The 144,179-nt window shown below is 43.3% G+C and overlaps 1 protein-coding gene across 1 annotated transcript; it reads left to right on the forward strand.

Annotated features, from left to right (window-relative positions):
* Window positions 1–17,018: 17,018 nt before the first annotated feature.
* Window positions 17,019–63,620, forward strand: LOC147711304 (protein NDNF-like). Its single transcript, XM_086922040.1, has 4 exons — window positions 17,019–17,476; window positions 21,256–21,438; window positions 44,878–45,008; window positions 54,639–63,620. The coding sequence occupies exons 2-4, from the start codon at window positions 21,263–21,265 to the stop codon at window positions 55,985–55,987; spliced, it is 1,656 nt and encodes a 551-aa protein (XP_086778166.1). The 5' UTR covers window positions 17,019–17,476; window positions 21,256–21,262; the 3' UTR covers window positions 55,988–63,620.
* The last annotated feature ends 80,559 nt before the right edge of the window (window positions 63,621–144,179 follow it).

Consider the following 144,179-nt stretch of genomic DNA (forward strand, 5'->3'; position numbering starts at 1 on the left):
GTGCCAACTCTGAGTCTCTGTTTCTAGGATATGAATTAGCACACACAACAAGCCAGGGCCATGCAGACTGTCAAGGCAGGCACCACTGAGTGAACCAACCTCCATGTAGCATAACTGTTGACACAAACTAAGCACTAGACAGACATGTAGTTCTGCTTCTGCTGTGGTTGTTGTTGACTTGTTTACCTGTTTGCCACTCACAAAATGGCCATACTTCTTCCGTAAATCGACGAGGATGACCCATCCATCTCAGTGACTGACTGTAAAGATATTATGTAACTTTGGTCATCATGAATCATCATCATCATCATCATGGTGTTGGCAAACTCAATGTTGTTCATGCAGTCACAGTAAGTCCAAGGACATTTTCCATATTAAAAAATGCAACGTAGTGGCCCCTGCAGTGGAAGTACAATTTATATTAAACAAGGTAAACAGAGTGGACTTGAGTTACATTTAGTGTGTAACAGAATAAATAATTACAGAACACATAGGGGTCATTTCATGCACAACAAACAAACAGCAATTGCTTCTTTCATCAGAGCAAGACAGCCAGTGTTGTTGCATGCCATCTCATCATTCATTACCTGTTCCACTTTTTGTCAGCATCTTATTCTTCTTAATTGAAGGGCCACAGGGCAGCCTCTCGTCTCAATTTCAGAAGTAACACTCAGCATAGTCAGTCATTCCAGTGCCACTTCTTTTGATGGGACTCGTCTACGAAGCAACAGTTTCTTGATTCTGCGTAATCCGGCCATCTGCCTCGAGGGAAATGGATAGGGGGAGTCTGGAGGAGGAGGATATATTCTAGAGGAGCATGACTGAGTTGTGAACTTGTGAACTTCTGGAATGCAGACAGCGGCACTTTCAACATGGAAATAAGACGAAGACAGTGCTGCTGATGGATTTGTTGTGATTAAAGTTTTGTTTTGATAACAATTGGAAAACAAAGAAAGACACACAGAAATAATAAAAGTGAATAAGGACAGAAAAAAAAGTTAGTATTTCAAGCCTAGGTGTCAGGGAAGTAAAGCTCATCCTCAAACTCAGTGAATTGAACCAGGAGTAGGTCAGCTAACAGAGAAGAACTTCTGTCACCAAAGTCGGTGTCCTCTTCTTCCTGCGTGGATTCACTATTTTGTAATCTGGTGGTATGAAGTGCTGATTCCTCTTGATCAATGTTAACCTCTCCACATTTTTTGGCGAGAGGCTGGTACTTTTTGAAGTTACAAAGGCACCAGCAGCACTGAAAACACGTTCAGAAGACAAGCTTGTGAGTGGGCAAGCCAAATAATTAATAGCTAGGTTGGTGATCAGTGGCCATTGAGGCCTTTTCCTATACCAATAGACCAATGGGTTATGATCAATGTAGACCTCTGTTGGGTCATCCAGATAGGCCTGCAACATCCACTCAAGGTCCTCCAGGGGTGCTGTACTTTGCGTACCATCTGTTGCCAATGTCTTTGCATCAACACTGGAATGAAAAAACCCTTGATGAGTTATCCAATCCGCTTCCGACAATATTATTGCTGGGCCTGGTGTAGGTGAGGATACGGTTGCTGGTGTCGGTAACAGCTCTGAGGGAAAGTGACTGCCTTCGGCCACAGAAGTGGAACTTGATGCCGGATGGCCTGCTGCTTCAGTAGTACTTGTGGTGGTTCCTTCAATTTCCTGCCGCTCTTTTTCGAACCTAGTGGCTGACAGAGCTAGCCAATGTTTGTACTTGGAAAAATCTTCTTCAGAAAAAGGAATGAATGTATTGCTGACTAGTGCCTTTTTGTACCGTGGATCCAGAATAGTGGCACAAATGTAATGTTGTTCTGTATGTATTGCTTTAAGCCTTGCCTTCTCAACTAGGCGGCTTAATAATCTGTCCGCCAACTGATATGCGTCTTGTTTTTCAGCATCACCTCGGAACGTTGAAGACACCGCCATCAATTGGTGCTCTAGCATGCGCAACAATGGGATAGTTTTGCCCAAACTACAGTCCTCCCTGCTGACTTCACGAGTGAAGACCTCAGAAGGACGAAGCATGTCTATCAGGCTTTTAACTAGGTCCCATTCCTCCACCTGTAGCCTCATGCCTTTTAAAGCAGCACCCCGTGTTCGAAAGACATACTCATTGATTAGCAAGTACTGCTGAAACAGATGCTCAAGCATGTAGAAGGTAGAGTTCCAATGTGTTGCCACCTCCTGGATGAGTCCTCTGACTGGCACTTTACGGGCACGTTGAATGATCCTGAGCTACTTTCGGGCCTTAAAAGAATAGCTGAAATGTGTGCAGATTCTTCGGCAGGTGGTCAGTAACTTGCTGACTGTGTTTTCTTTTGTCAAGAAATCTTGAACAACAATGTTAATGCTGTGCACCAAACACAGCTCTGTGAAATAGCCACCATCATGCATGGCCTTAACTATAACACTGCCATTATCCGTGGAAACAAAAGCAATCATGCGCCTTCTTGGATGCAGCCATTGAAAGACCTTACTGTTAAACTCCTCCAAAATGTTTTCTGAAGTGTGAGATTTCTCCATGGCAAACATGGCTACTGTTGCTACTGTTACATATTTCCGAGTAGCTTGAAAAATTGTGACACTGTCAACACCTGCAGCTATCTTGTCTATACGCCCTGCAAAAGAGACCCAGTGTGCAGTGATGCACATGTAATCAACGGCTTGGCAACTGGTCCACAAGTCTGTTGTCAGGTCGATAGTGTGAACAGCACTCTTCTGCAAAGCTGCCCCAATCACATCCAGCACATCTTGATGTAGTGCTGGAACCGCAACTCTGGCAAAATAGGACTGGCTAGGAACCTTCCATTTAGGGCGTACAGTTGCAACGAATTCTCAAAAATCAACCCCTTCCACGAAAGAAAAAGGGAGAAGGTCCAGCACTAACATTTTAGCCAGAATTGCATTATATAGACGTGCCGTTGGGTGGTTGCGTTCAAATGGCGCCTCCGACCAAAACATGCTTTTAATGGTGGTCTGAACCGTTTTTTTCATATGTGATGATGATGATCCAGACTTCGTTGACCCAGTCCGGCTCATTGATGTACTTTTTCACATTGGTGTCTCTCCCACACTCTTACTATGCCACCTAGATGTTGCTGGGGTAGAGGGTGTGGGCGCTACCACTGCTGTGCTGCTGGCTGGACTACTGTGTGTACCATAACAAATGTCACTTGCTTCTGAATCTTCACTACCCCCTGCACGATCAGCTCATTGTAATCAGATGCAATATCAATGAATACATTTGGATTTGTACTTTTGGCTTTCCGGATGTTAGTTAGGTGCACCTCCCACCGGATGATGTGGTGTTTTTGGAGATGACCTCTCTGGCCTCCTGTACCATAGTCGGGACCAAGATTACCCCGACTAACTACTGCTTTACAAATCAAACAAATAACTAGGTTTTCTGCCTTTTTGCTAATGCTAAAGAAGTCCCAAACTGGGGAGTTGAGATTTCTGGTGGTGGCGGTAGAGGTGGAGGTGCTACTTTCAATGCCAGATGAAGTGGAGGATGGGCGTGGTGGAATATGACTCTGTTGTGCACTTACAGCACCACTACCTGAGGTATTGGAGGTCGAGCTGGATGAAGGTCCCTGCCGGCCCTTCTGATGAGAAAATATGGAAGCTCTAGGTCGTGTTGGTGTAGTAGTTACCTGTGTTTGGTGGTGATACCACCAGTGGTGCCACGCCACACACATCCTGCACAGCAGCATTTTTGGATAGGGTAAAAATGTCTGTCTGCTGCATGCCCGCTGGGGCTGGAGTGACGACTGTGATGACTGGGTCATCATCGTCAGACTGTTCATCAGCAGCAGAATACAACACTTCTACTTCTTCTTTGTCATCACCCATAAGTGAAAGTCTTGCGGGAACCTTCCTTTTAGCTAGCTTTGTCGGCTCATGGAGTGCCTCCCGCTCAGACTGCATTTGTGGGTGTCAATCAAGATCTATATCATCAGAAGGAAGGGGGCTTGAAGAAGAACTTTTACTAGCCCTCCTTGACCTTTTTCTTGCTGGGGATCTAGAAGACAATGGATCATCAGGAGGAGTGGCTTGCTCGGATGATACCTCCGCTTGAATCCCGATTTCCTGATGTGCCCCTACTTCTAGAGGAACAAGCATTGTGGGCAGTTGTGCCTCTCCATGCACCTCTACTTGCTCCTCTACTTGCACGTCTCCTTGCACCACTCCTTGCGCCACTCCTTGCGCCACTCCTTGCGCCACTCTTTGCGCCAATCCTAGTGCCACTCCTTGCACCTCTCCTAGTGCCGCTCCTTGCGCCTCTCCTAGTGCCACTCCTTGCGCCTCCCTTTGCGCCTCCCCTTGTGCCTCTCCTTGCGCCGCTCCTTGTTGCACATTGTGGTTGTCGTTGCGGCTGGGGTTGATTGGATGCTACTTTGCGATGAGTCAACACCAACATCACTGGTCGATGGTGAAAGAGCAATTAAAGAGGCTGCCTCTGTGGCACTCATGGACTTGGCCTAACTTGGCATGGTGGCACTGAGACCAATGAAGCGGAGGTGCTGCTCCCTGCTTGGTCCCCGGCGGACACCGCTGCTGCAGGCGTAGTTTTTTTACTTCCCCAAAAAAGTGTCTGTCGGCACACCAGTCTCCTTGATAAGTGGCGCTACTTGCTTCTTATGCTCCTTCTTACTGGCAGTGGCACTGGCAACTTTCTTGGTAGAGGAGCTACGGCCTCCTTTCTTTGGGCCCATCTTCTTCAGATGTCAGAACAGCAGGACGCAGTTGCACGAGGTGCAGAGTTGTCTGTAGCCACCACACGTGACGTCACTTGATGTTGTGCACACGCTGCAGCAGGACTTCTTTTTGGCACTACAACAAGTGATGATGATGAGGATGATTCATGGTTGTCAGTCTTTGTGCATCTAAAGCCGGGGTCTCCAACCGGTCGATCGCGAGCTACCGGTAGCTCGCGGAGACCCCGGGAGTAGCTCGTCTAGCTCTAGCCCTTCCCCCGGATTGGGCATAATGTGTGGATGGGGCGGGAGAACATGATGACGTTATGACGTGATGACGCTCCTCTCCTGGAGCTTCCGGCTTCTCTCGTCTACTGAAAACACGCTGGCATCGCCCTGTCTGCCATTGTGTGACGGGGGCCAGTGCGGAGCAGTAGGAGACCGCCAGAAGCAGCCAGGAGAGGAGACGTGCCTTTGACTGCAGGTAAGCTTCTCCCCATCCTGATTGTGCCGTTTTTCGTGCGTGCCCCATAAAGCAGAAATTATCAGTTACTTGTGCAAGTGGAGGCGTAATGCTTGAGGCGAGGTGGTGTCGGCCAGTGGCGGATGGTAATGTTAGCAGAGAGGGGGGCGGGTGGCCCACACATGCACACATGTTCACTCATTCACACCCAGCATTCACAAACTTGCGCACACATAGATTCACAACATTCACTCACCAAAAATGTTCGAAAACATCAAATGTACCTGCTCTGCAGCTCCCAGGCGCTATTCGGAGAGTGAAAACCTTGCTAGAAGCAACGGTGCACTGAACAATAGTGGGGGCCCTCAGCTCTGACTAGGGGTTATTAACAAGAAGGATGTTCGTGGGTGGTGAACTCCAGCCTGTCCTGGGAATTGTTAACGTTCTCTCGAGGCCAGGCCCTTCTGTTCCTTTGCACTGTGTTTATTTCTCTTACCGTTTTTTCTGTCCAGACAGAGCATTTCGAAATATAACTCTTGGATGGTTCCCCGCTCTGCTTGTTGTGTATTCCTGTTTTTGCATATGCAAATGCGGTGTTTTTTCTACTTTTGCCCTTAGCTTGAACACGTTTATTATCTTTACTGTACATCCACTTCTTGATTAGGAGGGAAACGTAATTGCTTCTTGTTGGGGAACTAATTGTAAACTATCTGTGGAACTGCACGAAATGGGTGGTGCTTTGACTAGATGAGATATTTGACGCAGTGAGCAATTGTGCTCCAAGTATGCACCATAAAATAATTTTATGAGCAAAGCAAACTTTGGGCCCTAGAAACGGACTCCTTGACATCCAAACATGGAAGGCTGGGTATGCACTTCCTGCAAACAACAAGTGTCAAAAAGTGTAACTACTTGTTCGAATTCAAGCTAGTTAGTTTTCTGGAAGGACCAAGGACCCTGTAAAAAGGCAGACAGCACTTGTCAAAATTGCCCAGTTGCATTAAATCTGTGCACTCTATATGTCTATTTGTGCAACTATTCTATCACACATAACTTGGCTAGGATACAAAAATGTGCTTCTTCAGTGTGGGAAATGCCAATCCACTTGGTCTGTGTAATGAGATACCATTTCATGGGTAATAATGGCATTCCAGTGCCAGTGCCGTTTGTCAGAAGAATACTTTGCTAGTCTTCTCCAGATTGCTCCAGTCATTCTGCTGCTGCATTCAAATGAGACTGGGAAGTTCCTGGGTATGGCTTGCATAATATTCAACATTTTACATGTGCAGGTCAGCCATTCTATATCCACATGCCCTTGACACAGCTATTCCTGTAACCAATGCACCGCCTACTTCCCAACTCAATAAACTTGCTCACCCATCCTAGTCAATCACCATCCGCACCACGGTACAAAACATAGTAGAGATGCAACTCTTATTACTGGTATTAGTTCAACGGCCAGCACATCAAGCCATTTCTGTGTTCTCTGCCGCATTTCACCTCACTGCACTACGTGCTAATGCACAACACAAACCCCCTTTACTTTGACCCACTAAAACATGGAAAATTCCACCTCGATGAGGTCAAAAAAGCAGCAGCCAAAATGGTACTGTAACCCAAAAAGAAGTTCCAGGGCTCTTCTCCTGGCGACTCTCTGCCAAATCCTTTTTAATGGAGACAAACCGCAAGGAAGACAGCTACAGATAGGAAGAGAGAAAGATTGACTAAGAGAGAGGGAGAGAGTTAGAGGGAAAAGAAAGTGTGGTGTAATCATGGGACGAACTGGAGATGGAGAATTTTGTAGAATGGACCAAAATACATGTTTGTGCATGGTGAGAAAATGATACAAACTTTTCCACCTTTGGGGCAATCCTGCCATATTCATGGTGATGCTGACATATTGGTGGTAGACCTCCTCTCTGCTCCAAGCATGTTTAGTTACTGAACCCACTTTACACTAGAGCTGCCATTCTCTGCATCACTGTGCCAACCACCTGAGCTCCCAAATCCGTGGAAGTGAGAGGCAGTGTCACTGTGCCAGTCCCCTGAGCCCAGCGTGCCCTAAAAGTGACAAACCCCAGTACAGCCCTACCAGTGCCTGACCCAGAATCACATTGCCAGTCTTCTGAAACGTCTGAGATTCAAGCTCAGCACTCTGAGACTTCATTCCCCGACTCTACAACTCTCCAGTGATGGAATAGTGCATCCCCATATCAATTCACAGAGCTCTGCACTCCTAGAGGTGTAAGGCTCGATGTACCATTGCTCATCTCCTGGGTCTCTCCAGTCCAGGAAGGGACAGTTTTCAGAGCCTGTACTTGTTCAGAGATGGCCTGTCTCCCAGTTGTTAATTCCCTTTACAAGCCAATATGAAAACCTGGTTCAGTGGGGAAGGTGTTGCATACATGATTATGTTCTTGGAGGTTAAAGGTCAGCGAGCAAGGATTTTCCAGCATGTATGCTGAACGATGTGAGGACAGGCTGCGCTACGGTAAACTTTTGACATGTGTTTACTTGCAATACCCCAAAAAATTCACTTATTTTAAAACTGCAATATATTCATTTGTTAGTATTGGGTTCAGACAGCTGATGCCCCCAAGCTTGGAACCTGTTGTTTTGGCATGAAAAGGAGTTCTTGTGTGTTGAATTGCATGCCAGCTTATATTTCTAATATTGCACCAAACGCCTTGCTGTGATAAATGTCATTTTCTGGGTATGTGAGTAGATGATAAAATTAGGCTTCAAGTCAATGAAACTGGGCGTGGGGGGTCTCTCGGAAAAATGCGCAAGTTGAGTCGGGTTCAGTAGCTCACGACAATTTTAACTGGCCAGAAGTAGCTCGGACTACACAAAAGGTTGGAGACCCCTGATCTAAAGCAAAGGAAGCCAGAGGAACATCAGTTAAATAAATGTTGCATATGTCGTGCTTCAATTAATATTTGCAGCTAGGCATTTATTATTATTAACATAACACACCCAAAAACGGAAGACCCAAAATAAAAATTGCAATTCTAATCCAAAATGGATGTTTAAATTAATAGAAGTGAGACCACACAGAGAGAGTTGTTTCATGCACCACTGAGTACCCCTGGGCATAATGGATGAAAGTAGTTCAAAGAAGGGGTTGCTGCACTGTTCCTCAAAGGGGAGAAGGATTAGGAAAAGCTGACGTGACCGAAGGTGTGGGTAGTACACCTTTGGGCATCCATTTTGTTGGATGTATTTGCCTCACACACCCAAAAGGGTGTCATGCTTCATCATTGGCGGTTGCTCCTCGTCGGGGGGGCGGTGCAATCCCCAAAGGGCTCACCTCGAGGAGGGGCTCTTTAGCGGAGATCTTTTGTATCCAACAGCCCTATGGTGAAGTGAGGGTATGTGGGCAGAGTATCAGGTAGACTCAGTGTAGTGATTAAAATGCAGCAGGGGATGCCAGAAACAACTTTATTCTGGGGGTCCCCCTACTGCAATTAAAACCAGTGAAGAAGGGCAACTCGCTAGGGGTAACCAAGTTAGGTAAAGTAATCCTAGAGAGGCCTTAGAAAACAATGGGTCAACATGTTTCTCGCATTAAGGTTAATCACCTGCGATTCATCAGGACCTTTAAAAGTGAAATGAAAAGAACACTTAACATGCGAGTGTCATGTATGTGGTGTAGGTGTATTTTACCTTGGTGGAAAGTCCTATGCCTAAATAATGAGAAAAAACAGATCATTATTAATAGTATATTTCTCATCAGAAGCATAATCTGGGTCAGCGTCAGCATGTGAAAAAACAGTGGTGAGGCATGCTCCGGGTGGTGTTGGGGGAAGTACCCAACCTAAACATGCCAGGTGAATACAGCGTGCAGTGCAAGGTTCACACACTCACACTGTGTTTGTGGATGTAAAACATTAAGGTAAAAACCAGTGTTTAAAAGCAGCAGTATTATCTAAAAACACCATCCATGTTATTCAGTGGTAATTTGTGTCATAATTATATGAATAACATCACATTTTTATCCAAGAGGTCATGTAAAACAAGCGTATGCAGGCTGATGGCTCACCTAAGGGTCAAGGTCTAAGAGCCACATGAAATCTCGGCGGGTTAGTTCTACGAGGGTAAGCCTTCAGGTGTGGCTGCAATGTGAAATGAATGTTATACCAGGGGGCGAAAAATAACAAGGTAAAGTACTAGCTACCAAGGACTGGGTGGATCCAGGTATTATCATGTAGTCCCACCTTACCTTACTCGTCCCGTGACCGCGTGGATGCACCTACCCATCTCCGCCGAGTTCGGATAGATGGGTAGGTCTGGCGGTGTTTGTTATTAAAAAGGGCTCCGTCGGGGAGGAGCCTCGTCAATTGCGCCCTTCCGTGTGGGTCACATGACCAAAGAGGTTTCTAAGGCGGCCATGATAGAAAGGGGAAGCGCATATAGCGGTAGATACAGCATAGGTGGCTCAATGTTTAGTTTAACAGCTAGAGAGCGGACAATTATTTAACAAAATGAATGCCCATGTTATTCAAATCGTACATAATGTGCGGCCGCTCGGAGTATCTGGTCATGCACTTGATTTGAAAAAGGCTTAATCGCTAGAGTGAGCCGATATAATTTTTACCAATACCCATTCCGTTATGTTGGAAACTTATATGTAAATGCTCGGAGTGTTAAATCTAACATTTCATTTGCAAGATAATTCCGACCTTTGGAAAAAGTCACGTGGTGTATTATGTGAACGGGTCGGCCATGCTGGATCGGGAAGAGGCTCTGGATGAAACACAGCCAATGGGGGTCTGTCACGTAATTACAACGGGTGTGTGAGCTGTACCCCTGTCGAGGCATGTGGCAATATTGTTTTGGATTGAATGAAGATATCCCCTGGCACTCGCTATAAGTTAACCTGTACCAACTTTCCTACACTGATATTGATTTACCTTCAATTCAGTTAGGCTTGGAATACATACAACAGTGACACTCTCTGTTTATTTAACATGAAGCATTCACTGGATCTTTGCTGACACCTGTTTGTATATAATAGATAACCAACACGAGTGGTAGCTGTAAATCGTGTGATGGAAGATGACCCATTTATGAATAGTTGTGTGCCGATTTTTCCACTGTTCTTATGGTTAATATGGTGCATTACTGGGCACATTCTGTGGACTAACGAATGAAAATAAGATTAAACAATATTGCCACATGCCTCGACAGGGGTACAGCTCACACACCCGTTGTAATTACGTGACAGGTTATCTATTATATACAAACAGGTGTCAGCAAAGATCCAGTGAATGCTTAGTCTGGACATACCCTTCCCACTTAGGGTGACATATGCAAAAGAAACAATCAATGGATGGAATGCTGGAAAATGCAAACATTCACCCCCAGTCACAAGGATCTGGGTTTCATCCATCATTCTTTTGCTCACCACACCACCCCAGTTTGGATGCAGCTATATGCAAATCAGTCTTGAGCCTGTTCCTTGTGGGTACAGTCCAGCCCGAACTGCCAAGACAGGTTCTCCCTGGACCAGAAACAAGCATTCTGGGACCGGTTTCAGGGCATCACCCTTCATCAGCCAGGCTAGCTTGAATCCAGTGGAGTACTCTTCCCACTCACAATTGTAAAAAAAAAACAATTGATGGACGGAATGCTGGACAACGCAAACATTCACCCCCTGTCTCCGAACCCGGTATGGTCCCTTTGATGGACCATTTGATCCCATTTATGGTAATGCCTTTTGGGTGCTGTAAAGCGCCAGCTGCCTTTCAATACTTCTTGAATTTTGTATTAAGAGAACATTTGGATGTGTTTTTGGTTGTGTACATTGATGATATTCTGATATGCTCACAGAAAGCTGCTGATCATGAACGGCATGTGTGTTTGGTGTTACAAGCTGGTAGAGTGAACCGGTTGTTTTTTAAACTCAGTAAGTATTAGTTTCATGTGGCAGAAGTCGAATTCTTAGGAGTGATGTTGTCAGCCAAGGGCCAAGAAATGGCTGATTGAAAGATCCAGACTGTAGCAGAGTAGCCTCCTCTGTTTGGGATATCCAGTATTTCATGGGTTTTGCTAACTTCTTCAGAAGGTTCATCAATCAGTTTTCTAAAATGTGGGTTCCGATAACTAGGCTCTTATGTAAGAATACACCTTTTGTATGGTCAAAAGAGAGAGGAAGAACAATCATTCAGGCAAATGAAGCAGGCATTCACCACTGCACCAACATTACTTAATCCCAATCCTGATAAACCCTACTTAATAGAAGCCAATGCTACTGAAGTAGTCGTAGGAGCTATCTTATCACAAAGACATGAGACAACTAGACAAATTCACCCAGTGGCAAATATGTCACAAAAATTGAATGAGGCAGAATCACACTAAAGAATTGCCAAGAAATCATTGTAGGCAATAAAAAATGCCTTAAATAAGTTTGTTGTTTTATCAACTCAAGACTACGAGGGATTGTGAGAATAACGACCCGAGGTTCTCTTTTGACTTTTATAAATAACATGATCGTTTACCTGGAAATAAAGACACCAGGAGCACGACATTGATTTAATAGCTCTAACTGTTGATAAGAGCTTTGGCAGATTCTTCGGTTCAAAATATACTACATCTGAAGATCAGCCCCAGACACTAAGTTCAGTGAAGGGGTTTTTACATGAAATACTAAGTCCTGATGATGGTCTTATAAAATTCAAGAGAAAAGACCGAAACGTCAACCAAAGTCATCAACTCCTCAGCTTTCACACATTGAAGGACACCTTTTGATTTTGGTCTTCTTCATCCAAATTCTTTTAGGAACTGATGAAATGTTATGAATTGATGAGTGAACATAGATACACTGCTTTTCATGACTTTGATTCAAAGTTTTATGCTATTGTTTGTCCCCACGATTTGTTCTTTGTGATTTACTCGAATACAATTTATTTTAAAACATAACTTCTCTTGGCTGTGTGCTTTTTCTCTTTTTGCTCTACTTTTTACTATATTTAATATATTCTTTCTAAAGAAATTGTTCAACTGATGTCTAAGTAATCCTGTGGATACATTGGGCTTAATTAGTCAATGAGCCTACGATTTAAATACATCGAAATTCTTTTGAATAAACTAAAACATAAAATCCCTTGTAGCCACCCTCTACATAAATTAAATAAGTGGAGGCACTACCTGATGGAGTCAAAACATCTCATAACGGTATGTACGGATCGCCGTAATTTAAAATTCATAATGTCTGCTAGAATTTAAACCCCAGGCAACTAAGGTGGATGATATTTTTTTCTGAGTTCAACTTTACAGTAACGAGCAGACCAGGCAGTGAGAATAGCAAAGCAGATGCTTTGACTAGACAAGAATCAGTACAGGTGTCCACAGAACAAAAAGCTCATTCAATACTGAGACCAACTCAGTTGATCTGTGATGTAAAAACAGAACAATTTTTATTCAAAATAGCACAATTGTTACAAACTTCCAGATGGAAACATTGGCTTAGAATTCATCCTAACTGGAGACTACAGAAAGGCCTTCCTATTTGGGGAAAACATTTGTTGATTCTGCCTAAAACTCAACAAAAGGAAGTTCTTTGTTGGTGTCATAATGTACCTAGCACAGGCCACAAGGAGGTAGAAAAAACTCTCAATCAAGTGCTGAGACAATTCTGGTGGTCTACAGTGAGAAAAGATGTGCAACAAATAGTCCAGGAGTGTAGAGTTTGTACACAAGCAAAGACAGCTCACCAAAAACCGCAAGGGTTATTGCAACCATTACCTACCCTAGAAAACTCTTGGGAAACCACATCATTATACTTTATAGTAGGGTTGCCTAGGGACCATGGATGCACAACAATCTTGGTGGTATTTGATAGCTGTTGGACTTGGCCCTTTTTGCAGGGTCATCCCTGAACTTTTTGCCTTCCTCCTACATGTTTTCTGACCTGTTGTTGGCTGTTTTATGACTCTGAGTGTAGAGTTTGTGCACAAGCAAAGACAGCTCACCATAAACCGCAAGGGTTATTGAAACCATTACCTACCCTAGAAAACTCTTAGGAAACCACATCATTATACTTTATAGTAGGGTTGCCTAGGGACCGTGGATGCACAACAATCTTGGTGGTAGTTGATAGCTGTTGGACTTGACCCTTTTTTGCAGGGTCATCCCTGAACTTTTTGCCTTCCTCCTACATGTTTTTTGACCTGTTGTTGGCTGTTTTACGACTCTGGGCACATTACCACTGCTGATCAGTGCTAAAATGCATATGCTCTCCCTATTGTAAATTGATGTATGGATTAGTGAATCCATGATTGGCTGATTTGGTTTACTTGTCAGACCCTAGTACAGTGCACCAGGAGTGCCCAGGGCTGGTAATCCAAATGCTGCTAGTGGGCTTGCAGCACTGGCTGTGCCACCCACAGATGCTGCCTGTAAAAGTGTGTCTAGGGCCTGCCATTGCAGAGCCTGTGTGCATTCTGGTACTGCCATGCTGACTGGGAAAGTGCACCCACTTGCCAGTCCCTAAACCTTCCCTTTTCTTCATATCAGACATCCCTATGGTAGGCCCAAGGGCAGGGTGCATTGTAAGTATAAGGTAGGACATATCCTGGTGTGTGTGGCATGTCCTTATAGTCATTTTCGTTTTTCACTATTGCAAGGCTACCTCTTCTCCATAGGCCAGAATGAGCAGTTACATCATTACATTTTATAAACCTAACTGACTCAGAAAACATGGTAGAAATTTGAGTTTAGTACGCCTGAACTCAGCATGATAAAATACATCTTTTAGTGAAGTTGATTTTAACATTCTGTGTTTGAAAATACCACTTTTAGAAAGTAGGTACTTTCTTGTCTAATTATCCAAACCTGCCTCTGCTAGGTTGTGTATTCATTGTCTGGAGTTTGAGTGACAGGGTTGGGGGATTCCAGGAGACAGAATGAGTCAGTCCAGTGGTGAATAGAGAGATCTGCATCTAGATGGGAGGGAGGAGTTGCACCTAGGACCTGAATAGGACTGTGCCTGTTTCCCACAGTGCTGGCTCCACCCCTGTGGTGCGTCTGATGTCTCTGCCCTGCACTGTGAAAGGAGAGAATGAATCATGTCAACAAAGTGCTCCAGGGATGTGCTTTCCCTCCACAATGCTGACTCCACCTCCTTTGGGGCGTCTGAGGTTTCTGCCCTGCACTGTGTAAGGAAAGAAGGAGTCCTGTCAACAGAGTGCTCCAGAACTGGTTTGGACTGGGCAAATATATAGGTGAATAAATATTCACCAAAAGGTATCATCACAGTCCAACATTCAGTCCCCACTCACGAAGGGGGCAGAGTCTCCATAAACCACAACTCTGGGGAAATGTCAGTTCTGAGCGTTCGGGGCACCGCAGATCTGCCGTTTTTAGATCAACCACCTGCATCATGTGCATACACAGTGGTCCTGTCAGGTGTCCTGGCCTGTACGAGCGATGAAGAAGAATCCCCCTTAATGCTGATTAATAAGGCAGTGCACTGGATGAGTAGAAACCCAGGATTTAACATCACCAATCATAGGCACATTTTAATGGCCAGAAGGGTGTCCTGGATTGGCAATTCCAGGAAAGTTTTCCCAGGGGACTGCATGATTGTAAACCTAAGGTACCCCGAGCTTGTACACAACCTGCTCAGGCAGAGCAAGGGGCTTTATCATGAGGAGGGCAGATCTAGCATTAAAATGCTCCCTTTAGGTTTCTTTTACAGACACATAATGAACCCGAACTACCGTGACGATCACAGGGGGCATGTGGTGGGAACCTATGGGGGTGGCCTCACAGTCCCAGTACACAACCGGTATGCCCCCATCAATAATGTACAAGATCTAAATGACATTGACTGACTGGGCCTGTCGGGGGCAACTAAGGATGTTTATGGACATGTGAACTATGTTACTGATATAGACTCGGGAGGAACAGTTACTGCGAGCTCAAATGAGGAAAATGTAAATCCCACCGACTTAGAGCATTTTGCACACTGCACGCAAGAGCACAATTCCCCAAAAATGGAACCTCATGAATTTCAATCCTATTCTCCATCTGACAGTCTAGACAGACTTACCCAGAGAGACTTTAAAATTGTTTCCTGGAACATGGCAGGTTTATCTGCTAAATTTAAAAATGTTGACTGGCTAGTTTATATTAGGAAATTCCAAGTCATCTGTTTACATGAAACATGGGCAGTCGATAGCAGCACCTTCCACCTTGAGGGTTATAAAACCTATTTTGTACCAGCGTGTAAGGCAGCATCAGGGAGAGCTAGGGGAGGACTGATAATATATGTCGATCTCAGCCTACAGGGCAGGTGGTCTGATTTCGGTTGGAACTCAGCATGTTGGGACTTAGGTTTTGTAACAAGGGCCACATGTTAATTTTTATTAATTTTTATAATGCGATCTCACCGGGCCAGATGGACGGTTACATTTTAAAGATCTTTTAGAGGAAAAATGCCGTACGTTAGCTAGTTGCTCTGGGTCTTTCATGAATTTTGCACGAAGGTTAGGCCGTGGGTCACCGTAGCAAATTTTGAGATTAAACAGTTCTATATGTTGTGCCAAAGTACTCTATGGAAGCAAGGTATGGGTATTTATTGATGCGCAGCATCTACAAATAGAGGAAAGCAAGTATCTTCGGCGCTTACTCAAAGTGCCTCAGAGTACACCTTCCCACATTATCCATGAAGAACTTGGCGTTAGTTACATCTGGGACGGGCTGGAAGTCAAACCCCCAGTCTGCTGGGTCAAAATCTGGGCAAATACGGAGGCCACATTTAGCAGGCCAATCATAGCAGACTGCTTTGCGCACGACCGAGAGTTGAATATTCCATGGCTCAAGTATGTGAAGGAGACTCTAGAAGGTATAGGATGAGCAGATCTTTTTAATAATCCCACAAAAATATATATGCAGGATAAGGCGCTGGTTAAGGACCGGTTTCTCAAGCATGTCATAACACTTAGGCAAGATGAGGAGCCGATTAAGCCGACAGTGAGGGAATATCTTCTGACCAAAACATGCGTGGGTATTGAGCCTTATTTATCTTATTTTCATAATGCCCACAACAGATTCATAATGACCGGTTTAGGCTTCATTTTTTGCACCATTTATTAGCTGACCCGGCAGGTTGTACCTCGTCTATAGAGTTGAAGGGTCCATGTGGCTGCGACCATTGGTCTCCACAGGATCCCCTTCACTTTGTCCTTTTTATTCACAACCCAGGAGTTTCTTTTTAAAAAGTATTTTAAAGAATGCCAGATTTAAACATGCAAGGGTGGGCCTGTTATTTTTAAAATCGTCCACAGACGCATTAAACCTGTTGTGTACTACAAATTCTTTAAGGGCAGCTGTCAGGCTCAGAACAACAAGGGGTACTAGGTGAACGTATGTGGCCTGTGATGTTAGTCCTTGAAAGGTCCTAAAGAATGAATTTGATGGGGGGAGGGTTCTTAATCGCGGATGAACTGAATATGTACTATTTTAAGCTGTCGTATAGTTCTGTTTTTACTTCATGATGTATTTTATTTGTACTTTTATGGTATTTTTTCATACCGAATTAAGCATTGTGATTGATTGAGATTTCTCTCTAGACATTCTTACCTTGTCCACACCTGTCCAAGCTGCCATGTGTTTTTTTGCACACAGAAATAGCCAGAATATGTGATTTTTTGTATTGCTTTGTTTCGTTTACTAATCTTTGCACAGCCGGTTGCCGAGACTGAGCTGAGGGAAACATTTTGCTCAGCTCCCAGTCCAAGTCCCCCCACCAGGCACATAATGGGGAGGGGCATTCAAGTGATCAACCTACTTTAATGAGATTTCGTGCAAGAATCAATTGCAGTCCTCAGGGGGTGCCGAGAGATCCGCAATGTTCTATGGAAACATTAATTCCAGCCTGTTGACTTTTATGTCCTGACCTTTTGTTGGCTATTACCGTGGGTCTTAAAGGGTTACGAGGCTACCCGCTCCCCCTCCTCTCTTCTTTGACTCCCCCACCGCATCCCTCTTAGCATCCCCGTCAGAGCCCAGCTCTCTATCTGGTCACTAGGGGCACTGGGTGGCCCTCACAGCCAGACACACGGTGCAGAAACCAGTGTTTGTGTGGCTCTGGTGCCGACTGTGAGCGAGGCAGCTGCAGCCGCGAGGCTCCGAGCGCTGCGCGTGGAATATGCGCAGACCTGACTAGGGCTTTGTATCCGAAGACACGAGATGGACAGGCGTCGCAACCTCCGGCACACGGGAGGGTGATTTCACGGTCCCTTTTCTTCGGCCGTTTGACGGGAGCTGAGAGGTGAAGTTCGCGCGGGTTCTGCGCGAAAAGGTAAGAACCAAAATCGTATACACTTTTTTTTCTTTAACTACATTGGAGAGCATTGAGAGAAGCAGTCTGCGGAAATTGTACGTTTGTTACATTTTAAGAGGTAATAGTTTGCCCCCGTCATGGAAAAGTGGCTCCCTCGTGGGAGGCTGGGATAAGGGTTCCGCGGGGACAGAACACCCCGTTGTGTTTAATTGAATGGTGTCTTGGTAGAAATTCCCCAAAGTCGCAGGAGCAATGCCTGCAAATTATTGAGAAGCCCCTTGCACCACCCGCACGTCACTTTTATGACGCAAAAGGGGCGCAAGAGGCTTGTAAATAAGCCCCAGGATGTTGTTGGAAGTAGTACGCAGCCTGTATGCGTGAATGCGTTTCCTCTACAACTGTGTAGTTCTCGCTCCAAGACTTCTAGCTTCCTTTTACAAACAGAGCGCTGGCACGAAGTGCCGGACCTTATTGGACAACATCGAAGGGATGGGCGGCAGACCGCCCTTGCACCGCCAGTCATTCCAGGGGCAGCGTTGTGTCGATTGCACTGTTGTAATTTCATACTCAAATTTACGGATTACATCATTTGAACTGGTGCAGGTTCAGTTTCCCAACATGAACGGTTAGGTCCAGGGCTTTAAGTAGTCCGGGTCCTGCCGGGGCTTAGCAGTTCTTAAAATCAGGTGCTGAGGCGGGTCCCTGTCGGGCTCTCAGGTTTTGCCCTCTCTAGGGTGGAAAAAAAGCATCTTAACTCTGCAGTATTACTACTGCTCAAAGCTTACGACGTAACTTCAAAGAGACTTGTTTTAGTACTTTCACAGCCTCATCATTTCAGAACTGAAGCATTTCCAATGTTATATACAACATCGCCATAGTTGTTGCTCATTTATTTTATGCAACTAATAACCATTGACAAAGCCGACAGTCCTGGCTTGTAGTAGGAATAATGCTACTTGTTATATTATATCTGTAATTCTGTATGCAGTGACAGAAACAGTAACATACCAGTCAGTCCGGCGGCACACTAGGCTAAGCACACATTTTTAGCTTGTGTTTTTAAGCCACGCCCTTAATGACATCGTCCACGCCCCTTGAGACCCCAGTTTTTTAATTCCTCTAAAAGCCCTGTTTACATCAAGCAATTTTGAGGCAATATTTCGGAGTTACACAGGCGCTTGTGCTATTTTACATCAAAATTTACGACTTCAATTGACTGCACTACTGTCAGTGTAACTTTTCAGCAACATTTCTGGATTAGCTCAGTGTCACTGGCGGGATGCAGTTTTATACCAATGTTTGCATAATATTTCAACATATCGTTGTAACTGATCGTTTTTTACAGCAGTTGGTGAAAATGTTCCCTATGTGATGCAGTGAAAAATGGTGGTGCAAATTGCATCAGTCAGTGCAATCAACGCAATCTGGAACTGGTGGACCCACATTTTTCCGCTGTATTTCTGAAAGTGTCCCTGTTTTAAATATTTTTTTGGGGTAAAGAGTCAAAGTAAAATGAAATACTTGGTTTACATTCTTATTTTTCCCGATGTTAGGTGTGAATGGCTCGCCCAGTTCTGTTTTATGTGTCACAATTTCGTGCTTGAACACCTTCATTTATAGCAGGAAACGGACAATAGCACTACTAGAAAAAAAAGAAGACATGGCGCATTCCTGATATACCCTGACGTCTTGAGCAACACTTCTTATTCTGAGACAAGACATTTCACTTCATTAATACATACAACAACATTCCTCTTGTCTTGGGGCTTGACGTGATCCTACTTTTAGCCCCTGCACATCCACCTGTTTACAAAAAAAATATGAATGTTACTCACACCTGACTTAGGGCACGAGGAAACTCTGTAGATAAATTGACCCATTCTTATATCTTGACTTGTCTAAGAAATAACATGAATATTTGCACCTATGAAACTAACTTCTCACTAGTCAGTTTTGCCATTTTTGTGCTTATTTATTACAAATGTATATTTTTACAGATATTTGTGCGGAATTGGTTATCAAGTGTGCAGGGGAAAAACATGTTTTCGACAAAATCTCCATTAAATTAGTTGTTTTAAATATTCATTGATAGTTGTTTTTCAATAGAATATATTCATGAGGCAGGTTGCAATTTGCGACCCATTCTGAATATCTACAATCACAACTATGGTGGCCTTCTGGGGTCAGCAGACCACCAGGTCTGTGATTGCTTTTGAAATAAAGCAATTTTTTTTTAGTAACGCCTATCGTTTTCCTTAAAAGCCCTATCCATCTTGTTACGGAACACAAGGCTGTGTCAAGCAGGATGGGATGTGCTAAATTTGAAACTGGGGTACAGCTGTTAAAATGGACCAGCTGTGATTTATTCTTCGGCGAATTTGATGCATATGAATGGAAACATGTCTAATATGTAATTATAAGAATAATGATACCAAAACTAAGCAGAACAACTACAACAATATTTTTTTAATAATAATAATAATAATAATAATAATAATAATAATAACAATAATAATAATAATAATAATAATAATAATAATAATAATAATAATAATAATAGTCATAGTAATAACATTATTATTATTAGAAGACAATTGCCTACTCAGAAAATTTCAAAGGAAATTTAATGTAATTTATGCCAGCGACTTGCGTTCAGAGGATTATTAATAATCACTGATGGAGATAAAAAGAGATGAACTCAGAGCATGGCAGTGTCTCGAAAAGCTTTAACATTATAAAAGAGATAGAAGAGTTCAACAATTCAAGTGAAGAGTTCAAGACATTATTTCACAAGCTGAGTGTCAATCTGTAGAGATGACAACCATCGCACGGACGCCCTGTACAAAGACATGCATACATCGTGGCTAGAGATGTCATGGTCCATATTGAGTCTGTTTCCAAAGATTAATTTTACGGGAGGAGGTACAATGCTACATATTCTATATCACAAGTGCAGCAACATTTGGTGCACCGGAGAGGATCTGATGGTAGTTCCATCATTTCCAATGAGCAGACAAACCTCCAAATCAGGGAATGCTCATGGCAACTGATGATTCCAGGATTCACATCTGGGCCTATTGCCACCCACCACTGCCAGGTTACCACTTTTTCAGACTGTCTGGGTCTTCAAAATCCCTATCACAGAAGTAAAGAGAATGTATGGCTCTTTCAGGTGGCCCCCATTGGTGAGTAAAATCTCAATCCTTGGGGGTCCCTCTTGCCCTCAAGACCCTGCTGTCCTAAGGCCCAGAGTTTATACTCAGAGCAGGTGGGCAGGACTGCTCTTAAAGGTGTATGCACTAGCCTAGCTGTCCTTGGCTGTAGTGGGGGTATAGGGCTCCTGCAAAGGTAGGGTCCCAGCTATTAACTGCCCATCTATCTCTTTCCACCTGAGTACCCTAAATTCATCAGCAAAGTTTGTGGTCGTGACTCCTAATATACAAATTTACGTCAGTCGTAGAGGTTACTCCTCCAATATGTGTGATGGAGCAAATGTGCGCAGGTGCACACAAAGCCGCTGTGCGCCTTGAAGCAAGCAACCGCAGATTAATATTCTGCTGTAATTTGGCCTCTTCATTATTTAGGACAATTTCCAAATGAAACTTTATCTATTAACACAAACTTTTATATTATACTAAAGGAGCAGGTCACTAGATGAACTAGCAGACTATATTGTTCTTATTGCTGTGATTTCCCTTCTGGTTCATTCCTCGTCACACACTGTGATTACTTTTGCAGTGAATGATACAGATGGTAGGTTTCTCGAATACTCTAAAAATATCAATTTTTTTTCATAGTTTCAAGATGACTGGGCCACGGAATTGCATACTCTTCTCTCTTCTTATGGTCCAGTGTACATGCCTGTCTAAAATAGCACCACAGACCACCTTCAAGTATAACCACTTCAACCATTATCACACCATGGTTCTCCCAGACGGCAAAGAAACCACAATTCACCTGCTCAAAGATATATCAAAAAGGTAAGAGAAGTTATGTATAACAAATATATCATTATTTGGGTGTTGTGCTGTCGACTGGGATAATACAAGGCTGAATCAAACATACGTTGGTGCTCTGTGTTCTCAGAGTGGTCGAGATAGCTACAAGCATTGATGAAAACAACACACCTTTAATTGAAATAGTTACATCAAAGATGTGGTTCTTCATTAAGAAATTTTTATGTGGTGCATCTCATATGCAGAAAAGAACAGGCGGTAAGGCAGAAAAACAGAGAAAAATATGTTTAGTTGATTTTTTTCTATACATTTGTGTTTTTTCGGAACTGGGTCATTTTTGGCGTTTAATAATTATTTTAAAACATATTCACTTTTTGTTCCGTGCAGTGTTTACTTCTCTGTGCTCCTGCTACATGTTGGGTTTGCATTCTTTTGTGTTCTAAAACCAAATTCCCTTTTTTGTTTAACTTATAGGTTGTTGACTATCATTTGATTTGGAATTTTTACTGAATTCTAATAGTAATAACTTATTTTCGTAAAATAGTAGTTATGTCTTATTTTTGTTTGCTGTCTGGATTTATTTTCTTCTTATTAAGGAGTACACTGTCTAGTCACATAAAGACCCGAACACTGACAATGCAGTAATATTTCAGCACCAAGAACAGATACTATTTTTGTTCAACACAGAGATTTGCAGCTCAGGGTGAAGCCACTGATCAGCTAATGCGATTATTCACTAAATGTAGCTAGAGAGAACGTGGTTACAGATTAAACGAAGAGCTTCAGAAAACCATGAACTACTCCCTATAAAAAGCAAAGCGTGACATAGCTATCTTGGATAAAGCTAGAAATCGGCAAGAGTTAGTAATCCTTCCCCAAGCTAGAACCAACATTTGCAATGCAATCGGTCTCGATTTTGAGCTATTGGCACTGTAAATGACAATGCCTTTTATTTGTGTTTAAAAAATGTCAATAATAAAAGGCATTGTCATTTACAATACCAATAGGTCAAAGTTTCTAAAATGCGAGATCTTTAGTATTGCAAATGCTTGTTGCTTACAAGCGCCCCATGCTGTGCATTCACATTAATAGAGGCCACGCCCCTTTCTTTAGACGAGCTGTGTCTGAAGAAAGGTGTGTGGCCGCTACTAAAGTTAAAGCACAGTATGGTACCAAAAAAAGTATTTGTTTGTCAAGTTGAAAAACAAATATTTTTTTTTGTAAAAGAGCCCAGTGAAAACATTCATGGCACGCTGAATGCGCTAAATGTTGCAGGAAAGCATGTGGTGCCTGCTGTAGGAGAAACCATTAAAGAAAATAGTGCTTACAGACGTGCCATGTAACAACTGAAGTAACAAGCATTTACAATGCAATGGTTTTGCCTTTGTTAAAGTTAGAGCTATTGGCATTGCTCTTGACATTTTTTTTATTTATGTTTTTTTAACATAAATAAATGGCAATGTCATTTACAATAGCAGGGCAGGGCACAGGGAAGGGGGGCGAGGAGAGTCGAAGGAGAGATGCGGGCTCAGGGAAGGGGGGGCGAGGAGAGACGAAGGAGAGCTGCAGGCTCTTGTTGTAATGCTTGCATTGATGAGTTGGTGGATGCATTCATGGGTGCATGCATGGGTGGGTGTATGGATGGGTGTTTGGATAGATGCAATGATGGGTGGATGGATAGATGCATATATACAGCCAATCCCTCAACAATTTATGCACCCATCCAACCAACAATCCATCCATGCATCCACCCATAGATCCATGCATCATGCATACATCCATCCATCATGCATCCATCCACCCACTCCGTCCCACTCCGACCCCTCTAAATATAACTCATTTTTTCTGTATATAGAGATGACTGTATTCAGTAGTATATGCAGTAGACCTTTCTACTCTAACATTCCTATGTGACTCTTGCAGTACATCCATTCATATCCCTTCCATATGTATATAGAAATATAACGAGAAACAACAGTCTCTTCTTTGTGTGATTACATCTAGTACATTTCAATTGTTTTCCTGTTTGTATCTTTTACTTAACGCATGTAAATTAAAGTCCTTAGGTTTGGCAACTGGTTCTTATGTAAAGCGCTCTGACACCTTCGGGTAAAGTTCGCGCTACATAAAATCACATTAAATAAAACTTTACCCCACAAATCCAACCATCCATTTGTGCCTAGGCTTACATTTTACAGCCTCGAAGCACACAGAGAAGGGACAGTTTACTAAGTCGAGGCTTTGTAGGGTGCATGACAGGGGACAGTTTTAGGCGCCAAGGGAGGGTAGGGAGCAGAGTCAGAGTACTTCACGGAGGTAGGGGGCAGTTTTTTATGGTTCAAGGCAGGGGGCTGTGGAACTTTTTGGAGCATGGCCTTATTTTAAAGTGCTCAGTTCAGGTGGAGGAACGGCACAAAACACCAGACAGACAGAGGGCAGAAGGACACAAAAACGAGGGGAAACAATTATAACTGAGGGCAGATTGGCACAAACAAACAGGCAGACAGAGGGAAGCAGGACACAACAAGGGTACAGGCACACATGGCAAAGAGATAATGAATTCTACTCTGAGATTTGCGGGGACGCCCTTTCTCTTGCTTCAGGTTGGTCATGCTCTGGTACAGCCTCATAGTAAGTCAACAGCAGGGAGTCCACGCACACCCGAGAGTGCCCCCCCTGCAACTCTCATCTACTCAAACAGCAGGACCAGCGCATTCAAACAGAAGGCATTGGTAGTGGTTAAAACCGTGGGTTTGAAACAGGATTCTGGAGGTGAAAGGCTGATTTCAACAATTTGCATGATCTCAAGCAAACCATCTTTCTTCACCCGTGCCCTCATTTACAAGACAACAGAGTGCTTAGAAGCCCTTTCAGAGGAATAATAGGATCACACAAATACAATTACTACTAATACAGCTGTAGCTCCTACATATCTACAAAGCCCTTCACTCCTGCTCTGTAGAGACTGGCTACTTACCTATAACACAGCTACAACCCTATCTCCCATATGTCACCCACCTGTACTGTGGCAATCATCATGTGTACTTGTCTTTGTTGTTGACCTGGCCCTCAACCCATCAGTAACCTGGTGCTGCTGTCCCTCTGACCATTAAAGGGCCTGAACAATGAGCAAGCTGCCACTCTCACCGACTAAATGCATGAATACTCACACATACAAAAGATTTACCTCCACCTGCTTCGAGCAAGCAAATGTGAAAGCACGGTCTGTTCACTCCTTCACGGAGGACAAAAAGTGGACAATGACAGAGATATACAGATGTGAGAAGCCTGAATAAATATTCCTGGTGTTAACAGCTTAAACTAGTGCTTGCCCCACCACTAGGGAGTGGAAGTTGCCACAAATTTACATTTTCTTTGCTGCTGCGACTGAGAACTCACAGGTGACGCCGGCAACAGAACGCAGGCTTTCAGGAAACATCTCGGTCAGTCCCCAGAGTCTCTCAGACAAAGTTTCGTCAAGCTCGTCATCGTCCTCATCAAGCTCGTCCTCGGGAGGCAGCGCCGCCCATGGGCTTGGAGTGTCCATTTTAGCGACGGATCGGAGGAGTTTTTTTTTTAATAACGGAGTTGCAAATCAAAGAGCAAATCAAAGAGCCTCGCTGGAGAATCATTCGTTTCAGGGCTTTCCGGCGAGACGGCAGGGCCTTCAGTCATTCCGGGTGCATGTGGGGAAGCCCTCAGAGTCGGGCCAATCCCTGCGCGGCCCAGCAATGACGCAGAGGGAGTCCCGGTGGCCAGGACCAATGATAGGGGGGCAATGCTTCTCCGGGGCCGCCAATGGCAGCGCGGCCCTGGATACGGAGGCGGGTGCAGCGCCTCTCCTGCTGACTCCGGGCCGCGGCGGTGACGGGGACAATCTGGTGCAATGCCGGGTGGGCACCAGCTGTAAATGATAGAGCGCCTCCCAGGCGCTAACAGAAACAAAAGCGCTGTGGGACAAGCAACAGAACAGCGGGGAGCAGAAGCGAAACAACCAGAGGCACAGTAAGGAAACACAACGCAACAATTAGGACACAAAAAATGAAACACAAAGGGAACACCCTCCGGGCAAGCTGGGATGCGCCGGACCAGATTCGGGGGCGTTGACGAGAACAGGCTTTCGGCTGACGTAGCCAAAAGTGAATCATTCTCGGGAACGCCCCCGAATCTGGTCCGGGATTGACGGACAGAGCCCTCTCCCAATGGCTAGCCTCCATTTTTGGAGCTAGCCAATGGGAGGAGGGGGCGGATACCTGACCCCACAGAGAAAAACATAAGGTTTTTCTAGCGCATGCGTATTTCGTACTTCGTACTTCGTATGCATTTGCTAGGCAAAACCTAAAAAGGCCAGTCCTCATGGGAGGTTACAAAAAAAGACAAGGTGGTACTAAGGAGGGACTAACAAGCCTATTAACGAATTAGAAGGCAGCTTTTACGAAGGAGAATTCCAAGAATGACACAAGCCAATGACAAATATGTTCTGTCGGGTGGACAACAATTTCTTTGTCAGTTTTTATATTTTAGAAAGGTGATTGAAATAAATATACAAGTGAAAGATGAACACACACAAAGAAAGACTAAGAGTGAATATTATTCACAAAGTAAGTCACATTTTTACTCTATGTTTTTCAATTAGTCATACATAGGGTTAGAAATTACCACGACAAAACTGTATGCTTAAAAGGCTGTCCGGTAATTCATAAGATAAAAACGGCGCATGTGGCCGTGATTATAGAGACATAGTGAGTGTAGTGACAAAGTGACAAGATTTGTGTATTTAAACACAAAGGTGACAGGAAACTGTACACATATTTACAATGAAAGCATAGGTAAAAAGATCAAATTTCAAATTCAAATACAATAACCCTTAGCTTAATAATTAAATTATATTGCGTTTTGCTAGAAGGGCATCTTGAGACATGGATATACAGAAAAATCGTTGACGTTTCGACCATGACAATCAGCATAAATGGAAGAAGTCAGAAACTGGTCTTCATCAGGACAGGATGGCGTATTGGACAGCCAATTCAAGGGCTCCAAGAGGGCAAATTCCGTCACCATGACTCCCCTCTCACCAGGAGAAATTGATTTTATTCCTAAACAAGATTATGTGACTTACTTTGGGTAACTGCATCTTTCTTCAGTTGCCTATGGTCCGGTCCGTTCCATCCAGGACGGGAGGGCCTGCACTGTAGGCAACGGGCTGCACCGACAAGGAGGTAGTCAGGCCGCGACCCCTGGTATCCTATGGGGCTCAATTCAAAAGAGAATAAGCAGAGAACAATGTTTTCTCTTCATCCGGATTGAACATGACCTAAATATATAGCAAACCCAGGGGACATTGTTCCTCCTGGCGTGAGTAACAAAAGGTGTTCCCCCCAAGAATATTGGTCCTGATGAAAGCCATCGACACAGTGAGGGCGCAGGTGGGCTGAAGCATGTAGACCATTTTTTAACATATGATGTGAAGGATACATTGCACGTCCTACTTTCACATCAGCCTTGATTTTAACCTTACCCATATCTGTTTCTTTATAAAATTTATTTTTAGGTAAGAGGTAGTTTTAAATCACTTTTTCAATGTTGGATCCTAGTTAATCCTTCGGGCTCGCCTCCCGGTAGAGGAAAACAAGGACCAATGATGATGCTATCAACCATGAGTATGCCAATGGCAAAGCATATACCATTGGCAGAAAATGGCTGTTGAGGGCCCAACAGCCTTTCCATTGAGAGCCCTCAAGGCTCAAAGGCCCCACTCTCTTTTTTTTATATTTTTGCAGTATATTTGGAAGCTGAGTGGGTCTACCGAATGCTTTTATCTCCCTCTTTTGATAATTAGTGATTAACTACATGTAATGTGCAGGTTGTAATTTTCATTATGTTCAAATTGCATCACACAATTTAAATATTATGCAAAGCGAATTCATGTAGCCTTGCTACACAACCACCCATCTCCAAACTCTCCTTTTACTAGATGGTTAGATTGTACACAGTGAAAAAAGATGGAGGAGTAATATCTGCCTTCATGAAAATGTCGAACTAGGTCAGTGATGAGGCATGTGGCACAGCACACCACATTTTCAGTGAGAGTGATGACTTTTATGATTTAAATCTATTCTCTAAGTGCAGACAAATAAGCATATGGGTTCCATTCACACATCCAATAATTTTTGAACATTTTGTAATAAAATCAAATTGTACATTTGTAATCTACAGCTCAGATGGGTGTGTGGTGTTTGAAACTGGGTTTCTGGTTGGCAGAGGTATGCTCCCTGTCAAAGCAGAAATCACAATCACAATTAGGGTAAGTCAGATACACACCCTAAATTAACCTGTGCTCACCCTCTGGTAGCTTGCACAGAGCAGACAGGCTTAACTTAAGAGGCAATATGTAAAGTATTTGAGCAAGACTTAATCCAGTAAATCAGTGAAAACACCACAAAAAAAATACCACACCTGGTTAGCACAATAGATCTAAATGTATTGAAGAAAACAAGACCAAAATGACAAAAATCAAATTAGTAGAACCGGAGTTCTGATTTTTAGAATAATATCTTGAATATATAGGATAAAAACATTGCACAGCGCCATACTTAGTGGAAGTCGCCAGTAAACGACGTAGTCAGCCATTCTCGAAAGGCAGCAGAGCCTTGCATTAGATATAGACTCGAGTTATACCTTCCAGGACTAATTACAACGTGAGGGCAACCATCCGAGGTTAAGCCACGAAAAATGTTTCATGGGATTTTTTTTTTTTTAACAATGTTTCTCTTCATTTATATCCTGATTGTACCTCGTTTGCATCTGGTTTCATTTGGTGTGAGGTTTTCACACTAAGCCTGGTCGTGATATTTTAGTAGATCTGACTTTGTGTGAGAACCTATGAGTGTTTACACCCCCTTTGCACAAGAAATATAGGGTTTGGTGCTGACGATGCTGACGATGCTAAGTACTCAGCATTGCATTTCTGTCAACTTTTGGCACCAAATAGTTGCACTCCCTGAGAATACTACTGTTATATAGTATATTAGAGCCTGATCCTCCAATACTATCTCCTCCACGTCTGACTGTGCACTGAACAAACGCAGCTGCTGTCCTACTTAGAAGAAAATGTTAACATGTTATTAAGCTAGGTCAGTTCTTTTCTCTCCGCGCATTTCCTTAAACAGCTTGAATACGCACATTGATTCTCGTCTGGCCTGTGTGTAGCAGGCATTACTTTATCAAAAAGTCATTTTGCGATTCTCAAAAAGCAATTTTTTGCAAATCGCTATTTGAGAATCGGAAAATGCTATGTATGTAGAATTTGCAATAAATTTTGCGAATCCTACATATTCCTTAATTGCGAATCTCAAATTGCGATTCACAATTAAGAAATACATCCCCATTCATTCCTATGGGCCTAGAGGCCCATAGGAATGAATGGGAAGACATTCTCAATTTGGGATTAGCAATTAGCGAATCGCAAATTGAGAATGCAATTTCAAGGGTGCAGGGATGTCCAAAGGACACCCTGTTGCACCCCTGAAATAAGCATGGGTGCACATGTGGCACACATACCTGCCCTAAGGACATGTATGTGCTTCACATAGCACTTTGAAAAATGCAAAAAAGTGCATTTTTTTTAAAGAAATCGCAAATTACCACCAACTTGAAGTTGGTGGTAATTTGCGATTCCATAGGGCGAAATTGCACTTTTTTGGTGCTTCTTACATTGTATTTAAGGAATAGCAAAATTTACGATTCCTTAAATGCAATTGCAAAATAAGGAAACGCAAATTTTGCGATTCCTTATTTTGCACGCAGATTTGCTTCATACATACCATTTAGCACAAATGCGATCGCAAATGCCGACATTCTACGAATGTCGGCGTTTGCAAACGCATTTGTGCTTGATACATATGACCCATAGTGCATAAAAGCATAAAGCGCCGACCGGGGCTATCTGGTCAGGAACTCGGGTGCCATCCAATAGTTGAGGCCGACAGTTATGGAGCACGGGTCAGATACAGAGACCTGCCTTGGCCCACAGAAGCAGTACCTTGGTTTGGGGTTGCATCAACGCCGATATAAGAGGAGCAAAGAAGGTGATGCATCAGTGTTGATCCTAAAATGTAGGCAAAGTGTTGGTTCTGAGCTGCGCAAATTGGCAATGCATCATCATTGAACCCCTGTGATGTAGGTGATGCATTGTCGTTGAGCTGGCAGCTGGCAATGCAATGTCCTCGATCCTGCAGCAGTGCCCATGGGTTGGTGTCAAAGAGATGCACCAGTTTCTAGCTGCACAACAACAGCAATGCATGGGTTTTTGTAGTTGCAGCACTTTAAACCCACTTCCAAGGGCCCAGGACTGGCACCACTTGGCATGGCAAGACTCTCAGATGGCAGAGCCCAGATTCTGGCTAAAGAGTAGAGGGAAGTCTATGATCACTCTGAGACTTCCAACAGGAGGCAAGCAGGCAAGCCATTTGAGCAGCCCTGGGTTCAAGTGGTGGAGAGATCCAGTTACAGTCCTTCTCACTCCCAGGTAAGAGGGCAGAAGGCAGCTGATCAGCACAGCAGAGGAGGGGCCCAGCAGAGTCTAGCAAAGTAAAAATCCTTTCGGCAGCACAACAGTCTTTCTCCTTTGCAGAGTATCTACAGGTCAAAAGTGTACTGAGATGGTGTTGTCCGAGGTCCAGTACTTATACCCAGTTATACATTTGAAGTGGAGGAGACTTCAAAAAGACGACTTTGAAGTGTACAGAGTCTCTGCCCTTCCTGCCCTTGCTCCAGACTCACTACAGGGGATATGCACCCCTTTGTATAGTGACAGGCACATCCTATTCAGGTGTGTCAGCTCCTCCCTCCCATCCTGCCCAGGATGGCCAATCTTTTTCTTTTATTGAGCAGGATACAGAGAGATATTAACTTCGTACAGTACATATAATATGTTTGCCACCCTGCCCTCAAAATAACATAACATAGCAGAAGTATCATCCTTACAGGTACTGTAATGAATTTATGAATTCAGCAAAACATGGTCATAATAAAAAATTGATAGCAGCAGTTATTTAAATTGCAGAAGTATATAATAGTAATAAGGGGAAAAGGGCCCTGCGCAAAACAGTTCAGTGTGAATTCAGATAGTTCAAATCCTGATTTCATAAATGTTACAGCAAATATTAAAGTGCAAAAGTATGTCATCATAGACAAAGTGCATCATGACAAACAATTTCCAGAGATATATCCTGCAACAGCAGTTTAAAAATGCATTTCATCATATCATTCAAATTCTATTACAGATTACTATGATTGTGGAAACAAGGAAAAATAAGCCTTAGCAAGAAATAGCATCTATTCATGTAGACATTGTTATTTTCTTCTTTTTTATGGAGTTTTATATAGGGCAAACTTGACCTGAAGGTATCGGGTATCAGAGCGCTTTAGGCAGGCACCAGTTACGTTACATGAGGACACATTCTTTTTTGTTAGTCACGTGGAGATTAAGTGATTTACCCAGAATCACAGGATGCTGCGTGCCCTTGCTAAGACTTGAACCCATTTCCCCAGATTTGAGGTCGACCACTCTAGCCGTTAGGCCAACTCCTCTCCGTATTAAATAAAATAATAAAATGGTATTGATTTTAAATAATAAAATAATTACCATGTGGACTAATATTACCACCCTGTCATCAAGATGCACTACAACAGCGTAAAGTCACCCATTGCATCTCTGAAGGGTCCACCCCCATTTAGCATAGGCCTCTCCAAAGGATTGGCTCCATTTCATTTTATTGTGCCAATGGTAATATAGTGAGCCTCAACTGTTTTCCAAATTTGTAGTATCAAAGAACATGCTACAGCTATGGCTAGCGATATCAAATATTGATGATGTTTATGTAGATGGTATGTCTCATGAGAGGAACCAACCAGCCCCAACATAGAAGATGGGGTTACTTTAATATGCAAGGACTGGCTAATTGCATGGAAAATCCCATCCCAAAATTGCTGGGGCATTGGACAATCAAAAAAAGTGTGGACCCACCCATCCTCATCAGTTGCCTGAAACTCTAAAATACTGGTGTGGATGAGATGGAAACATCGTGTGTGACCTATCAGACGTATAATAAGCTACCCATTTGGATAGAAACACCATTCTATTAAAATGTGTGGCTCTAATTGATCTAAAGGTTATCTTGGAAAAGAAGCATTTCTAAATATTATACCTACAGTTACCTGAAAAACATTTGACAGCAACTCAGGTAATACATTCAGGCTGGCCTGTTGCCATAGCATCTGGCAAAAATTTCTCACTCCCACCAGCCAGGTTTCATATATTCGAAAAACAATTAGACAAATCTCTTCTTTCATTACAACTTAATTTGTTTTTAAAAAACTGCTTATCTGGGTAACATGAAACATTAGTAACATATTCTGGTTTCCAAATTGTTGAGTTAGTAAATCCCATGAGATCAGACTAAAGCAATTAGAAAAGTCCCCTAATTTCTCGAAGCCTAAAGGTTTATCATGACTAAACCATCATTTGAGACAGTCCCACCCCCCCATACATCACAGTCCTGGATTGGAGTGTAAGTATGGCATACCGAGATTTCCCAGAATTTTAAACAGGTCTGGATATGCTTCAAGAAAATAGAAGGTAGTGGTGTTCCCTAAAAGGGAATAATCGCACATCCAAAAATGATACAGTAAGAAAGGTAGCAGATATATGCGTGACACGTATATATGTTGCTATATTGGCAACCGGGTGCTAGGTCAGCTTCAAACACCTACTACCTAGAGGTGCTACTTGCACATTGAACAAATAACATGCATATAACAAAACACAAGAAGAGAAGCTATTACAGCACAACCATTTCACTTCATTAGTTTATGAGACCAAGAACTGTATTGGTCATAGATTAGAGTAATCCCATAATGTAATAGTGAATCTCTGCATAATGAGGATGATGAAGGAACACCAATCAGTTCAAAATAATCCAATGAAATCATCATGTTGAGTTTCCTTGTATCCTTTATTAAAGTCCAAAAATTAAAACTCCCAGCCCACAATTAGCCAATACGTGTTTCGTCTGTTAAACAGACTATTTCAAGGCAAATAATGGAAATCTTGACGACTTTCTAGTGTGCAGTCAAAACATCACTGTAGCACGTTAAATAAGACTGGGACCAGGATCCAAATAGGAATACGGTGATGTACAACATCAGAATTAAAAGATGCGTGAATCAATGCCAGCACTGGCATTCGGCCATTAGGTGCACTCCCACGACCACAGGGCTACACTCTACCTTGAATTGGCCCAACTAAAGGGTCAGAATCCTTATGTGTGGAAGTACAATTTATGAGCTTAAAAGTTAGCATTGGCAATAGTCCTTGGTGGATAAATGTGGTGTGTGCCAATAGCCCTGCTGCATTATGTGTATCTGCTTACAAAATGGCTACAGCTCATCAATTAGGTTCAACAACATTTGCTTTCTGAACCTATATATGGCATAAATCTTTTCCTCAATTAGTACAAATAGGGCCACCCTCTGTCTAAAATGTATCTCTTTTGACCTCCTCCTTTGCTGTGTGCTGTGGATGTACATCCTCTTTGCGATAGCATGAAATGCCACCATTATGAAAGCTTGCATTGAATTTTGGGTGACCCTTCCTACTACATCTTGATGATAAATTGTACATGCAATTACAAGTTTTTTGTGACTATTCACAATTTGAGAATGATTAGTACATATGGATTGCAAATCACAGTTTAAGGAATAACAATTTTTAATTGCAAATTAAGGATGAATTAAATGCTCAGTATGCTGAGCTATTTCTGCAAAACAATGTTCTTTGACCCTTTGTACATCGCACATGTCTTATTTTGCAGACACAAACCATGTCCAACCACTTTCCGCCACTGCCCATTCTGCCTTGGGAACCATGTTAGGGTATTATATTGATATGGCCTTTTGGAATCTAAAGAAGGCAATAGGAAAGAGTGACCTTTCTTAGGAAAAAATTAGCTGTTCTTTATTTGACAAAGATTGCAGGGCTTCCAAGAAAATAATTGAATAGACCACAAGTTACAAGCCAGTCGTTTGCGGAACATGGGTGCAATTTCAGCTATTAGAGTGAAAATTAAAGGGATGATAAAACAGAGACAGAAATGTAGAGTGTAGGATAAGCTGAATGAAGCGCGGGTCAGATCAAATTCAAATCCTTTAGAAAATAATTACCTGTGACTACAGAAATCAGCCTGGTGGGCCTTTTATTGTACTTAGTTATTTGTATTTTAATCGTTCTCCTAATTTCTCCAGATTCCTATAGCACCTTTAGCAACCAGAGATTTTATAGATAAAAATCCCTTAATCTGAGGTCTCTGAAGGACATATTCTGTTAATATGTAAAAACAAGCATTTGCAACGCAATAGGTCTTGCATTACTGATAGTTTGAGGTATTAGCATTGCAAATAATAATGCAACGCTAATAGAGCATACTTACAGTAATATGAGACCTAGTGCATTGCATAGTGAGGCAGGCACCAGCCTTGCATGTCTCGGTGAAGTACCGTAAACTTCTCGTAGAGGTCCCTAGTGAGCAAGGCACGAGCACTGCATGTCTAGGTGCAGTACCGCAAACTGTTCCTAGAGGTCCCTAGTGAGCAAGGCACCAGCACTGCATGTCTAGGTGCAGTACCGCAAGCTGCTCCTAGAGGCCCCTAGTGAGCAAGGCACCAGCACTGCATGTTTAGGTGCAGTACCTCAAACTTCTCCTAGAGGTCCCTAGAGATCAAGGCACAGCACTGCGTACTTCTTTTGGTCACATATGTTACTGAACCCTGCAGAAGATATAGTAAATTCACCCTACCCGTAATACATTGCATGCAAGTACATTCAAATAGTTATGTTGTATTCTGTGTGGAACTGATGAAGGGAAATTTATAGACGGTCTTACATAAATGTGAGATGTTCTAGTGAGCGAAGTAAACACTGCCAGTCTATGTTAGGACCAATTGTGTGTCTTGCCTGAAGCATTTTAAGAAAATAGTGCCTTGAGGCTGTAATTAAAACCTAGGGAGTAACAACATATGTAACAGGGGGTGTTCTCATGGGAGGGTACTAGAAAAGACAAGGCGGTACCAAGGAGGGACTCCACTAAGCCTATTGACCAATGAAAAGCCACCATTTACAAAGGACAGGAGACAATTACAAAGATAGGCAGAAAGTGGGCGGAGCTTTATGCACATATCTTGAATACAGCATGTCTCATAGAGACAGAGCAAGCACTGCCTATGCGAGACCTAAAAAAGCGGGGTAAAATGACAGGGACTAATACATTGATTTATTTACAAGTCATCTTTCAATATAGGCTCCAATTGTTTCTCAACAATGTAATATCCAGGAACTGAAGAACTCTTTGATATGAAAAGCCCTGAATTAATTTAAGTCTCCAATAAAGAGCTGAAATTTGAGCACTGCAGCTACAGGCGTGTATCTGTAGTGGATGTTGTTACCAAAGTTTTGTACAAGGTGGTTTTATTATAGTTCTTTGATTTCAAGTATTTTATCATACCTTCAGGCAAGCTTGTTATTATGTCAATTTATGGGACACATCACAGAAGCTCCTTGTTTTTGCATTTTTAGATCTGAAATCAGCTTTTGGTGAGGTAAATGAAAGCACATTGTTTAGTGCACATCTTACAAGATGGTTTCAATGGAGACCTGATTTAACTTGTAACATCTTTGTATTCAGGGACTTAAGCATCAGTTAACTGGGATGTTAAAGGAGAAGCTAGGAGGCCATTCTAGATGCAAGTGGGGTGAGGCAGAACTGGATTTTTGTCCTGACTCTAGACACAAGACTATATTCTGTTTCCTCTAATCTAGCCCTGCTCTATTTTGGCTAGCATTTGGAAAAATCCAACAGTGTCTCTCACAAGAGAGATTATAGGAGATTGCCTTAAGTGTGAAAAGGGAATGGACATTCCTTAGCTAGCTGAGGAGAGATTGAGTCTAATCAGGGGTAATTATGAACACATTTTTGTAAGCCCAAATGAGATAGATACAGTAAGCAACAGAGATCTGCGGACAGCAGTCTATATGCATCAGAGTTAGGCAAGACTTGATAGGTAGTCCAGGAAACCAACTGTAGTCACTTTTATATCTATTGAGAAAACCTATTATCAGTTGGCCAGCTATCTCGAAAAACCTATAGGCCGTTGGGAGAGGGCGCTCTTTTTTCTCTCAATCAATCAACCAATCATATCATTTATATAGCGCACTACTCACCCAGAGGGTCTCAAGGCGCTAGGGGAGGGGGGTCCGCTACTGCTCGAACAGCCAGGTCTTGAGTTGCTTCCTGAAGGCGAGGTGGTCCTGGGTCAGGTGGCGGTGGGTCGGTAGAGAGTTCCATGTCTTGGCGGCGAGGTAGGAGAAGGACCGTCCCCCTGTGGTGGCTCTTCGGATGCGGGGGACGGCAGCAAGGGCGTGGCCGGTCGATCGGAGCTGGTGTTTGGGAGCGTAGAAGTTGAGGCGGCTGTTGAGGTATCCTGGGCCTTGGTTGTGTAGGGCTTTGTGTGCATGGGTGAGGAGTCGGAAGGTGATTCTCTTGTTGACCGGGAGCCAGTGCAGGTCTCTCAGGTGTCCGGAGATGTGGCTGCGACGGGGGATTTCCAGGATGAGTCGTGCTGAGGCGTTCTGGATCCGCTGGAGTCTCTTCTGGAGTTTGGCGGTTGTTCCGGCATAGAGGGAGTTGCCGTAGTCCAGACGGCTGGTGACGAGGGCCTGGGTGACCGTCTTCCTGGTCTCAGTGGGGATCCACCGGAAGATCTTACGTAGCATGCGCAGGATGTTGAAGCATGATGAGGAGACGGCGTTGACTTGTCTGGTCATGGAAAGGGAGGAGTCCAGGATGAAGCCCAGGTTGCGTGCGTGGTCTGTTGGTTTGGGTGCGCTGCCTAGGGCGGGGGGCCACCAGGAGTCGTCCCAGGCGGAGGTTGAGGATCCCAGGATGAGGACTTCTGTCTTGTCCGAGTTCAGTTTCAGGCGGCTGTTCTTCATCCATTCGGTTACCTCTTTCATCCCTTCGTAAAGGTTGGCTCTGGCGGTGGCGGGGTCGTTGGTGAGGGAGAGGATCAGCTGGGTGTCGTCGGCATAGGAGATGATGTTGAGGTTGTGATGGCGTGCGATGTCTGCGAGGGGGCTCATGTAGACGTTGAAGAGGGTTGGGCGGAGCGAGGAGCCTTTAGGTACGCCGCAGATGACTTCGGTGGCTTCAGATCTGAACGGAGGGAGGCGGACTCTCTGTGTCCTTCCGGCGAGGAAGGAGATGATCCACTCCAGTGCCTTCTCCTGGACTCCGACGTTGCTGAGGCGCTGTACTAGGGTACGGTGGCAGACAGTGTCGAAGGCCGCGGAGAGGTCTAGGAGGATGAGGGCCGCTGTTTCTCCGTTATCGAGCAGAGTTCGGATGTCATCGGTGGCTGCGATCAGGGCGGTCTCGGTGCTGTGGTTGGCCCGGAAGCCAGACTGCGAGGGGTCGAGGGATCCGTTCGTCTCGAGGAAGGCAGCCAGCTGCTTGTTGACGGTCTTCTCGATGACTTTTGCAGGAAACGGGAGCAGCGAGATGGGGCGGTAGTTCTTGAGGTCGGTGGGGTCGGCTGATGGCTTCTTGAGTAGGGCGCTGAGTTCGGCGTGCTTCCAGCTCTCCGGGAAGGTAGCGGTGTCGAAGGAGGTGTTGATTATGTCCCACAGGTGGGGTGCGTTGACAGCGTCGGCCTTGTTGAAGACGTGGTGAGGGCATGGGTCAGTCGGAGATCCGGAGTAGATGGAGTTCATCGTGCGGACGGTGTCTTCGGTGGTGATGGGAGTCCAGGCGCGGAGGTTGGTGGTGGGGGGCGATGGTTCGGTCGTGGCGTGCGTCGGTTGAGTGCTGAAGCTGTTGTGTATGTCCGCGATCTTGTTGTGGAAGTAGGAGGCGAGGTAGTTGCAGAGGTCTTGCGAAGGGGTGATGTCGTTGTTTCCGGCGTTGGGGTTGGAGAGCTCTTTGACGATGTTGAAGAGTTCCTTGCTGTTGTGTGCGTTGTTGTCCAGTCTCAGAGGGCTGGCACAGTGACATTTTTACTTTGTTCCCCTCGTGGTTTTCACGCCACCCTAAATTTCTTGCCATGCCAGTGTGACAGCCAGAGTGGGCAAACTATATTACATTTTTTATTTTTCTGTAATTTTTCGATAAAGTATGGCCAATGACCTTTAATAACTTAAAAAAATATATTCACCTGTTCACCTTGAAGCCACATATAGTACTTTGAAAGAGGATGAATTGTTCTTTCATGTAGGCGCTTTCCTGAAAACTGCTGTGCACACCCGCAATACGATGTGCACTTTATGAAAAATATTTTTTCGTACATGTCTTTTATATTTTTTATTATGATTATCATGAATTTTTGCATTTTATGTACTGTAATGAGAATTGTTGTTTTTATGAATATGTTTTTATCGGATGTATGACGTTACTCCGCATACCGTTACAACTACCTACCATTACAACGCGACCATTACAACGCATACCTTTACAACGCATAGCGCTTTGGGGTGCTGGATAGTGGTAAGTATAATTTACTATTCTAACTCCAGTCCCCGTGGACCCTAGGGAAGGTGTTGGATAGTAAATTATACTTATTCCCTATCCTATAGCGCCCCCCAGCGCAATGCGTTGTAATGGTATGCGTTATAAAAGTCGCGTTGTAATGGTAGTGCGGAGTAACGAATGCGTTGTAACAGGTGCATACCGTTTTTATCAAAATTAAGTAATTGGATAGATAGATAGATAGATAGATAGATAGATAGATAGATAGATAGATAGATAGATAGATAGATAGATAGATAGATAGATAGATAGATAGATAGATAGATGTGTAATTTGATCCCCACAGACATCTCATAACACTTTAAGCACAGCGAGGGCAGAGGTAGGTTGTCTGGATATTCAAATTACTTGCATGTCTTGATTATTAAATATGCTTACTGGGCTCAAAAGGAGAAAGTAGATTTGGACAGTGCCAGATGGAATGCGATTATATGTATTCATTTAAATCAGAAAATTCCAACCTCATTTGGAAGGTAATATGAATATGCGTTTCTGACAAAGTTAAATTCACTTTATGCTAATGTTAGGCTGAAGTCTTAGTTGGTGATGCCCATCATTCCCAACGTGTCTGGTTACAGTAGTTGCTGGCTGCAACATGGGCAACCGGTTTTTATAGAAAAACCGTGGCTCTGGAGTTTTTGCACCTGAACATATGATATTATGATAACAAGTGAAATGTATGGATGAAAAATAAGTTACAAATGAGTAGTATTATGTGGAGTTCCGTACGGAAATACAGATTACTGCATGATATTTCCCATTTCTAAGGGGCAAACCTAAAAAGGCTAAGATTTCTCTGAACCCAGAATAATTGTTATATGATGAATAAGGGTCGGACTGGCTTATAGGGCAAGCAGGCAGGGAGGTCTGATAGGTCATTGTGTGGGCCATTTAGGCTGTTTGTGGACTTGTATTATGGTTTATAGTGCCAGTTTTTACAGCTGAGTTCTCTGCTATTACTAAAAAGATGTGCCTGCAGCAAACTCAAATCCAAGCAGTCTTCCATACCTTGCAAAACACTTTTACAGCATGTCTTTACAAGTTTAAAGTTGCTTAACTTTGTGAACATGGGCCACGTTTTTAGGTGGCTGCTGGAGTGTTAAGTTGCTTTCAGACCCATCCATTCAGCAGTACATGGTGTCTGTTGCTGTGGGCCCGGTGCTCTTCAGGTAGGCACAGGTGACAGCACCTTCTGAAGGTCACATAAACATGCACATGAATTTACTAATGATGATTGCTGCAATGTGTTTATCAACTGCCCTATTATTTTTTTAATTTGATGGAGGTTTTTATTGTACACTTGTATGGCTTTTTTAGCCGAATAAAGTATTTAAAGATGATGATAATGATGATGATAAATTTGGTGGGTGTTTACTTGACATATGTTTCATATATGCAGTTTATTCTGGTGTAAATTATTTGCAGAAACTATAGCAACACTTTATAGTTTTAAATATACTGCTGCTTAGTAGGTATACAGTAGGGGCCTCTATGGGTTTGTAATTATTGCTTGTATTGCTTAAAATGATGTTGTCAACTGGTAATTATGAGTAATGGGATGTCCCTAAGTTTCACACTGCTTGATAGTCCCTCGTAAGCAGTTCTCAGCAAGCATTGAGCTTCCTTTTTGTAGTGCGGGAAATGTCTGTGCCACCACATTAAAAGTTAAGTGCCTCTAGAATGATTGTTAAAAGCCAGATTCCTTTAGAGCAGATTTACAAATGTATCTTTCAACAGGTTCACACCCACAGCTTGCATACTATTGCAAAACGTCTCCCTCTTCTACATTCCTTGAAATCCTGCATGAAAAAGTAACCTTGATTCAAACTTTTACTTATTTTGTACCTCCCTTTTTTATTTTGAATGCACCTCTGCTTCCATGTATCATTTGCATGCCTCTACTGTTTATAACCTACTCTAAATTTCATGCCTGTCTGACTTCACCTCCCTTTTTTCTAAACCATAGCACTATATGTTCCAACAAGAATTGTTTTCACATGGCCTTTTCTAATACTCACTCCTAGGTCACAAATTAACTACAAAGAAACTGGAATAAATGCATGGAATAAATGTGTTTAGCATGCAAGACTAACTCTAAAAACCAGTGGACTGACCACTAACTGTGGGGCTCCCGGGTAGTGTGCTACTCACTCTAAAGTGCTTCAAAACCTCATCAGGGGGAGTATGGGTTATATAAATACAATTTCAATTTAAATTCTATCTAATTCACTAATGGGGGCCACTTTTATTTTGGAACTCAGGCCAATTTTCAGTGCCAGCCCAACCCTGCCCTATATTGTTTGTTCCGTGTTCGGAATACCATTGCATTATTTCCACACCCCTTGAAATGTAGGCAGTCCTGCCATCCAGGGCCTAGATTATGCACATGGCGCATTTCATTGTTTGCGCCGGACGCACTTTTTAAAAGGTGTGTCCAGAGAAAACAATGAAAATACGCGGCATTATAGTGAATGCCCAGCGCCCAGGGCAGCAGTAACCTCAAGTTGCCTCAGGGCAGCGCAATCTTGTGAAAAATGGTGCAACTGCTTTGAAGTCGCTCCGTGTTTTCACAGTGCAGGCGGCAACCACCTTGCACTTTCAAGGAGGGGGAATAGAGAACCCCTTCCAGGTGGGTGCAGTGCCGGCAAGGGGATATCTGGGGGTCCATGGGACCCACCTTCTCCCTCCAGAGGGCTGCCATCAGGCGGCACACTAGCAATGCTGCACATTTTAATTGGTGCACTGTGCCTTTGCCGTGGGTACAGATTACCCCATGCAAATGAGGGAACGTCCTCTTAAGATAACGCTGGCGATTTATGTGCACTAGCTCTATTGGTATTTCAGAAGGGGAGGCACAAGCATTTGCGGTCCCTTCTGTAAAACCAAAAGGCCACTGGTGCACACAAAGCAGGTGCAAATGCCCGTTGCTCCCCCGGGGCACTTGTATAATACGGCAGCTGCTTGCTAAACTTCTCTCTAAGAACCCACATGCTCTGGTTTCAGTCTTTTGATGCTGCCTAAGAAACTACTGCGTAATTATTTTTATTCACATCTTTTTACAACTCATTGCTGAAAAATGGTTATTGTTCCTTTTTAGGTCTCGCGACCTATCAATGCGCATGCACGTTGAGCGGACGGAGATATAACGGGGCTTAAACAGAGCTTACCGAGATCGGGCGATTCCATGCAGTGCCCGTGAAAAGCTCTCCCAATACGCATGTGCATTGCCATAAAAAGCGGGTGCACAGACACCAGCCTCCCTCCCACAGTCATCCCCCAGCGTGCGCTGTGCCAACAAGCCTTTGAAGTGAAGCTTAGCTTCACTTCAAAGGTATCCGCTCCCCCCGCCCCCTGCTTCACACGTCTCATGGCCGGCAGGCCGGCTCGTATTTCTCCTCCCTCGCCTCCCTCCCTCAGCACTGACGACTTGAAAGATTTACCTCCAGCAGAACGTGTCTCATCGAAATCACATTTGAAAGAAGCCTGCAGGGCCAGGCAGAGATACCTGAATCGTGCACCAACACAAGCAAACGTCCAACAATTACCTGCCATTTTTTTCTGTTAAGTGAGGCGAGTTTCACGTGACCGACACCGAGCCACCGTGAAACCTGCTGCATTTCTCCTCCCTCGCCTCCCTCCCTCAGCACTGACGACGCGAAAGATTTACCTCCAGCAGAACGTGTCTCATCGAAATCACATTTGAAAGAAGCCTGCAGGGCCAGGCAGAGACACCTGAATCGTGCACCAACACAAGCAAACGTCCAACAATTAGCTGCCATTTTTTTCAGTTAAGTGAGGCGAGTTTCACGTGACCGACACCAAGCCACCGTGAAACCTGCTGGACGGGAACTTCCAGTTTTAAATCCACGGCCGCTTCAGGGGTGTGCACCACTCTCTGTACACAATAACAGAAGCACGCATGCACTGCGGGTCGAGCACCTCTCCACGCCTGACTGCGAGGCCTGTTTACGTGCATCCTCTTACCTGCGCTCACCCCGTCTTGTGGCGCTTTGTTTTTCTGCCCATCTGCCGCCTTCCTGTCCAAGTACTTTGTGATGTGCTGGGGCAATCCCTTCAAAGGGGCGACAGGTGGAACCAGAATGAAGATTGAGCGATGTCTGATTGCGCTTAACCCACCTCATCACGGGAAGGTGTTTTTGACGCAATTTTTTTATAGGCTTTTACAGACTTCCCGTTCAAATCCTCAAGTTACAATACATTATGTGGAGGTTAAATATGAACTGCTACGGTCTAATTTGAAAATGTATATTTTTAATATTGGTTATTCGATTCTTAATTTATGAATAGTTCTACCAAATGCTTTGATACCTACGTGCACCCAGGGCTCACATAATGTGTGTCCTTCATTTATATGTGCAGTTTGCATCCCATGAGCTGCAGCATTTGATGCCCTAATGGTTAATTTTGGATCACACACTTTGTTTGGTTAACAAACCCCAAGGCTCCCCAGTCTTGATTCCACAACTTGTATCTTTGAGTGGGTGTTGCTGAACAGTCCTCAGATCGGCATGTTGTGGTTCCTGCTGTAATTGTAGTTACGCATCCACCATGACATCCACCTCCACATCCACCACCACATCCACCACATCCACCACCACCACATCCACCACCGCCACATCCACCACCACAATCACCATCACCACCACAACCACCATCACCACCACATCCACCATCACATCCACCACCACCACATCCACCACCACATCCACCACCACCACCACATCCACCACCACATCCACCATCACCTCACATCCACCATGACATCCACCACAACCACCACCCCATCCACCACCACCACTGCATCCACCACCACCACATCCACCGCATCCACCACCGCCGCATCCACAGCATCCACCACCACATCCACCATCACCACCACATCCACCATCACATCCACCACCACCACCACATCCACCATGTTATCCACCATCACCTCCACATCCACCATGACATCCACCGCCACATCCACCACCACATCCACCACAAAATAACCACCACCGCATCCACCACCATCGCATCCACCACCACCACCACACCCACCACCACTACATCCACCACCACATCCACTACAACCACCACCCCATCCACCACTACCACCACCACCGCATCCACCACCACCATCGCATCCACCATCACCATATCCACCGCATCCACCACATCCACCGCATCAACCACCACATCCACCATCACCACCACATCCACCATCACCACCACATCCACCATCACCTCCACATCCACCTCCACATCCACCGCCACATCCACCACCACCACATCCACCACCGCCACATCCACCACCACATCCACCACCACTTCCACCACCACCTCATCCACCACCACCACATCCACCACCACCACCACATCCACCGCATCCACCACCACCACAAGATCCACCACCACATCCACCACTTCCACCACCACCTCATCCACCACCACCACATCCACCACCACCACCACATCCACCACCGCATCCACCACCACCACATCCACCACCTCATCCACCACCGCATCCACCTCCACCACATCCACCACACCCACCACCATCACTCCCAACACCACATCCACCACCACATCCACCACCACATTCACCACATCCACAACCACCACGTCCACAACAACCACATCCACCACATCACCACCACATCCACCACCTCCACCACCTCCACCACCACCACATCCACCCCCTCAACCACCACCATCACCACCACATCCACCACCACCATATCCCCCAGATCCACCACTACCACATCTATATGTGTGTGTGTGTGTGTGGCTCTGTGTGTGTGTAGGTGCAAATGCAATGTTCTTGGATTTTCGTCACAATAAAATACACTGAACATAATCTTCACAAAAGTTATTTACAAACATTTAAGCTATTGCCATTATAAATTATAATAACTTTTATTTAAGTATTAATTATTTACAAAATTAAAAGCCATTGTTATATGTAATATCAAGACATCTAAGTCACGTAAATACAACACACATTGCATTACAAATGCTATAGGTGTCACATTTGCAAAAGTTAAAACTATTGACATTGTAACTGACAAAGCTATTAATTTTGCTACTTTCAAAACCAACACATAAATAAAAAAAAGTGTCATTTACAATATCAATAGCTCAAACTTTCCTAATGCGAGACCTATTGCATTTCCAATGCTTGTTTAGAACTTGAAGCTGTCTTCTGTAATTATTGTTACTTTGCTCTGCAGATCATTTCAAATTCTCTAGGTTAAATTGTTTTTATCTTATTACATTTTTGTGGCCGGTAAGTAGCGTGGAATCTTTCCTAAGCTTCAATTCAGGTTTTGGTCTTTTTAAATATATATTTTAATATAGATGAAGGACACACACTAATAATTAAATGCATACAATTAAAAAAGATTCTCAAAAAGGTGTGCGGATGAGGCTTTTGACATAATTTTGAGTGCTTTCAGTTTAACAACATACACAGTTTTTTCCATACTTATGTGTTGCATAAACAGATAGAAAAGGTAAAATGTGGTTCGAACCCCTTGTTCTCATAAATCAAAATAGGTATATACAACATATACTTGCAGTATCAGTGTTTCACAATTATTTGTCATTTATTGTGTAGAACTCTTAACATGTACTAGGATATCAACGTTTGCACTGAAGAGAGTGCCAAACAGTTGATCATATACCATAACCATAATCAGAGTTTGATTGATTGCTAAGATGTCCCCACTGTTTCTTTAGTCTTAGTGAAAAAGTGCTTTTCTGGCTAGATTTGGAAACAATTTAAGAGACAAACCCTGTTGCTTTTCTTGGCTTTAACCTTTTTTAGGTACTACTTTGTGCTGGAGGAAGACACCAAACCATCTCCGTTTACTGTCACCGTCACTCCCTGTGATGTCCCTATAGAATGGACACTTTTAATGCACAAAACAAGGCACATGTTTCATGGAAAAGTGTATGGTAAGTAACCAAAGAAATATTATATTTGGTAAAGAAATATGCTTTCCTTTTCTTATTTGATCTTTAAATCTGAGGAAGCACTACCTGAAACAAGCATTGGCAAGGCCAATAAAGATTGCCCTGGCAAACTGTTGAAATTGTAATTGTATATCTTTTATTGCAAGCATACACAACAAAAATAAAAATAAAAAAATAATCTGCCACTGTATAACTCTGGGAAAAGAATAGCAAGAAAAAAATAATTGGCAAAGTAAAAGCATTGGCTGACCGGACGTGGCAATTGAAGCACACTTCATTTAAGGCAGATGTGAACATGTCATCTGATCATATGATCTGGGAAAGTGTCATTAGTCATAGTAAAAAAGAACAAATGACTAAAGGGGTCTGACCCTTGCCTCATGTTGCTTGTTGTGGAGGGTGGAGGCAAAGAATGAAATAAAGTTGATGCGACCAGTTGATAAAGAAGACAGATCTAAATCCCCCCTACAATGAGCCAGCTAAACATATCTGTAGTCCAGACCTTCAAAGGTATCATCTTCACCTTTGAAAATAACTAAATTACAATATTTAATATTCAATAGAATCTGTAATTAAACACAACATTACAAGTGAAGTAAATCAGTGGAACATTTAGGCCCCAAGACATGTAAATGAAGAATTGCAAGCAGAAGCGCTTTATTGTGTCAATCTTAGCATCCTGCATTGCATGTTAAAATCCGATTTTATAAACACATATCATACTTGTTATCATAGGTTTGGCCACAGAAGCTAAAGTTGAGTGAAGCATGTTCATTTACAGACATTCTTTTCTATTAACACTGTAGTGCGCCCAAGGGCAACTACTGTAGTGGTGTTAGAATAAAAGTACACATTGCCTTGCCTGAAGAACCCTTAACTTGATCTCTATGTTCGAAAAAGCAAATTAAAGCATCTATTTGGTGGAATAATGGTTTATGCATGTGGACACGTTTAAAAGCATCTGCTCCTGTCTGTAACACAAGTGATACAGTAGTTATTTCCATTGAATCTTTCCTTCTGTTTTGAGTGATGCTCAACATAGAGATGATGTTAGAGTGTGTGTGTGTTCGTATGATCGAATACATGTGTTTGTGTTGCCAGGACTGTACAAATGCAGATTGTGTGTGTGTGTGGGGGGGATATTTATTTGAGACTTCCACCTCTACTACCTAGATTGGACCAGTGTCAGTGTGTGTGTGTGTGTGTGCGTGTGTGTGGGTGTGTGCGTGAACGTGTGGGTGTATGTGTGTGAAGGTTACCCTGCTGCATCCCATGCAGTATCAATGTTGGGTTTTTCAGTAAAGCGTGTGCTGTTGCTGCCTGTGTTGTATTTAATTTGCGTCTCTCTGTAAACCATGCAGTGTGTCATCAGAAATGATTTTATCTTTTAGTAAATCTCATGGAATCGATAGCAACAGCATCTAAAAATTAGGAAAAGTTAGCGGACGCCCTAGGAAGCAAGGGCCTGATGTTCAAAGACCAATTTGCAAACCTGTGTGTGCAAATTGCACACCTACTCGTACAGGATGGATGTGCAATTTGGTAGTAGATTTCATTGCATAATGCCCATTCACAGTGGGTTACCAAACAGCCCACCTAATGGGATAGGTTCACGTTTGAGACTCAGGGCCAGATTTACAACACTAAGCATCCTTAGTTGTTGTGCTGTGTTGCATGACAGTGCGCAAGGAGGAAAGCACCATGGGCCTTATTTATGAAGACCTTGCGTCAGTTTTGAGCCGCCGGTGCGTCACTTTTTGTGACGCACCAGCGGTGTAAAAAATGCGCCCCGTTGCGCCATATTTAAAAAGTGACGCATCTAGGTAGATGCGTCACTTTTTTGAACCCCTGCGCCACATTATACCTGCGTCAGGTATAATGTATGCAGAGGGGGCGTTCCCCCGCAAAAAGCCTCGTAATAGTGACGCAGTGAAATCTATGAGATTTCACTGCGTCACTTTTAGGACGCTGTTGCGTCAAAATCTTGCGCCTGCCTCACAGCAGGCGTAAGACTGACGCAAGCCCTTTCACATGGAGCTTTCCCCATGTGAAAGGACGCATTGCTGGAGTTGCGTCACTTTTGTGACACACTCCAGCAATGCGTCACTTTTGCGCTTACAGATACGTCAGAAATACTGACGTATCTGTAACTCCTTGCGACATGATGCGTCATACATTAAATATGACGCATCAGGAATGTCGTAAGGAGTGCGCAGTGAAAAGTGACGCATCACTGTTTTCACGCAGCGATGCGTCACTTTTCATAAATGAGGCCCCATATCTACAGAGATATGGTGCTCTCTTTCCCACTCCCTAGCGCTGGCACACAATCATGCTGCCTAGCGCAACATACACACATTTGTACCATCGTGCAAGGGTGTCCGCGTAAGTCTAACCTAGGACTTGCACTGAAAGGATACCCATAGTGCTGAGGTGATGCAGAGCATTGCTTTTAGGCAACTTCCCAGTGCAAAACAAGTTTTGTGCTGGAAAGTAAATCCAGCAAAAATATTTTTGCACAGGTATGTGTCACTTTTTTGATATAAGCCCAGTGCAAAACATTTGTAATTCTGGCCACAGGGTGAAGGGTTTTAACTGCAGGTATGGTTGCCAGCAAAGGAAAACAGACAGACATACTTGAATTTCCTTTCCCACAAGAGAAACATTTTTTAAACATCACATGTCAATTGAGGGGCAGAAGCTGCATTTGAATTATTTTTCCCATTTGGGCACACATTGGGGAGAACATGTAGTGGCTCTGATGACCATGGCTTGCTCCTCAAGGTTACCTGCAGTGGTTATTTTGAACTGGTGGTTGCTGGTGGAAACCACTGTCACTCATTTTTGGGGGCCAGCACTTTTTTTCCTAATGAGACATTTCCCCAGAGCAAGAGAGTGAAAATCACACATAGAAGAAAGGGGAAGGCAGAAATAATGTTACAAAGGGCGAAAGTAGGAGTTTGCAAGATTGAGATAAAGGGGCAGGGATTGTCTGACAGTGGATTCAAGGGGCCTGAGGTGGATTAAATATTTAGCAGATATGGTATTCTTCATGCCGACATTTAATAGTGCTGGATGCAAATTTCTGGGCACCGGATGAGGGACTCAATCTTTTACAAATTAAGCTCTGGCTACCTGATGTCATTCTCAAAAGGGAAACTGTCCCAATGGAACAGTTTCACTTTGCGAATCAGTTTACCGCACTCTTAGAGATGTTTGTAACATTTCAAATGTATACCACTGCAGTTGTGGTTTCAAAGTTTTCATAAATGTCATTGGTACTCCGAAATAAGAGGGGAACGCCCCTTCCACCTGCTCTCTTCTTTCCATTTTGAAATGGGTTGCAAACACTCTTCTACAAACTGGAAATACATTTTTGACTCGTAAAGCAAATTGTTTTGTACATAACAAAATAATATTGTGTTCACAAACTCTGTTTCTTTGTGATTCAAGGGCTTTGTGATTGCAAAAGAGTTTGGTACACCGAACCTCAGGTTGTAATTAACAATTTAAAAAGGACAGCAAACACATTTACGGAATTGTTATTTCAAGTTATGATTTCTTATTAAAAATACATTATTTCACATCAGTACAAGGTACAAAAGACTACAAACTAAGTGAAACAACATTATGTTATTAAAGCTTTCATTTAGGCATCGCCACTCACCTAGAATTTTACATAATTCTCCCAAAACTTAAGCAAAGCAACTGATTTTTTTCAGTTACAAATCTTTTTTTTAGTGGAAGAATCTTGAAGGATGTAAAATATTTAAAATGAAGTGGCGGCATTATGATCAGGGGGTGAAGGTGAGCAGGCTTATGGCCATGCAGCTGCGCCAACTGAAGGCTAGTAGTGCCATTCTGGCTATCAGAGTGGAGATGGAGGAACTTCTGATGCACCCGGTAGAGATCACTGAGGAGCTTGCCCGATTTCTTAGAGCAGTTTATTGCTCAGAGGCTCCTGCTGACAAGACCTTGGAGCAGGATTTTCCCAGGACCATCTGACTGCCCACTTTGTCGGACGTGGAACGTCAGCTCTTAGAGGGTAAAATCATGGGGGATGAAATCGCGTATGCCATAGGCACAATGTCCAGTAATAAGGCCCAGGAGTTGATGGGTTCTCAGTAGAGTTTTGCAAGATTAACAAAGACCTGTAGGTTTCCTTGCTTTACAAATTCTATTAAAGAGCTTGAAGTCCTGACACCCTGCACCCAGAATTCAACAAAGTGCTCATAAGTCTAATTTTGAAGCTCAATGAGGATCTGAATAGTTGTGTGAGCTATCGACCCATTTTGCTTCTAAATGCAGATATAAGGTGCTTGCGAAAATTCTGCCGACTCATCTCAAGCGGGTGAACCTGAATCTTATTGATGACTCCCAAGTGGGATTCATGCCCAGTCATTTCTCTCGCAATCATATGTGCTTCCTGGCAAATGTCGAAGAGCATGTTTGTAATTACAAAGAGAATAAGCTTCTTTTGCCTTTAGATGCCAATAAGGATTTCGATAGGGTGGAGACAGTGTACTTATTCCGCACCATGGACAGAGCTGGACTGGGTCCGTTTTCTTTGGCCAACGTCAAATGGCTTTAGACTTTCCCCTCTGCTCAGGTTGATTATGAAGGCCACTTGTCTTGAACCTTTCCTATCCTGCGGAGGATGAGGCAAGAATGTCCATTGTCCCCTCTCTTGTTTCCCTTGGCACTGGAACCCTTACTTGCCGCCATATGACAGTCGGGACTCATCTGGGATATTGATACACCTGCAGGCGAATGCAAGATTGCGATTTAAGCAGATTACATTGTTCTATCCTTGAGTGACCCAGGAGCTTCTGTTGTGCAGCCTATTTCTTTAGTTGACAGGTTTTCAGTCTTCTCAGGATACAAGAATATTTTGGCCTAAGAGTGAGTTACTCTCTGTGCCATTCTGAAAACCATGACCCTCCTTGGCAGCTTTTAACTTCACCTAGAAACCTAAGGGTTTGAATGATTTGTGCCTCAAGATCAACAGGATTCAGAAAAGGGGGTGGTGATGGACAGAGTATCTGAATTAAACAGAACACTCATACCCAGTCAACAGATCAGGGCTTGATCCATCACCGTTTTTTAGCTCACTGCACCATCCCAGCTCAGAACCTGGCTACATGCAAATTAGTCTGTCCCTGGCCCAGTGCATCATGGGAACAGGGCAGACCAAACTACCAAGCCAATTCTTATACTGGGAAGGAAACAAGCTTCCGGGGACAGGTTTCTGGCATTACAGCCGTCTTCGGCCCGGCTTGCTTGAATCCTGATGGTGCAATGAGCAAGGGACTCACATCTGAGTATACCCTTCCACGCTTATGGTGGACAAAACGATTCAGAAAAGGGGGTGGTGATGGACAGAGTATCTGAATTAAACAGAACATTCATACCCAGTCAACAGATCAGGGCTTGATCCATCACTGTTTTTTAGCTCACAGCACCATCCCAGCTCAGAACCTGGCTACATGCAAATTAGTCTGTCCCTGGCCCAGTGCATCATGGGAACAGGGCAGACCAAACTACCAAGCCAATTCTTATACTGGGAAGGAAACAAGCTTCCGGGGACAGGTTTCTGGCATTACAGCCGTCTTCGGCCCGGCTTGCTTGAATCCTGATGGTGCAATGAGCAATGGACTCACATCTGAGTATACCCTTCCACGCTTATGGTGGACAAAACGATTCAGAAAAGGGGGTGGTGATGGACAGAGTATCTGAATTAAACAGAACACTCATACCCAGTCAACGGATCAGGGCTTGATCCATCACCGTTTTTTAGCTCACTGCACCATCCCAGCTCAGAACCTGGCTACATGCAAATTAGTCTGTCCCTGGCCCAGTGCATCATGGGAACAGGGCAGACCAAACTACCAAGCCAATTCTTATACTGGGATCAACAGGGGCTTTTCTAAAGTGGTACAGGATAACATTCAGCCCCTTATAGCTCACATGGAGCAGAACTTTGCTCTGTGGTCTGCTCTGTAGGCATCTCTATGTGGGAGATTCTAGATGGGGAAGATGGTTAAGGCCCATCAGTGCAACTATGTTTTAAGCATGCTGCCCCTCCTGGTCTGGGCCACGCTGCTCCACACCTTTAACACACTTATCAAGCTATTAATGTGGCAGACAGGAAACCTCAACTTTAGCCCGCCAGACTCCATTTTGACGGGAGACATAGTTTATTTCGCATATGTTACATCACATGTCTTTGTAACACAGTTGTTACAATGAACGCATTGTTACATCGCATTCGATTACATCACAAGTCGTTATGACGACTTCTGTAGGGGGCAGAGGGTGTTGGATTTACAATCCAACACCTTCCCTGCTCCTGCACAAACTGGAGTAGGAATAGTAAATTATACTACTCCTAAGTCCAGCGCACCCCTACAGCAATTCGTTGTAACAACTGCGTTGTAATGGCCTGCGATGTAACGCATGCTCTATAATGACGTATAATCCATTTTGACACTAGGGTTGGTGACATAAATTTACTGGATATGTGCTTATAATACCTTGCGTACCATCTGTTTTAGATGCCCTCCTTGCTGGCCCCCGCAGATTCCATTCCACAGTGGGCCACTTGGGAATGTACCGTGGCCCATGTACCTGATGGTATCGGGCTCCTGTACAACTTTCTGTTGAGGGACGCAAGTTACCCCCATACTCTATGGGCTTCCTGGACAATGTATTGGCTCCTGGGGGTTCATCCAGCAGTCCATAAGGGGGGCCTCTATGGTCAAGTGCAGCCACTACCGCTGCACGCCACCTGATCTCCTGAACTCTTTCGGTGGAATAAGGGAATTGGACTGTAAGGGATTACTGTAGTGAGATTCTTTTCATTGGTTTGAAGTGCTCAGATTAAAATTTTAGCTTTCTCAGTAACAGTTTTGGCATTGCTGGCAGTTGCAGCACTGCCAAAAAGGTCTTCTGGGGCATGACCCGCTCCACCTTCCTCTCTCCCTGGTGCTGGATTAACTCAGGGCGTGGGTCCTTCCTGGGGGGCTGTTTCAAAACTGTATCACTTCCTCATTGACAATCTTTGTTCCCCGGACATGTGCACCTCATCCTGGGTCGACTGACAGGAACGTCGAGGCACTGAATATTCTGATGAGTACTGGAGGGAGTTTTTAGATTGCCACAAGCACTCTCTTATGGAGGCATATCTGAAGTACTCCAACTTCAAGTTTCTCTATAATTGGTACTGGACTTAGTATAAGCTGTGCAGAGCTTGGCTGCTGTCGAAGGATACCTGTCGGTGCTGCTCCTTTGCTGGGTTTGATTTGCTCCATGTTCTTTGGTCTTTTTCAGCCCTATTGCAATTCAGTGTGGCAGACCGCCCCTTTACGAGTACCCATCCTTTCTAAGACCCTGCTAAGGTCCCTCTGGTACATGACTTTACGGACTTGGAGGACATGTCCTCCCATTGTCGAAGGTGGTTGTCAACAGCACTCATGTTGGCCAAGATATGTATCCTTTGCCAATGGAGCTCTCAGGTGCCCACACACCAGGAATGGTCAGCGGAGCTGTACAGGTTGGCCACATTTGAGCGGCTGGTGTATAAACATCAAGACTGTCTACCTGTTTTCAAGGAGGTCTGGGGCCCCTTTCTGTGGCTGAGTGTACCCAAACCCTGAACCTCTGGGACGATGGCTCCTGCCCATACCGCAAGGGACCAATGCTTTCTTCCCTAGGGACCCTGGGGGGGTCACCTGGTGTGGGCTGGTACTAAGTCCTGCTGGAGGAGTGCTCCTGGACTTAGCATTGTCCACAGAGGCGGTCGTTTAAGCAGGAGTGGAGCTTGTGGGTCGGCATATGAGTGGGGGGCAGTGGGTAGGGGCTCATACTTAACAGAGTTTTGGTGGACACGCTGTCTGGTGAGGCACCCTGTTTGGATGGTGACAGTGTTCCTCTTTCTGCAACTGTAATTGCTTCTTTATTCATGATTGTGATTTTGCTTTTTACATGATTGTGCTCTTTCTTTTCCTTCTGTTTCTATGATAATCTTTCCTACTGTATGCACCTGTCATAGGACATTGGCAATTGATGACTGTAAACCTTTGAAAATCTGAATAAAGAACTGTTCCCCCCCAAAAAAGTTAGGTATAGATCCCTGGTTTTTGCTTGGACGATATCGATGCTACGCTCTTGCCATGTAACGACCCTGGATCACAGAAAACATTAAATAAAGCATTTTTTAAACAAGGTTTGAGATTTGCCACACTTCCGCCCATGGATTTTGGTGCATTTCCACATTTAACAAGACTACTAAACCTGGGGGTGCCTCAAAATGCTACACCTTCATGGGGTGGTGCAACTAGCAGAAATATCTTTATTTATGCTCATTGTTTACTCTTTCTAAGTGAGCTTACCGCAGCACACTTAGAAAGAGGATTAAACCTCAGAGGTTTGTTTTTTGTGCAAGAAGGTGTCATTTCCTGCACAAAAATAATCCTGCCCACAACACATGCACCCTTGCACCCTGCACTGGCACAATGGTGCCTGCATTAGTGCTAGGCAGCAGATTGTGCACCAGAACAGGCAGAGAGCAGGAATGATCCATATATTGGTAAATATAAGGCATTCCTGCTCACTCACTTTCATGCTGTGCAGCAAATTATCTTGCTGTGTTGCATTTCATGAAAGATTGAAAAATTTGGCCCCAGGTGTACAAACACCAATCAAAAAAAGGGGACTCTCTAGGAATCCTCACCTGAGCTGCACACTTGCATGGCAGGTTATAGGTACTCCAGAAATTATAAAAGCACCAGGGTCCTTATTACACATGGGGTGCACTGTCCACGTTTGCACCATGGCATGCTTTTAATGAGGTGTGCCAGGTGCAAATAGAGATGGTTCCCTCTATTAAAATGAATGCACTGCCCCATGGGTAGCTGCAAACTCATGCTGTCCTGGGGGGGGGGGGGGGGGGGGGGCAGCACATGCAGTGAAATGCAGAACAGCACACACCTGTTGGGAGTAATATATCACAGGCACAAAGGCAAAGTGATTCCCTCATTGCATGGGCCATGCCCCCTTTCAAATGAGGAAATGTCCTCTGAAGATAACACTCGTGCTACATGTGCACTGGTGCTATCATTTTTACAGAAGGACTGCATAAGCATCTGTGACTCCTTCTGTAATAGCATAGTGCCAAGGGGGTGCATAATGTGGGCACACATGCCCATTGCACACATGGGAAACTATGGATAATACGGGCCCAGGAAGGCTGATACAGAGGGCTACTGCTAGCTCACTGCTGGCACGCAGCTCACCACTGCACCATTCTACTTCCTTGTCTTAACATAATAAAAATAAGTGGCAAGTACCTAAATGTAACATGATGAGTTTTTGGTTTTGGGCATGTGACTATGTGGGTCAGAAGTGGGGATCCTACCATTTGAATCAAGGTATTTTACCTCTGTCTGCGCCTTTTAGTTGTGACTGAGAGACAGGTTGAGGGAGCGTTTCAGAGGGAGGCTACTGTCTGCAACAGCTAGGGTAAAAATATGCCCTGTAATGTTTTTCTTGTGCACCCTCGACACTGTATAAATAAAAAAATCAGTAAAGTAACTTGTTTGTATTTTTTTGCAGGTGATAATGACAATCTGGATTCCCCTAAGTCACAGTCAGCTTTGAGATCGATTTCAACACTCTTTCACTACAAAGGAAACTCTGTAGAGACATATGAAGGGAAACTGTTGTATTCTGCCATTTTTCTGTTGGAATTTCTGTCAACGGAGAGAGACACTCATATTACAGTGTATCTAACAACAGGCAAAATATATAATAACCTCTTTCCCGAATTACCACCTGATCCACGTATTGATGTGGTTGGCAGTAGCCATTCCTCTGTTACCTTGGCCTGGAAGCCAAGTCCATCTGTCTTGCATCACAAGGAAAACATTCACTACTGCCTTCTTGTTAATGAAAAGCATAACTATAAGAGCTTGTGTGCAGCGGAGACAGTCATTAGATCTTCTGAGATAAAGTCCCCTAAATCATTAGCTTTGTCAATCTCTCCTTATAACATACAGTCACAGCAGGTGATGAAGTGGTCTGTTGATGAACTCAGTATAATAAGCAGAGCCAACAATGGTGAAGTGAGACAGATTTGTATAGGCACCAGAAATAACTATATGGTCGCCAATCTAAGGCCTGGCACTCAGTATTACTTTGATGTTTTTGTGGTCAACCTCCTCACCAACGCTAGTGCTGCCTACACAGGAACATTTACAAAGACCCTTCAAGAACCCGAACCCAAAGTTACTGCAATGAAGGATGGAAAAGTAATTCAACTGAATCTGAAGGGACAGAAATTAAACAGCTTCCAATATCAGGCCAAGAATAGGATGGTCCAATTTATCTTTTATTCATGCAATGGCCAAGTGCAGACTCAGATATTCAAGAATGGTAAGATGCTGGTATCAGAGAGGTTTGAGGGCTTGAGGTACTATACTCTCAATGGGAAGGAGATGGACATCTATCTCGTGCAATTGAGATTATCGGAGCGTTCTCCCAACTCTTCTGTGAAGGTTCAGGTGTCTTCTCATTTTCAAAAGCCTATGTTCCCTCCTTTTCCTGAAAGTTTTAAAATAAAGTCATTCAGCAAACTGAGGACATGTGATTCCATCACCATTGCATGGCTGGGGACACAGGAACGGAGCAAGTATTGTGTTTACAGGAGAGAGATCAAGGAAGATCACATTTGGCGAGAACTGATGAGTGCTGACAAATGCTCTGGCCCAGAATCCAGAAAAAGATCTGAAAAGGTGCTCTGCAAGTATTTTCATGACATCAATCTTCAGAAAGCAGTGACCACGGAGACTGTTACTGGTCTACAGCCTGGAACTCCTTACATCTTTGATGTCTATTTGATAGGAGCATCAGACATTCCAGTCAGATATCAGAGTAAAGTGGTAAAGACAAGGAAGATATGCTGAGTGCATGCTTTATGTCTTTCACAAAAAGCAAGTCAACTGGACTTAAATGAAAGGATAATGAAGGCTTGATTTGTTTTGTCTTTTCAAACTCAAAGTCTTTTGTGTTTGTCTAGAGAGTCTGCCTGCTTCCTTTAACACAGGGACACACGTAAGAACCTCAAAGACAGACATCTCCACCTCAGGGACAATGTGGATTCAATCTGTGAAAGCTGTATGACATTAAATTGCCATGATACACTAACCATGCCTTTTCCACAAATTAAATATAATTTTTTTCCATTTGGATCAGGAAAGACAGAATGGTTGCTCTACCTGATCTGACAATGTTTTGAGATGTTATACTGCAAAGGACACACAGACAACTGCTTAATGTGTAACCTTGCCTGTTATTTTGTAAGTAAGTCGCTAATACTTTTCAACTCTCAAAATTCTTCAATTGAAAATTCCATTTGGGAAATTATATTTTCTTACTTTCAATGATTTTGTTTTCAGTTTTTCCAGGAGATCTATCTTCACAGAATAGTAACCTTATATATCAAATACAAGGCTCAGTTTTTTCTTCAACATTCCTGTTGACATACATTTATTTCTACATTCCAATTAACTAACTATAAGTTTTGAATTAAAGGGAAAAGAGGTTCATGGAATCACCCTTGATTTTGTGTACAGGAGTAACACCACTCGTATTTATTTGTATTGCTATAACTTCCGAATTCACAGCTAACTTTGTATTATCTTTACCCAATGCGCTATCCCATTAATTACTCTAGTTAAGCTCATTAGCTGCAATAATACTAAGAACTCCATCTAATTTTCCATCTTTAAAAAACACACTTTGAGTCAGCTGTACTGCTATTTTTGTTCTCAAAATGCACATTTTTGCATTACAAGTTACTTAACTTTGCGTGCCGCTTTTTGAATAAAATCCCCTTTTTCCTATTTTCACTGGATTGTCAGCCCCATTATGTGTGTCTCTGTAAATAAATATTCACCACAACATAATTCCTTTGAACTGCTTAATAAGACCTATGTACAATGAATTTTACAATTCCCTCAAAGAGGGACATATTACAATATATTATAAAAACAGCCTTATGTAAAACCATTATTTGTGAAGCCCACTTTAGAACCACTATTGATAAAGTACCTTGCGGGGTAAAAAGATCTGGAAATAGTTATGACAATACAGCTGGTTGACCAGCTTGAGTTAGTATTCAGTCTGGGTTTTGTCCAAAGAGAGGAGCAGTTGTGGACATAAAGATTTATCAATGTGCAGCTGCCTATAACGTCCAAGTTCTCACTTTTAGTGATGTTGGACCAGTCAGAAACCTTTGAAAGTGTTGATCATTGTGTCCTATTTGAACGACAAGATATAAAGGGTAAAGTATTCAATTTTTGTAGGGACGTGTTTTGCTTTCTTCTGCGATGTCACTTTATGAGAGTGAATGTTCAAATAAATGTAGCCAAGAATATCACAGTATCAATAATGTGTACCACAAAATCCATGTTAATGCCTATCATGGTTAATGTTTATCTTCAAGTTTGACATGACGTATTGCACTCACTGAGGATGGGTTTGCATAATTAGGCAAATGTTACCTGAATTTTCTTCCAATGTAGAGAAAATAGTATTTCCAGACTCTTTAATCACTATAATGTTATATAAACTTGGTTGAATTAAACCAGCTAGCACTACTGAAAACAAGACTAAATTGGCAATATTCAAGACTCAAATAGCTCTAAGAAAGTTATGTCCATTTTAATGGAATATTACAATTTTTACCTGAGCTTTTTCCAAAATGTCAGCCAATTCTGATTGGAGATCACAGGATGAGTCTGGCCTCATCCCATGTTGTAGCACACCTTGACTAATGTTTGTTATTTTTTAAAACATACACGATTTGCTGCCATTAGTCTTGCAGGCATCCATGGAAAACACTATAAGATTTGAGATTACCCAGAAGGGCGGCATATAAACCAGCCCTCGCAGCTCTTCATTGGCTCCCCATCAAGAAGAGGGTACTGTTCAAATCTCTTCTCATATGCCATCGTATTCTATGGCACAAGGCTCCTACGTACCTGGGAAATTTGGTCACCAGATATGTGCCGGGCAGAACTCTGAGATCGGTAGGGACGGGGCAGCTTGAAATCCCTAGGATCAAGAAAGCCAGGATGGGAGGTTGTTCATTTAGATTTCTAGCCGCTCAAAACTAGAACAAACTTCCAACATGTCTCAGGCTGGAAAGGTCTGAGACTAGGTTTAGGAGCCTCCTCAAAACTTATCTGTTTACCAACTAGCGTCATCAAGAGTTGTGATGGCGTATTTCTTCCTTGTGTTATCTGACAGGCTTCTCCCTCCACAGCGCGGGGACACGCCGAGATGGCGTAACCAGGCGCTATATAAACTCCTTTATTATTATTATTATTATTATTATTATAATACTCCCACTCTGTGAGGGTTACATTTGTAGTCTATCAGAAAAGAATACATTACAAAGTGGAAACTGAAATCCAGTCTAGCATTTGAATACCCAGCCAAAATCTTCTGAAGGATACATGTGTTAGCTATATGCCAAAGAGATATTTAAGGAATGCTGAACAAATCTGTAAATAGTCTCTCATTTTCATAAATCTACTTTTGGTGATTTGGTGTTTGAACACTATTACTATATAGAACAAATATCTTGATAACCACCCATTAGAATAGAGGAAAATGCTAGGTTCTCAGGAAACAATTAAACAAAAACTATCCAAGACCTGATTTAAATAATTCTGTCAGGCCAGGGTATTGTATATAGGTAGTTGTGTTAGGGCAATATTAAACCACATAGACTAGAAATAGAGTTGAAAAGCAACCAGCCTAAGACACTAAAATTCAGGAGCAGGACAATTGTTTCCTTCTCCACATGCAATCTGCCCACAAACTATTAACACGAATCATACATGTTTCATCAAACCTATGACTTTTCAGTAAATGGGACATTTGGAGCTAAGTAGACTTTAGGAAAGTACAAAACAATACACCAGTTCTATAAAATTTCTAATTGTGGTAGGGGCATGCTTGTTATTGGTGCCCAGCATAGCTCATGGAGGGCAGAATCCATGGGACGTTTTCACTATAGCCATGTAATAAAAATCAAAACACAATGAATCTAAACTGAAATTCTTTTCATAGCGAGAATTTATCCTGAATATTGTATCCAGCTCATCTGGAATTGTGCAGGACACCACTAGTAAAAGTAATGCAAGGGATGATAGAAGTATTGATAAAAAACTGTTGACGTGGAAGGTGTGATGTTTGATTGCCCTTTAAGTATGTTTTCTGGGATGGTAGAGCTTAGGTGAAAGTGGTTTTTCCAGTTGTAGGATAATGGTAGGGAAAGTGATTTGAAGATGAAGATGGTACACTGGGATTTTGTAGTGATGGTGAGCAAAGTGACTAGGAAAGCATATGAAGTAGGAGGTCCAATTGAGCTTGAGGGGGCCAGGAAGTGGATGAATTTCACTGAAAGCTAAGGAATTGTATGTAGACATTGTTTAAATAAGGCATAAACTTGTAGAGAATGTTGCATACATAAGGGCCTTTACACAGCTTAAGGTTAAATAGATTTATACTTTTCCAGTGTTAACTATGATATTTGACAGAGGTGAAGGATGCTATTTGGGTGAAAAGTTGCATTTTGCTGCCAAAATGCGTCCCATATTCCTAGAAGAGAATGGAAGTACAAAGGCCAGAGAGAAAACGGAAAGATGGCAAAAGGAATAGCCTTAGGTGCACTGAGCATTCGTAAACCTATCACTGCCGGCTAAGCACAATAAACATTAGCTAGCTTGTAGCCACCCTATCACAAAATATAGATGTGGAAAACAATAACACACATCTGGAATGCAGAGTTACATATGATCCTAAAGTGTGTATCCACCACTGAGCCATTTTCTTTATCACATTGAAGAAGAGAGAAATAGATTGTCAGAATCTCTGTTAAAAAGTGGATTTTGGCACATAATGTAAATACCTATGGATGACAAAATCCATGCCAGGCTTATTTTCCATTGTATTGTTCGTAGTACTTACGTGATACAAGGTTGTAGCCAGCAAATTATGTAGTAACCATATAGTTTACCAATGGGTTACCTATTGCTAAAAAAATGTCTCAACTTTTTGCTGCTAGAGTAAGACAAAATGAATGTAAAAACGAGTTCTACAAAGGGATTAGTACATAACAGAAAGCATTCCCATGGTCTCAAAAACCGAAGTGGAGCTTTTGTGTCTGTTAAAATGCGTATTAGATACTTTAGTTTTCTTTTCAGATTTTGATGACCATTTAGAGTTTGGCAGGAGGTAGGTACCACACAAAAAGAAATGGTACTCCTGCCCTGCTCAATTTCCCCTGCTTTAGTTGGGTAGAACCTCTGCTGGTTCTGTCAGCACAGGTTTTGACCTGACAGCCTATCTGACACAAGGCTGTCAGGTCAAACCTTTGGACAAGGTGCCCAAGAAATACCACAGACACCACAGTTGTAGATTCCTGAGGCCCATACAGAATTGGCAAAGGGCCCAAGAATACCCCAGCCACCAGATTATGGGGGACTACAGGGACCCACCAGTGAAGACAGGGTCCTACTTATACAATAGGTACCACAGCACTGGAATAAAAGTGTGAACTCAGAGGCAGTGTAGATGAAATTCAACGAGTACAACAAATAGACATGTCCCCATTAAGTGATGGTTCAACTCATGTGGGATGTTATTATTTGTAAATCTTTAATGTGCTATTCATAGGACCAACGAGAGTCAACTGATATGGGTGCCACATGGCTTGGAAAGGCCTTGAGCATGCTGACAATTCTAGTGTGTAGTAATCTGGATGTTACTTCCAAAAGCTGACTGCTGTCTTCACCTGTTCTTCAAGAAGGGCATCACTTTAAACATTGACATCAATGATCTTGGTTCAGGCTGTTCTTCCTTATTTCATATATCAGGTTTTTAACAAAAAAATTATGTTTCTTGTTGCATCCATTGATGAAATTGTTTCCGTTTAACCATTCAGAAGCAATGAGTTAACAGTCCATAATAATAGAAAGCTTATTATTGTAGCAGGTTCTACAGTGGACTGCTAAAATAACACTGCAGCAATTTCAGCGTGTTATAATTTCCACCACTTGTCTTATAAAAAGATTAAAATCAATTGTTCATGTTTCAGCCACCAGGCAGAGTGCTAGTTCCTGGTGGCAATCTGAAGAATGTTTAATATGGTTTATCTTATCCACGTAGGTGCAGTGACATCAGTAACTTGGAATATGAAGGTGCACTTATGGCTATCTTTACTATTGAACCAAGGGAGAGAGTACATTTTCATTGCTTGCCATAGGGCTCATGGAACCCTTGCCTGTCTCCTGATATTTTGTTTTCTTCCTTCTCCTTTCACCAGCTTGCCACCCCAAATCTGCTTACTATTTGTTTTTAGTGGTATTTTTATAGCATTAACCTAGTGCTGAGATGCAGGAGATCGCTTCCGATAGTACAAGTAATAATTTGAGTAGGTTACAGAAGCATAGATCGGTGCTTACATTTGCTTAATGAAAATAACATTACCAATGATAGATACAGGGCTATGCACTAAATAAGCAGATACAATAGGCCAGAGTTGGAACAAAGAAAATGGCATTTCTTTCCTCCGGGTTAGGAGTTGAGGGATTGGTCTTAGATAAAGGTTGAGATCATTCTAAAGCAGGAGTGGTCAACACAGACCCTGGAGGGCCTCTCATTGAGTAAATGGATTTCGTTTACATTGTATTATTTATGATGTTAGAGGCAGGAAATGGGGGATTAAAAAAATGCAGTGGGTCATCCTGTTCCAGGTAGAAGGCTGATAAGCCTGCCTTGATGGTCCATAAAACATGCAGCCAAATCTGTCTTATCAAAATTGGACATATAGATTCTAAGAATCTATTGAAAAAGTATGTGTGCATCTTGAAAATCTGATATGATTCTTGAGAACATATTTTGGTCACCCCAGCTTTAAATATTTGAGCATAGCAGAATCACTGCCCATTTGTTTCTCATTCTTCCAAATATACCCATGCATTCAATCTCAAAGTGGAAGCTGGAATTACATGGATACCCATGGTGCATTTACAGAACTACTTCTTGATCTGACACAGAAAATGAGTAAGGATGCTAATAGATTTCTACAATTGAAAGGAAAGGTTGAGTCATTATACTGAATTTTGCCCAGCTTGTCTCATAGACTGCCATGGTCTGCCCAGGCAAGTAGCATATGTGTACTTGAAAGCATCATTGTTTGCCATTGTTCTAAGTCAGATTAGAGGCTTTTGTCAGTGAGTCTTGTATTATATCATCAACCATTAACAGGACAATGTTTGCCTGATGATAGGAGTCATAGATGACAATAATTGCAGTGCCATAAATCACGCTAAAATACATATAAACATAACTGGTGTTTTAATTTCTCATGAAGCATACCTAGGTCCTGCATCAACTCTAAGTGTAATGATGTTGGCGACTGAAAGTTTGCAAATGCATTGAGGTTCGTAGATGCATGATATGCCTAAACAGTCACATCACTGACATTTCAAAGACAATGTTTCTGAACCTCATACTATGTGATAGATTATAAGCTGTTACAACGCAGAAACATTAATGGATATTACTTTAATACCATTATGAATGAACCATCACACCTGTAAACACAGGTTTTCAAATATATAAAGTTTAGATATGCTTAAAACAGAGGTTGTGCCATCAATATCGTACTATCTTGGAATATGGAACATTTAAAAGGCTTGCAAAAATATTCATGGTAGTAGAGCTTTTTGGAAAGCTGTCAACATACTAAAGACCCACTTCAGAGGTTGACTGTGATTATTTCATTTTTAAAAACATATTGTACAGCAATACATCCTTTTTGTCATGTGTATATGTTAATTTACCTTTGTGAAAATCAAATCTCATTCAGATAATGTTACTATTGTATCAATCTGTGGATATCATTTCATTAAAAAAATCTTTTTATATGCTGGTCTACCTGTAAAATACTGGTTGAGCACTTTGCAAATGTCACTTCTGAAACTATTGGAGAATAGATTTCCATTGATGTTTTCTTTAGTTATAATGAAGTACAATTTTCTCCATTGGACTTATTTACCTTAAATGTGTTTTCCAATCTAATCATGTGTGTGGTTTTAAATTCTGTACAAACCCTTGCCGTATGTATCTCATAAAATTTCACAGATAGAGATACTTTTGTTGATCTCTATAGAAAGTAACATTCCTGTCGTTTGAGATGGGCATTGAACAGAAGGTCAAATTTAGAAATACATCTTTTGAAATAAATTTGTAACTCATTTTTTCTCCAGTTTCCGTGGGTGCTGAACCCAGATTTCTATCCTGGCTAAATAATGCTGTTTATTTTTGCTTGTCTGTGGTCAATAATGATGTAAAAGTGTCTTGGGTGGAGTGAAAGTGGTTAAAAGCAAAATAGATATGCTGGCCATAGAAAAGGTCAAACTATTTTGCCGTATTCTATTAAACCAAGGATTACAAAGAGGGTCCTGAAGAATAATTTCATGCTAAATTAAAACCAAGAAAACTCACTAGTGTAGCGTACTCTCTGATCAATAGATAACATCTCTTATTATAACACTATTAATACGGAAAGAAACCTGTTTTTCACTTTTGGTTCTAACTTTCATTACACTTGTTAAATGAAGTTTTCTTTGAACAACAAAAAGAGTTAAGAAATTAACAGAAAGAAATTCTCAGTTTTAATCTCCTTTGTTTGAAAAATAAATTGCACATTGCTGGCCACCAGTTATAAATTGTGGCTCACTAACTATATTTATTGGAAAAATCAAAGATCGACTGAAAATCCAACATCAATTTTATACCTGATTCATTTTTTGACTCACGTCCACAGAAACTTCTCAAATTTCACTTCATTTATTCCGTTTCTCAGTTCTAAAAACATTTTGATGAAATATACCTTTACAATTGGATATTTTTTCATGCAACTAGAACTTTCATAGTCTAATCTGTTCCATTGTTTATTTCCTTCCACAACTTTTGCAAGTTAGTGTGGAAATTCATTGCCAAGATTGCAACTTGCAATATTTCCCCATCCTATATTGTGTTATGAAAAAATCCTTCAGGGGCTGTTGGTAGTGCATCTGAATTTGATGCCCAGTATCTCATCACCAGACTTCTTATATGTATAGTCCTTTCTTCCGTGGACCTCTTTTAAAAATGAGATATAGAGGCTATGACTCCTGATCACTAAATATTATCTGTATGTACATTTGTAAAGTCCTACAGCACTGATCTTGTAGTCTATCAACTAGCTATCCATTTTGGAATCGAAATGATAATAATTACATTGTGTTCCTGCATATTTACAGCAACCACTGTGAAAGTGTAGTTAAAGGAAGCTAATTGACTAATCTTGGAAGATAAAATTGTACAGATGGTTTTTATGCCATTGTGTGAGGCATCTGCCAGTTAGGAAGGTTCCCATCAATAGTCTGTTACACAACAAGGGATGGGAGATTAAAGACATGTGGACAACTAGGACAAGAAACGCATTTCTCCAGATACAGTTTGAGGCACCAAGTGTCCGGCTGGCAAAACCTTGCAAAAGAAGAAGTTTCCACAATAGGAAATTGAGATTTGATAGCCATATTGAATTGTGGGTATCAAAACCCCACAACAACATGGTGTATAATCATGAAGACAGCTTCAAAACCGTTCCAATTGGTGGTCAGCAGAGCAGCCAGTCACTTCAAACAAAAACAGATTCAAGATTAGAACTAAAGAAGGGCTGCATAAGAGCAAACCTATGAGAAAATGATAGTGGTGAAGCAGTAAACAAAGACAGCGGGTCATAGAACTTTAAGCAACATATCTACAGTTAAAGAATGAGTTGACTTTTAACACTCAAAGTCTAAGAACATTATTTTGAACATCAGATGATAATTATAAAAAAACTATTCTCCAATAGTTTCAGAAGTAACATTTGCAAAGTGCTCAACCAGTATTTACAGGTAGCCCAACATATAAAAAGATTTTTAATAATGTATAATAGATTTTAAAATGCTTCCATAGTAAAACAAACATCATTCTTTAGCATTTGTAAAAAGCATAATACAACTCTACAATTGATAAATTATACTTTCTTAACAGTGGCACTAAAAACATCAAGATATATACTCCATAGTATTTTTAATAAAAGGGCTAGAGTGATTAATCTGACATGCCATCACATGGATAGACGCAGATGCTAGAGCTGATATATTGCCTAATGGGAAGCACAACAGATTACAAATTGTGCTATTTCAAAATCTAAACAACAAAGCCCTTTCCCTGTACAATTAACAAATAGGGTTCAATACCTGCTCTTGTTTGTGCAAAAATTAACCAAATTGTGGATGTAGTTTGTTTATGTACAAAATAAGTAAGAGGGGCAAGACCACAGCCCTGTGAATTCTTCACTCTAAACGGAAAGATTTAGTCTTCTCTCCCATCGGAGAGATTGAGGTGTATTTAAAAAGAAAGTTCAACCAAAATTTTCAAGTCTTATATCTAAAAGGAGAGACCATATATTCCCACCAATAACTCTGTCCAATGCACAAGATAAATACATAAAAGCTAGATACAGTGGGAAGCCCCTTGCTATAGTATATTTGCTCATTATCGATTGAGGTTTAGAGCATCGCTACCAAGTACCTAGCCATTGCCCAAAACCATTTTGAAGCTGAGTACTTTCTTATTGCAGGACCGTGGCGTTTGTATGCGCAAGACCATATTCTTCGTTAGGACAGAAAACATCATATTAACCGTCAAAACAGAATGTGTCTCATCGGGTAGCAATGATTATACACACCTCATCTCCTCAAGAGCCCAAGACCTTACTTCCAAGTTTTAAACATCTTTTACTAACATGCTTTCTGCCCTACACAATGACTGTTTTGAGTACCTTTATATACCAGGTATTTGGCCAAACATCCAACTTCACACACATCTTCCCATACTTACATCAATCTACAACTTATCTTGCATTAGGGCAGACAATACTTCAAAGTCTGGTTTAGCTTTCACACTGGGAACCAAATTCACCAACCTTTCACGTAACACAACGCAGCAAGCAAAGTTGCTGTGACGCTTTTCGTGAAAGGGAGAGAGCAGAAATCCTTCAAATTTAAAAAGCTATAGAGCATTTCTTCTCTCTCCTTGCTCTGGCGAACTGTGTGCAGCCTGGTGACTGTGTTACAGGCAGGATTGTTTTTGTGCAGCAAAGGACACCTTCCTGCACATGAAAAATCATTAGAGGCATGTTCCTCTTTCTATATGTACTAAAGAATGAATCAGATGTGGAAAGAGAAAATAACAAAGGGAAATAAAGATATTTCTCCTTACTAAGCTTCACTTGGGAAGGTATAGCATTGTGACGCATTCCCAGGTTTACAAGTCTTTGTAAATCTGGGAATGCACCAAAATACATGGGTGCATCTGCTCTAATGGAAATCAGGCTGTAGTTTACCCCCATACCAGCAGTGTCATGATATGCCTGCTTGCAAACCAGATGAATCCCCTAATTTCCAGATATAGGACCCCACTATGAGATAGTCAGACTAAACTGCAAGGATTCTGTGTTGATGGAAATGAGGGGGCATATTTGCAAGGACATTGCGCCACCAGAGCATCACTTTTTACGATGCTCTGGTGGCTCAATTACCTGCTCCACACTTTGTGTGGCTTAATGCTGCATTGTAAATATTGTACCCTTTAATGCACTTTTCTGCTTCAAAGGGGCATGCAAAGGGTGTTGTTGTGGGTGTTCAACCACAACACCCATTGCTTTTTAAAACAAACCTATATTTAAGGATCTGTAAATCTGAGGCAGCGCCAAAAACGAACATAACTAAAAAGCAGGCGTTAGAGTGGCACAAAAAGGAAAAATACTTTTATATCTCCTCATTGTTTGCTCTTTGTATGTATGCTGCATTCTGCAGCACACCTAGAAGGAGCAAATCGCCATTCGTGATTAGTTATGTTCAGAAAGGTGTCCCTTCCTAGAAACACAATCATTCTGAAGTGCAGGCACCCTTGCACCATGGCGCAAGGGTGTCTGCGTTGGTGCTAGGCAGCTTTTTTAGCACCAGCCCAATAGAAAACACAGGGGTGCACCATATTCTTGTGTGTGCCGTGTGTGTCATTTCTTTCTAAATATGCCCCAATGTTTGCGGCCAGGAATACAAGAGTGGGAGCACAAGGCCATTTATAATAGAACAGGGTGGTATCTATCACCAGGATACCACTTTGCCCAAGTTGAATTTGGATCCTCAGTCTCAAAATCGGTTTGTTCTTTAGACTTACACCTGATGTTTCATATGTGGTTGTTGGTGTGGCATAACGGCCAGGGCTGCAGATTTTCGAACTGGGGAATCAGGTTTGTGTCCTGGCATCTGCAAAACATCCTATGATTCTGGGCAATTCAATGAATCTCCAAGTGCCTAACAAATAACAAACAAAAAAATTGAATGTGCCCTTGTGCAATGTAACTGGTGCTAGCACGTTGTAATGGATTATCACCATTAGGTGCCACACAAAGAGTCCATCAGAAAGCTTCAAATGTGGCACTGTCACATAAAGCTTGTTTACTATTACTATAAATTCAGTTCCAAATGCCTGGAACCCATGAGTGAGGTTCCAGAGAGAATATGAACATGCATTTGCAATGCAATAGGTCTCACATTTACAAGAGTTTTATCTATTGGCATTGTAAATGACAATGCCTATTATTTGTTTCGATATTTAACACTCAACTAAAAGGCATCGTCATTTATCTTGCCAATAGCTCAAACTCTTGTAAATGCGAGCCCTAGTCTGCTTGGAAAGTGAAGGCACACATGGTGCGCAGACTGCTGCAGGAATGCATGTAGTGACTGAAGCAGGAGAAACTCATTAAAGAAAATAGTGCTTACGGACTAAATAAGACAAACTGTGTAATCACAGAAGTAAATGGGCCAGTCCTCTTGGGAGGTTACAGATGAAGACAAGGCGGTACTAAAGAGGGACTCACAAGCCTATAAACGTATACGAAGCCAGCATTTACGAAGGACAATGACACAAGCCAATTACAAATATGGGCGGAGAGAGAGCAGGGCTTCAGTCCATACTTGAATACAGCATGCCTTGTAGAGTAGTGCATGCATTGCTCAGGCTCGACCTAAAAAGGACACGTGATGCTTGGAGGGAAGACACTGCAAACATTTTCAAAGTTATCCTAGAAATTGGTGTGCTTCTTTGTTGGATACATGTGCATTCCCCTTTCCCCACACAAAATTCTAGAATACCAGACTTAGCCACGCCTATATTTGTTTCCTAATTTCCATGAAAAATGTTTTAGGTTGTTTATGACTGTTTTCTTTTCATAAATATTCAGATTTTTTTAAATAACATTAACTTGCTATTGAATGCTGATAAAACAAAACTGTCATATGACTGACCGGACGCCCAAACGACATCTTCTCTACAAAACATCCACCCTACTACCTCAGCAGCTTTCATATCCTGTTGAACAACATGCATTGGCTGTAAAGCTATCCATATAAAAAATGTTATGCCACAAATTAACTACACTCTTGAGAAATAGCCAAAACGTGCCCTTTACTAAACCTGCTAGCAATCGATAAACACACAAAGCTGTCCCTCATTCCAGAGGCATTGTTAACATTCAGTTTTTCAGCAAAAGGCAAAATAACTTCTTCCTTTATTTGCCTTCAACAATACCAACAACTATAAATGCATCATTGGTTCTTTTAGTGCACCCTAATCCCCAAATCTCCTCCTTCAAGGTGTAAGAACATTGGAGCACTGCATGAACATTACTACTGCATAGGATGCCCCTAAATAAAAAACAAATACGTGAAAGGGAAAGTATTAGTACGGTCAAAGTTACTTTGGTGAATTCATTTAAAATAATTTAATTTGGGTTATAGTTCAGGTTGTATAAGAATAGGGTTATGAGTTGCAGAATATATAGAATGTTTGGAATTGTTTTTACTTTAACACTTTAAAATTAATTTGGTATTTGGGTTATCATTAGGGTTAGGTTAAAATTATTTGGGTAAGGGCGAAGCATAATTTTTTAGATCATTTGTCACATTTAGGGCCAGAGGTGCTATTGCATTGGGTACAAAAACTGTATTAATTGGGTAGTTCAAAACATTCTAAACCGGAGTGGGTTGCAATCTGATCTAAATTTATAGGGTGGGACACACATTTCGACTTACTGATAGTACGCAGTCACAGGGATGGTGGCCTGAAATGGTCAACAGAGCACTATATCTGTGAATATGTTTCAATAAAGAAAACTTATTTTTAAATGCAGCCTATTCCTTAAAGAAAATGGAGGTGCTTTTAAAAAAAGATCCTTTTTTCAACTTGTCACTAAGAGTTGACAGTGGGCCCGTTCACAAACATTCACAGGGGGTGGTGCAAAGATGACCCCTTCCCCTTTACAAAAGTGTTATAACACTAACTTGTGTTTAAAATACAAACAACACATCAGGAGTCCCAAAGCCTAACTTGCATTTAATGCAAAATATCAAAGTAAAACAACAAAATAATTTACAATTGTCATTTCAACTTACCAGAGCCCTGGCTAGAAAAGGGTGAGTTGGAGCATATTGGTAAAATACATACATGTTAAGGCAGCTTATATAGGTTTTCTCTCAATACAAGACTATGGGGAATATTACCAAGCAATAGCGATAATTATCGCTATTGCTTGGTTAGAGACAAAAATTTACAGCTGAGCTGCGGCGATTTTTACCGCAAATAAACCTTGGTATTACCAAGGTTTATCACAAATGCGATAAAAATCGCCGCAATGCATGAATATCGCTGATATGTCAGCGATATTCATGCATTACCCAGCTAATGCTCTTAGCCATGTTATCCACCTCCCATTGGATAACATGGCTAAGAACTGCTCAGGGCAGGTGTTAGCTTTTGGAGATATTCGCGCTTAGCGTGAATATCTCAAAAAGTTGGTAATAGGAGATAGCGATGTTAGCGACTGTTTTCAGTCGCTAACATCTTGGCACGCCCACTTTGCATGTCATTAGTGATAAATATCACTGACATGCAAAGTGGGGCCCAAGATGGTCGCTATCTCCTACTAGCTGTCGCTAACTGGTGTTAGCGACAGCTAGGTAATAGGGAGATAATTTTATCTCCGCTTTCTTGGCTTTTAAAGCCAAAAAAGCGGAGATAAACCCCCTTGATAATATGCCCCATTAGAACTTAATCATGTGACAGAAACGTGTTACTTTCATCAAAAACCTATTTTAAAAAAAGGTGGCAGAATCATCTCCCAAGATGTCTTTGAAGAGAGGATATCATTAATGAAGAGAATACTGAGCTCATTATTCTCCCAAAACCCTGCATTCAGGTGCCAGAACTGGATATGAGGTTATGCTTTGCAGAAATTAGCAAATGTACAACTTTGCATAAAATGGTCCTTAACTTACTAGAACCATGAAATTTAGCAAGCATATTTGGGGCTAATGCATATTTCAAATCAATAAAAAAAGGATGTCTTTTTTGTTTATTAAATATATCACTATGCACTTTATCTTACATATATATAAAACAATAATACTGTGGCTATCTTCAGTACTGTAATACAAGGGAATACACGCTGTGTGTATACATATTATTATTTTTTTCAAATCCCGCTTTTTTCTGAGAGGAAAGGTTCTCTGTAGCAATTGTTCAGTAGAAAAGAGTCCCATTTCTTCCTGATGTAATATCGGGGGTAATCAGCAGTACATGGCGAGTGTATGGTTACCTTAGGACACAAGTTATAGTGACTTGAGATAAATATAACTGCTGAATTTCAGTGGCTTTGTATCTTTAAAACAATGTTTTAATTCACATTGTCACCTAATTATAAAATCCCTTTTGCCTTTGGTTTTTCAGTTGATGTCTTAGGTTTCTGTTAATGCAAATAAAATATTATTACCAAACCTAACTATAATGTCAACTTAAACATAAAGCAATATGTTATTACCATATGCATGGCCTGAGGGGAGGTCCTGCATCCCACTCCATGTTGCCCATAGCCTTCGGCCGTGCACAGTGCAGGATTTGACACTGGGCCTGGCTTGAAGGCAGGCCCAGCATCCAATCTCTTGTGCTCAGGTGACCCCATGTCACGGACTTTGGTCATGCCTTTTCAAAGGGTCAGAACAACAAATAATGTAAAAAAGTGGGCCTATTGACTACGCGATTGTCATTAAAACAAATACAATAAAGTCTTATTTAAAAAAAGCATCAACATATCTGAGTTTCTTTTTTAACAGTTTCAAGCCACATATTGAGCCCAAAAAAACACAACAAGGTGGATCTGCACTCCAGCCGAAGAGAACAGAGGTCGAATTAGGAGTGCTTTACAAAAAGCTCTCCTGGGGTCATGGATTTAATGACCCAAGGAGACATACTTTTTTGTTGTTGCCTGGGGGCTGCTGCTGCACTCTGTGCAGCACCTGGCAACATAAAACAAATGTTTGGTGGTGTCCCTGCCTTTTTATAAAGGCACCAATAGTGAGGAAATATAGTCTTTCTGGGTGTTCCTTAGTAAGAGCATTGAGTAATAAATGAGCAACTCTGGCTACTCCTTTATTATTCACGTTTTCCATTTTTCATTTCTTGTAGAAGTCCTGGTCCAACCTGGGACACTGACATAATAGTTTTACATTGGATTCTGCGGTGGGAGCCCCAAGAAACCCACTGGCTGCCGTAACTCTCTGCGAGGCGTGACTTTTCATGGGGTCATGCAGGAGCCCGCATTTTTATTTTTAATATGCTGGTGTCCCAGTTCCCACCCGAGGCACTCCACAGCATATTTTACATTGGGGATTACACTGGGAGTCTCAAGCTGACACAGCCACACCGGCTACCCTACTTTCACCCACCATTGATGCAGCCAGATTGGATCAATTCTGTGGAGCAATTCTGTGTTTTTCCATTCCTGAGAACAGGGGCAAGGAAAAGGTTTTGGGCTACCACACAATGGGAGAAGCTGTCTTCTCTTGCAGGGTTGAAGCATATTACACTTTCTCTGCCCGCAGTCTCGGGCAGAAAAAGCATGGTGTTCCAGGAATTTGGGTTCCTGGTACATCATCAGGGAGCGGGCCCTAGAGAATGGGGTCCCCAGGATAATGAAATGGCTCTAGGATGTAGACCTTGTGCACCCTCCCCTTCATTTGAGAATGACCCAGTGGGATGTGGTTTCGGGACCTCAGAAAGGTGCAGAAGGGGGGGCTGCACGCTGCACTCTCCTTTTTTAAAGATATTGTTTTAAGATATCTGCCTCAGGGATAGGTTGAAGCTTGGAGTGGGGTTCCACATGTACACACTCGCCTTGTTTGAAAATATGGGCCCTGGAGAATATATTCCTCCAGGCCTCTTAGAGGCTTAGGTCTGGAACACTTCCCTAAAAAACATTCATACTGCCCCTCCAGAGACCGTGGCCCATCCCAGGGGTTTAATTACTTTAAGCGCTATTTAAAAAAAAAATATTACAGTGGATTTGTGAATCCATGCTAAAAACAATTTAAACTTACTTGGGCCCTGGGACCCCACCCAGGCTTAGGGTGCCAGTGTATCCATACCCTGCCCCTTTATGTCTATTTGTAACCTTTTTTTCAGGACTCAGGACTGAGTCCTAAAATGGCTGCTGCCACATTGTTGTTGATGTTGTGACAGCCAGTCATTTCCCATCCTGAGATCTGTGAGGTCCTCGCATCCTCCACAGTTTGAAATATACAAAGTTTTGGAGGCTTCATTTCCCAAAAACTACTGAATATATTGACACCAAATCACAGAATGTCCGGGGGCAGAGTCAGCACAAGCCACAGAATTGTACACCAAGCGGCCCTGCGCTTAATAAGCGGCATCCCCCTGATGAAGAAACAGGCTCTTCGCAAACAGATTACGGAGAGCATGTTTTCATAACTAAGTGCCTAAAAAGCGAACACTTAAATGTACTACACAAGTCGTGTGAGTATAAATATCCATGTATGTTAGTCCTGACGAAAGCTCCACAGACCCAGCTGGGCCAAAAGGAGCTGAAACATGTCGACAAGCTTATTATAATACTAATAGATCCAGTAACTCGATCTTTTTGAAGTATCTGTATATTTTATGATAGCAGAATCTCACCTCACATTAAAGCATTAGGGTGACTTTCTCTTTTTAACATTTCTCTTTTCCAAGAATTTTTGTTTTTGTTCACACCGTTTTGGGGGTAACCCTCAATCTCTGGACACTGCATTCTATACCAGAGGCGCCTCTGGATGAGGCTGGCATTGAGCACGTATTGGAACATCCTATGATAAATGGCACAACATCAATGTGGGGCGGATGAAAAATATATACAGCTGTTTCGAATAACATTGAGTTTTTGAGGGTGTTTCATTTACTCTTCTAACCAATGGTTTAGAAATGTTACAAGTGTCCCTTTTCTTTTTCTGATTAACTTCATATTCACCTTGGGGAAATAAACGGACACACTTTTTCCTCCCCCCTACCAGTTGATTAATTACCAAATCACAGAAAGCATACTTTCTGGACCAAAATCATTTAACTTTCTGCCAAATCTATTAAAATCTATTCAGCAGTTTAGGCTGCAGAGGAGTCTAAATTTCCTATAAAAAATGAATGGGGAAACGTGTTTTGCGATTCCCCTTTTCATGGCCCCTGTATGACGGATCACCCCTCGAAAAATTCCAGAAGGTAGCTGAGGTGTGTATACATTTTCAGGTGCATCAGAGATTAGGTGGATGATGTCATCAGTGATGTTGTTGGTGATATTATTTGAGATGCCATCAGTGATGTCACTGACCATGTCATGAGTGATGTAATATGTGCCGTCTTAAGCAGTGCATTGCAGGGGTGCTCAGCTAACTATAACAACTGCATTTTTCTGGTTTTGTTCAAGTGAAATTTCAGCCTAACTATACCGTTCCTGAAACCTGTGGTTTTTTGTCAGTGAATTTGTAAGGTTTTGTAAATGCTAATATCAAACTATTGTAGATAAAACAGGAGTCGGGTACCCGTCAACCGTTTTGGGATTGGGGTGTAAAAATATAAGAACAACAATATCCCAACTGGTATTGATTAAATACAGTTAGTAAAGATATGTAAAAACATTATCCGGAAGGAAACAAGGAGACTCTATATAATTCTGACATGTGCTAGAAGCATCATTTTATGCATAAATATTTGAAGGTGAAACAGAGATATAATTTACAGTTACGGCAGCACTGCAGTATATAAATCGCAACAACTGAAAAATAACCCAAATTGTATGTGGTGCTCTAGGTGTAACCGTGGAAACCAAAATAGCGACGCAAGTGACAATGTGAAACAGCGTGGGTGGCGCAAGATGACTGGTGAATAAATATCCATCAGGACTGGGTCGTGATTCATCCTGTTGCGGATACTTTGAATCCCACGGACACCCCTTGAGGTTAACTCCATTTGAGATTCATTCTCATTCAGCCGACCACGCTTCGGATCGGCTACCTTGAATTCACTTTCACCCGGGATCACCACGGGACTCAACACCTCTGACCCGGGCTAAGAAGTCCCTTTGGACCCCACATTAATCAATCCGGATACTTCTGCCAGTCCTGAACAAGAAGTCAAGCCTACCACTTGGTTATTGCTGTCCACCGGCGATTTACTCCCAGAAATCGGCCCTCAGCACTGCCCACGACCCAGTCCTGATGAAGATCCTGTAGTAACCTGGATCGAAACGCCGTCGACCTTCTACTTGGAACCAATGTATATCAAATATTACACTGTATATTTATTCACCAGTCACCTTGCGCCACCCACGCTGTTTCACATTGTCACTTGCGTCGCTATTTTGGTTTCCACTGTTACACCTAGAGCACCACGTACAATTTGGGTTATTTTTCAGTTGTTGCGATTTATATACTGCAGTGATGCCGTGACTGTAAATTATATCTCTGTTTCACCTTCAAATATTTATGCATAAAATGATGCTTCTAGCACATGTCAGAATTATATAGAGTCTCCTTGTTTCCTTCCGGATAATGTTTTTACATATCTTTACTAACTGTCTTTAATCAATACCAGTTGGGATATTGTTGTTTTTACAATATCAAACTATAACATCCTTGAAGCCTGTGGTTTTTTCAGTGAATTTCTAAGGTTTTTTAACTAGTGGTCGAAGTTTTAGAGTGGAATAGAAATGGAGCTACATGTTCAACCATTTCTGAAGAATTGCATTGTGTACAAGACACAGTACATTTTAAGAAGGCTTGTTCAAAATATTTTCACATTGCTAAAGGTAACATCATTTTTTAACTATTTTTTCATATATATTTACTAATTTATATATTTTTTTAAAAGAAACTATGAGAATCCCGTACCGATCACGTACCGATCACGAACCGTCAAGGCGGGTGCTCAAATCCAAATATCGTGCCACCAGATTTCAATGTTCACTTAGAGTGCGCGTAGGGTGCACAATGGGTGTGCGGTTCCCAAACTTTTCAATCGTAAAATTTTAATACATGATATATACCATATAATTTAGAAATCAATCGATTAAAATTGATAGAAAGAGTAATAAAAGTGACATTAATATAAATAATTTGAATATTTGACTTCTGATGAAGTTACGAAGGCCACAACATTCCCAAACACCCTCCAGCACATACTTCTGGGTGCGAGATAGGTTCAAGACTCCAGCGCAAAATATGTAAAAAACATATATAGATAATTTTATATCATACATTATCCCAATAGATTTACTTTCATATTTGTAAATCTACTATATTTGCAACTGGAATAGGTATACAATATTGTTTACGCATATTGTCTGGAATCGCGTCCGGTGCGCGGTAATTATGCGTCTGGTAAGTGAATTCAATGTACCTTCAAAAGAAACGATTTCGTTGGTTACGAATCTTTCTATCCTACTATTTGGAGGGCCCCACCCAATTTGTTCTTTCTTTTAGAAGCTTCTTGAGAATAAACACCTCTTGTGTTCTCTCTTAGTCTTGGATTTATTATTTGGGTGTTTCAACTAAACACTACAGATAGCATCAGTAAATCCTCCCACAGATGAATTTCAAGATGTGGAGGAGCAGGAGGAGCCTGTGAAAAAGATGAAAAGAAAGTATTGTCTGGACCTTTTTCTCAATTCCACCTGGAGAGACGCATAACGCATGAGTCCCTTGGCAGTGCGTGAGTAAATGGATGAGTGCATGAGTAGTGCCTAAAGGAATGGGTGCGTGCAAGAGCAGTATCTCAATGATTCCATGAGTGCATGGATAGTAGCTGGGTAAATGAATGAGTGTATGGATAGTGCCTGAGTGATTGCATGAGTGCATTGGTAGTGCCTGGGTGATTGGATAAGTGCATGCGTACTGCCTGAGTGAATGCATGAGTGCATGGGTCCTGTGTGACTGAATGGTTCACTTGAAGGATAGTGCCTGAGTGACTGGATGAGTGAATGGGTAGTGCTTGAGTGAATAGTTAAGTGCAAGGATAGTGTCTGAGCGAATAGAGGAATGCATGGGCTGTCTTTCAGTGAATGGTTGATTGAATTAATGGTTGAGTGCAAGGGTAGGGCCTTAGTGAATGCATGAGTGCATGGGTACTGCCTGAGTGAATGGATTAGTGCAAGAGTAGTGTCTAGCTCATTGAATGAGTGAATGAGTACTCTCTGAGTCATTGCATGAATACATGGGTAGTGCCTCGGTGACTGCATACTGCATGGGCAGTGCCTGACTGAATTGACGAGTGTATGAGTAGTGCCTGGATGAATGGGTAACTGCAACAGCAGTGCCTGGGTGATTGGATAAGTGCATGGTCAGTCCTTGGGTAATTCCATGAGTGCATAGGTAGTGCCTGGGTGAATAGATAGGTGTATGGGTAATGCATGGATGATTGGAACAGTGCAAGAATAGTGTCTAGGTGATTGAGTGAGTATACGAGTAGTATCTGGGTGATTGGATGGGTGTATACATAGTGCCTGTGTGAATGAATTAGTGGAAGCATAGTGTTTGAGTTGTGCTGTATACAGTAGATGATATCCTTTGAAAGTTAGGCCTTATAGGTCTATAATATGTCTTAAACTACTTCTTAAAATGAGGAGATATAGCATACTTCAAAACAGTAAAATTTTCAAATATAATAAAAAGCACTTTCAATACCCTTGTGTTGTGTAAAATAAGAAGAAAGAAATACAAACATTTTCTTGTGCGCAAATTTCGAAAAGAAGTGGTTTGAATCAGACGTATTCTACTATGTGTAAGCTTGTACATGTATTGTGACACATGTTGTGCATTTTATGACTAACTTCAAACTATGTAGTTTAATATAAGTGCACGGTCTTAACATTTCTACTAGAGTATTGACTCACAGAAGTAGACATCTGTAATATATGTATGCATGTCAGAAGTCCTTGGATAGAGAGTTCAATACACACCTGTGTGGTATAATGAGAAGTAAATACCTTGCAATCAAAGCACATTTATTAGTCTCTGTTCTTTTGTGAAAAGTAAGTGTGATACTGCTCCAAAGAAATATGATCATGCTTTTTAAGTAGTCTAAACAATTAACATTATTTATATTAGAAACAAATAATATATCATAACATTTTAAACATTTTTCCAGGGTATCATGCATAGTATATTATGTATTCCAACCTTTCAAGTAATTTACATACATCAATCAGTAAAACTATTTTGCAGTAGCAATATGCTTAATAGCATTACAACTGTTGTCAAACTTCAATAGTAGCGACTATAAAGAAGAAAAATAAAAACTGATTTAATGATAATATATTCGAATAATTACAATACTATATTTTCCAGAAGACAACATAAAGTTAGAATTACATGACATTGTCAGTTTCCCTTTTTTGATGCTCTCAGATTTCACTTTACATCACCATACACAGTGATTTCAATGTAGCATCATCATTGAACAGCGGGAAAAAACAACTATCCAATTGAGTGTAGAAAAAAACCCAATCAGAATAGAACATCATTATCAATATGTGCAGCTATATGATTTCATATCTACAATTTCATAATTACATCCTCCATCTACATTAACTCTATAAATTATCTCAAATACATTTGCCAAAATGTACACTCTTATTTACATCAGGTACAATATAGACACCACATATATAAACTATTTGCTTTTAAACACAATTTTCCAAATGTACTATCAATTAGTGCAAATAATAATCAAAACACTAATTGTCAATACTAACAGTTTGCAGTGTTGTCTACTATCTGTTCACATCTTCCCAATAGGTCAAATTATATACTCAGAACTTTGGCTGGAGAAATAACTTATTAGAATTTGGTAATTGAGAAGGCAATCTAGCTTTGAATTTCAGATGGGCATCATTGCAAAGTGTCCTTCCATTGTTACACTTTAAATAAACAGTATAGTGTCCAGATGTTGAAGTAACTCCTTCATGAAAAATAATACCTGCTGTTTTATAAGTTCTTCCTGACTTAGAAATTTGACTTGCTTTAAATATTTTAATTTTTGTTTCTAATTTTTTTCCATTTGCTTTACAATGTTGTATCATTAAAATTAGATATTTTTCAAATCCTTCTATATGTAATGTAGACAACATCTCTGACCTACAATGTGAACACGTCATATCCTGATTTGCTGTTTTTATCAACGTGTTAAGAGGTACTGATTTGAACTCTCATTTTGAAGCATAGGAGCCGTTCTGTTTGTATTTGTGTGGTAGAAGTAAATAAACACTCTTCACACGTATGGTCCCATCTGTAAGTTAGCCCAAATAAGTTATTGCTCTGTATCCCTCCATCTACTAATACTCCAAGCATAACCATTAGAAATTTTTGTGCATCTTGGTGTATGTTGAGAGTAAATGTCACTGCAAAACTACATACATCTAAAAGATGCCAAATACCTGATGCACTATGTATTTGACTTATGTCACTTACCAACTTTTGAAATATATGATGTAGTACAGAATAGAATCTTTATCCACGATATTCCATGATTTCACGATAAAGATGTGGTAGATGAAACACAATATTTAGAATCACATTAGCATAACAGTTTGTACCTGAACTATTTTGGAACTGGTATCCTACAATATCATCAACAGTTTCTATTTTTTTCCTTACACTTTCAACTTTCTCTGCAGTTGCTTTCTTTTTTTGAACCTCAGTTGCACAGGCTCAACCTAAAAAGGACACATGATGCTTGGAGGGAATACACTGCAAACTTTTTCAAAGTTATCCTAGAATTTGGTGCGCTTATTTGTTGGATCTATGTTTTTTCCCCTTTCCCCACACAAATTCTAGAATACCAGACTGAGCCATGCCTATATTTGCTTCCTACCTTCCATAAAAAATGTTTTAAGTTGTTTATGACTGTTTTCTTTTCATAAATATTCTGAATTTTTAAAAATAACAGAATCTTGCAAAGGGAGAGTGCTACTGAATGCTGATAAAACAAAACTGTCATATGATTGACCTGAAACCCAAACTACATACTCTCTAAAAAACATCTAACCTACTACTTCAGCAGCTTTCATATACAGTTGAAAAGCATGCATTGACTGTACAGCTATCCATATAAAAAATATTTATGCCACAAATTAACTACACTCTTGAGAACTAGCCAAAACGTGTCCTTCACTAACCCTGCTTGCAATAGCTAAACACACAAAGCTCTCCCTCATTCCAGAGGCATTTGTAAGATTCTGTTTTTCAGCGAAAGCCAAAATAACTTCTTCCTTTATTTGCCTTCAACAATACCAACAACTATAAATGCATCAATGGTTCTTTTAGTGCACCCCAATCCCAAATCCCCTCCTTCAAGGTGTAAGAACATTGGAGCACTGCATGAACATTACTACTGCATAGGATGCCACTAAATAAAAAAAAATACGTTAAAGGGAAAGTATTAGTACTGTCAAAGTTACTTTGGGGAATTCATTTAAAATAATTTAATTTGGGTTATAGTTTAGGTAGTATAGGAATAGGTTTATGAGTTGCAGAATATATAGAATGTTTGGCATTGTTTTTAATTTAATAGTTCAAAATTAATTTGGTATTTGGGTTATCATTAGGGTTAGGTTAGGTTTATTTGGGTAAGGGCGAAGCACAAGTTTTTTTAGATAATTTATCACATTTAGGGCAAGATGTACTATTGCATCGGTTACAAAAAATGTATTAATTGGGCAGTTCATAAAATTCTAAACAGGAGTGGGTTGCAATCTGATCTAAATCTATAGGGTGGGTCACACATTTCGACTCACCGATAGTACGCAGTCACAGGGATGGTGGCTTGAAATGGTCAGCAGACCACTCTATCTGTGAATATGTTTCAATAAAGAAAACTTATTTTTAAATGCAGCACATTTCCCCTAAAGGAAATGGAGGTGCTTTTGAAAAAAGATCCTTTTTTAACTTGTCACTAAGAGTTGACAGTGGGCCCGTTCACAAACATTCACAGGGGGTGGTGCAAAGTTGACCCCTTCCCCTTTACAAACCTGTTATCACACTAACTTGTGTTTAAAATACAAACAACACATCAGGAGTCCCAAAGCCTAACTTGCATTTAATGCAAAATAGCAAGCTACACAACAAAATAATTTACAATTGTCATTTCAACTTACCAGAGCCCTGGCTAGAAAAGGGTGAGTTGGAGCATATTGGTAAAATACATCCATGTTAAGGCAGCTTATATAGGTTTTCTCTCAATACAAGACTACATAACTTAATCATGTGACAGAAACTTGTTACTTTCATCAAAAACCTATTTTAAAAAAAGGTGGATGAATCATCTCCCAAGATGTCCTTGAGGAGAGGATATCATTAATGAAGACAATACTGAGCTCATTATTCTCCCAAAATCCTGCATTCAGGTGCCAGAACTGGATATGAGGTTATACTTTGCAGAAATGAGCAAACGTACAACTTTGCATGAAATGGTCCTTAACTTACTAGAACCATGAAATTTAGCAAGCATATTTGGGGCTAATGGATATTTAAAATCAATAAGAAAAGATGTCTTTTTTGTTTATTAAATATATCACTATGCACTTTATCTTACATATATATAAAACAATAATGCTGTGGCTATCTTCAGTACTGTAATACAAGGGAATACGTGCTGTGTATATATATTAATGTTTTCTCAAATCCCGCTTTTTTCTGAGAGGAAAGGTTCTCTGTAGCAATTGTTCAGTAGAAAAGAGTCCCATTTCTTCCTGATGTAATATCGGGGGTAATCAGCAGTACATGGCGAGGGTACGCTTACCATAGGACACAAGTTATAGTGACTTGAGATAACTATAACTGATGAATTTCAGTGGTTTTGTATATTTAAAACAATGTTTTAACTCAAATTGTCACCTAATTATAAAATCCCTTTTGCCTTTGGTTTTTCAGTTGATGTCTTAGGTTTCTTTTAATGCAAATTAAAATGTTATTACCAAACCTAACTATAATGTCAACTTAAACATAAAGCAATATGTTATTGCCATATGCAAGGCCTGAGGGGAGGCCCTGCATCCCACACCATGTCGCCCATGGCCTTCGGCTGTGCACAGTGCAGGATTTGACACTGGGTCTGGCTTGAAGGCAGGCCCAGCATCCAATCTCTTGTGCTCAGGTGACCCCATGTCACGGACTTTGGTCATGCCTTTGTCAAAGGGTCAGAACAACAAATAATGCAAAAAAGTGGGCCTATTGACTACGCGGTCAGGATATCAGCATATATAAATCACATTGATTGTCTTTTGGCACAAGAGGACCAAAAATTACAATGAAAAGCATTTTTGATTATTTTATTTAGTGCAATTGTTTAATAAAAGTAATTGTCATTAAAACAAATACAATAAAGTCTTATTTAAAAAAAGCATCAACATGTCTGAGTTTCTTTTTTAACAGTTTCAAGCCACATATTGAGCCCCAAAAAACACAACAAGGTGGATCTACACTCCAGCTGAAGAGAACAGAGGTCGAATTAGGAGTGCTTTACAAAAAGCTTACCTGGGGTCATGGATTTAATGACACAAGGAGACATACTTTTTTTGTTGTTGCCTGGAGGCTGCTGCACTCTGTGCAGCACCTGGCAACATAAAACAAATGTTTGGCGGTGTCCCTGCCTTTTATAAATGCACCAATAGTGAGGAAATATAGTCTTTCTGGGTGTTCCTTAGTAAGAGCAATGACTAATAAATGAGCAACTCTGGCTACTCTTTTATTATTCACGTTTTCCATTTTTCCTTTCTTGTAGAAGTCCTGGTCCAACCTGGGACACTGACAGATTAGTTTTACATTGGAGGCTGCGGTGGGAGCCCCAGGGAACCCACTGGCTGCCGTAACTCTCTGTGAGGAGCCCGCATTTTTATTTTTAATATGCTAGTGTCCCAGTTCCCACCGAGGCACTTCACAGCATATTTTACATTGGGGATTACACTGGGAGTCTCAAGCCCACACAGCCACACTGGCTACCCTACATTCACCCACCATTGGTGCAGCCAGATTGGTGCAATTCTGTGTTTTTCCATTCCTGAGAACAGGGGCAAGGAAAAGGTTTTGGGCTACCACACATTGGGAGAAGCTGTCTTCTCTTGCAGGGTTGAAGCATATTACACTTTCCCTGCCCGCAGTCTTGGGCAGAAAAAACATGGTGTTCCAGGAAGTAGGGTTTCTGGTACACCATCAGGGAGCCAGCCCTAGAGAATGGGGTCCCCAAGATAATGAAATGGCTCTAGGATGTGGACCTTGTGCACCCTCCCCTTCATTTGAGAATTACTCAGTGGGATGAGGTTTCGGGACCTCAGGAGGGCGCAGAAGGGGGGGCTGAACGCTGCACTCTCCTTTTTTAAAGATATTGTTTTAAGATATCCGCCTCAGGGATAGGTTCCTCCTTGAGGCTTGGGGTGGGGGTCCACATGTACACACTCGCCTTGTTTGAAAATATGGGCCCTGGAGAATATATTCCTCCAGGCCTCTTAGAGGCTTAGGTCTGCAACTCTTCCCTAAAAACATTCATACTGCCCCTCCAGAGACCGTGGCTCATACCAGGGGTTTAATTACTTTAAGCGCTATTTTTAAAAAAAAGCATTACAGTGAATTTGTGAATCCATGGTAAAAATAAAAAAAAAATATTTGGGCCCTGGGACCCCACCCAGGCTTAGGGTGCCAGTGTATCCATACCCTGCCCATTTTTGTGTATTTGTAACCTTTTTTTCAGGACTCAGGACTGAGTCCTAATATGGCTGCTGCCACATTGTTGTTGATGTTGTGACAGCCAGTCATTTCCCATCCTGAGATCTGTGAGGTCCTCGAATCCTCCACAGTTTGAAATATACAAAGTTTTGGAGGCATAATTTCTCAAAAACTACTGAATAGATTGACACCAAATCACAGAAAGCATACTTTCTGGACCAAAATCATCTAACTTTCTGCCAAATCTATTAAAATCCATTCAGCAGTTTAGGCTGCAGAGGAGTCTAAATGTCCTATAAAAAATGAATTTGGAAACGTGTTTTGCGACTCCTCTTTTCATGGCCCCTGTATGACAGATCACCCCTCGTAAAATTCCAGAAGGTAGCTGAGGTGTGTATACATTTTCAGGTACATCAGAGATTAGGTGGATTATGTCATCAGTGATGTTATTGGTGATGTTATTTGAGATGTCATCAGTGATGTCACTGACCATGTCATGAGTGATGTTATATGTGATGTCTTCAGCAGTGCATTGCAGGGGTGCTCAGCTAACTATAACAACTGCATTTCTCTGGTTTTGTTCAAGTGAAATATCAGCCTAACTATACCGTCCCTGAAACCAGTTGTTTTTTCCAGTGAATTTGTAAGGTTTTTTAAATGCTAATATCAAACTATAACATCCTTGAAGCCTGTGGTTTTTTCAGTGAACTTCTAAGGTTTTTTTAACTAGTGGTCGAGGTTTTAGAGTGGAACAGAAATGGAGCTACATGTTCAACCATTTCGGAAGAATTGCATTGTGTACAAGACACAGTACATTTTAAGAAGGCTTGTTCAAAATATTTTCACATTGCTAAAGGAAACATCATTTTTTAACTATTTTTTCATATATATATTTACTAATTTATATATTTTCTTAAAAGAAACTATGAGAATCGCATACCGATCATGTACCGATCACGAACCGTCAAGACGGGTGCTCAAATCCAAATATCCTACCACCAGATTTCAATGTTCACGTAGAGTGGGCGTAGGGTGCAAAATGGGTGTGCGGTTCCCAAACTTTTCAATCGTAACATTTTAATACATGATATATACCATATAATTTAGAAATCAATTGATTACATTTGATAGAAAGAGTCATAAAAGTGACATTAATATAAATAATTTGAATATTTGACTTCTGATGAAGTTACGAAGGCCGCAACATTCCCAAACACCCTCCTGCACATACTTCTGGGTGCGAGATAGGTTCGAGACTCCAGCACAAAATACGTAAAAAGCATATATAGATAATATTGGATCATACATTATCCCAATAGATTTACTTTCATATTTGTAAATCTACTATATTTGCAACTGGAAAAGGTATACAATATTGTTTACACATATTGTCTGGAATCGCGTCCTGTGAGCGGTAATTATGCGTCTGGTAAGTGAATCCAATGTACCTTCAAAAGAAACGATTTCGTTGGTTACAAATCTTTCTATCCTACTATTTGGAGGGCCCCACCCAATTTGTTCTTTCTTTCAGAAGCCTCTTGAGAATAAACACCTCTTGTGTTCTCTCTTAGTCTTTCATTTATAATTTGGGTGTTTCAACTCAACACTACAGATAGCATCAGTAAATCCTCCCACAGATGAATTTCAAGATGTGGAGGAGCAGGAGGAGCCTGTGAAAAAAATGAAAAGAAAGTATTGTCTGGACCTTTTTCTCAATTCCACCTGGAGAGAAAAAATGTTAATGCACCCAAAGTGACTTGCACGTTGTTTGAAAATCTTTTATCTTGGTGCTTAGTGAAAAAGTCCTCCTGTGGAACCTTATCAATGATGAAGCATTTGCAGACAGGTGAATGTATGACATTGTTCTGCATTCTGTCCTTTAATTGTTCTTTTTGCATTTGTCACCCCGAGTGGGTCGGGTATGCTCAGACGTGAGTCCCGTGCTCTCCAGCCACTGGAGTCAAGCTGTCCTGGCTGATGAGGGCTATAAGCCCGAAACCAGTCCTAGGATGCTTGTTTCCAGTCCAGAGAGGACCTGGCCTGGCAGATCGAGCCGGACTGTTTCCATTGGGTGCAGGGTCAAGACTGATTTGCATATGGCTGGGTCCGAACTGGAATGGCATGGTTAGCAAAAAAACAATGGATTTAGGCCCAGATCTCTGTACTGGGGTGAATGTATGACATTGTTCTGCATTCTGTCCATCAATTGTTCTTTTTGCATTTGTCACCCTGAGTGGGAAGGGTATGCTCAGACGTGAGTCCCGTGCTCTCCATGCCACTGTGGTCAAGCTATCCTGGCTGATGAGGGCTTCAAAGCCCAAAACCGGTCCTAGGATGCTTGTTTCCAGTCCAGGGAGGGCCTAGCCTGGCAGTTCGGGCTGGACTGTTCCCATTGGGCGTAGGAACAAGACTGATTTGCATATGGCTGGGTCCAAACTGGAATGGCATGGTGAGCAAAAAAACAATGGATTTAGACCCATATCTCAGTACTGGGGTGAATGTATGACATTGTTCTGCATTTTTTCCATCAATTGTTCTTTTTGCATATACATACAATACATCCTGACCGTATCGCCACAGAGCAGCACCTGCAAGAACTGCAACAACAATCATAGATGCTGAAGTTCCAGGACCCAGCACATCTGCAAGTTCTACTTTAACTGTTAACACAACATTGCTCGTAGCTGAGTTTGCTGGTCTACAGCAACACTGCTTAAAGTGTAAGAAGCTTCTTTGTGCTGGAGAGAAGTCTATTGGAGCAGTTATTGTTGCTACCAAAAATCACAAATGCTAGTTTTTTTGTTGTTTTCGCAATAACGTTCTAATTGCAATTTTTTTACTGCAGTTCATTGCCTTATTTTGGGGATTTAGTTTTTTTTTTAAAACACCAAAAATAAACAAAAAGTTAGAAAAACACAAAAAAACATTGTAAAGGGAAAAAAATGCTACTTTTTAGATCGCCTATTTGGTAAAAGATAGGTAAACTTGTATGTGTTGTATGAATGAGTGCAAGGGTAGTGCCTAGATTATTAGATGAGTGTATGGAAAGTTACTGGGTGATTGGGTGAGAGCATAGATGGTGCCTGGGTGATTGGATGAGTGCATAGGTAGTGCCTGGGTGCATGGAGGAGTGTATGGGTAGTGTGTGGAGGAATGGGTGAGTGCAAGAGCAGTACCTGGGTGATTCCATGAGTGCATGGGTAGTACCTGTGTGAATAGATAAGTGTATGGGTAGTGCCTGCGTGATTGGATGAGTGCATGGGTACTGCCTCGATAACGCATGAGTCCCTTGGCAGTGCGTGAGTAAATGGATAAGTGCATGAGTAGTGCCTAAAGGAATGGGTATGTGCAAGAGCAGTATCTCAATGATTCCATGAGTGCATGGATAGTAGCTGGGTAGTGCCTGAGTGACTGGATGAGTACATGGGTAGTGCTTGAGTGAATAGTTAAGTGCAAGGATAGTGTCTGAGCGAATAGAGGAATGCATGGGCTGTCTTTCAGTGAATGGTTGATTGAATTAATAGTGCCTGAGTGACTGGATGGGTGTATGGGTGATGCCTGAGTAAGTAGATTATTGTAAGGGTAGTGCCTGGCTCATTAGGTGAGTGCATGGGCAGTGCCCGACTGAAAGGATGAGTGCATGGGTAGTGCCTGGATAAATGAATGAGTACAAGAGCAATGTCTTGGTGATTCCATGAGTTCATGGATAGTACCTGGGTGAATGGATCAGTGTATGGCTAGTCCCTGGGTGATTGAATGAGTGTATGGGTAGTGCCTGAGAGAATGGATAAGTGTATGGGTAGTACCTGGTAAATTGGATGAGTGCATGGACAGTGTCTGAATGAATGGTTGAGTGCAAGGGTAGTGCCTTAGTGAATGCATGAGTGCTTGGGTACTGCCTGAGTGAATGGATTAGTGCAAGAGTAGTGTCTAGCTCATTGAATGAGTGAATGAGTAATCTCTGGGTCATTGCATGAATACATGGGCAGTGCCTTGATGAGTGCATACTGCATGGGCAGTGCCTGACTGAATTGATGAGTGTATGGGTAGTGCCTGGATGAATGGGTAACTGCAACAGCAGTGCCTGGGTGATTGGATAAGTCCATGGTCAGTTCTTGGGTAATTCCATGAGTGCATAGGTAGTGCCTGGGTGAATAGATAGGTGTATGGGTAATGCATGGATGATTGGAACAGTGCAAGAGTAGTGTCTAGGTGATTGAGTGAGTATATGAGTAGTATCTGGGTGATTGGATGGGTGTATACATAGTGCCTGTGTGAATGAATTAGTGGAAGCGTAGTGTTTGAGTTGTGCTGTATACAGTAGATGATATCCTTTGAAAGTTGGGCCTAGTAGCTCTATAATATGTCTTAAAATACTTCTTAAAATGAGGAGATACAGCATACTTCAAAACAGTAAAATTTTCAAATATATTCAAAAGCACGTTCAATGCCCACCTGTCGTGTAAAATGAGAAGAAAGAAATACAAACATTTTATTGTGCGCAAATTTCGAAAAGAAGTGGTTTGAATCAGCCGTATTCTACTATGTGTAAGCTTGTACATGTATTGTGACACATGTTGTGCATTTTATGACTAACTTCAAAACTATGTAGTTTATTATAAGTGCACGGTCTTAACATTTATACTAGAGTATTGACTCACAGAAGTAGACATCTGTGATCTATGTATGCATGTCAGAAGCCCTTGGATAGAGAGTTCAATACACACCTGCGTGGTATAATGAGAAGTAAATACCTTGCAATCAAACGCATTTATTAGTCTTTGTTCTTTTGCGAAAAGTTAGTGTGATTCTGCTCCAAAGAAATATGATCATGCTTTTTAAGTAGTCTAAACGATTAACATTATTTATATTAGCAACAAATAATATATCATTACATTTTAAACATTTTTCCAGGGTATCATGCATAGTATATTATGCATTCCAACCTTTCAAGAAATTTACATACATCAATCAGTAAAACTATTTTGGAGAAGCAATATGCTTAATAGCATTAAAACTGTTGTCAAACTTCAACAGTAGCTACTATAAAGAAGAAAAATAAAAACTGATTTAATGATAATATATTCAAATAATTACAATATTATATTTTCCAGAAGAAAACATAAATTTAGAATTACATGTCATTGTCAGTTTCCCTTTTTTGCTGCTCTCAGATTTCACTTTACATCACCATACACAGTGATTTCAATGTAGCATCATCATTGAACAGCGGGGAAAAAGAACTATCAAATTGAGTGTAGAAAAAAACCCCAATCAGAATAGAACATCATTATCAATATGTGCAGCTATCTGTTTTCATATCTACAATTTCTTAATTACATCCTTCATATACATTAACTCTATAATTTATCTCAAATATGTTTTCCAAAATGTACACTCTTATTTACATCAGGTACAATATAGACAACACATATATAAACTATTTGCTTTTAAACACAATTTTCCAAATGTACTATCAATTAGTGCAAATAATAATCAAGACACTAATTGTAAATACTAACAGTTTGCAGTGTTTTCTACTATCTGTTCACATCCACCCAATAAGCCAAATTATGTACTCAGAACTTTGGCTGGAGAAATAACTTATTAGAATGTGGTAATTGAGAAGGCAATCTAGCTTTGAATTTCAGGTGGGCATCATTGCAAAGTGTCCTTCCATTGTTACACTTTAAATAAACAGTAAAGTGTCCAGATGTTGAAGTAACTCCTTCATGAAAAATAATACCTGCTGTTTTATAAGTTCTTCCTGAAATAGAAATTTGACTTACTTTAAATATTTTAATTTTTGTTTCTAATTTTCTTCAATTTGCTTTACAATGTTGTATCATTAAAATTAGATATTTTCCAAATTTTTCGATATGTAATGTAGACAACATCTCTGACCTACAATGTGAACACGTCATATCCTGATTTGCTGTTTTTATCAACTTCTTAAGAGGTACTGATTTGCACTCTCATTGTGAAGCATAGGAGCCGTTCTGTTTGTATTTGTGTGGTAGAAGTAAATAAACACTCTTCACACTTATGGTCCCATCTGTAAGTTAGCCCAAGTAAGTTATTGCTCTGTATCCCTCCATCTTCTAATACTCCAAGCATAACCATTAGAAATTCTTGTGCATCTTGGTGTATGTTGAGAGTAAATGTCACTGCAAAACTACATACATCTAAAAGATGCCAAATACATGATGCACTATGCATTTGACTTATGTCACTTACCAACTGTTGAAATATATGATTTAGTGCAGAATAGAATCTTTATCCACGATATTCCATGATTTCACGATAAAGATGTGGTAGATGAAACACAATATTTAGAATCACATTAGCATAACAGTTGATACCTGAACTATTTTGGAACTGGTATCCTACAATATCATCAACAGTTTCTATTTTTTTCCTTACACTTTCAACTTTCTCTTCAGTTGCTTTCTTTTTTTGAACCTCAGTTGCACAGGCTCAACCTAAAAAGGACACGTGATGCTTGGAGGGAATACACTGCAAACTTTTCAAAGTTATCCTAGAATTTAGTGCGCTTCTTTGTTGGATCTATGTTTCTTCCCCTTTCCCCACACAAATTCTAGAATACCAGACTGAGCCATGCCTATATTTGTTTCCTATCTATCATAAAAAATGTTTTAAGTTGTTTATGACTGTTTTCTTTTCATAAATATTCAGAATTTTAAAAAATAACAGAATCTTGCAACGGGAGAGTGCTACTGAATGCTGATAAAACAAAACTGTTATATGATTGACCTGACACCCAAACTACATACTCTCTACAAAACATCTACCCTACTACCTCAGCAGCTTCCATATACAGTTGAAAAACATGCATTGACTGTACAGCTATCAATACCAACAACTATAAATGTATCAATGGTTCTTTTAATGCACCCCAATCCCAAATCTCCTCCTTCAAGGTGTAAGAACATTGGAGCACTGCATGAACATTACAACTGCATAGGATGCCACTAAATAAAAAAAATAAGTAAAAGGGAAAGTATTAGTACAGTCAAAGTTACTTTGTGAATTCATTTAAAATAATTTAATTTGGGTTATAGTTTAGGTAGTATAGGAATCAGGTTATGAGCAGAATATATAGAATGTTTGGCATTGTTTTTAATTTAACAGTTCAAAATTAATTTGGTATTTGGGTTATCATTAGGGTTAGGTTAGGTTTATTTGGGTAAGGGCGAAGCTTAATTTTTTAGATAATTTGTCACATTTAGGGCAAGATGTACTATTGCATTGGTTACAAAAACTGTATTAATTGGGCAGTTCATAAAATTCTAAACAGGAGTGGGTTGCAATCTGATCTAAATTGATAGGGTGGGTCACACAATTCGACTCACTGATAGTACACAGTCACAGGGAGGGTGGCCTGAACTGGTCAGCAGAGCACTCTATCTGTGAATATGTTTCAATAAAGAAAACTTATTTTTAAATGCAGCCCATTTCCCCTAAAGGAAATGGAGGTGCTTTTAAAAAAAGATCCTTTTTTAACTTGTCACTAAGAGTTGACAGTGGGCCCGTTCACAAACATTCACAGGGGGTGGTGCAAAGAGGACCCCTTCCCCTTTACAAAAGTGTTATAACACTAACTTGTGTTTAAAATACAAAAAACACATCAGGAGGCCCAAAGCTTAACTTGCATTTAATGCAAAATAGCAGGCAACACAACAAAATAATTTACAATTGTCATTTCAACTTACCAGAGCTCTGCCTAGAAAAGGGTGAGTTGGAGCATATTGGTAAAATACATACATGTTAAAGCAGCTTATGTAGGTTTTCTCTTAATACAAGACTATCGAATTGAATTGTGTGACAGAAACTTGTTACTTTCATCAAAAACCTATTTTTTTTTAAAGTGGCAGAATCATCTTCCAAAGTAAGTGCAAGATGACCTTGAGGAGAGGATTTCATTAGTGAAGACAATACTGAGCTCATTATTCTCCCAAAATCCTCCATTCAGGTGGTAGAACTGAAAATGAGGTTATGCTTTGCAGAAATGAGCAAATGTACAACTTTGCATGAAATGGTCCTTAACTTACTAGAACCATGAAATGTAGCAATCAAATTTGGGGCTAATGGATATTTCAAATCAATAAGAAAGGATGTCTTTTTTGCTTAATGAATATATCACTATGCACTTTATCTTACATGCATATATAAAACAATAATACTGTGGCTATCTTCAGTACTGTAATACAAGGGAATACGTGCTGTGTATATATATGAATGTTTTCTCAAATCCCGCTTTTTTCTGAGAGGAAAGATTCTCTGTAGGGATTATTAAATAGAAAAGAGTCCCATTTCTTCCTGATGTAATATGGGCGGTAATCAGCAGTGCATGGCGAGGGTATGTTTACCTTAGGATTCAAGTTATAGTGACTTGAGATAACTATAACTGATGAATTTCAGTGGTTTTGTATATTTAAAACAATGTTTTACCTCACATTGTCACCTAATTATAAAATCCCTTTAGCCTTTGGTTTTTCAGTTGATGTCTAAGGTTTCTTTTAATGCAACTTAAAATATCATTACCAAACCTAACTATAACGTCAACTTAAACATAAAGCAATATGTTATTACCATATGCAAGGCCTAAGGGGAGGTCCTGCATCCAACCCCATGTCGCCCATGGTCTTCCTCCAAGCACAGTGCAGGATTTGACACTGGGCCTGGCTTGAAGGCAGGCCCAGCATCCAATCTCTTGTGCTCCGGTGACCCCATGTCACGGACTTTGGTCATGCCTTTGTCAAAGGGTCAGAACAACAAATAATGTAAAAAAAATGGGCCTATTGACTACGCGGTCAGGATATCAGTATATATAAATCACATTTATTGTCTTTTGGCACAAGAGGACCAAGAATTACAATGAAACGCATTTTTCATTATTTTATTTAATGCAATTGTTTAATAAAAGTAATTGTCATTAAAACAAACACAATAACGTCTTATTTAAAAAAAGCATCAACATGTTTTAGTTTCTTTTTAGATCTCGGCCTGCGTAGGCTGTGCTTGCGCAGTCTTGCTGGCGAGATTTTATGTTTTAGAGTATGGGGCTTAAACCAGCCCCTCTTCTTCATTGGCTGGCTTCCTAAACGGAGGCCAGCCATTGGAGAAGAGGGGCGTCTGTCCATTTAAGCACTGTCTTTTTTGGATTCGGGGTTGTGTTTTTTAGGTTCTTTGTCTCCTCTTCCCATTGGCTGGAATTTTACATTCCAGCCAATGGGAAGAGGAGAGAAAGAAAAAACACGCCCCCCAGTCGGAAAATGATGGCGCGTTTCTCCGAGCCATTTCTGCTGGATCTTGGAGAAACATGGTGGTGTTACCCCTAAGACTCCGTTTGGTTTGTTGCTCCGACATCATCCTGGGGACTGGGGTGGCGCTGACCCTCCAACTCTGCTGATCCTGACCCCCTGTATCACTGGGCACCTGTTGATCCTTTTGCTGGCAGCCGCGCTCTCACAGGCGCAAAGAAATGGACTGCAACATCAGCTAGTGCGTGTCTGCCGGGCCTTCCTGGTGCTGCGCCGCATGGGGCTCCAGCGCGGGGCTGTGGAGACGCGATCCCGCCTGGACTGCTTTGCCGATGATGGGGTGTCTCATCGCCAATTCCTGCTGCCTGTCGGAGGTCCCGGCCTAGTAGGACAGTGCGGTGTGTGTGGCAGTTAGCTGCGGGGCTGAGAGTGCGTGTGTCGTACGGCGGGGCCTGCGGTCGAATTCCTTGCTGGTGAGCTCTTGCTCTGGCACTAATACCCTCACTGCCTCTCTCGTTTGAACCCGGGACACGGGCGGCACGCTCCCCAAATTTCCCTGCTGCTCTCTGCCCCCGGTTGTGTGAGCCCTGCGCTGCAGCCTTGAAAACCTGGCCTCAATGCACCGGGGCCCTCTGGCTCTCCAATTACTGCAGGGGGCCACTCAGAGACTGCTAGCTCCTTACCGGGGTACGGCTCTGGCCGCTTCAAGCCTCCAGGGTGCCTCCGGTTTGTTTCACTGCCCGGCGGCAGGCTCCCTCACCATTTCTTACTCGAGTGGGGACCCGAGCCAGCTCCTCCTCCTCCTCTCTACTGACAGCCATCTTCTACGGACACCTGGCTCTGTATTGAGTACATGCTGGCTGCTTTATTACCTTGCCCGGCGTGCCTCTCATCTGCAGCTCCTGCCTGTGCCTTTCACCGCTGGTTTGCCTCCTTACTTCTTCGTGGCCCCTTGTCTGGGCCCCTACTCTAGCTGAACTTGCCAGTTGCCTCCTCTACAGTCATTACGCTTCTGAGCGGCTTTGTTGGGCCGTGGACTCCTTACCTGCATCTGTCCCGCTGTGTGGTCAGGGGTGGCTCGGTCGGTTCAGTCATGGGAAAAGCAGACCCCAACCGGGCCCCGCGACATGGGCAGCACGCTCCACACATTTCCCTACTGCTCTCTGCCCCCCCGGTTGTGTGAGCCCTGCGCGGCAGCCTTGATAACCTGGACTCATTGCACCGGGGCCCGCAGGCTCTCCAATCACTGCAGGGGGCCCACTAAGTGACTGCTAGTTCCCTATCGGGGTGCCGCTCTGGCCGCTTCAAGCCTCCTGGGTGCCTCCGGTTTGTTCACTGCCCAGTCGCATGCTCCCTCACCATATCTTTCTCGTTTTTCTTCACTCTGTTCCGTGCTTGTGCTCGATTTTCTTGCCTCTGTTCCCTGGTTGTGCTTGCTTTTCTTGCCTCTGTTCCCTGCTTGTTATCGTTTTTTCTTGCCTCTGTTCCCTGCTTGTGATCGTTTTTTCTTGCCTTTGTTCCCTGGGGCGTTACTGGGCAGAGATGGGCGTGTGGCTGACCTAGACTGAGGGAAGCAACGGGGAAGCTCTGGGAGTTGGTGGGGGCCTCAAATAACCCATTTGTAAATAAGGAGACTCCCCGGGGTGAGGGTGTGTGTGTGTATGAGTGTGTGTGTGGCTCTGTGTGTGTGGCTCTGTGTGTGTGGCTCTGTGTGTTTGTGGCTCTGTGTGTGTGTGTCGCTCTGTGTGTGTGTTTCTCTGTGTGTGTGTGTGGCTCTGTGTGTGTGTGTGGCTGTGTGTGTGTGTGTGTGGCGGTGTGTGTGTGTGTGTGTGTGGCTGTGTGTGTGTCTGTGTGGCTCTGTGTGTGTGTGTGTGTGTGTTGGGCTCTGTGTGTGTGTGTGTTGGGCTCTGTGTGTGTGTGTATCTTGGGCTCTGTGTGTGTGTGTGTGTTGGGCTCGGTGTGTGTGTTGGGCTGTGTGTGTGTGTGTGTGTGTTGGGCTCTGTGAGTGTTGGGCTCTGTATGTGTTGGGGTCTGAGTGTGTTGGGCTCTCTGTGTGTGGGGCTCTGTGTGTGTGGGGCTCTGTGTGTGTGGCTCTGTCTGTGTGTGTGTGTGTGTGTGTGTGGCGGTGTGTGTGTGTGTGTGTGTGTGTGTGTGTGTGGCTCTGTCTATGTGTGTGTGGCTCTGTCTGTGTGTGTGTGGCTCTGTCTGTGTGTCTGGCTCTGTCTGTGTGTGTGTGGCTCTGTGTGTGTGTGTGGCTCTGTCTGTGTGTGTGTGTGGCTCTGTCAGTGTGTGTGTGGCTCTGTCTGTGTGTGTGTGTGTGTTTCTCTGTCTGTCTGTGTGTGTGTGTGTGGCTCTGTCTGTGTGGGTGGCTCTGTCTGTGTGTGTGTGTGTGTGGCTCTGTGTGTGTGTGGCTCTGTGTGTGTGTGGCTCTGTGTGTGTGACTCTGTGTGTGTGTGGCTCTGTGTGTGTGGCTCTCTGTGTGTGGCTCTGTGTGTGTGGGTGGGTGCATGTGGCTCTGTGTGTGGCTCCGTGTGTGTGTAGGTGCGTGTGGCTCTGTGTGTGGCTCTGTGTGTGTGTGTGTGCAAATGCAATAGGTCTCGCATTTGCGAGAGATTAAGCTATTGGCATTGTAAATGACAATGCCATTTATTTATATGTTTTAAAAACAAAAATAATGTCATGAGCAATGCCAATAGCTCTAACTTCAACAAAGGCGAGACCATTGCATTGTAAATGCTTGTTTAACAGTTTCAAGCTACAAATTCAGCCTAAAAAAACAACAAGGTGGTTCTGCACTCCAGCTGCAGAGAACAGAGGTCGAATTAGGAGTGCTTTACAAAAAGCTCTCATGGGGCCATGGATTTAATGACCCAAGGAGACATGCTTTTTTTGTTGTTGCCGGGGGGCTGCTGCACTTGCAGCACCTGGCAACATAAAACACATGTTTGGTGGTGTCCCTGCCTTTTTATTAAGGTACCAATAGTGAGGAAATATAGGGGCATATTATCAAGCCTGTGCGCTAAAATTATCGCCGCTTTATCGGCCGAAAACGGCCGATAAAGCGGCGATAATGGGCTTGATAATATGCTCTGTGGAATTCCAATCGAAGCCCATGTTAAATGTGAAGACATCTAACATGGGCTTCGATTGGAATTCCACAGAGCATATTATCAAGCCCATTATCGCCGCTTTATCGGCCGTTTTCGGCCGATAAAGCGGCGATCATTTTAGCGCACAGGCTTGATAATATGCCCCATAGTCTTTCTGGGTGTTCCTTAGTAAGAGCAGTGAGTAATAAAGGCGCAACTCTGGCTACTCTTTTAATATTCACGTTCTCCATTTTTCATTTTTTGTAGGAGTCCTGGTCCAACCTGAGACACTGACAGAGTATTTTTACATTGGGGGCTGCGGTGGGATCCCCAGGGACCCACTGGCTGCCGTAACTCTCTGCGAGCCGTTACTTTTCATGGGGCCATGCAGGAGCCCTCATTTTTAATTTTAATATGCGGGTGCCCTAATTCCCACCTGATGCACCCCACAGCATATTTTACATTGGGCATTACACTGGGAGTCTCAAGCCCAAACAGCCACACCGGCTACCCCACTTTCACCTACCATTGGTGCAGCCAGATTGGAGTAATACTGTGTTTTTCCAGGCCTGGGAACAGGGCCAAAGAAAAGGTTTTGCGCTACCACACAATGGGAGCAGCATTCTTCTCTTGCCGGGCCGAAGACCATTGGCGATTTGGGGTTGGATGCAGGGCCTCCCCTCAGGCCTTGCATATGGTAATAACATATTGCTTTATGTTTAAGTGGACGTTATAGTTAGGTTTGGTAATAATATTGTAATTTGCATTAAAAGAAACCTTAGGCATCAACTGAAAAACCAAAGGCTAAAGGGATTTTATAATTAGGTAACAATGTGAGTTAAACCATTGTTTTAAATATACAAAACCACTGAAATTCATCAGTTATAGTTATCTCAAGTCACTATAACTTGGGTCCTAAGGTAACCATACCCTCGCCATGCACTGCTGATTACCCCCGATATTCCATCAGGAAGAAATGGGACTCTTTTCTATTGAATAATTGCTACAGAGAACCTTTCCTCTCAGAAAAAAGAGGGATTTGAGAAAACATTAATATATATACACACAGCTTTATTCCCTTGTATTACAGTACTGAAGATAGCCACAGTATTATTGTTATATATATATATATATATATATATATATATATATATATATATATATATATATATATATATATATATATATATGCAAGATAAAGTACTTAGTGATATATTTTATAAACAAAAAATACATCCTTTCTTATTGATTGTTACACTTTCCCTGCCCGCAGTCTCGGGCAGAAAAAACGTGGTGTTCCAGGAATTAGGGTTCCTGGTACACCATCAGGGAGCCGGCCCCAGAGAATGGGTTCCCCAGGAACATAAAATGGCTCTGGGATGTGGACCTTGTGCCCCCTCCCCTTCATTTGAAAATGAACCAGTGGTATTGGTAAGTATAGGAACCGTTCTGTTTGTATTTGTGAGGTAAAAGTAAATGAACACTTTTCACATTTATGGTCCCATCTGTGAGTTAGCCCAAATAAGTTATTGCTCTGTATCCCTCCATCTTCTAATACTCCAAGCATAACCATTAGAAATTCTTGTGCATCTTGGTGTATGTTGAGAGTAAATGTCACTCCACCAGAACATACATCTAAAAGTTGCCAAATACCTGATGCACTATGCATTTGACTTATGTCACTTACCAACTGTTGAAATATATGATATAGTGCAGAAAAGAATCTTTTTCCACGATGTTCCATGATTTCACGATGAAGATGTGGTAGATGAAACACAATATTTAGAATCACATTAGCATAACAGTTGATACCTGAACTGTTTTCTAACTGGTATCCTACAATATCATCAACAGTTTCTATTTTTTTTCTTTACACTTTAAACTTTCTCTTCAGTTGCTTTCTTTTTTTGGACCTCAGTTGCATCTTTGACATATTTTAGTTTTGGACACCCTAAATGTTTCTCAAATATTGGCTATTCACTTAAATCCAGAGCATAAAGTCTTCTTAAATGACTGAACTCTCTTGCACAATTTGAATCAGCACTAACCTTTTTCTCATCAAAGTCTGTCAAATACAAACAAGACAATGTTCTTACTCGAGACAATGCAACGTATACCATTCCCTTTTTGAACACAGTAATTCCAATTTTTACAAAAGCTCTGTTTATACTTAAACCTTGAAGTTTATGAATAGTTACTGCATATGCTAAAGACAGAGGAAACTGTTGTCTGAGAACATACAAATCTTTTACAAGCAAAAGACTTATAACACAATGCACAATCTGTTTTACCTCCTTAATCAGATCAAATTTTATAATAAAAAATTCTATTCCATCTCTATTCTGAAAATTTACAAAATCAACACCTTTTCCCATTGCTCCATTTACTAAGCCTTCTTCCAAATGCAAATTATGACACAAATGTACCCGACAGTTTATACATACATGTAAAGTCTTTTCTAAGACTGCAGCTTTAGACACAGACTTTTCCTAAGAATGTAATTTAGCATGCAGTTTCTCAGTAAGAAGAATTGTCACTCCCTGGTGTTTGATTTTATCAATAGCTTCAATTTCCACAATTTGTTGTTTTTCCAGTTTGAGAAGTTGTTGATTAAATGTAGAACACTCTTTCAGTGTAGGCATTAGGCAAACTATAGACTTGTTTTCCGCAAGCATATTGTACATTACTTCAGCTGCTATGTTTCCAGTTGTAAACAAGTTCCTTAGTAGCCCACATTCTAAAGCTTATTTACCATGTTCCGTCAAGACACCAATTCTTATGTCTTGAAGAATATTACCATAATCGTCATCACTTGCTTGACGCATATTCTCAACAAATTCTTTATATTCAAATGTTAACAAATGTTCACAGTTCCAATACTTTCCAAAAATGTCCTCCTGTCTTCAAGGACAAGTGTTTTAAAAAGAGGTTGTCCTTTTACAGGAGTAAGTTGTGGTAGATCTCCAAATACAATTAAGGGACATATTATCAAGGGCCTATCACCGCTTTACCTGCACTTTTTTGCCTCGAAAGCGGCGATAATTATTTCTACTATTAGCAAGATGCAGCAAACGGGCCTTAGCGTTAACTTTTGGGAAATAGCAGCCGTTTTTTTGTCTCAAAGCATGTTAGTGATATTTATCGATAATTACACGCAAAGCAGGTGTTCCCATGCAAAAAGGCAAGCAAACACCACTATTCCATATTATCAAGGGGCTCTTTGAAATTCTGAAGAGCCAAAAAAACTGGCTCTAACAGCAGTTAGAGCCAGTTACTTAAGACCAGAAAATAGCTGGTCTTAAAAATGGTGAAACTTGGGCCAATATCCCTGCAGGTTTTGGCACTGGCCAGCGCTGCAAGTAATGTTGCAGTGTTGACCTGCGACAAAACAACAGTCCAGTAATGCGCACAATCAATAAGATAGTGCGCATACCTGTGCCCCAGTCATGAAAAGTGTTGCTGCGCTGCGACAAGACAGCGTTGCAACACTTCTCACTACGCCCTTCTTGCGACCAGCATGGATGAGCTGTAATCACTGGACAGCACTGCATGACACAAGTAATGACAGATACGTCAGGAATCCTGATGTATCTGCTGGTGCTAAAGTCAAGCACTGCTGCAGTTGTGTCACAACCATGACGCAACTCCAGCAATGCATGGGGCCTGCCTATCCATGTGGCACTGCCTCACCCTCATGCCTGCAATTAGGCAGGAGGAAGGTAATGATGCAGTGCTGTTCAGGAGGGGTGCCTAAATGTCGGAGCTGTTGGAGATCCATCAGTAGTGGTTGTGTGCTGCGGTGTCATCGTTTGTAAGCATTGGCGGAGTGTTGGTGCGGAGGGAGTTGACAAGATGTTGTTCATTGGCTTGATCCAGCTGCGAGGGGGTGCAATGATGGCGGTGGCGTCCGTTGGGCAAGGTGAAGATGTGATGTTACCAATGATGGTCAGGCCAGGAGAGTCCGGTGTTGTAGCTGTAGTTGAAGTACCCGCTGGCGGAGGTGAAGTATTCGACCGTGTGTCCTGCTATGTGGCCTGTTGAGGTGACTTGCTGCTTGTGTCTGATGTCGGTGATCCTCCCCTGGAGGGGGTGGTGCTCTGGTCACTGGGGTTGCCCAGGTGGAATTTGAGTACACCGAGTCGGATGTCGTTGGTGGATGGGAGACCCTGGGGTACAATGAGGTCTACAATGGCATTGGAGAATGAGGGGCCATGGCCCGGGGGCCCTGCACATGAGGGTGCCGCAGAAGATGTTCTTGGGCTTGGTCTGGATCTGGGAGTTGACGTGGTCCATGGTCACCCTTGGCACATTACAGTGCGTTGTCAGTCGGAGTGTGCCTCTGTAGGTGACGGCAATGCCTCCTCCTTGACGGTCGGAGTGCTCCTTTCAGGTGATACTGCAGCCGTCAGTGATGGTGAAGGCAATGTCTGGCATTTAGCAGAGGTTGCTCCTGGCCATTGAGGTGGCGTCCAAGGTTAATGGCAAAGAGGGTGCTGGTGTAGCGGTGGAGTGTCCAAGAGGAATGCTCCTTGGTGCTGAGCACTGTCCAGGGACAGACAGACGCAAACAGCATAGCCAATGGTTTGCCTTTGGCACAGGAGATAACCATTACAACGCAGGCAGTACATCGTTAACAACGCAACTCCGACAACATGGGTGCCTTAACATCGCATTTGAGCACAATGCATTGTGAGGTCAGTATTGGGGTAAATTAAAGTTTCTCATGTGTGTATGGGGTTTGGGGTCAAATTTGAAAATGTACGTTTCTTTGGTGGCAAAATATGAAAAATTGGGTGTTTTTTGGGGTAAAATATGAAAAATTGGGAGTTTTTTGGAGTAAAATATGAAAAATGGGGTGAATTTTGGGGTAAAATATGAAAAATTGGGTGTTTTTTGGGGTAAAATATAAAATTTTGGGGTGAATTTTGGGGTAAAATATTAAAAATGGGATATTTTGGGGGATAAAATATGAAACATGGGGTACATTTCGGGGTAAAATATAAAAACTGGGGTGAATCTAGGGGTAAAATATGAAAAATGGTGAGTGCATTTGTCTCAAATATGATTTTTGTGTGTGTGTTGGGGGGGCTCAAAAAAAGAATTCCAGGGTTCACTGTTGGGTTTGTGGTGCAAAGGTTAGTTTTGGATTGCACTTACTGAAGTGGGAACAGTGATCTTTATGTCTCCGCTATGCAACACCCATTCTACTTTTGCAATTTGCCTAGTATTAGTATTAATTGGAATAGAATGCGAGGTGATGTCATGTGTCGCAAATATGTATGTGCCTTTGGCACACGAGTGGTACGCCCACTGTGCATGGGGGCACAGTGGCCACCATTAGAAGTGTGGATGCCTGGAAGCTTTGAGGTGGTAAATGCCGGAAATAATGCTGGATGGTGTGTGGACGCAGGGATGTGTGTGTGAGCATGTGTTATTAAAAATGTATTGAGGGAAGTCTTACCTCAAAGTTGTTTCCTGTGTCTTTGTAGCTCCTGCTCTCCTGTGTCTGCTTCCAGGAAAAGGAAGTAGGCAGCCAGGCTCCCTCCACAGAGTCAATCACAACACTGCAATGCAGTGGTGGGATTGTTAATCGGCAACGGGCCAAGTCATGCAGCCAGGGGCCATAGGGGTGGCCGTGTTATCCATGCAAGCTGTAATGCAGCCTGCATTGCGAACAGGGAAGTGCGCATGACTGCTTTGGGTGGCCTGAGTGGGCTGACCAAACAGTCATTGTGCACTAGAGTGGGCATGCCAATCCGCCCATGCCCTGCTCCGTCCTTGGAGCAGTACTACCCACCCTCCTACCCCCTGAGGATACATAGCGTGATTACATCAATTAGTATCCCTTATTTTTTACTTTTGATCTGTTTTTTGGCTTCTCAGAGCCCGCACTACCCGCTTCCCGCTGCTGCTGCCCTTGTGGCCCACCACCCCTGTCTTAGCCCACTGCCGCCTCCCAGCTGACCTTTCCTCCCCCTCCCCTACTAAATGGCAGCTGCTGTGTGATTGCGCAGCGGATGTGCCCCCCTGGCACGCTGAAGCCAAGCGTGTCAGCGCCCGTCCGTGACCCGACCGTGACCAGCCCCAGGAACCCTGGATCTCGGGCCACCCAATGCTACAGCACAGCCACCATCCAGGCACTCAACCCAGGAAAAATCAGAGACTGTCAACAGGCCTCACCAAACATGATCCATGGCCAGTTATCTAGCCTCCACTGCTGCCAGACCTTAACCACCACCCCAGACTCCAACACAGCTAACGCCAGCCCCGGTGACACTCTAAGATGCATCCTGCTAAATGTGCGCTCTGTGCGCAAACAAGCAGTGGAAATCTGTAACCTACTCAACTATCTCTCGCAATACAATGCCTTCTTCACGGAGACCTGGACCAAAGCCTCCTCTGCCCCCAACATCAACACCGCCATCCCCGACGGATACAAGATCCAGAGGAAGAACTGCCCTAATCACCGGCAGGGGGCCTCACCATCGCCCACAAGAGCAGCCCCGCCTCAACACCTCCAGCGAACCCTTCCCCTTTGCTGAACACCTGCACTTCCAAATCTAGACCAGCCGCAACTCCACACTCCGAGGAACCCTTATCTACAGACCCCTGGCCCATGGACACCCTTCGCCATCACCAACACCTACCTCATCACACCCTATGCCATAACCTCAATGAGTGACATACTCATTGGAGACCTGAACTTCCACCTCGACAACCCCAGCGACCCCAGCTCCACCATCCTTTGTGACAACCTCGCCAACATCGGACTTAAATAACTCGTCACCACACAGAGCCACAGATCAGGCAGCACCCTCGACCCCATCTTTGTGACAGTAAACACCGTTCACGTCAGCCATACAAAGAAACAGCCATGGACCGACCACCACTGCGTACACTTCGCCATTGACAAACAAAAGGCTCCCAAACCAGCCCCACGCTCACCACAGAGGAACTGGAGCAAGGTTACCGATGAGCAACTCAACTCCACCATCACCGAGACAACCGCACCTGGGCACCCGACACCAACGTCGCAGCCAGAGAACTCCACACTTGGATCTCCAACTGCGCATACAAGCTCGTCCCACTATGCAACCCAGACAAACAGCACCACAGGAAAGTCACCTGGTTCACTACCGATTTCCAAGAAGCCATACACACCTGCAGATGCCTGGAGAAGAACTGGAGAAATACTAAGACACCCAAAATCTACACCACCTACAAGGACGCCATGAGGGATTACCACAACTAAATTAGGACCACCAAGAGGGACTTCATCCACAACAAAATCCTCGACAACTCCACCAACTCCAAGCAAATCTTCAGTGTCATTCATGAATACAACAACCCACGCAGTGAAGCCACAGACATCATCCCGTCCCAAGACCTGTGCGATAAGCGTCAAACCTACTTCCTCCTCAAGATCCAAAAACTCTACGACAAATTCGCAGAACATCCAGCAGATGCCACAGTCAGCCCCGGGCCCCCAAGACACACCAGCCAACCAACCATCTCCACCTGGACACCAGTCACAGCCGAAGAGACCGCCTCTGTCATAAAAGGCATCCACTCAGGGACCCCCACCGACCCCTTCCCTCCTCACATCTACCACAGAGCTGCAGCCGCCATTCCACACGAACTAAAATGTACCATCAACACCACCTTCAAAACAGGCACCTACCCAGACAAATTGAAGAGTGCAGAAGTCAGGCCCCAGCTCAAAAAGCCCACAGCAGGCACCACTGACCTCAAGAACTACCGGTCCATCTCGCTCCTCCCCTTCGCAACCAAAGTTGCAGCATAAACAGTCAACAGGGAACTGACACGATTCATTGAAGACAACACCATCCTTGACCCGTCTCAATCCGGATCGCAAAGCAACCACAGCAACGAGGCCGCCATACTCATCATCACAGATGACATCCGCAACTTCCTGGACCAAGGCCACTTCACAGCCCTCATCCTACTCGACCTTTCAGAGGCCTTCAACACCATCTCCCAAAGCACACTAGTCGCCAGACTACATGACGCTGGCATACAAGGAAGAGCCCTAGACTGGATCCGATTATTCCTCACCGAAGAAGCCAAAGGATCAAACTGCCACCCTTACTCTCCGATCCCACTTAAATCACCAGCGTTGTCCCACAGGGGTCATCTCTGAGCCCAACCCTCTTCAACATCTGCATGGCCCCCTCACTGCCGTCATCCGACAACACGGCCTCAACATCGTATCCTACACTGATGACACCCAGCTCATCCTCACTCTCACCAAAGACCCCACCACCACCAGACTCACCTTCCAGAAAGGAATGCACTACGTTGCAGTATGGATGACCAACAGCTGCCTGAAGCTTAACGCCGAAAAGACAGAGTTCCTCGTCCTTGGAACCACCCCTTCAGCATGGAACAATACCGGTGCTTGCTGCCCTTGTAAGTCCACCAACCCCCTCGAACCACACCAAAAACCTCTGCATCGTACTCGACTCATCCCTCATCATGAACTGACAGGTCTACGCTGTCACCTCCAGGAGCTTCAACACACTCCTCAAATGGATCCCTCCAGAGTCAAGGAAGACAGTTACCCATGCACTCATCACTAGCAGACTGGACTATGGAAACACACTCTACACCAGCATTTACAAGTCCCTACTCCGCAAACTCCAGACATTTCAGAACACCGGCGCCAGACTCATCTACGGCATACCCGGCACGAATACATCAGCCAACACCCTCATAGACTCCACTGGCTCTCCATGAAGTAAAGAGTCAGCTTCAAAATCCTCACTCACACCTACAAATGCCTACACAACAACGTAACCAAACACCTCAATAACACGCATCCACAGAGCCAGAGCAGGTGGAAGATCCTTCTCCCACATTGCTTCCAAGACCTGGAATGAGCTACCGGCAGACATCAGAGGTGCCCCCTTCTTGAACACCTTAAGGAAGACCCTCAAGACCTGGCTCTTCAGCTTACCAGTCTGTGCCCCCCCTTAGTGCCTTGAGACCCTCACGGGTGAGTAGATTGCCTACAATACCCCTGATTGATTAATTGATTGATTGATTGATTGATTGATCGATTGAGTTATCATCATGTGATGATTGTTCCTCTTCTGCACTGCTTGAGGCTGTGGGGGAGCGCTCTTCTGCCAAAGCGGAGAGAGAAAACACTAGGGGTGCGTCATCTATGTGTGATAGACATGAGCGACTCACCCCCCGGCCCTCCTGCACTACGCGTCCCACCTTCTCCTTACCTGGAAATTGACCCAGTAGTGCAATCTACTGCACTCTCCCCAAATCTGTGACTCAGCCAGCAGGAGCCTGAGCCAGGTATGATTTCACTGGGCTGGGTACAGCAGTCACCGCCTAGTCCGCTTGTGGACTTCTCGATGCAGTTGATGCAGCAGGGCTCCATTAGTCATGTAGTTACAGCACTCCTGCCACACAAGTTCGGCGTAGCACTGGGGCCTCACCCTCCACAGCGTACAACCAGCCCAACATCATCCGGCCTGTGAGGCAGGGAGACGGCACCCACCATTGGTAATCCCCTCTGTGCACCCCGGTGTAGTGGTGGATTGTACTATGTGATGCGGATCTCACTACGTTGGTGTGCAGGAGCCCCTCTACCATTACCTGCTCCAAGGTGTGCATGGCGGACTTCTCACACAGGTCAGCAACGTGTCTCCATGTGACCTGCCAAACTTCACTACCAGGTACGGCCAATTGTTGTGCATCAATGTCTATGGCTACGGCTCATCTACTCCACAGCTCTTCCATATCCCACTCCAGACGCAGGTCCAGTGGGGCATCCAGGCTTCAGAACCAGGTACAGCAAGGCATCCAGGCTCCAGATGCAGGTCCAGCGAGGCATCCAGGCTCTAGATGCAGGTCCAGCAAGGCATCCAGGTGACAGATGCAGGTCCAGCAGGGCATCCAGGCTCTTATCCTGGTCATCCTGTATATTGGGTGGCTTGAGGGGTTGTTGCTGGATGCTGCACTTGGCCCTGGCTGCTCCATTCTGCATTAAAAAACATTTTGGACATCTTTTCTATGGGCCGGGACTGAAAAGCTATTTTTTCTAAGTCCAAACTTTCTGCCTAGCTAAGGACTTGCTGCCTAGCTAAGGACTTATCGCTAGATTCCGCTCACTATGGCCGGTTTTCCTATTGCCATCGCACTGATGCTAGCTGCAGTTTACGCCGCTGATCCCTGAAACTATTGCCTGTTAGCGACGTGTTGGTAATACATCACTAACAAGGCAATATCTTTCAGGGATAGACGGCGATACAAAAACTGCTGCTAACTTGCGTTAGCGATAGTCATCGCTACTCCTTGATAATAATCCTCCTGTATCTTTTCACTGAATTGCAGTTCTCGAAATGCAGTTTTTTTGGGCTGTTTTCCATTTGGGGCCTAGATGAGCTGCTGCTTCATTGTAAATCTAACCACTCAGGATGTATATAAGTGTTTCTAGTAATGACATGGTTTGTGTTTTATAATATATGGTACTTCTTACTTAACATTTGTATTCTTAATACTTTTCATGCTTGGGTGATGTGTTGATGCAAGGCAGTAAGCCACGTCTGATATTGTCAATAATGTTCTTTAATTTACATGCTTCAAAATTGCCTTTACTAAAGTGAAAAGACAATGCAGCTCTCCACCAGGCTGCTCTTTACTGTCAAGTGAATAGGAGAGGATTACACACAGGCATTTTCCAGATATGTCATGCGGGTAACACTCAGACATTTTCCGGATATGTCATGCAGCTAGGAATGGCACTGTACTGTAATGCTCATTGTGTCTCGTGCCAGTGATACATAAATGTTCAGTGCCCTGTTGATGGTGATTTTGATCACACTTGGCATGCCTGAAATGCGTAGAAAACACAAGAGCTCAACAGAATGTCACAGTGGCTTGAAGCACACTGACACTGCACGCGGCGTCAAAGTTTATTAAAATAGGTGAGTGTGCAGCATGGGTTAGTGAATGGCATGTATATAGTTTTTTTGTTTATCATGTGCCGGAGCAGATCACCCCTCTGCAGTAGGTTTACAATCTGGATAAACATCTAAGGGATATATTCACAAGAACGTGTGATAACTACCGCAAGAGTAGCGTAATGCAACTTTCAACATCGCAGCCTATCACAGGAAAATAACCCAGTGTCAACGTGGAATTCACAACGCAGCAGTAGCATGCAATAAACACCAGATAACGCTGCAAATGTCAGTGTGAAAATCAGTGGCGGTTTCTGCTGTTGGGCGTCGGGGCTCCGCCCCCCTTACTTTCATTGCCAAGAGCAGTCAGAGTAAATAAAACGAAAAGCAATTTGTTCGCAAAAATTATTATTTTTTTTTTTATAAAATGAGTACACATTTTGTGCTTTCTTCTCTGATGCACCTTGTCAGTCTCTGTGCTTGCTTCCATCCGAGACGGAAGCAAGCATTCCTCAAATGCTGCCCCTAGGCTTGCCGAACGTGTAGAGTATTTGCCGGGCTGAAGCTCTCACGGCCCTGAGGCCTGTGAGGTCATCAGCTCGGCAAATACAAGGCCTTGTCGACCAGTCTCCTCCCCCTGATGCCCTGGGAATGAAATCGGCCCCGGGCGTCTTTCACTGAAGCCCTGTATCTCTGGGGCTTCCCGTCAATCAGGGTGATGAGAGCATGTCACCACACCCTTTCCCAGCACGTCACAAGGTGGGGTGGCCCCCACCCTGTGATGTACTAGGAAAGGGTGGAGTTAAGGATGCAGGCAGCCGGGAAGCCAAGTAATCGAGTCTGCGCAGTGTGTCTTCATTAATTTTGAATACACACTTCGCAGACTCGAGTTGTCTGCTTCCCGCGCTGCAGACATTTTTGGACGCCTTTTCCACCACATGCAGACTCGTGGATTTTAGAAACTGCAGATGTCCAGTGCAGTTAAAGAACTTGCCTTGCTTCAATTGAAGATTCACCCGAGTCAGTCGGTCCTGACTATGCTTCAGACCGGCAACCTTATTAAAAAGAAAAACTTTGCTGCTGGGGAAATGAGAAAGTGACTTGCTCGGGCCCGGCCTATTTGAAGAAAGTAAAGTAAGCAATTTTATCAATCATCACTGCTGTATTATAATCCCAATAAAAGGTATAAATGAATTGTTTCTTGCATGTTGGAATGGACACATCGTTTTCTTACTTTCTTAAGGTTAATTTTTAGGATCAGGAGAGAGGAATTTTTATTTTATAAATGCAATTTGTAAATACAGGGAGGGAGGAACGTATTTATAAATCTTTAGAGTTTAATATGGGGTGCTATTTCAAGTAGATGGTGGTCCTAGCTTGTAAACAAAATGATCCCGTGAGGTGTGCTTGTGACATGTTATGACAGGCATATTTTCTTTATGGTAGATGATGTGAATATCAGAGCGGCCGATTTTTCAGTGGTGAGCTAGGATCGAGTCCTGGTGTCAGCTCAACATCCTGTGGTTCTGGGTAAATACTCTCCCTGTCAGAACATGAATATTTCCTTGTCTCATGCAACTGGTGCTCATGTAAAGTGCACCAGTATCTTTGGGGGAGTTTGGCCTTTATAAAAGCTGCACAAAAATACAGAGCTAGAATGTCAGAACTGACATTAAAAACGCATTTACTGTTCATTTTTACCACATCCAGATATTCCTTCACAACTGATTTAGGGGTCATACAACTAGATCTGAACTCAACAAAACACTGAATGAATTAGCTTTGCAGTGTTCCCTTCTCTTATTGGAGCAAATAACGTGCAATTTGTTTTCACCACGAAATACCTTTGATTAATAGTATCATTAATTTGCCTATCTCTGTTGAAGCTTTTACCTATGCCGCCTGAAGTGCAGCGCATGCATGATTGTTTTTTTTGCACTTGCCATAACTAGTCAGCAGGATGCTGGTGCCTGGCTGTTTGAACAGCCACCTAATTGAAAATTGTCTCTTAAAAGAATTTCATTTCAACTGAACTTTTTCTGCTTCTGCTCATCACAACATTGTTGTGCTCAATTCATTGCTAATTTCCTTTATATATTGCAGTAATTCAAAAATATGCCAAAATAAGGACTTCCATTAAACTGGGAACCATTGAAGTTAAAAACAGCTATGGTGTTTTGCTCTTTTTATTTTAAAAAATTGTTCTTGAAAATAAATTATTTAAGTTTTAAAACAAGATTTGCGCAGGGAATCGCGATCGACCTCACAAAAAAATCCTGTGCTACCTTAATGTTATGTTAACTCATACCCTCACCACTCTCAACCTTCACCAGCCGCCACTGGTGAAAATCAACGCCACGCTGCTACAATGCAATATGCGAATGCTAAAAATCATGCGATGAGGCCAAACACGGTACAAAAGTTGCACAAATCAGCCACAGGCCTGAAAATCTCTTGCGTCTGGCAGGACAATACACCATAAAAACCACAGAAAAAATACACCAGAAACAAGGGAAAGCATGTAGCAACATGGATGCACCCTGACCCAGCACAGAAGGCAATTCGTACCACACAACCCGCACAGATTACCAGCAAGCAACAAGGGGAAGAGGGAGAGGAAGACGGGTGCAGGCTGCAGGAAAACAAGACCAGTGTCACGGAGGTGACAGAACACTACCAGCAACTGACACACTAGCAGACCACCTGGATTGCAGTCGGAGTGCCGAGGAGGCCAATCCAGGAGGCCAATAGGTGACGGCATGACAAGACTACCTAAACCAGGCACCAATCCGCTGCCAATAGGAAGGCAGCAACGGCGACAGGAGGTGGCAGTCCAGCGCCACCGGAGGAGTTGGAGGAAACCCAGGCCACAGTCATCAGTGTGGAGACGGTGCAAGGAGTAGGGAGTATGGACACAGCTCGAGAGGACGTTGTGAGAAGATAGCCTGGCATATGATGTCCACTAGTTCTAGTGGGCACCTTGTACCAGTCTAATCGACCCTTATTGATGGTGGTTGTAAGGTCAACCTTATAGAAAGCTATCCTAGTGGTAACATGAACCAGCAGTCTTCAGGCTAAGACTTCAGTAGGCGAGTTAAGCAAGTTGTTTTACAATATATAATCCCTTGAATACCAAATGAAAGGACACCACACAAGGTATATCTATACTACTATAATAAAGGAAGAACTTTCAGCCTTTGAAGCGGGTAAACTCGGGAACCACAGCGCCAATCCACACACCCGATACACCGCTGAAATCGTTAGGGTGTGTAGATGGTTATAGGCTATATACATTTTTTTAAAAAACGTTATTTAAAAAATGTACAGTAAAAAAAAGTAGTCCCTCCGAAGTAGCGCCGGCCGCAACCCGCGTGCTCACGTCAGGAGCGCGTGGAGGAGCGGCGTCCAGGAGCGCAACGAGGAGCGGCGGACATGGCGCGGGGGAGGAGCGGTGACGTGAGGAGCAGCGGACAGGCCAGCGGCGGTGTGAGCAGTGGACAGGCTGGAGGGGCAACGGCTGAGGTAAGGGAGCAGCGGACATGGCGCAGGGGAGGAGCGGTGACGTGAGGAGCAGCGGACAGGCCAGCGGCGGTGAGAGCAGCGGACAGGCGGGAGGAGTGGCGGCTGAGGTAAGGGAACCCATGTCGGGGCAGGCGGGGGACGGGCTGGGCGGGGGCCCGGGCTGCAGGAGAAAAGAGAATGATCCCGTGTTTTTATGGTGAAACAGCAATCATTAACACACCTCTAGGCCAAAAAGATTAGCTATGATGTAAGCTTTCCCAGCCAATGTACACTCTGTAAAACGGATTGGCCAGCTGTACAGCGCTGCAAAGAAGAACAGACATATTTAAAGCAGTATATCAGCAGGGGACAGGAGCGACGGCTGAGGTAAGGGGACCCATGTCGGGGCAGGTGGGTGTCGGGGCAGGCGGGGGTCGGGGCAGGCGGGGGACGGGCCGGGCGGGGGCCTGGGCTGCTGGACAATGTCGGGGCGGGCGGGGCGGGCGGGGGTCGGGGAAGCCTGTTGCTCCCGGACAAGGTCGGGACGGGCTGCTAGTATCAAATATATATGTATTTAATCTAAACACAACCCCTCTGCACTCTTTATGAGGCCAGAGGTAAAAATACAATACAAGTCACACAGTTAATACACAATAGGTTGTACAGTATGCATTAGGTCCTAGGGGCCTTACTAACCATATACCAAGAATGTGGTATAAGTACCACGTGAGAGTTAGAAAGCAGGCCTAGGGCCTGTAGAAACACTAGGGCTACACTAAGCAACCAAAGGTTAACAAGTAGGAGGCCCACGGGAGTCGCGTGCAGTGTCTAAACTCAGGCGCAGGCTCCCGTTGACTTTCTATGGAGTTCATAAAAGTTACAAAGTTACAGTTTAAGGACACTTCCGGATGGACTAGGGCATAACCCTTTTAGACTTAGACACTAGGAGGGCCTATACCCTCAAGACTACCAGAGTACTCGTGTTACCTCACTCACGGAAGCCGGGTGAATAGGTGTCTTTTGATGTCGGGTTTCGTTGTCGTTTTCCATGGAGATCTGCAAAGAAGTGCTGCAGGCGACCAGAGAAAAGTGTCTTGGTGGATCCCAGGGTGGATCGGAGATGTAAAAAACCTGAAAGCAGAGGGGTCAGAGTCTGGGTCACTAGCAAGTGATCAGGAAGGAACCAGGAAGGAACCAGGCGATGTTGGGTGCTTTAAGGTGAAGAAGGTGAGTTTGTCTCTTCAGCCACGAGGTCCAGGAGGCATCGACGATGACCAGGAGCTGGATTCTAGCTGTCCCGTTATGGATCTAGATGACTGCAGTGTTGGTATCCAAATTGGACCCAACAAGCCTTGGCAACCGCAACCAACGCAGGATGTCAAGATTGGCTCTGTCGCAGACCAGCAAGGTGTGGCGCTTCTCCTTTGCAGGGAAGCTGGGACAAGCCTGACGCAATCAGGATCACAAGTTAGATTCAAGATGGCATTTTTAGGAGGCTCACTATCCAACGGACAAGGAACTGGGAAGACACATCAAGCACAAATGTAAAGGCAGAGCCCATGGGAGACTCACGGAGTGTGGGGGCCTGGGCTTTGAGTCAAGTGATGCTTGGGGCTGGGGCTTCTAGTACCCTAATGCACAACTTACTGAGGCTTCAGAAAAGGAGTGCAGGTAGCAAAATGTAGGATGTCCAAGATGTACGGTCCCACGTCTCTCGTGTCCGCCACGGGTCTCAGCTTTGCTGTGAATGTAGGTCGGGGTCAGTGAAATCTGGAAGTTTAGCTCTTGAGTCGCAGAGTCTTCGGGTTCCAGCGGGAGCCTTGAAACTGCAGACTGGCAAAGTTGTTGTTGGTGCCTGTTTGAACAGGGGGGTCACTCCTTGACCACAAGGGAGATGTCTTCCGTCTTCTAGTCAGAATAGAATGTTGAAGGTCCAAGAGTTCTGTATCAAAGTTTCGTTCCTGGATAATCTAAAGTCCTGGGGACACAACTCCTATACTTATACTAAGGATTGGGGCTGGATTTCCTGCCATGGCTGGAGTGCCCCAGCAACTGGTTTGAACCGGGCTGTGCATGGAGCACCTTGTGTGCCCCAGGCAGTGGCTAGATGCATTCACTGCATGCAGCCCTCCCTGCCCCAATACACAAATCCCCTGCCTGGGGAGGTGCTGACACCTCCCTGGACAGGAAACCTATTGTCCAGGCCGCCCTTGCTGGAGTTTCCCCCAGCAACAGGAGGTCAGACTCGTGTCTGTGGCAGCAGCATCCATTTTGTGATGCTGAGGCTCTGTTTAACTTTAACCAGGTAAAGCAGTAACATACATGTCTTTTTCCTCTAGAATGGTGGAATGCTACCCCCGCTGCCAGAATTGGCGGGGGGGTAGTATTCCAAAGTGTTTGACACTTTACACAACATGTTTTGAAAAAGCCAAACCAAAGTTAGCATTAGCCGCAAGGATTATAATGCTCTTAAGAGTGTATGGTATGGCTATATCATAGAACAGCTATAAGGAGATGGTTCTGAAAGCTGCAGAGGGACTCAGTTCATGCTAGGGCACCCTGTCACATAAAACCATGCACTCTGCCTCCAGGATTGTCAAGGCCTACCATAGGAGTGACTTATAGGTGCATATGTGTCTATATATAAGGTAGATTATAGGTATACTATATCTAAGTAAGGGGTGATTACACCATCTTACCCAGGCTGTGTGAATAGTAGTGGTGTCAGTTTGGAGGGCCAGCCAGGGGTGGCATAATACATGCTGCAGCCCCTGGTAGGCCTTGGATGCACCTATGCCCTGGGTACCTATGGTACACTATACAGGGACTCACAAAGGTGACCCAATACCCAATCTGGTATGTACCTAAAGTACATGGAGTTCATTTTACAGTGAAAGCAGATAGCCTGGGGCCCTGAATAACAGGATCCCAGGCCAACTAAGTCAAAAACCAGCAAAACACTAGGCAAAAAGTTGGAGTAACCATACAGTCAGATATCCACCTTCCTACAGACTTGACACAACATCAACAGGGAGTGCAACGAACAGGGACTGGGGGGACGGGGGAGACGGGCACAATGGCATACATGCACAACGATGCGTAACATGCTGTACACCCACAAACACCCTGGACCATGTCCCAGATCCCCTTGGCGCACTGCAGCACACACACATAGCAAGAACAGCACACCCACATTGACAACAATGCGCAACACTGCAGAACAGAGGACACAACTGGCTCCGCACATGCACAGAAACATGCCCACCACATCTGACAGAGACGGAAACAAGGAAATGAAAATGTACAGGTACGACCTCACATCCGTCATATAGTCCAAATGTACACTGTCCCACAGGAGAATCCAGCACCCCAAACAGTCACAATATGCATTGTCAAACAGCCTGCATGCAAACCAGCACAATGCGCCAACATATATGTCAACACAAAGTCAACATGCATCTCCCCTTCACATCGCAGAGAGGCACACAACACCTTCAGCAGAGCACAGAGCACAGCACATCTGTGATGCCGGCGAGGGCACCACACGTTGACACTGACACCCTACAACATCCCATGGATATCCCACGCAACCCCCACCAGGACCTGGCCAACCAATTTACTCAGAGGAGAACACCGAGACCACACAGCCGGAAGCACCTGCAAGCACAGCTGGCTCCCGGCACTCCACCCACCCACACATGGCACCCCAATGCCATGTGTCAGAATCCAAAAGGCGGTGGCCCAACAGGTGTGGGTGAAGGCCGAGCCCATGGAATGGGAACAAGGACACATGCATCCTTCATACATGCCTACTTACCTCCTCTCCCTACTTGCCTCCTCTCCTCTCATTCGTCTATTGTGTGGCTGAGGTGCCATGACGTTGATTGGTCATGTTCACGGCTTGCCCATGTTACCATTGTAAGTTGTTCAATCATGCCTGTTGGGTGGGAATGTTGTTGTGCATGTTGGTTGTGAACTTGTGAAGTGTGCATTTCCAGATTTGTGGATTGCATGGTTGTTGAGTTGAGGTGAGTGGGGTGTTAATTGGGAACTTGCCTAGGAGCTGTGCATTTCCCTGGGTACCTTCCTGGGAAGGCTGGTTGCTGATGGAATGTCAGAGGGTGAAGGGATCATGCACACTGGCTGTGTTTTTGGATGCAACATTGGTGAAGATCCCACAGTGTTCTGATGTTGCCTGCATGTAGATGTGTGAGGGGTGCTTCCTGTTGCGCTGATTGTGTGCTGTGTCACTAGGAGGCACATGTTGGACATGTGTGCAGTCGATTGATCCCAATACGTGCATGCATCTGGCTATGGCGTATGGTCCTTGCTTGGTCTCCAGCGGTTCATGCCCATTGTATTGACCTTACGGGGCTTGGGGTGCCAGGGTGATGGTGATGTCCATGACAGGTGTGGGGGACTTGGATGTGGCTGTCTGTGAGACTCGGCCAACTCTGGCGGGTGTTGGTTGGGATGTGCCAGGGGCCAACAAGTGCAGCAAGGCCAGCGGCTTGGTGTGGGGTGGGATATTGGCTGTCTGCTATGTTGGTGCCGTTGGCCTGTTGGGAGATGGCGGCCAGGATGCATAGGATAGTTGTCCCTTTCCGCCTGTAATGGGCAGTGACATTGTCAGAAGTAGTGCCTGTGAGGCAGGTGCGTTTCCTGTGGGGCTGTTGTCTTTGTCTGTGCTGCCTCCGTGGTGGTCGAGGGGGGGAGGGTGGGTGTTGTGGCCCTCATGGTTGTCCCAGCTGCATGATCAGTAGCTCCATGGCTTCTTTTGGTGTTCAGGCGTGGCTCTGGGCTGGGCTCCCTATTGTGGTGCAGGCTGCCGTCTGACTTTACACCAGGTCAGAGCAGGTGTAAATTTCCTGCTGCTAACGCACCTTATCACGTGTTTTGTGTTCTTATCGCCGATCTGGCTGGTTGTTGTAAATGTTGAGGTGTGGTGCTGTCGCGGCTTTTAACACGGGAACGCCTACTCTGCATTTCATTAGCGATAGTTGCGGGGGTCCTTTGTAGCGATGTTTTTTGTGGCTGCTATCGCGGGAAAACTGGTGATGTGGGCTGTTACCACCTGCTTGTGAATGGTGGGGTAAATTTATGACAACTTTGGCTGTGAAAAAGTGCTGTTAATTCAGCTATAGCTCCATGTGAATATACCTCTATATGTGTCAAAGGCCGAATTTGAATTTTTTCCAATGATGCCATGGCAGTCATGAATTGTGCCCAAGATTACACAGTGTCTGTCGAGCAGACGCGAAAAAGATTCTAGTTCTTCAGAACAGTTTCCCCTTCCAACTGATAAATGTAATTTAAATGCATATGCACAAAATACTGTGATATCATGAATGCCAGATTTGATGAAATAATTGTATTTTGAACCCATCTCCGTTTATATTGGACTAGGCCTCTCTACTTGTTGCAGCAGTGTCTGTAGTGATTTATTTGACATAAGGAGGTGCTTGGAAGTTGTAGGTGGCTAAACAAACACTGCAGCCATACCGTTTTAATACAGACTTGTTCCTTAGCAACACAAGAACCTGCATAGTGAAAATGTGCATTCTTTAACGGACCTTATTTGGTAAATATCAACTAGGACGTGATCTGTATGCATAATTAAAGAGGCTATTTGCAGTGAACATACTTGACATTCTTTGAATGTTTGATATGCATAGCAGCTGCAGCTGACATGTAAGCATTTTGAGTGATTTTGATTTTGATTTTAATTGGTATCAAAATCACTATGATGGATCATGTTAGTAGTGGCCTGTTCAACTTATAAGTACTGATGTTATTTCTCAGTCTGGTATTTGAAAGGGATCACAATTGTGTGTTGTTTAAAGTGGCAGAATTCAGTCTTGAGTCTGACAATGCTACATCAAAATGGCCTCTTTGACATGTCTCTCCTAAAGAAAGGAACTATGTGGAAGTAGGCAGACTGGATTAATCCTGCACTTGTTTGAACTGTGCACAGTGCAAGGATATTATCAAGGAAAGGCAATAATTATAGTTAACCACAGCTAACGCGGTTTTTCATATCACCGTCCCGCTAATTTTATAACCTGACTTTTGAGCCGGTGAGGGAATCTATCGCCTGTTAGCAGCGTGTTGGTAATTGACCCCTAACCTGGCGTTGGTTTCCCACGATAGATGGTGATATGAAAAGGCGCGCTGATTGCAGTTAGTGATAATTATCGCCTTTTCTTGCTAATATCCCCCTAAATGTTTTCTTCCAAAGAGAAGATTGTAATTTCTTATTAAAATCTATTGCATTCTTACGTGTACAAAGGCAAGCATTAAGTTTCAGACCATGATTGAAAGTTTAATTTTTTTCAGTACTCTTGAGACTTCATAACAAGCTTCTCCAGATAGCTTCTGATATTCCAGTTTATTATCATGTTCAACAGGTAGCCTAAATAATCGATGTAAACTAATCCCTTTAATGTTATGTGCTGCTAATCCACTTGGAGCTGTTACAACACAAGATAAATGTGATTCTGTAGTTTTGTGTGGATAACTGGTCAAAATTTTAATTAAGAAACTTTTGCCTGTTCCAGCTTGACCACTAATGTACAATAGAATAGGTTTAAATGATAAACATTCACATTCTTTTTTTCATCCAGCAAACCATGCTGTACCTGCTCTTTCATTTGTAGATATATTTCTTTTTGCTCAATATTTAGTTAAAGGTAAACAAGTTTATTGTGTATGGTTAATCAAAACCTTTACAATATTACAAGAATTAAAAATTAGTTCAAACTGTTTTTGACTAAGATTGAAATTGAAAGTGTGGTTACATTCTATAGTGTCCTTAAACTTTAAAAGAAAAACAAAAGAGAAAATTGAAAAGAAAAATAGAAAAATAAGAAGCAAATATTGCTTAGTCTGTATCCTTGGCCATTAATTGTAGTTCATGCCTTCTATTGTGTGCCGTTGGTCACAATTTGTTTGGTTTTCTGTATAAAAAGGGTCACTTTCTGTAAGAATCTGGTGGCCCTGCAAGCTGTCTGCAACTGATCACTGTTCAGTGCTAGCATGACTGCCAGCCGACATGATCTGATTTGGAATAAACCAAATATATACAATAAGTAATGACGTCTCAAGTTGGCCAAAGATGGGCAAATGCACAATATGTGGGTCAATGTTTCATCTGATTGGCCACAGAGTCTGCAGAGTGATGTCGGCCATATTTGCTTCCATGCAGGGATTTGATCTTTTGAGATGTAGGTTCCCATCCGGTCTCTTAGGAGCGTTTGTTGGACGGCTGCAGTTATATGGGTGACTAAATAAGGTTGCGGCGCACATTTCTCATACGAACCGAGCACCGTCCAGCCATGTTTTTTCTTTGCTAGGGCGGCTTTGTCTATCGTCCAGCCTTTTAATTTTGCTGCTCTGTTGACTACTTTTTTGAAAACCGCAAATGTGTGGTTGGTGTTCCATGCCTCTTGCATATCGAGATCTGTCAGAGCTTCTTCAAGTGCTAATTTCCAAGGTTTTCTTGCGTTTGTTTGGTGGTTTATTTCAGACCAGCATAAAGCCATCAGCGTATTCTCTTGTGCTGCTCTTAGTTTCCAACTCAATTTTAGTAAAGCAGCTTGTCTGACTTGTTGTTGATTTTGTAACCCAAATTCGAGTCGTACTTGCGCTTGAGATGCAAACCTCGGGATCTGAAAGATGTATTTAAAAAGCTCTGACTGTTGTAAGTTCAGAAAGTTTGCGTCTTTGCCTCTATATAGTTCAGAACCATATGTAAGGTATGGCAAAAACTTCGCCGCGATCACCTTAAGTAGGTGTGAGTTGGATGGGCATTTCAGTTTTGTTTTTAATAAATTCAGAGTGAACCAAAGTTTATTAGACTGGGCTTTCCTGTGCTGTTGATGTTCTTTTAGTGTCCACCTTGAATCAACGACTACTCCCAGGTACTTGTAAGAGAGGCTTTGCTGTATGGTGTTGCCTGCTATGTGCCATTTAAATGATTGCTGCCCTGACCGAGATCCGAAGCAGACGATCTTCGTTTTGTTGTAGTTAAGTAACAGTCCATGCGAGCTGATGTACTTGTGCAGCCTTATGATGGAACGTTGTAGGCCCACTGGGATCTGGCTGCAGAGTACAATGTCATCTGCGTACTGTATACTCCTTATTTTGTATTGCGTCAACTTCGGGGGATCAATTTCTGTCTCGGAGATATACTTCTATCAAGGTCGGCAGTAAAGATATTAAAAAGGGTCGGGCCAATACGCATCCCTGCTTGAGGCCCACGTGGGTGGGGATTTTTGCTGTTGTTCTGTCACCATTGCCTATTTTTATTTTGACCCAGGTTGATGTATATAAGTTTATAATGGCCGTTAGCAGCTTCGATGGTATCCCCCAATTGGCCATCTTTTTCTATAAGATCTCCCTAGGGACTGTGTCGAACGCCGCTTTTAGGTCGACAAAACAGGTATACAGTTTTGTTGACTTTGCCTTTGCTCTGTCGAGTAGGAGGTTTAATGCAAGCAGATTGCATGATGTGTTGGTTCCAGGCCTAAACCCTGCCTGGGTGATTGGAAGGATCTTATTCGAGGTGACCCAGTCTTCCAGTGCGCTCAGAAGATTTGATGCGTATATTTTAGCTTCCACATCAATGAGGGCTATCATCCTGTAATTAGATGGATCAGTTCTTGCTCCTGCTTTAAAGATTGGATGCAAAATGCTCCCTCTCCATGACGGAGGAATGCTTCCTGTTTGAAAGGCGTTGTTGAATACTGGGGTAAGATATTCTGCCCAGAATGATTGATCATGTTTGAACAGCCCGTTTGGCAAACCGTTTGGGCCTGGTGTGCCTTTTGGCCTCAATTTTTTTAGGACCATTTGTACCTGGAATTTCGTGACCCATTTTTCGTCCAAATTTTGATCCGCTTCTTGCTTTTCATGCTGTTTATTGGACAGTTGGTCTGATTTCCATGCTTGGAAGTTGTTCTTTTGAGTTTGCTCTAGGTGCCGGGTCCAGTCTTCTTGTAAAATGTTTGCGTTGAAGGCCTGGGCCGCTCCGTTTGCCACTTTGTTAATTTCTGCCCAAAATTTCCTGTTATTATTCGACATGCTGGATTCTAGTAGTTTTTGCCAAATTTGTGTGTGGTGTTTTAACTTTTCTGACCAAACGCCTTTTTTGTATTTTTGCCTTAAATTGTGAATTAGACGCTTGGTGTCATCACACTTTAGCTTGTCTTCTCCTAATAACTTTCTGATTTTTCAATTTAGTGTCCTTTTTTACACACTATTGAGCCCAGGAGCGCCTGGTGAGTTTTACTTGCGTTCCTTTTATTACTAAGAGTTTGATGGCCAAAGCTTTCAGTTAAGCTTAAGATCATCTTTTCCCAGTTGCGCTGGTAGTCTGAGGGGCTTTTCCCAGTGGTTTCTTCGTGCACTTTTTTCGCATGTTTCATGATTTCATCGACGATTTTTCCATTCCATTGCAGTCGTTTGAGATTGTAGAGGCTCGAAGGTTCGCTCAAAGCTTTGCATGTTGGGGCCCTTATGTGTTGGTAGCTGAGCTCGATTGACTGCAGGCTATGGTCGCTCTCCAATTTGTGAATTATACTGAAGGCAACGATTGATTCTAGTGCCTCTAGGTCCACTATGGTGTAATCTAGTACCGCTTGTGCCTGTTTGGTGATTCTGGTCGAGGATGCTGGTTGATCTTGCGGAAATCGGCTATTCAGAGGGATCATTCCAATGTCGGCGAACATTTGAGCGCACGTCAGGCCATACTTGTCCTTTTTTTGATGGTTAGTTATTAATGGGGGAATGGATTTGCCCGTCTCTTTGTTTTGTTTGATGTTCTGTGCGTTGTCCTTTTGGAGTAAAAACATATTCAGATCACCCTACACAATCAGTCCTGCCAATGGGTACATGAGTTGTATGGATTTGAGTAGTGCTTTCAGGGTCAGGATTTTCTCTGATTTGTTCTTACGATCCGGATGTATGTAGATGTTGCAGAGGATGAATGACCGTGCCTCTTGTGCACCCTGTGGACCTGGACTTGGGAGTGGTGGTGGCTTGATTCTGATGCACTGAATCCATGTTTGTCCCATGTCTATGGTAACGTAGGACCAGGGGATGCTGGTGTTCAAATAAATCAATAGGCCTCCGGCGGCCCTGCCTGAAAAGCCTGTTTTGGTAGCGTGTTGTTGGATTTCTTTAAAACCGTCTATATGATCAGATGTGGTCGACAAGGTTTCTTGGAGTAAAATGATGGCAAATTTTTGAAAGAATTCTAGTAAGTCTGCGTCGTTAGTTTTGCCATCCAGTCCGTTTATGTTCCATGAACATATTTTCAAGATCGATGTTCATGCTTCCTCTGTCATATAAGCATGGGGGCTTGGCATTGTTGAAATGATTCTCCGGCTCTCGCTAACTCCTCCTGACAACCCTTGATGGATGATGCGTAAGTTGGTCCATCTTTCTTTAATGCTGTCTGAGTGGCCTACTGCACCCCGAAGAATTCCACCATCCCGTTGACGACTTTCCCCTGCAAACTGCGATAACGGGGCAGGATATTTTTCTACCGCTACTAGTCTGATTTCAATTCCCCCTTTTGCGAATTCTTCTCTTTGTAGCCAGAATTCTTTGGCTGTCGTGGGGTCCTTCCATGTAATCTCTGTCATTTCTCTCCCAGCTGCATTCGGTATTGACTTGAATGCAATACTTTCTATGTGGGTTCAATTCACGTATCTCAATGTTTCAATCAGGTTGGTTAATTTTAAGATAGCACTCCGGTTGAGAATGTCGTGCTTCCCCCTTGAGATATAGAGCGGGATAATTTCATGTTTCAATGAGCCTGGATGGTAAGTGTGGTCTGTCTCTGTTTTGTGGTCCGGGAACTTAGTTTGAATGATTTTTGGGGTATCTTGTCTTGGTGGCCCTATTTTAAGAAAGTGGAGTGCGGGCTCGGTGTTGCCTGCGAGTTGATGAAATCTTGGGCCCTCTGGGCCTTGAAAGGGGGCACCTAGTGGCAGCTCGTTTGCCAAGGAATTTTCTTTTTGCACCTTGACCATTTTTGAGAAGTAGTGCACAATGCTTTTTTGTTCCGCTTGTGGCTTCTGCACCTGTGAGCAAACAACCGGTCGCTTGATTATGTGACCGTGTAATGAGTTGTTAGCCGTTTGTCTGCTGGGGTGATCCGTTGGTGTAACTGTCTGGGCCAGGGATACGAGTGGAGGAACCTGTCGTAAATCCTCTTTCTCTTCGTGATCCTTCATGCTTGACTCTTTATCCTTTGGTGCTAGCAATGTTGTTACTAGGGTCAGATCTGTCCCTGGATTTCTGGCAATTGAAGGATCTTGGTCGAGGTGCCTGATGGGCAACGCTGTTGTCTTTTTTGGCTTGATGTTTTTTTTGTCTGGCTTTCCTCATTCTCTTGCGTTCTCATTTTGTTAAGTAATTAAATTGTTTTTGTTGCCTGGAAATGACTGACTCGTCCGAGCCTATGTGGTGGGCTGTAATGTTTTCAGGAGTTTGTATCTGAACTGTTGATGTTTGATTGGTTGGGCTGCCTTCCCGTGGGTCCGCTTTTGTATTCTCGCTGGTTGATATCTCGCCATTGACTGAGCTTATCGAGTGCTCATGAGGTGTTTCCATACCAGGGGTTTCAATGATTTTTTTGTCGCTCCTTTGTGTTGATTTGTACTTCCTCCAAGATGTCAGTTAGGATGGTCGGTAGCCCTTTCAGTAGATTCATTGTTTCGAAGCACTGGCATTCGTGATACATTGTGTGCGGGTCTTTCTGTACCCGTTCTATCACGGAATTTAGCTCTAATATCTTTCTATCTATACCCGCCACGTGAGATGCAAGGATTTGTAGAAGGTCTATTTGTGATTCCAATTTGTCGTAATCTTGAAGTAGAGCTGAGGACATGGTTTCCATGATATTTATGAATGGCGGCCACAACGGGGCCTGTGCTGGAGAAAAGTTGGCGGTATCATAGCGGCTGGTTTGGGGGCTTGTCCCAGCCTTATCCCTTGGTTCGGTCTGAACTGAGACTCGTGGGTCTCCACCCTGGCGGGTTCCTGGTGGAGGGGTTTGATTTTCCATTTTTTTCCTACGATCTGGGCCCTTTGGGGAAGTTGTTTTGATTGGTGAAGAAATGGTATAATGAAGGGGAAATAGCCCCGATGGGCCATTCGATAGTTGGTTGTTTGCCACATGGAGAAGTAATGGACTATTTTCACTTAAGCGGTCAAGTGTTTCTGCGCCAGAAGGGAATTTAGGTGTAATTTCATCCTTTAGTAGCTCCTCTTCGCTTGAAGATCCTTTCAAGTGATAGTGAGCATTCACTTTCGTCAGTTCCCCTTGTTGCCATTTTGCAGACTCTTTTGGAATCATTTCATCCTTTGATGAGGCCTCTGCGCTTGATGATCCTTTCGGATTTGTATGGGTGTTGGTATTTATCTGTCCCACTTGTTGCAGCTTCGTTGTTTCCTTATCTGTGGAGTCCTTGTCCAGTTTGTGCGTGGTGTCAATTCTTGAGGCTGGCAAGATGTCAGCCACATGGTCCTTGTTAGATTTGCCTTTGACGACCATACTTGGTGCTGGTGGATTGTCTGCCATATTGTCGCCCGCGCGGTCGGATGCCACAAAGCCGAAGTATGTGCCCAAGCTTAAGGATCAACACATTTCTGACGCGTTTGATGTTTTCGCGCACTGGGGCTCTGTCTCGGCTTTGCCGTTATTTACTGCTTCCCTTGTGTTTATTTGTGCTTGCACCGTTAATTTATTGGCCATTTTGGTTAGAATTTTCACTGGACTTTGAATGATCTCACATGATAAGTCGGTCCGTGGCAGCAAAGATTTTGATAGCGAGCCTGCTGACTGGGTCTTTCTTTTGATGCCGATGTCGGACTGTGAATGATGTGCTTGCCGCACTGAGATCACCGGTGATGCAGGTGAAATGAGAAAGTCTGTGATCTTGTAGTTTTTAAGTCCTAGGGTTGGCTGTGGCATCGTACCGGTGTGGGCCCTGACAATACTGTCTTGCTCGTTTGTTGAGTCTGCGTCTTGGGTGTCGTTTTTCCTTTCACTTGTGTTGCTGCTATGCTGTTGATTTCTTTTTATCCGGTTGTTTGTGGGGTTCGTTCTGATTTTCCCAGACCTCATCCTGAGAAGGGAGTGCTGATGTTTTGAATGATCCTGCACCCTTCTCTTTTATTCTCCTCAGCCCCTCGGCACCCCCTGCTAGCCTGCTAGCCTGCTAGCCGCGTTGTGTTAGCTGCGGTTTGTTAATCTGAGTTAGAGAAAGCAGTTTTTGGTAGGAAGTTGTTGTGGACCAGTGATCTAATGGGCTGATGGGTTGCTGGGTGTGTGAGCTGTGTGTGCTCTTTGTGCCCACTTTATAAGTTGGATTTCACTTGTTGCCCCCTTGTTGCTCCCTCTTGTGCGGTGGGTGCTGTGTGAAGGTAAGTGATACAATCAACGATCACTTGTGAAAATGAAGGTCTTGTGGGAGTTCTTTGTGGAGGGGGGGGTTCCTCGGGCTTCCTCTCGATCCCTATGGTGTTTGCCGCCCCCCTAAGTCCTCTGTGAGATGGCACTACTGGCCCCCTGCTGCTCAGCAGCTCTTAATCCTCGTTTTCCTGGGCTCTGCAGGGTTAGCGAATCCCGAGTTCTCCCTGCCTGCTCACTGCTACTCCGGGACTCGTGTGGTTCTCCACCGTGCAGAGTCGAGTCGTGTCGTGCCTGTTCTGCTTCAGGCGGCGCTACTCTTGCTCTCTCTCTTCACAGACTCTATCTGTTGCTGCGCGCTTGCTGTGCTTGCTCCCGCCGTTTAGACTGCCTGCCTTCCCTACTTCTCAGAGACAGGGGGATAGGCCGAGCGAGTGAGGTCAGGCAGGAGCGGACTTGTGCCTTTTCCTACCTCAGGGGCTCTTCGGGTCGCGGGAAGCGGGATGCGGGTTGCGGTTTGCAGGTACATGCTGGGGTTTGCTTGGGGGAAGTGGGGGGGAGCGAGGGCAAGGAAGGGGAGCCGTATCAACCTGCTCAACCCTATCCAAAGTGCCGCCGCCTCCACTCGTCATCCGCTCGACCCCCGGGTCTTTCCCTTGCCATCTCTTGTCTTTTCCGCCGCGGCTTGCTTCGATCCCCGCAGCCCCGTAGCTCCACTCCGCTCCGCACTTCCTCTGGTCACCTGACCTCTGGTCACCTGGTCAGCCTCACAACCAATGAACTGCCGACAATAACTTCATTAGCCAGTGCAATCACTAAGAACATATGTCTCCTTCCTGTTTCAGTGGTAGCTTCTTTGTGTACTAAGGCCTGGTCCTGGTCGCCATAATTATTAGTTGTTCTTCTAACATTTTTCCAACTGAATAAAATCCTGTTGTGCTTGTTGCATTGCAGGTTCTACCTCATTCATTGCTATTGCCGCTTCATTTTCAATAATTGGTTGTCCCAGTGGATCTTGACTCAGTGGACCAGAACTTTGACTACTTTGGGAATTTTCTCTAGCTAGTTTAGCTGCAATAGTACTTTCTTGTTCAATCTCATCAGTTTACATTTGTAGATAAGTTGGGGAAATTGTGCAATGAATGCCTGTTTTAGTTGCATTAAACAAATCTTCATAGCAGTGAGAGTCTCCAAATAATGCGCCACTATGTGACACATTTAGACGCATCTAGTGAGAGGCATCACACTGTAAAGCCCTGCACTACTTTATACCTGCATCAGGTATAATGTATGCAGGGTGGGCATTCCGTCGCAAGGAAGCCCCGTAAAAGTGACACAGTAAAATAAACAAGATTTCACTGAGTCACTTTTATGTCCCTGCTGCATCAAAACCTCACGCCTGCTAGTTGCAGGCATGTGGAGTGATGCAGCACAGCAAGTATAGGGTGCCCCCAAGTAGTGCTGGAGTTGTGTCACCTATGCGCTGACAGATGCATCACGCATCTGTCTATCCTTGCACCACAGTGCGCCACATTGTTTTTGCACATTGTAAATGCAGAGCATTCATGGTGGTGCAAGGGGTTTCTAACATCACGCAAATACACTGGTGCATCCCTGCTGATATGCAGGGATGCACCAGTTCTTGTAAATCTACCCCATATGTATTTGAATCTGCCAGTTCCTGAGGAATAGGTACCAACTCTAAGGGGCAGATTTACAAGCCCCTTGCGACGTCTTTATGACACCGTGGTGTTACTTCTGTGATGCAGTGCCGTTGTAAACAATGCCCCACTATGCAACATATTTACAATGTGAGGCATCTAGTGAGATGCGTCAGATTGTAAAGCCCTGCGCTACATTATACCTGCGTCAGGCATTATGTATGCAGTGTGGGCCTTCCGTCACAGGAAAGCCTTGTAAAAGTGACACAGTAAAATCTACTAGATTTCACGGAGTCACTTATATCACCCCCCTGCATCAAAACCTTATGCCTGCTTGAAGCATGCAGAAGGAGTGAGGCAGCATGTTAGGTATAGGCTGCCCCTGAGCATTGCTGAAGTTGTGTCGCGCTTACGACCCAACTCCAGCAATGTGCTGCCCTTAAGACAAAAGACACGTATGTGACTATCCCTGTGCCACAGTGCGCCGCATTCTAAATGTGAAGCATGCGTGGTGGTGTAAGGGTAGTTCTACTTTACTGGTGCATACCTGCTAAAATGCAGAGATGCGCCAGTCCTTGTAAATCTGCCCCTTAGTTGTTATGTACTGCTCTAGCTGGCATTTTGTTTTCTTCAAATTTGTTGTAACAGTACTGACAAATAATTTAATCAGTACTTATTTCAAACTGACCTTCAACCAACAAATAAACACCATATTGCTGCCACTTACCATTATTTTCTTTTTCACTTTTTAAATATAAATCAGCATTCCTAGTTTTACTTCTCTAGTGAGTACGTCAACAACAAATCCAAACATAGTTTCGTTTTTCAGCTGAAACTAAGTTAAACTTTGTAATTTCTTCTGCAAAATCATCAATACTAATCTCTTTCTTCTGTTCTTCATCACCTACACTTATCAAACTCTCAGTTTCTCGACACTCGTCTTCTGATCTAAAAAACGAAACTGAATATCATCACAAAATTTCTCCTTATCTGATACAGATCCATGCAAAAGAGCCATGTTCATTTCACTCAAACATAATGCAGTAATTTTTACATAGTAGAGTCTCCTTACTAACTTCCATATTTCCGAGTGGTGTACAGATAACATACTTAAATGATGAAAAGTCGTTTGTCAGACTTTTCTTGAAAGACGAGCCAGAGAATTACCTTGTAACTTAGTATATTTTCTTATTTTACAAGGAACTAGTCCTTGAAACATCTTAATCTTCTGTTTAACACTTTTTTGGCATATTCTCGTAAAAAATTGTAATGTGTCAATAGACTCCTGTTGAATACTGCAAACACTGCTGCAATCCCACTTACACACAGGAGCTCATGTACGCCTCCCTTGAACTTCTTCAGTTATTACTTTTTCTACATTCCTATGGACCATTTTTTCCTTTGGAATTGGAGAACCATCTTTCATCTTATAGCATCGACCACTAGTATCAACTGCATGTACTAATGTGTTCTGCTGAAAATTGCTTTCTTCATTAAAGAAAGGCTCAGTACTGGAAGTGTGCTTCCATTCTCCACTGAAACATTTATAGAAGTTACTTCTATTATCCAGACGTTTTCTTTACTTTTCTCCTTCATAAACACTATTGTTTAGTCCAATGTTCTCATTCAATATTAATGTAAATAATTGTAATTTTATCTCAAAAACATTATCAACTACACTTTCAATCTATTGCTTTTTTTATAAGCTACTGATCTTTTTTTATATTTTCTACAATCTTTCAATACATTTTGTACTTCTCTACTTCTAAACATTCTTTTTCAAATCTCCCTATGTTCTTTCAGCTTTCTTGATATAAGGATTTTTTCCCAAAAAATTGCTTTGTTTAACATATCCATTTGCATTTTGCTTCTCAGTTGTAAAACATTTCTTTTTCTTTTCAACATTTTTTGACTTTTTTTCAAAGTTTATATAACTGTTTTCAGGATTGTTTAGTTCTCTTACCAGAAGTCTTTTTCTTCTGTGTGACATTTTGTCCTTCATCTAATTTCCTCTTTTCACTTTTCTTTAAGTAATACTGTTTGTTTCTTGTCTTCTCTTTTGATCTTTTTTTCCATCCTCAATTTTTTCACCAATAAAAGTAAATATCCCAAAAAGAAATATGTTTCAATAGTTTGTTAAATAATTTTATATTTTAGAAATAATTATATATTGATATTAATAATAATGGATAAACAAATGCTTTCAATTGCATTGGAAATGTCTCCATAACAAGTAAATATGTAGAATTGAATTTAATTTTTTTATTTGAATTTAAAACATTTGTAAAGCGCAGCGTTCACCCTACGGTTTCTTGGCGCTATAGTGGTAGTTCCAGCAACTGAGGACGGAGGGAAAGCCTGGAGAAGGGAACCCACGCCGGACAACAGGACCACCCTCAAGCTCGCCACCCGGAAACACCACCAACTGATCCGCATCGCCAAGAAAACGGCTTTCAAAAACCGACTGGACAACAACGCACACAACTGCAAGGAACTCTTCAACGTCGTGAAAGAGCTCTCCAACCCCAACGCCGGAAACAACGACATCACCCCTTCGCAAGACCTCTGCAACTCCCTCGCCTCCTACTTCCACAACAAGATCGAGGACATACACGACAGCTTCAGCACTCAACCGACGCACGCCACGACCGCAGGACCTCCAACCACCACCACCCTCCGCGCCTGGACCCCGGTCAACACCGAAGACACCGTCCACACGATTAACTCCGTCCACTCCGGATCTCCAACCGACCCCTGCCCTCACCACGTCTTCAACAAAGCCGACGCTGTCATCGCACCCCACCTGCGGGACATCATCAACACCTCATTCGACACCGCCACCTTCCCCGAGAGCTGGAAGCACGCCGAACTCAGCGCTCTACTGAAGAAACCTACAGCAGACCCCACCGAACTCAAGAATTACCGCCCCATCTCGCTACTCCCGTTTCCAGCCAAAGTCATCGAGAAGACTGTCAACAAACAGCTGGCCACCTTCCTCGAGACGAATGGCTCCCTCGACCCATCGCAGTCCGGATTCCGTGCCAACCACAGCACCGAGACCGCCCTCATCGCCGCCACCGACGACATCCGAGCCCTGATGGACAACGGGGAAACAGCGGCCCTCATCCTCCGAGACCTCTCCGCGGCTTTCGACACGGTCTGCCACCACACCCTAGTGCAGCGCCTCAGCAACGTCGGAATCCAGGAGAAGGCGCTGGAATGGATCGTCTCCTTTCTCGACGGAAGAACACAAAGAGTCCGCCTACCACCGTACAAGTCAGAGGCCACCAAAGTCATCTGCGGCGTCCCTCAAGGATCCTCACTGAGCCCGACTCTTTTCAACGTCTACATGAGCCCCCTCGCGGCCATCGCACACCAACACAACCTCAACATAATCTCCTACGCCGAAGACACCCAGCTGATCCTCTCCCTGACCAACGACCCGGCCGCCGCCAGAGCCAACCTGCACGAAGGGATGAGAGAGGTAGCCGAGTGGATGACGACGAGCCGCCTGAAGCTGAACACAGATAAGACGGAGGTCCTCATCCTGGGCTCCTCGCCCTCCACCTGGGACGACTCCTGCTGGCCCCCCGCCCTGGGCACCGCACCCAAACCGACGGACCACGCACGCAACCTGGGTTTCATCTTGGACTCCTCCCTCTCCATAACCAGGCAAGTCAACGCCGTCTCCTCGTCGTGCTTCAACATCCTGCGCATGCTTCGGAAAATCTTCTGGTGGATCCCCACAGAGACCAGGAAGACCGTCACCCAGGCCCTCGTCACCAGTCGACTGGACTACGGCAACGCACTCTACGCCGGAACCACCGCCAAGATCCAGAAGAGACTCCAGCGCATCCAGAACGCCTCAGCCAGACTCATCCTCGACATCCCACGACACAGCCACATCTCCGGACACCTGAGAGACCTGCACTGGCTCCCGGTCAACAAGAGAATCACCTTCCGCCTCCTTACCCACGCACACAAAGCTCTCCACGACCAAGGCCCGAGCTACCTCAACAACCGAATCAACTTCTACGCTCCCAAACGCCACCTCCGATCCACCAGCCACGCCCTCGCCGCCGTCCCACGCATCCGCAGAGCCACTACAGGAGGAAGGTCCTTCTCCTACCTGGCCGCCAAGACCTGGAACTCCCTCCCGGCCGACCTGCGCCTGACCCAAGACCAACTCTCCTTCAGGAAGAAGCTCAAGACCTGGCTGTTCGAGCAGTAGCGGCACCCCCCCCCCCAAAGCGCCTCAAGACCCTACGGGTAGGTAGTGCGCTCTATAAATGTCTTTGATTGATTGATTGATTGAGGGAGCCTGGCGCAGGGAAAAGAGGGACAAGTTACAAGGAGAAGGCCTGTTTGAACAAAAACGTTTTTAGATCTTTGCGGAAGGAGGAATAGTGTGTGGCAAATCGTAGGTGGTCGGGGAGGGAGTTCCAAAAGGTGGGAGCCAAAGTTGAAAAATTGGCTCCTCCCCACTTTTTGCGTTTAAAACGTGGGATTTGCAGGAGGGATTTTGAGGAAGAGCGAAGCTCTCTGACCGGAACATATTCGTTGATCAGAGAGGAAATGAAGGCGGGGGCAGTGCCCTGGCGGGCCTGAAAAACTATACAACCAGTTTTAAAAAGGGAGCGTTCCTTGACAGGAAGCCAGTGGAGCTCCTTGAGGAAGGGTTTTGAATGGTGGAAACGTGGGAGACCATACACCAACCGAGCCGCTTGGTTCTGGACCATCTGGAGCTTCCGCAGGCTGTATGCAGGGATGCCGTTGTAAAGGGCATTGGCATAATCCAGCGCGAAATCACCAGCGCGGACATGATCAGTTTAAGTGCCTGGGGGGAAAAGAAACGGGAGACAGTGCGGATGGTTCGGAGAGTGAGGAAACAGGAAGAAACCACAGAGCTGATTTGTGAGTGTAAAGTGAGTTGGTTGTTCATTTTGACACCCAGGGTTTTAACTGTGGAGGAAGGAGTGGGGGAAGGACCAAAAGAAGAGGGCCAGAAGAGAGAGTTCCAGGGACTGGAAGAACCACCTGTGAGAACCAACTCGGTTTTGTCCGGGTTCAGCTTGAGATGGTTGTGGTTCATCCAGTCCCTGATGAAAATCATAGTGGAATGGAAATTTGAGATAGAGAGGGAATATTCTTCTTTACATGTTACCAAGCCTGTCACAAGAACAAGCACCTTTAAACAGTAACATGGGAAACATAGCTGTTTTAAATTTGGCTACGCCCAAGATTCAGAGCAGTTGGTGTAGATGAAGCTGCAAAAGAGACATGTTTAAGACATGGTGGCAGAGGGATTAGTAATTAGGCTACTTCGTGTGAGTCTGTGGAAAGGTATACTTGAAGTAGGCCGTATAAGTGTAGGTGTTTGCTTCAAATGAGAAATGCAGTATGTCAAGTTTAATGGTCTGCGTGCTCTTGTGAGTGAGGTATGTGTCTCCTTGTACATGTATTCTCTTTATGTGTTATGCATCTGAAGATGGTAGCTTGAAAACCTGGTCAATTTTCCTACCGATGGACAAGTCTCTCAGTTCTGCCCTGTCATTCGGTCGCACAGGCTGTGATGTTGTGATCGTTGGGGTAGGGCGTTCCGGAAAAACAAGCGGGGAGGCTGTATAAGGTGCACAATGGCTGTGTTTTTTTTTGTTACAGTTAGCAGAGTCAACAGACTAGGGTACAGTGAAGAAACACAAGAAATATGGCTAAAACGGATAGGCGTCCGGGTCTTTGTCCTGTGAAGGGCCTGGAACGTCCTCGTCTCCGTGGTGTTGTCCCGGGGTAGTCGTCGGAGGTCGTAGGGAAACAGAAAACAAGAAGGAGCCGTCAGTCCTGTTGGACTATGTAAAAGGAGTACCGCTACCGAAACCCGGGAGGTGAGGGGATTTGCAAACGATTGTGAGGAGGGTAGGGTATTGGACAGCGGTATGGGGAGGAAGCAAGAGAGAGAGAATTATCTACGTCAGGAGGGATGGCTGTGAGGGGTAGGAAAGGAGGGGTAATTGCCGAAAGAGAAGGAAATGGGAAGTGACACTCCAAGGGTGTGCTATACAATATTTTATAGTGCACAGTGCGTAAATCTTTGGTGACAAGTTATATTTACAGTGCACCTAATGTGCTTCAGTGGCTGCTCTCAGTGGGCGGGTACTCACTGGCTCCGCCGGAACTCTCCAGTGAGTTGCGGCCTCTCCACAGCCACCTCCTGTGGACTCCACCAGTCCTCGCTCCACTCGTCTTCTTCTTCTCCGGTCTCCGCCTCTGGTTCCACTTCGGTTCAGCTCTCCTGCCACGAGTTCTCTTCCCCCACGGCGTTCCTCTCTCGGTGTTCAGCTTTTCCAGCTTTCAGGTCCTGGTGAAGGGAGGGACTTCCGGGGTCAACTGGGTGTCCTTCCGGTTCGTCCTCGGAGGGGATTGGTTCCTGGAATGAGAGAGGACAGAGGGGTGGAGGTCGCTAGGGACGCTTCCGGGTACGCGTTTGAGCAGCGGAAAAACCCGGTATGGTGCCAATACCCGGAGTCAGGTGAGGATACTGGGTTACATCCCCTTCCCCTAGCTGTCCTTCTTGTACGGGATGAGGAGGGGTAACAGGAAAGCAAACCTGCATTCCCTTGTCTGTCCCTTTCCTGTGTAGTGTCTTGAACCTAAAGGGTTGTAAGGCTAAAAACCATCGGAGAACCCGGTCGTTATGTCCTTTATTGCGAGCCATCCATTCCAGTGGTGCTGGATCAGTATACAATGTAAAGTCCTGGCCCTCTAAATAATACTGCAGGCTTCCGATAGCCCACTTGATGGCGAGGGCCTCCTTTTCAATGACTGAATAATTCCTTTCTCGTGGAAACAATTTCCTGCTAAGATATAGTATTGGTTTTTCTTCCCCACTACTGTCTGGTTGAGAGAGAACCGCCCCTAAGCCCTGGTCTGAGGCGTCTGTCTGGAGTACAAAGGATTGGGAATAGCCGGGGCTAGCCAGTACCGGTTTGGACGTAAGTGACAGTTTGAGCCCATTAAAAGCCTGCCAGAGTTGGGGTGTTGGGTCTTTCAGGTATTCCTCTGTTTTCACTGCCTTCTTTAGGAGATCTGTGAGAGGGGCAGCCCTTTGGGAGAAGTTGGGGATAAATCTGCGATAGTACCCAAGAAGGCCCAAAAAGGCGCTGAGGTCTTTTCGGGATTGGGGAAAAGGAATGGCTTGAATAGCTGTGATCTTATTGTCTTGAGGGCGAATTAAGCCCTCGCCTAGAAGAAAACCAAGATATTTAACCGTTTGGGCGGATAGGGTACTCTTGGTGGGGTTCATAGTGAAGTTGTAGGAACCCAGGGAATAGACAACCTGCGGTAAGTGTTTCAAGTGTTGCTCCCAAGTGTCACTGTAGATAATGATGTCATCAAGATAGGCTCCAGCGTATTGGGCATGAGGTCGCAAGATGAGGTTTGTAGCCCTTTGAAAGGTTGCTGGAGCGCCATGGAGCCCAAAGGGTAGAACCGTGAATTGGAACAATCCCTCTGGGGTGGAAAAAGAGTTTTTCTTTTTATCCTGGTCTTTTAAGGGGATTTGCCAGTAGCCTTTACACAGGTCGAGCGTGGTGATATATTTGGCTTTCCCTATTCTTTCTATCATTTCATCTACGCGAGGTAGGGGGTAGGTGTCAAAATTCGAGATCTTATTTACTTCGCGGAAGTCAATACAAAAACGTATTGATCCATCAGGCTCTGGGACTAATACAATGGGGGAGTTCCAATTGCTTATGGATGGCTCAATGATCCCCATGTGTAAAATCTGCTCTATTTCCTGTTTGATGACAGACCTACGGGCTTCCAGCACCTGGTAGGGTCGGAGGCATACAGTTTTTCCCGGATCCATTTGTATAGCATGTTCGATTACATTGGTACATCCGGGTACTGTGGAAAAGATGTGTTGGAGGGGCTGGAGGACGTCTCTGAGGTCCTGTTTATGACATTCTGTCAAGTCTGTATCCAGGCAAAGATCAAAAGGGGAAGTCGGTTTTAGGAGTGTCCCTGACATAACGGATCGGGCTCTTTCCCATTTCTTAAGGTGATTTATGTGATAGATCTGGGTGGCCCCTTGTGCAGGGTCTAACTCTAGTTCATAAGTAACAGGAGTTATCTGTTGGAGAATGGGGTAGGGTCCCTGCCACTGTCCCTACAGTTTCTGATCGGAGGAAGGCATCATTAGGAGTACTAGATCTCCCACCGAAAAGCTTCTGGTTTTGGTGCCTTTATCATATTGGCGTTTTTGGGACACATGTGCGTTTTCCAAATTCTGTCGGACTATATCCCGTATTTGCCCTAAATGGGTCTTGAGGTTGTCTATGTACTCTGGGAGGGGTCGAGTCAGGTCAGGTTCTGCTTCCCAGGCCTCTTGGGCCATGTCTAGAAGGGTTCGGGGAGGGTGTCCATAAAGGAGTTCATAGGGAGAGTACCCTGTGCTACTCTGTACCTTACACTGTATAGCAAACAGTGCTAACGGTAGCATCTCCTCCCACCTCTTGGACTCCAGGGCCAGTAGCTTCTTCAGGGTGGTTTTGAGGGAAGCGTTATAACGCTCTACCAACCCGTCAGTCTGAGGGTGGTAAGTGGAGGTACAGATTTGCTTAATCCCTAGCTGCGAACAAACTTGTCTCATGCGGGCGGAAACAAAGGGGGTACCCTGATCTGTTAAGATCTACTTCAGGAACCCCACTTGTGCAAAAATCACGATCATGGCTTCGGCTATGTTTTGGGAGGTGGGTTGTCGCAGGGGTACGGCCTCCGGGAAGCGGGTGGCATAGTCAACAAGGACTAAAGCATATCGACACCCGTTTCGGGAGGGCAGTAGTGGTCCTATGATGTCCATTCCGACTCTACTAAAAGGAATGTCGATAATCGGCAGGGGTTGAAGGGGTACTTTCAGGGGACAATACCTGCTGTTTCTCTCGTAGACCCGACCTTCACGGCAATACGCCCTTACCTGTTGGTAAACTCCCGGCCAATAAAACTTCTCTAAAATGGCCTGTCCGGTTTTCTCATCACTAAAATGTCCCCCCAACAAGTGGCTATGAGCAAGAAACTGGATTTTCTCACGAAAGGGGCCCGGAACTAATAACTGGGAAGATTGGTTAGGACTGCCTTTTCGATATAGTAAACCGTTCTTCTTGAAAAAGTAGGGACCTACTTGTAAGGGATCTTCATTGTCCAAGCTTTTTCCCCATGCTTCGTGCAGTACGGGGTCTCCTCTCTGGGTAGCTTGGAATTCACTGTCTGTCTCCCATGGGTGTTCTTCAGTTCTGACAGGGCATACCGTGACATACTGTTGTTTCTCTTTTCTTTTCTGATTACGGGTTTTTTGTTCTTTGGACGTTGAACCCGGCCGAGGGTGGTCTTGTGAAAACGGTGCCTAAGCCCACCACTGGGATAGAGAGTCGGATGAGTCCTTGAGGAGATTAGGAAGGCCAGAGTAATCGCTCCCCAGGATTACTTGCTCCGGCAGCCGGGGAATAAGTCCTACCGTTAAGTCAGTTCCGGGATCAGTGGGATGCTGAAGGCGTACTTGAGCGGTCGGATATCTTTTGGTGTCCCCATGAACACCCTGAATAGCAACAGTGCCAGTGAGGGGGCCAACTGGCGAATGCATGTCTTGGGGTCGGAGGACACTCTGTCTACACCCTGTGTCAGCCAAAGCTAATACGGTCTGCCCATCAATCGTTACAGAACAGAGATAAGCTGGGGGTATTGATTTAGGGGTGGCATATACATAGTTCCGGGCCACCCCCACCTCCATAGGCTCTTCCTTCTGCGGGCACATTCTGGCTATGTGACTGTAAGCCCCGCAATTGTAACACTGTGGTCCAGGATTAGGAGGCCTGAATACGACAGGGGTTGGTGAGAGAGGGATGGGATCCAGTTTTCGGGGTATGGGCCCGCGATGAGGTCGGGAACTGGTTGGGTTGCTGGGCCGGGTTGTATGTTCTTCTCTTCCTCTTTGGAGTTCTTGGGCTCGACTGTACGCTAGCGATATCTACCATACTGTCAAGTGTGAGGTGAGCATGTTGTCGTACCCACCTCTGGGTGGGAGTATGTAAGGATGCCAAAAATTGCTCTAGATATATTTTGGCTAGTATCGCTTCTTTTGAGGAAGTGGCGGGTCTGAGCCTTTAATACGGAATGATAAGGCTCTGGGGTCTCTTGCGGTCCTTCTTTTGCTTGCCGTAGCTTGACCCTATATGTCTCGTCATCAATGCCCAAACATTCAAGGATGCATCTTTTCATGTCTTCATAGGGGTTCTTACCTTGGATGTTGGCTTGTTAGTAGGCGGCCTGGAGATCCCCATCAATAGAGGCCCCAAGTATTGGCCCCATCGGTCTGCAGGTTAGGAAGCGTCCTGGGCCATATGCTCAAAATTCGTAAAGAAATAGTTTGGGTCTTTCCTGGTACATATTTCTGTAATACAACTGATAGAAGGGAAGCGACTGGTCTTTGATGTCCCATGGTGTCAGTGAGTTTCCCTAATGCCAAGTCATGTGCCTCTCCTTGACCCTTGAGAATGTCCTGTAGCGGTCCCCTATCATCTTCAGCTACTTTGAGGAACCTCTCCATTAGTCTTCCCATTGTTCTTGGGTTTCCACCATTTGTTTGACTGTAGCCTCCATGCTTCCGGCAGATCCCACTTCTGACACCATCTGTGATCGTGGGGGTAGGGCGGCCTGGAAAAACAAGCGGGGAGGCTGTATAAGGTGCGCAATGACTGTGTTTTTTCTATTACAGTTAGCACAGTCAACAGACCAGGGTACAGTGAAGAAACACAAGAAATATGGCTCAAACGGATAGGCGTCCGGGTCTTCATCCTGTGAAGGGTCTGGAGCGTCCTTGTCTCTGTGGTGTTGTCCCGGGGTAGTCCTCGGAGGTCGTAGGGAAAACAGAAAACAAGAAGAAGCCGTCAGTCCTGTTGGAGTATGTAAATGGAGTACCGCTATCGAAACCTGGAAGGTGAGGGGATTTGAAAACGATTGTGAGAAGGGTAGGGTATTGGACAGCGGTATGGGGAGGAAGCAAGAGAGATAGAATTATCAACGTCAGGAGGGACGGCTGTGAGGGGTTATGGTAGGAAAGGAGGATTAATGGCCGAAAGTGGAGGAAAAGGGAAGTCACACTCCAAGGGTGTGCTATACAATATTTTATAGTGCACAGTGCGTGAACCGTTGGTGACAAGTTATATTTACAGTGCACCTAATGTGCTTCAGTGGCTGCTCTCAGTGGGTGGGTACTCACCGGCTCCGCCAAAACTCTCCAGTGAGTTGCGGCCGCTCCCCAAATACCTCCTGTGGACTCCACCAGTCCTCGGTCCACTCGTCTTCTTCTTCTCCAGTCTCCGCCTCTGGTTCCGCTTCGGTTCGACTCTCCTGCCACGAGTTCTCTTCCCTGACGGTTTTCCTCTCTCGTTGTTCGGTTTTTCCGGCTTTCAGGTCCTCATGAAGGGAGGGACTTCCGGGGTCAACCGGGTCTCTTTCTGGTTCGTCCTCGGAGGAGATTGGTTCCTGGAATGAGAGAGGACAGAGGGGTGGAGTTCGGGTCGCTAGGGATGCTTCCGGGTCCGCGTTTGAGCGGAGGAAAAACCCGGTATGGTGCCGATACCCGGAGTCAGGTGAGGATACTGGATTACAGATGTCTTCTGTATGTAGGTGTTATGTAGCTCCTCAGATAGCCTGTTCAATACCCAGGTTCCCTGTTTTACGAACAGAAAAGATTACATACACTTTCTTCAAAACAAATTTAGAGAGCATGCGCTGCGAAACATAGGTATTCAACTATTTGTATGTTTCCTTTTATGTATCATGCCACTAGCAAAAGGCACAGACTGATGAATGCATGCTTTGAAAAACATGGTGAGACTTATAACTGTGACATGGTAGGGGTTGCTGTTTTAAATTTTCTTCGTAGATATATATCCCCCTGAAGAAGTGCAATCCCAGCACAAAATGCATTGGGGTTTCTATTCACTTTGAGATGAATATTTGTTATGGATCATAATGGATTTGTCCACATTTGAAGTTCAATGAACATATGAAGCGAATATGTGATATTTGACATCGTTTGGATCTACCTGAAATATTGCAATAAACAAACTACCTAATAACTTTTGAAGATTACGCAAGTTACTTGACTTTACACCCAGCCACGCACACTCTGTGCGCCAGAGTGCTCTGGGATAGTTCTTACCCACCGTAAGACTCTCCATACCTTCGTTTGTTTTGCACCTTTTAGAACCAGAAGGTGTTCTCCCCGAGCACCTATAAGATTTTCACTTGGTTGACCAATAGATTATCTATCTCACCTGGGAGTGCAGCGGTTGCTCTATCAATTTCTGATTTCCTCCTCTGGTTCATCACCGCTCAGCACCCATATCACCATGTCCTATGCTGACATCGCAAGTCTGACCAGTAATAAAGCAGATACTTTCGAATTCAATACAGACGATACTGATCGCATTTATTCGCTGATACAGGAACCCGAATATATTGAATCCAGCTCTGGTTCTGTTCAATCTAATATTCGACAACTGTTATTCACAGCAAAGAGAGAGATCAATCAAAGGCTACACGCCTCAACATTAATCAGATATCACCGAGTCCAACGCATTCCCCGTGGTTTGCGAATTCCCTTGAAGTCTACCTCATGCAAAAATAATCCGCGTTTCACCGAAAAGTGGTACGGAATACTAAATAAATGTTCTTTGGACCTAATACTACTGATTGTGGAAGAACTGTTGAAATTACTAGAAGAATTGGAAACCGAAGTTAAACAACTTAAACAAGAATTAAGTACCAAACTCACATCCGAAGAACTATCTAAATCTCTGGAGGAAGTGAATATTCAATTGGACAAGTACGTTAAAGAAATAAACGAACGTAAACTAAGAAAATTCAAACGCGACACTGTCGACTACAAGCTAGGCGAAGTCTTCAACTGGGCTGAGATATACGCAGCAAGGAGACAAAATCGCACCCAGACAAACAGATCAACAGACGGAGACTCAACATCATCGGAAGAACCATCACAAACAGGTCCATTCCGTGGTAAACCACAACAGCAAGATCCCCAACAAGGAACTAAACCATCCGATCAACCGTCGACATCCAGATTAAGTGGTGATTCCAGTAACACCACTCACATTACCACTGATTTGGATTCTTTTTTAGGGGTAGGCCACACACCCCCCGCAGATCCATGAGGTCTTGCAGGAAACACCACCAAATCACTACCCCCAGCCAAATAAACCAGGAGCCACATAATTTGATTATAAACATATCCCAGACTGCTCTAACCATGTCACAACAACAAGTCCTCCAAAAGGGCATGAACTTTGTACCAACATATCAAACCAATGAACTGAATACCACCATATCGTTTTTCAAATTTATGAAAACATTTCGACTAAGACACTTCTTTACCAACGTATGTGTACCAACTAATACAGGAGATGAAAGTACACTCATGGGCCTACGCCCAAAGAGCACCTTCACTGCACCCACAAGTCATAAAGTACTAGATAATTTCGAAACTGTTGTACAACAAGAACTACATGGGATTTTCTCATCAACCATTCCACAAAGATCAAACCTATCCAAAAACGAATGCCAAGCTTTGAAACAGCTCGCCAACAATACGGATTTGAGAATCACTAAAGCAGACAAAGGTGGAGCAATAGTAGCCTTAGACACCAGCTACTATATTGAAAATTTGGATACCCATTTAAACAATCAAGATCTCTACATGACAATAAATTTGGATCCAACCAATGATTTCAAAGCCATTCTGGTTACCATAGTCAACAATGCAGTTCTTGCAAACACTATCACAGAAAAGGATAAAAAATTTCTCATCAAAGAATACCCACAGACTCCGTATATATACCTATTGCCAAAAATCCACAAACACCCAACAAAACCGCCATTCAGGCCCATTGTCAGCACTTGTGGTTCTATTCACGAACCAACTGGACTATACATCGACAAACACCTTCAAGCCAGTGTCAAAGCAATGTCCACATACATTCAAGACACAACCGGCTTCTTGAAAAAACTCCATTAAATCAATATTCCACTGGACCAACCCATCATTCTGACGACCATTGATGTTAGTTCTCTTTTCACATCCATTCCACACAATCTAGGCCTCGAGGCTCTGGAAACCGCTCTACTTCAAACTAACAAACCCACTGACTTACAGATTTTCATTCTCGAACTCATGCAATTCACCCTTCATCACAGTTACTTCAAATCTCACAACAATCAGTATCACTTGCAATTATCTGGAGTAGCCATGGGCAACTGTACTGCTCCAGCGTATGCCAATTTGTTCATATACCACTTCGAAAATCAACACATCCTGAAACACAAAAACTGGGAACCATTCCTTTGTTCATACCATCGGTACATTGATGATATTTTCTAGTTTGGAAGGGTAATGAAACAGAGTTGACCAACGCCATCGAAACTCTCAAATCCATCAATGACCGGATTCAATTTACCCACACCCACAGTAGAACGGAAATATCTTTCCTTGATGTCCAAATCAAATTAATCAACAATCAATTTGTCACATCCATATACACCAAAGAAACAGACCGCAACAACTATCTACACTACCGCAGTTTCCATCCACCCAGTTTGAAACGTCATTTACCCTATTCTCAATTGTTACGTGCCAAAAGGATCGCATCAACTACTGAATTATACATTCAGGACAGCCAGAAAATCATCACAAAATTTCACCAACGGGGCTATCCAACTCAATTGACTAAAACTGCAGAAGAGAGAGCCATGTGTCTAAATAGAGATGATTTACTCAAACCAAGAAATCCTCACCTTGAAGATGAAAACCGTCTTGTTTTCGTATCCAAATTTTCTACTCAATCCAAAAAAATCAAGGAAGTAATTCGCAAACACTGGCCTATGCTACGATTGGAGAAAGATTTCATTAACATTTTTGACAAACCGCCCATTTTTGCATACCAACGTTCCAAAAATATATAAACTCTTTTAAAACAATCAACTTCGCCAAGTGTGACCACCTTCAAAGGAACTATACCATGTCACAATTGCGGACATTGTAGTAGTATTATACCTGGAAACATATTGTGTCACCCTACTAAAGGTACTCCCATCCATCTTCAAGTTAATGCGACCTGTGACTCTACAAATGTCATATATATGTTAAAATACCCGTGTGGCCTCCCATATGTGGGAAAAACAGAACAAAAAATTAAAACCAGACTCACCGAGCACCGCAGCAACATCCGCACCAAGAACTTGAAGTCATGTATAGCAGCACACTTTGTCACACAATCTCACAACCCCAATCAAATTCGATTCTTAATTTTGGAAGTGGTAAATAAATTACCACACAAAGACAATAGCAAATTTTTGCTACAGCGTGAACTTTATTGGATTTATCATCTACAAGCCCTCCAACCAAAGGGACTTAATGACAGAATTGAACTCAGTTGTCATTTATGATTATTGTCTGTTTTCCATTTCTCATGCATTTGATCTCTCTTTTACCTGTGTCTTAGACAGGACCTATGAGTAAGTGTTTTCTTTCTCTGCACGTGATTACTACACTAATACCATTAATTTTGTTTTTTTAAATAATTTTGTAGTGACAGTTATTATGTTTTCATTGTTCCAATACCACTCTTTCCTTTGTGGTACCTTGTCTCACTCATTCTACACTTTCCACCCGATCCCTCCCTTGGTATCTCAGTTCTCATCCGTTCCTTTCACTGTTTTTTTCTCATTCCTTAGACCTCCTCAGTCCTGTTTCTATCACCATTATTTCCTTTCTTCTTCGGGCGCCTGTGTGCATGCTCGGCATCTTCCGGGTTACGGCTCGGTTACACTGGATCGGTTCCACTTTTTACACGAACATTCCTCTCGGTGATGGGTAAGTCACGGAATATATATTTTTCCCTTTCGGGTGGTTTATTTTTTGCTTCCCGATCACACCGGTTCTACTATTTCCATTTCTCTCTTCACTCTTGGTGTTTTTTCATTCAGTTTCAAACCCTTGCGTCCGAATCACGAAACTCTATATGCTGCTGGTTCTTGATACGGGAATCGTTGGTGTCTTTTAATCCTGACTTCTTATTACGGTTCTTTCAATATTCTTTCACATAAGGGCCCATTAGGTTTCTTTCCGCGCATTTTCCACAGTCCACCCATTTTTCAGTTGCATCACAAATTCTCTTTGTCAGTAATTGTATTGTGCCTATGTATTCGCGCTCCTGTTTATCAGCAAACTACATCGAGTTTCATTTTTTCTTCGTAGATATATATCCCCCTGAAGAAGTGCAATCCCAGCACGAAATGCATTGGGGTTTCTATTCACTTTGAGATGAATATTTGTTATGGATCATAATGGATTTGTCTACATTTGAAGTTCAATGAACATATGAAGCGAATATGTGATATTTGACATCGTTTGGATCTACCTGAAATATTGCAATAAACAAACTACCTAATAACTTTTGAAGATTACGCAAGTTACTTGAGTTTACACCCAGCCACGCACACTCTGTGTGCCAGAGTGCTCTGGGATAGTTCTTACCCACCGTAAGACTCTCCATACCTTCGTTTGTTTTGCACCTTTTAGAACCAGAAGGTGTTCTCCCCGAGCACCTATAAAATTTTTACCTGGTTGACCAATAGATTATCTATCTCACCTGGGAGTGCAGCAGTTGCTCTATCAATTTTAAATTTGACTAAGCCAGGGTGGCACAGACACTCCTCGGAGTCAGATGGCCAAACTAATAAGTAGGGACTCTGACCCAACCCTGTACCGAGCCAGAGGCTGAGAGGTTGCTTGTTGTGTTCCAGAAAAAAAGTTCTAGACTGTTCTGTTATATTAAAAACTGGAATGGATGTAGAGTGCCACCAGGCCTCTACTATACTTTGAATGGCTTCCAAACCCCGAGAGCTGGGTGATGCCTGAGGGTACAAATAAAGGCCAGAGTGGTTACTCAATGCCATTCCCCAATGGCTTCCAGTACAGTTGTGTGGGTGCCTCACTTTATTTAGTATGGTGCCACTATGGCCTTGCTTGGCGTCACCCATGCAGTGGACACCACACTCTCCATTTTTTAGTTTTGAAAGTCTTCAAAAATGTTGGCCATTTTACAAAATATTGTGATTTCTCTCACTTAGTACTCCTACCTGTACTCCAACCAATCCACATTCCTGTCTCTTTTCACTGCCCAATAAGCCCCTCTCATGAGCACTGGATGTAGTATAATGTATTTTAACATTATTGTTGGAAAATCTAAAGCTCACCCACCTAATCCTACTAGTAGGCTATGGAGCAGCCGTTTGTGCATGTGCCACTTGGCCTGACAAGGCATTGCTACCAAGCTTGTCGTGAAATGGGTAACAAACATTAAATAAATCTGATATTGGTAGCTACATTGCTTGTGGCATGAGATCCTTGTGTCCAGTATTGCTGCCACATGGCTCAGCTTACGATACTGAGTTTACCCATTTGATGGATTATCTGAATTGTGAGAATAGCTACGTACCATTTATGCTGAAACAAGATTTTAGAATTGGAATGCCGGGATCATTCAACAAAGTTGTGAATTAAGATCCTTGCCAACTTAATTCCCTGGCTCTATAGCAAGGGGACTTGCAGGGGCCACATTGCACCTTTATGGAACACGTATTGCAGGTTTTCCATTCAAGAACAAAATGGTTCCTGCCGATGATTTAGGATAGGACTTCCTCCCCAATCAAATCCATGGTTTCCCAGCCCAATTAAGAGATGCAAAAGCCCTTAGGTTTCTGATGGATGAGCCTAACTTTTGACAATGTTAACAACCTATGACCTAGCAACTCACCAGCCACATGACTACAAGGTCAATTCATTGGAGGACGTGTAAAATTGAGGAAGAGCCTTTTGATACATAGGGTCAGATGTGCAAAGCATTTTACCGGTCACAAACAGCTCATCGGGCCGCTTGCAACTTGAAAAATGCTTTTTGGCATGTACCAACCCTAATTTGCAAGTCAGTAACCTATTACAGACTTGCAAAATAGCATTTAGAAGTTGCTATCAGGAAGAGGCGTGTTAAGTGCCTCCCTACTAAATAGCGAGTCACGCTGGTATGTAGGAATGTTGTGCAACAGGAACACAGTAGCAAAACATTCACAGCTACCACCAACTACAAATTGGTGATAACCCATAAGCAAATGGAAAGGGGTCACCAAAGATTTTTCAGAGCAGGCAGGGGACTCCTGACCACTGCCCACTTTAAAAAAAAAATGAAAAGAAAACGTATAATTTTTTAAAATTCATTTATGGATAACGGGCTGCATTTAAAAAAACTGTTTTATTCAAAAAAGCAGTGCTGAAGCAACAAATGATGGACAGAATGATGAATAAATCAACCATTCATCTCCAGTCAAGAGATCTGGGCTAAATCCATTGTTCTTTTGCTCACTATGCCACCCCAGTTTGGAGTCAAGACATAAACAAATCAGTCTTGACCCTGCTCCTCATTTGAACAGTCCAGCCCGAACTGCAAAGCTACTTCCTTCCTGGACTGGAAACAAGCATCCTGGGACTGGTTTGGGGCAATCGCCCCTCATCAGCTAGGCTAGCTTGAATCCATTAACGCTACGAGCAAAGGACCCACGTCTGGGCATACCCTTTCCACTTAGGGCAAAAACAGAATTCTGAATCAATAAAACATTCACCCCAATCAAGAGAACAAGAATCCAGGAACTGTTTTCGGGGAATGGTGTAGTGTGGTGTAGTGGGCAAAAGAAAGATGGCCTGGATGATGAGGGGTGGTATACCCTGAAACCAGTCCCAGGATGTTTGCGCAGGGTCAAGACTGATTTGTATATGGCTGGGTCCAAACTGGGGTTGTGTAGTGAGTGAAAGAAAGATGGATTGAACCCAGATCTCTTGACTGGGGGAGAATGTTTGATT

Source organism: Lissotriton vulgaris, chromosome 5 (assembly GCF_964263255.1).
Source record: "Lissotriton vulgaris chromosome 5, aLisVul1.2, whole genome shotgun sequence".
Lineage (NCBI taxonomy): Eukaryota > Metazoa > Chordata > Amphibia > Caudata > Salamandridae > Lissotriton > Lissotriton vulgaris.

Excerpts from the sequence above, each read along its gene's own strand:
- LOC147711304 (XM_086922040.1), top strand. The coding sequence starts at position 21,263 with ATGACTGGGCCACGGAATTGCATACTCTTCTCTCTTCTTATGGTCCAG. Across the intron at positions 21,439-44,877 it reads CTCAAAGATATATCAAAAAG|GTACTACTTTGTGCTGGAGG; the intron begins GTAAGAGAAGTT and ends AACCTTTTTTAG. Across the intron at positions 45,009-54,638 it reads GTTTCATGGAAAAGTGTATG|GTGATAATGACAATCTGGAT; the intron begins GTAAGTAACCAA and ends ATTTTTTTGCAG.